At 30.2% G+C, this 144,179-nt stretch overlaps 3 protein-coding genes across 9 annotated transcripts; 1 reads left to right on the top strand and 2 right to left on the bottom strand.

The window, feature by feature from the left end:
* Window positions 1-4,864: 4,864 nt before the first annotated feature.
* On the bottom strand, window positions 4,865-6,147 carry LOC135950329 (alpha-ketoglutarate-dependent dioxygenase alkB homolog 6). Its single transcript, XM_065499872.1, has 2 exons — window positions 5,994-6,147; window positions 4,865-5,925 (listed from the first exon to the last, which is right to left on the bottom strand). The coding sequence occupies exons 1-2, from the start codon at window positions 6,021-6,023 to the stop codon at window positions 5,245-5,247; spliced, it is 711 nt and encodes a 236-aa protein (XP_065355944.1). The 5' UTR covers window positions 6,024-6,147; the 3' UTR covers window positions 4,865-5,244.
* A 5,565-nt stretch (window positions 6,148-11,712) lies between these two features.
* Window positions 11,713-12,579, top strand: dUTPase (Deoxyuridine triphosphatase). 2 transcript variants are annotated; one of them, XM_065499786.1, is made up of 2 exons: window positions 11,713-11,834; window positions 11,899-12,579. In XM_065499786.1, exon 2 carries the CDS (start codon window positions 11,899-11,901, stop codon window positions 12,445-12,447), a length of 549 nt encoding a protein of 182 aa, XP_065355858.1. In that variant the 5' UTR covers window positions 11,713-11,834; the 3' UTR covers window positions 12,448-12,579. The 2 variants fall into 2 exon arrangements, with proteins under 2 accessions (XP_065355858.1, XP_065355859.1); XM_065499787.1 differs by having other exon boundaries at window positions 11,721-11,830.
* An 11,076-nt stretch (window positions 12,580-23,655) lies between these two features.
* Window positions 23,656-138,100, bottom strand: Samuel (SAM-motif ubiquitously expressed punctatedly localized protein). Of its 6 annotated transcripts, none has more exons than XM_065501422.1 (7): window positions 137,940-138,100; window positions 133,650-134,212; window positions 72,763-73,657; window positions 63,443-63,721; window positions 62,881-63,256; window positions 62,052-62,798; window positions 23,656-26,991 (listed from the first exon to the last, which is right to left on the bottom strand). In XM_065501422.1, exons 2-7 carry the CDS (start codon window positions 133,702-133,704, stop codon window positions 26,296-26,298), a joined length of 3,048 nt encoding a protein of 1,015 aa, XP_065357494.1. In that variant the 5' UTR covers window positions 133,705-134,212; window positions 137,940-138,100; the 3' UTR covers window positions 23,656-26,295. The 6 variants fall into 6 exon arrangements, with proteins under 6 accessions (XP_065357494.1, XP_065357490.1, XP_065357491.1 ...); XM_065501418.1 differs by lacking the exon at window positions 137,940-138,100 and adding an exon at window positions 137,374-137,933; XM_065501419.1 differs by lacking the exon at window positions 137,940-138,100 and adding an exon at window positions 137,783-137,924.
* Window positions 138,101-144,179: the final 6,079 nt, after the last annotated feature.

Genomic DNA, 144,179 nt, shown 5'->3' with positions numbered 1-144,179 from the left:
TTTGTTTTAGTTTATTGAGAATAGAATATAAAATATACTACAATACAAAGTATAACAAGTAGTCCAACTCTTTGACAGCAGTACCCAGTTGGCCATGTCTTCAAGACAACGTCGACGATGCGTACACGACAATGTTAAATCCTTGACAACTCGTAGGCAACAGCCCATACAAATCGTTGACGACTGAGGGCACTTAAATCGTACACGACAATGTGAGCGACATTATCATGCACATTGTCGTTGACGATCAACTGGGTGACAATGTGGTTAAAGTTGTCATCGACGACAATAAACACGATTTTTCTTTCATATCATCGTTGATGACAGTTAGCTACTGTATCTTCCATATTGTCGTTGATGACAGCATAATGGACACTATCCATAATCCAGTAGTCAATATTTCCACTATGTCACCAGACTTTTTTGTAGAAATATATATTTGTTTTTTATTAATTAATTATATTCAATAATTCTATTAATGCTAAACATATTCATGTTTAGAGTTAGGTATACCTAATGTGAGAGATTAATTTGAAAATATTGAGAGTCGGACTACTTGGTATACTTTGCTACAATATATATTATTAAACTACTTAAGGTATTTATAGACGGCAATACTGAGTATTTACACTTTTCAAATTTATAATATTATTGAAATCACTCGGTATTTCATGAAATCGATTCGAAAAAAATTTATTGTTTGTTGATTGATATTTTTCTGCAAACTTTATTTTTATTTTATATTTTCTTGACATTTTTGTTTGCCTTAATTTGTATTTATAAATACATACCCGATATGAAAATAAAAAGTTTTTGAAATGTTTTAAACAAATTTTGAATACCGACCGTAAATAAAAAAAAATCATTCGTATTTTTGAAAATCTAATAAAATTTTTGTTTAGACGATGAAATTGTAATATGCTACTTCAGTTTTTGACAAATATTAATCTATAAAAAATTACAAAAACTCATTTACAAGTGAATATGGATATATTTTAAGTAAAAATGAGCTTTTATTTTAATATTTCTCAAAATATGTTAATTTTGTTCTTACATTTTTTGTTCTAGTGTTGCAAAATGTTTACAAAAACTGAAAAAATTGCATATTTATACCCTACACCACCATAGTGGAGAGGGTATTATGCGTTTGTGCAGATGTTTGTAACGCCCAAAAATATTAGTCTAATACCCACCTTAACGCTTTGCGGTTTGGTGGTTTGTTTACTAACCACATTTTCTATAGTCTTTAAAACATAGTTTATGGACATCTATTGCCATTTTGCTAAACAATTATATTTTTTGAAGTCATCATTTATGATTTTTTACAAAACATTGCCGTCAGGGTGCTCTACTATATATTTGCCCAATTCACAATTGATGTCGTAGTGTTGTAGCATTGTATGTCATAAATATTTTTCAAACTAATTTTTCGAAACAAAAACAAATAATTAATAAAAAAAATTACGACATACAACGCTACGACACCAATTGTGAATTGGGCAATTATATTAATTGGAAAATATTGTAAAAATCAGTTTTTTAGGAGACTTTCACGCATTCAAAAGCACAGAGTGTTTATTGTTCATCGAATTCAGTGTTAATTTTATATATCCCTTGTTCAGAAAATTTTGTCAAAAATATTCGACTTCCAAAAAATTTATACGAAACAAAAATTTTTATCATAGTTATTTTTAATGGCAACCGCCACGGTGGTTAGTAAACTAACCACTTCACTGCACAAAAAACCTTGGAATGGAGTGGTTTTTTCATGTTTTGATTAAGTTTTTCTTACTTTTTATAATAAACTAACCTTGATTAAAGTAAAAATGCAATTGTTTTTGATTTTAAACTTATACACAAACAAGTAAGAGTGCTATATTCGGCTATGCCGAATCTTATATACCCTTCACCTTTGTTGTGGATGCATTATTATTTTTTATAATTAGTATATAGGTATGTATATGTACATTGCCCACTTTCAGCTTATAGCATCCTAAATTTATCAAGAACACAAAAAACAACAACAACGCCAAACGAAACAGAACACCAAAAGAAAAAACAAAATACGCAAGGCAATGAAACCAACACACATCCAAACATACTTTTAATTGTATAAAAAACAACAACAACGCCAAAAGAAACAAAACACAAAAAAAACAAAATACGCAAAGCTTGCACATCCAAACATACGTTTTGTTGTTTTTTTTGTCAAAAAAACCAACACACAACCAAACAAACGGTTAGTTGTATAAAAAACAACAACAACGCCAAAAGAAACAAAACACAAAAAAAAACAAAATACGCAAATCTTGCACATCCAACCATACGTTTTGTTGCTTTTTTGTCAAAGCATGCAATACATTGTGTTTTTTGATGAAATTTTTAGAGGTTGTCTCGGATTTTTGCTCATATCTCCGTTATTTATGGACGGATTTTGCTGATTTTAAATAGCAAAATTCTCGAAAGTATGTCTGACAGAATTGTTGAAGATTTGGATCCCGGAGATATCTGGGGCCTTCAGAAAATTGATTTCAACAGACAGACAGACAGACGAACATGGCTTAATCGACTCCGCTATCTATAAGGATCCAGAATATATATACTTTATAGGGTCGGAAATGAAAAATGTAGAAATTACAAACGGAATGACAAACTTATATATACCCTTCTCACGAAGCTGAAGGGTATAAAAAGCGTGGCTGAAAGAGTTAAAGTATACTGAGCGACTGAGAATCACTTTCTGAGTCGATTAAACGATGTCCGTCCGTTCGTCTGGCTGGTCGGCTGGCTGGCTGTCCATGTAAACTTTGTGCGCAGAGTACAAATCGCAATTTTAAAGATATTTCGATAAATTTGGTACATATAAGTTTTTCGGCCCAAGGACGGAGCCTATTGAAACTGGCAGAAATCAGTCTATTATTTCACCCAGCCCCCATACAAATGTCCTCCCAAAATTGGACTTTATCAGTCATAAATGTTTAATTTATATAGGTATCATCACAAATTTTAATATATTCAGAATTAATAATAATTAAATAAAAAAAAATAAATAAAAAAATAATTTCACCAAATTTCATGGCCATCGGTCCATAATTAGTCATAGCTACCATCATAGCCCTCTTCCGAAAATCATTCATTTTTTATTTATTTTTAAATCGCCAATGAAATTACAATTTCTTACAGGCTAGCATAATTCTTAAATCTTAATTAAAATGTATTTACTATAGTATAATTTAAAAATACAAAGTTTAAATGTCATCAGTTTAATAAATGAATACTCCGTTTGATGACGTTAGGATCAGTCGAATAGTCAATAAGATGATAGAAGTTATTGAATTGAGCACTAACTCTACGCATTGGATCAAAGTTTGCATAATTTGAACGGAAATATTGGATCTTAAGTGGGATATAATTCCTTGTTGGTCGATTTGGAACTATGAATTCGATTTTACGAAGTAGGAATTCCGAATTAGTTGTTCCATTCAGTAAATTAACCATGAATGAGATATTCATATATATTCTTCTACTTTTTAGAGTAGGGAGTTTTATGAGTGCTAATCGACTTTCATATGATGGTAAATTAATGTTTGAATTCCATGGGAGTTTGCGAAGGCAAAATAAAAGAAATTGTTTTTGGACGGATTCAATTTTCCTTATATAGGTATCGTACTGCGGATCCCAGACAACACTAGCATATTCTAAAATTGGTCTCACAAGTGACGTAAACAATTGCTTTGTGACATAAGGATCATCAAACTCTTTTCCCCAGCGTTTGATGAAACCTAATACCCCTTTGGCTTTGTTAATAGTTTGTGAAATGTGAGAGTTAAAACATAATTTATTATCAAGTAATACGCCAAGATCAAGGAATATCTCAACTTTATCAAGTTGATGATCATTGATAGAGTATCTACAGATTACTCATGAAAATAAATTATTGAAATTTTAAAAGAAAAATGATTTTGCTCATGTACTTAGTGTAGGGTATTATAATGTCGGGCTTGACCGCCATGCTTTCTTATTTGTTTTCTCCTGAAAATGCACCACAACACTTTGAGCGACGAGCGGCACGGGTTGCCTTCTTAGAACAAGCTAAAAAAATGTTGGTAGTATTTTAGGTCATTGCAAAAGTATTCAGCTGGTATCGTTTCAACATTTCAAACATTTAATTCTAAGGGACACTCTAATATACAGTCAGAGTCAAAATTTAGTATACAGCACGCATTTTCATCTATTAAGCTAAATATTTTAATTATAGAAAGAAATATATAAGTTTGATTTTTTTTAGTATAAAATGATTAGCAATTGAGCAAGCAAATAGTATGCGAGAGTGGTAGATAAAAGAAGACTTTTGCTAACACAGATAGGTTGACGCACTTAATTGCTAGTGATATAGATTTTTTAAATTTAATTGAAATATAAATTAATAAAACTTCAACTTCATTTTTGTGGTTTTAGGTACATTACGTATGGTGAGAGAAATGCGAGTTCCCCTTTTTAAACAATCGCCCATTTTATAGGAGCTCTCACAGTTTTCATAGTTAAAAATGCGATCACAAAGAACATCTTTATCTATTTCACTAATCGAATGCAAATACTTGTTGTAAAGAGTGTCCTTTAATATCAATAGACTACGTGGCTCCAGTATCAGTTTAAACAATACCTCCCGCTTTGAGGATGTTTCTGTATTCTCGTCACTTTCATGTGGTTCCATTTCCGAGCCTTCGGATGATGTCTCTCTTTTAGTAAATTCTAGAACCGTATGAGATCCGCAAGAAATAGTAGATATGGTGGGATAAAATAGTGGACCATCAGTAAAACATCCAAGTTTCATACATACAAATAAATAAATTCAAAAAACTAATTTTTATTTTACAACAATTTTTCTTATGTCTTATTAATTCTTAACATTACAAAAAGGTACGTTACGGTGGTCAATACGCTCATAATGATGCAAATTAAATTAAAAAAATATAATTGCATATCCATTTTAGAGTAAAAGAGTGATACAATAAATGCATTAATTAAAAGGAAAAACAAATAAAATTTAAGTAATTGAATTAAATTCAAATTCATACTTTTATAAGAGGAGGTTGAAGTACGAGGAAGTATAAAATGATTAGCAATTGAGCAAGCAAATAGTATGCGAGAGTGGTAGATAAAAGAAGACTTTTGCTAACACAGATAGGTTGACGCACTTAATTGCTAGTGATATAGATTTTTTAAATTTAATTGAAATATAAATTAATAAAACTTCAACTTCATTTTTGTGGTTTTAGGTACATTACGTATGGTGAGAGAAATGCGAGTTCCCCTTTTTAAACAATCGCCCATTTTATAGGAGCTCTCACAGTTTTCATAGTTAAAAATGCGATCACAAAGAACATCTTTATCTATTTCACTAATCGAATGCAAATACTTGTTGTAAAGAGTGTCCTTTAATATCAATAGACTACGTGGCTCCAGTATCAGTTTAAACAATACCTCCCGCTTTGAGGATGTTTCTGTATTCTCGTCACTTTCATGTGGTTCCATTTCCGAGTCTTCGGATGATGTCTCTCTTTTAGTAAATTCTAGAACCGTATGAGATCCGCAAGAAATAGTAGATATGGTGGGATAAAATAGTGGACCATCAGTATGTGGCATTATACCCTGACCTGGTCGATATTCATTTACCAAAACATGATTAGCTTTTTGCGTTTCGAAAATACTAAGATTATTGATTTTATCAACGTATGTCTGTAACCACTCGGGAATTTCTTCGGCAAGCATTCCGTTTGGGTGTGGTATTCCCCCATAATTAACGAGACGACGATTCAGCAATTGAGTCCATTTAGGTTTAGGTGTTCTCTCTATATGAGAAAGTATACGCTGCTCTTCCTCAGATGTTATAAAATTTGGAATATACATTACAGTCGGAGGACACTAACGAAAAAAAAATTATTGAAATTTTAAACCAAATCAACAGACACAGGATATATCTAGATACATACCTTACGCACTAAGAAATCACTAAAATCCATAGCAGACTATTAATTGATTAAAAATAAATATAAAGAATTCTGTACTTTAAAATTATTTTATACAATTATAAAAACAATTGCTACCGGAGTATAAACAAATATCTGTTTTTATTCTTCTACTGAAATGGCCTTGAAATCACAAAGTATACAGAGGCGACACGGCAAAAAAAATATATTTGTCTCTTTGGCTCGAAACAATTTCAATTGGTTTGGTTTTGTGCTTATTTATATAGTTGTTTGTTTTAACGCACTATCTGTATTAAACCGCAAATTTGTTTTCTCTTTCTATCGAAACAATTTCAAAAAAAGCTGATTTCAGTGTTTTTTAAATGTCAGATTTGACGCCTCTGTATACTTTGTGCTTGAAATGTCAAATAAACATGAATAATTCACAATAGTGAAAATATACATATAGACAAGGCGAATTCTTACAAGGTGGTGTCAGTTCTACAAAAACAACGATTGGTCTTAACAAATGTCAAAAAACCAAAATGAAAAATTTAACAAATAAGTATTTAAACTTAATATAGTGTAGATAATTGAATAGTAAGGGCTTTATTTATTTATGTAAACAATAAATATTTTGTTAATAAGCTTAGAATATGTAGATAATTAAAAATAAAAACAAGCTTTGACAGTTGTTAGAACCAAAAAGCGAAAAAAAAAAATTATCAGCTGTTTGACTGAATCCACCAAGGCGTATTTAACAAGGTGACAGCAGTGGCGAATTGAAATAAATACAGGCGAATTCACTTGTTTTTTATATATAGAGTTTGACATACGGGCGTACGGGCGGATATTTTGTATATATGTAGTTTGACATTTGTGCGTGCTATTTCTATAATCAGCTGTGCTGTCGATGGCACCTTATTAAATGCACCTTGGACTCCACCTTGTATAAATTCGCCTTGCATATAGAGTTGCATTCAAGGTGCATTTAATAAGGTGCCATCGGCAGCACAGCTGATTATAGAAATAGTACGCACAAATGTCAAACTACATATATAAAAAATATCTGCCCGTACGCCCGTATGTCAAACTCTATATATAAAAAATAAGTGAATTCGCCTGTATTTATTTCAATTCGCCACTGCTGTCACCTTGTTAAATACGCCTTGGTTGCATTCATTTCAACATGAATTGATATAAGGTGGTGGCAGTTCCACAAAAACAAAAACAATTGGTCTAAGCAGAAAAAGGAAATGAAAACTTTTAAACATTTATAACATCAAATAGTTATAAATTTGAATAGTGGTGGTTTAAGTTATGTCTGTAAAAACCAAGTATTCTTTTAAAAAGCAATATCGAAATATAAAACCAGTCTCTGACAGCCACTAGAACCAAACCAAGGTACATTTAATAAGGTGTCATCTGGAGCACAGCTGATTATAGAAATAGCACGCGTTAATGTCAATATACACATATAAAAAATATTACTGAATTCGCCTGTATTTATTTCAATTTGACACTGCTGTCCCTTGTTAAATACGCCTTGGTACTGCCGGTTAAAATAATTTTTTTATGAAAACTGTCAGTAAACTTTAAGGTACATTATTTTTAATTGGAACCACAAAGTTGGTTAAAGCTGGCCACACACGGAATGATTTGTTTGCCTGATTTGGGATTGAAAATTTTCAATTACTTGTGATTTTGCCCCATTAACAAGTCGAACACTCACAAATCGCACTCACAAATCATAGGCATGTCATAGGCTGTATTCAATTGGTCATCTCTGCATGACTTTTTAATTGACTACAAATTACTTATTTTTCAATTTAATTAAAATATTGGTTATTACCTTGTTAAGATTTTAATGCACTAAAAAATTAAAAATATGCGCTTATAATATGTACTATAAAGAGAGAAATAATGCACTAAAAATTACAAAAATATGCAATAAAAACAAGTTTTTTATTTGAAATATATTTATTAATACAAGAAAAATATAAATTTCAGGTCACAGTTTCAATATATATGTACATAAGGGTGATAGCCGATTTTTTTTAGATTTCCAAGAGTGTCAGGTGGAATATTGTGACACTAGGCCTAAAAGTTATGTGATAAAAATTTGAGCCAAATCGGAAAACGATTTCGGGACGCGCATCGAGGTCAAAGTTCAGATATATGCAAAATTTTACTATTTATATAAAATAAATTCGTTAATTTTTTGCATTGCTTTCCAGAAATATGTAGATTTATTATATTAATGAAAATTACGTTAAAAAATAATTTGTTGGAGATTAACCCTGTATCTCCTTTTTGTCAAAATTACCCAAAAACTGTATTATCGACAAAATTCGGAAAAAGAATGCAAATTTTTCAGTTTTTGTAAAATTTTTGCTACTAACTAAATACTTTTGCAAATTAATTCAAAAGAATCGAAATGTGTACGTAATTGTACTGGATACTTTTCTTTAAAGTTAGCAACACGAGATGGTGCTTTTAAAAACACTTTTCTCCATTCGAAATTAATAAATCTATATCTTCAAATTAAGATCTAATTTATTCGGCTACTCGATGTAAACCATGTGCTAAACATGCTACATGAATAAGTTTTGAATAAAATACCCTTAGACTATTTGCTGCTATAAAAAAATATCCAAAAGAAAATTAAATGTGCAATAAAATGGAAAAATATGCTAAATATAAGCATTTAAAAGAAAAATATGCATTTATAACAAAATATGCAACAACAAATCGATGCCATTTTGTTGCAAATTCTTCGATTCGTAAAGATAAATTGTCAAAAGTGATTTTGAGTTGCTGACTACAAACATGCATTTGCATATAAATCCTTTCCCTGGTTATTAATAATCTTTTTTACTTTTTTATCTTGAAACACAAACTTGAATGGGAAATTAAATGTTTCAATTCTTAAAAGTGTGAGTGCATTAGAAAAGAAGTAAGGCAAATTAAACTAAAAAATCAAAGCACTCTTTGCTGCTTTACTTTCTACTATTGGAATTCCCCCTTTTTTATTTTCCAACAGTATTGTCTGATTTAAAAAATGTGAAATGTTATTGAAGATAATTTTTACAATTCCTATTACTAAAAAAAATGCGAACAGCATGTGTATATTAAAAATTTTATTTTCAAGGTTTCTTTACAAAGAATTTGAGTTATTTTTACAATTAATAAGTTTTGTTTGTCGAAATCGACTATAGTGGCGGAAAAAATTCGAACAATCGATTAAGTCATCTCAAAATTCGAATAGACGAATAAAGTCGATAAAAGTCGAATTGTTAAAAAAAATTAATTGCAACGTATACTAAAACTTAATATGCACACAATAACAAAAATATAATAATACCTTTGCATTTTTTCTAAATAATAAATAATATTTATAAAATAAAGCCTTTTCTACACAAAATTCTTCCAACATTTTCCATATACTTGAATTGCAGAAACTTTTAGGAAAGTGTTTGATTTGTTTACTATTTTATAAATTTAAATCTAATTATTAGAAACATAAGTGATAATATTATTTAATACATTATCGCCTAGATATATTTAATTTTTATTGCTAAACAATACAATAAATGCAGAAAATATGTACATTTTACAAGAAATGGTAAAAAGTTGACAAAATGCGAAAATAGTCGAAAAAAATCGAAAGTCGAATATCTAAAAGTCGACCCAAAGTATATTTATACAAGTACATGCAACTCTACAACAAATCAGCAATAAAAAAAAAACATTCATTTTGTTTGTGTAAAAACTGGTGAGATTGCCAAAAACTTTTGAAAAATATAGAAAGAAAAACAACAAAGTAAAAAATTTTGACAATCTCACAAGTATTTACAAAGGAAAATGAAATAAACAGCTGATCACTTGCATGTACTTGTATAAATATACTTTGAGTCGACCTTTAACAAACCAAAAGTGTCGAAAAGTCGACTATTTCTTTAAACTATAAACCAAGGTGTATTCACCTAGCTTTCTATCCCCGCTGGCCGTTTTTAATATTAAATCTTCAAAAAAAAAACAGTGCTACAAACTACAAATAATTGATTTTTTATTTGTTTGTTTTTAATATTTTTCATATAAAAACTTGTAATTTATTTATTTTTTAATTGTTTGTTTTTTATATTTTTTGACATTTTCAATCTCTTGACAAATAACAAATATTGTCTTTGTTGTATTTGTTGCCGAGACGCTCTCACCTGATTAATACGCCTTGCTATAAACTCTAGTGGCAATCTTTAAAAGTAATGGTAACTTTTTTTTTATCAAAATCTTAAAAATCGCTAGAATGTTTATAAATTTTAGCAATTAACTGGTAATTTTTTAAGGACCTTTTGTACTTACCGTTGCTGTTGCGTTCTGGTTTTTACTTATGGCAGTTGTTCTGTGGCAAAATATATAATTTTTCTTTACTTTTACTACATAATTCCTCTTTTAAAAATACTGGTAATTTTTTAAGGACCTTTTGTACTTACCGTTGCTGTTGCGTTCTGGTTTTTACTTATGGCAGTTGTTCTGTGGCAAAATATATCATTTTTCTTTACTTTTACTACATAATTCCTCTTTAAAACACACTAATATATAATATAGTGTAGATAATGGAACAAATCAAGATCCGCGTAACAGTTTATATTTTCATAATTTTTTTTCTGTTAATATTCACATTTTCTGTATTGCCGGCCTTCGGCCGGGTGAAGGGACTTTTAACTCTGGGGTGTATCGAACACCGGCTTCGCTAAAATCACTTTTTCTGTATATCAAAATTTTCTAAAGTACTGTCATATAAATTCAAAAAGGAATTTTTGGTTCACAATATTAATAAACTGTACCATATTATATATCATATTAAAGGTATTGTGAAGCACTATTCAATGATACCCATAACGAACAGTTTGTTTTCCGAATATATGAGAAATGTACTATTATATGTATTGACTTTAAATTCATATAACTCTTAAACTAAGAGAGAGCAGGGAAAAATATTAACGTTTTTGTGCTTATAATTATGAGAGCTATCAACACCAAAGAAATTATAAAAATGCAAGCTGTTTCGCTGATCTTGATTTATACCTAGCCCTTTCCGTCCCAAGCAATTTCAAATCGCACAAAAACATTACAAAATGAAAAAGTTTTAAAACCGAAAAAATATGTAAATGTCTCTACAAAATACTTTAAATTTACCTACACATTTGTGTAGGCGTTGGAAAGGGATAGAAAAAAAATTATTAAGTTAAGGTTCAATTAGACGTACCATAGCCATAATCATATAAAACAGCTGTTCGAACCAAGCTTATGGGCAACACTGTATTTGATTATTGGTGACATGCCATAACACCATAGCCATAACCGTAACCGTAGATATCAACTGAATTTTGGTTTTCTGCCATAACCATAAACAGCTGATTGATAAATTAACGTATTTTTTTCATTTGACTTTTATTTTTCATAGTTTCTGAATTGTTTGGTGAGTTTTAATTTATATTTTTCTTTTGTTTCTTTTCATAATTCAAAATAAACAAATGGAAACATCAAAAACTGCTGTTTATGGTTATGGCACCACAAATCGAGGATTGTAAAAAATGCTTACCTTATGGCTATGTTTACGCCTATGGCGATATGGTATGGCACGACTAATTGAACCTTTAAGTAGATTATAAATTCTTTGGAATCTGTAAGTTGGCGTTTTTTTTATATCGCTTTTTAGCTGACGCTTGCGATTTTGTTAAATGAAAGTTGGCATCGCTGCACAAAAATAAGCTTCAACCGCCAAAAATTGCGAAATAAGTTTTGTTTGTTTGTTTACGCTACCGGTGATTTACTTCTGGAATCGCAATTGTCTCGTTGTATGTAAGGAATTTTTCTGGTTTGTTAATGTAAAGGGTTTAATAGTGTATGTTTTCTTGTTTGTTAGATGCAACCTGAAGAAAAATCAATTGAAATCGTAGAACCGGCTGCAAAGAAAATGAAAGTTGATGGAAAATGTGTAATGCGCTGGGCGAAGCTAACCGAGCTGGCTTTTGAGCCCGTTCGTGGGTCGGAACGTGCTGCTGGTTTCGATTTACGCAGTGCCTATGATCTAACTGTACCAGCTCGTGGCAAAGCGCTAGTAAAGACCGACTTGCAAATTGAAGTGCCGAACGGTTCGTACGGTAGAGTAGCGCCTCGCTCTGGTCTGGCTGTTAAGAACTTTATTGATGTGGGCGCTGGAGTTATTGACGAAGATTACCGTGGCAATCTAGGCGTTGTACTATTCAATCATTCCGAAACAGATTTTGATGTCAAACGTGGTGATCGCATTGCACAGCTCATATGCGAACGCATTTTCTACCCTGATCTGGAGCAAGTCGATAAATTGGATGACACTCAACGGGGTGAAGGAGGTTTTGGTTCAACTGGCGTTAAAGATTTGCCGCCCGTAGCAGCAGCAGAAGCGAAGAGTGAAGAAGCTAATGGAAAATAAATTTCATTTAAATTCGAAGCCAATTTACATTGCTGCGAATTTGTAAGTAGTGTTTAAGTTTTTAAGTGTATTATATTATACTAATCTTTGTTTATTTAATGTAATTAAACACTTCATTTTTATAACTTTTAATCTTGCTGCTGCTCTGGTTTTATTTTTAAACTGTTAAACATACTCAACTCTATTCTCGTTACATTCGATGTATGCGCTGTACTGTAATGCTTTTGTCCTCATTGCTCATTCAGGAAGTGCTAAGAGAAATATTAAAATAACAAACATTGCATTTGTGGCAGTTATGGCTGCATTTGTGGCAGTTATGGCTGCATTTGATCTCTTTAGGAATACATATTTATTTTTCATCCGAATATTTGTTGTTTTCTTTTTTGGTGTCGTGACTGCAGTGAGTGATTGGTTGGTTTCGCTGCTTGGTAGTTTGGCAGGTTAGCTGTTTGTTGCTACTAATTCAGCCACCACCTTGCGTGTTGCTAATTGTTGCACATCCTTGGTTGCATTTTGGCGTAACGGTTCCGCTTGACACGTCCACATTCAGAGGTCATGTTGCACATTTAATTATTGTTTTAATTAGGCATCTATCGTTGCAGAGCAAAATGTAGACATCCATACCTACAAGTCTACATAAGTACATATGTTTATATGAATAGATATATTTACATTGCACATTATTATATGTACTTTCATATACTTAGGCATGCGCACCAATTTATTGTGCATAATGGAGCATAGGAAATCTCTGAAAGCTTTTCTCCCTTTTGATATTTCAAATTTGAACGATAGCTTGTATGTGTACATTTTAAATTGGTTACAATACATAATGATACACATCAGTAATTAATGAAGTTCCTAATCAATCTTACAATTCATCTAAAGCTGTGGTTTAGATATACATACATATGGACAATTCCATATCATCGTACTTGATATTTGTACGCCTGTGAGTGGAATAGATTTTGCAAAAAAAAGGGTATCTAAAAAAAATTTGGTCTTTATGTTCCATTCGGAGGGTACTATATTTTAAAATAATAAAAAGTTCTTTAGAAACATTGTCCAAAAAAAAAAATTTTTTTCGAATAAATTGACTTACAATACTTCCGTTGCCTCCAAATTAAACCAGCCAGATTCCCGAATGAAGGAGTAGATTCGTCTACTCCGAAGATGCATTCAGGTTTGTAAGAGCCGGATATTGGCAGAAAAGGTGATACACATTATTACAGCTTCTACAGTAATCATAGTACCGTAGTCCTAATCTTCTAGCATGTGTCCCGATTAAACAGTGTCCTGTAATAAAGGAGACAATTAGCCTTATTTGCTCACGACGGTATTCTACAAGTAGATTCGTCCTGTTGGCATTATATACGGGCCAAGTCGACCTCGCTGTAACACAGAAAGGTTCATTAGTCCACCTGTTTTGTGCAGTCTCATACAGTTTCTGCTGATCAGCCATCTTGCATTTAACAAGGGAAATACCAGAAAAGGGGTCGATCGCCTCCTCACTCATCATCGCACCCATTTTGGCCAGATCAAATTCCCGACAAACATCCCGAGAAAACACTAAAATGTTACTATGTGAAAGTATTTAGAGCAGGGTCCCGAAATAACTGATTTTTTTTTATATAAGCAATTGGTTATAGAAAAACTATCTGCAAAAAAATAGGTCCTGTAATAACAATTATAAATAACTCAAAAAAATGTTAGTCTTTGATAACCATTATCATTTTTTTTTTTATTTTTTAGGTCTTTTATAACCTTATGATAGATTTTTATACTTTTCGGTCTTTGAAAACCTTATGAAAGATTTTTATTTTTTTTTTGGGTCTTCAATAACCATTATGAAAGATTTTTATTTTTTCGGTTTAGAGCTATTACAAATATTTAAACCCTACACCACCATAGTGATGTAGCGTATAGTGCCCCAAGGACGAAGCCTATTGCATTTGTTTAGAATCGGTATATTATTTCCTAGCCCCCATACGATTATCCTATCTGAAAATAGATAATCTCTCATAAATATCTTAGTTATGTAGATATCCAAACCAAACTCAGCACAAATAAGTTTTATATATGTAAGTCGAACTCTCATTAATAAATTTTGTGACGATTGGTTCACAATTAAAAAAAGTCATGTCACCAAATTTTATAACAATCGGTCTATAATTAGTCATAGCTCCCATACAATGCCCACTTCCGAAAACAATTTTAATGAGTACAAATTTCTTAAAAATGTTTGTATTCAAATAAAATTTAAAACAAATATGTTTCATATATACAGAATACATGTCACCTAATTTTATACCGATTGGTCCATAATTAGTCATAGCTCCCACAATTATGGACCGATCACCATGAAATTAGGTCGTGTGATTTATGTCTATATGAAAGTTCGTACCGTAAAATAACTCCCAAATGAAATAACACCCAACAAATTTTTCATACAACTTAGGACTTATTTCATTATGAAACAACTCCTAACGCATAGGGAGTTATTTTATAATTTTTTGTTGTGAGTTCTTTCATAATGCAATAACTCCCAATGAAATTTTTTTGGGTTTTATTTCATTTTATTTTGGGAATTAGGAGTTATTTCATTGTATTGGGAGTTATTTCATTTTTGTTGGGTTCTACTTTGCAAAAGCAGATCCCATAAATATCAAAAACTGGCTTCACTCAGAAAAGTTTTTTGCATTGCCTGCCTTCGGCCTGTCGCTAAGGTTTTCTCCTCTGGGGTGTATCAAAAACTGGCTTCGATCAGAATAGTTTTTTGCATTGCCGGCCTTTGGCCGGTCGCAAATGTTTTCTCCTCTGGGGTCTATCAAAAACCGGCTTCGCTCACAAAAGATTATTTTTACATCGTCGGCCTTTGTTAGGTTGCAACGATTTCTTAATCTGGTGCGAAATGAAAATCGGTTTTCTGAAATATTATAAAACCTTTCTGCAATGAAACAAATCTTTTCTGAGCGAAGCCAGTTTTTGATACACCCCAGAGGAGTAAAACTTTGCGCTACGCTATAGGCCCGCAATGCAAAAAATGTTTGGTAAGCGAAGAATAATTTCACTTTTGTAGTTCCTTTTTTTAGATTACATAAAAAAATTGCTTCGGATTGGGAATTATTTCATTTCTATTGGGATTTATTTCATTGGGAGTTATTTCGCTTTTTTGGCACTAATATTTTAAAAATTATGAAACCGCCGATTATTGGGAGTAATTTCATTTTACCCTTTGGTAGTTATTTAATTTTTCAAGTTTGGGAATTATTTCATTTTTCATTAATACTAGACATCATGTTATATTTCTCTTAAGTTTCATCAAAATCGGAACAAAAATATATAACATTTCGCAATCTTTCCATTAGAAATTCCGAATATTGAAAAAATTGACCTTTGACCTTCACGATTTAAGGGTTAACGTTTTCCGATTTTAGTAAAACTTTGAGACTATATTTAAAATTGCCTGGACTATAATATTCTGAATAGTTTTTACTTAAAAATCATAACAGTAAGGAAATTCGGCACATTCGTCAAAATATGGCCAACAAATTAGTTTTTCTCGAAAATCGCAAAATTTAAATTGCAGGTACGGAAAAACTATAGGAGGTATTGTCGTACTTTTTATTTCCTATTATGTTGTAAATAAATCCCCATGTGATGATCAAAAAATTCTGAAATTTGTTTAACAAAATTTTTAAAAATTTGAAAATGGAGTTTTGAAACTGCCGTTAAAAAAATATTTTTTTTGGTCATACCTGCGAAAAGGTTAACGATATCCTACAAAAACAAAAACTCATATACAAGTAAATATGGATGTATTTTAAGTAAAAATAAGCTAATTTAAGTTAATTTTGTTCCTACATTACTTGTTCTAGTGGCCTGAGACACGTTAATGGCCTGGCGATTTTTTAATAACTTTAACATTTTTTAGCCAATTTTTATGTTTTATATCTTATTAGAACGGCAATTACGTACGCATTTCAATTCTTTTAAATTAAATTGCAAAAGCAATTATCTAATGGCAAAATTTTTACAAAAACTGAAAAAAATGCATTTTTTCCCTTGTAAAATGCACCTCAAAACTAAATCGCAAGTCGGCACGGGTTGTAATCATGATAGAAAGACAAAATTTCATATTTAACTATAGTTTTATATAATAAAAAAATAGAGGGTATGCGTCCAAAAAAAAATTTTTTTGGGACACGCTAACCCACATACATACAAACATCCATTTTTATATATATATAGATATTCGGGATCCTCATAAGATTCTAAGACGATTTAGCTATCTGGTGAAAACACGATAGGAACCAAAGGGAAGGTTGTGGTAAATGATTTCATCTAGCTCCCATACAAATGTCCCCCTGATGAAATTGTGCACAAATTAGTTCTAAGTACTCTGAAATTTTACTATACGGTACACAGTGGGGCAGAATCTAATTTTTTTATAAATAAATCTGGCATTTCTAAACGGATGGTCCGATCGGGATAAAATTTGACATGGGCATAGTCAAGAAGTAGGGTACTTTCGTAAAATTTTTAAACAAGTGCCATTTTTTGTTCCCATCCGATTTCAAATATGTAATAAAATATTTATTTATTAACAAAACTCAATGAAATTTTCAACGATTTTTAAATTTGTCATTCTAAATTATAAAGTGTAAAAAAACTTGGCAAAACGTCAAAGGGAATCCCGCAATTCCTAAAAATTGGAGTGAAAATCCCAAAAGTAGTATTTTTACAATTTTGCCCATATCCACATTTCCTTCGCGGCTGGGAAAATACTTTGGGGATAAATTGGGAATACATCAGGGTTTCCAAAACTGTTTTCTGTTTTCTGATCCCAGCTTTTGGATTTTAGAACATGCGGCCCAAAGTTGAAATTTTTATAAATAATATGTCAAATTCCGAAGGTCGTATGGGCGACATATTCGAAAAATAGTTCTCCGTACAGAAAAACATAAAATTGTAATATGTTCTTAAAGAAAGTTTTTTTTAATTAAAAAAAGAGTTGTCTTATAATAATTAAAAAATATTTTTTATATAAACGTCAATCTTTCAACCAACTTTTGTGAGGATAAATTAGCCTAAAAACATTAAAACATATGGCAATGTTTAAAATGTTATTTGCAAATAGTGTCGTTAATCAGGAATTGTTTTCGTGAGTTAGCTAATCGCAAATAAAAAAATAATTCACTGTTTATGCGGCAAATTTTTATAATTGCAATATTTTTATTTGCGAATAAGTCGTGTGTATAAACGTAGTAATAGTGAGTTAAAATATTTTGCACTCAAAATTAAATTAGTTGATTTAAAAAAATGCAATCATCAGTTTATTGCAACTTTTTTGTATGCACTAATTTGAGTGCAACTTCAAATTGTGCACTAAATTTTTAAGTTCAAAATGGTTTAAGTTTATTTCTGTACACTAATTTAAAACTTAAGACTAATATTTCTTTAAAAATAACAAAAAATATTTAAAATTTTTATTTTTCGAATTTGGATTCAACAATTTCATGACTACTCATTTTTGAAAATTTAGTTATAGTATGTTTAATGCAGCTTTTTTTGATTGCAGGTTAAAATTTTGCACTAATTAATTGTAGTGCAGATTTTTGCACTAAATCTTCGTTTAGTGATAGTTAAAAAATTATCACTATCACTATTTTTTTTTAGTGCTAGTTAAGAAATAAGCATTTTTATCAGTAAAGCTGATAAAAAATATTGCAAACTAAATTATTTGCAATTTTAGTGAGTGATAGTGCAATGCTGATTGCAAATGCCCAACTATGTTATCTTGTTAGGGTAATTGAGTGATAAACTATCAAAAGTTATGAATTATGAGGACTCCATAGTTTACTCCCTTATTCATAATTAGGGGGCGGATTTATATTGAAATGCATGTTTTTTCTCGAACGTCCAAATACAATGTAGACTAATTATCTATCCGAATCTCACATTTTTCTGTAAAATGGCATCGATTTGTTATGGCATATTTTACCATATTTTATTGATATATGCATTATTTGTTATATTTAACTTCAAAATGCATATTTATATTTATATTATCCAAGTCGTCAATGGACAACATATTGTCTGGACAAAATGTTTTTTGTCGAATTTGTTATAGGAATAGCATTAAATATTAACGACTAACTTCTTTCGACATCGAGAAACTGGCATTAAGTCTTCTTCATTTCTCTATTACCAATTGAAAATTATCGTTTCAAAAATTTTTTGAGTTTTTTTATGTATCAAAAATTCATTAAATATATCGAAAACATTCATATTTGTTTTCATTTCAATTTCGATTTATAAGAAATTTCGTTATCGAAAGATTTTGCAACTTCAAATGTACAGTTACCGCTCCTGACAGTCATTTCCCAACAGTTCTAGGAGACTGTCCTGAACTAGTGATTTTACCTATCATTTAGGTTGACAACTAGTTACATAACATGTCCTAAGCAAAGGGTCAATTTACACTTTTGTGTAGATTGTCCTAGATTAACACGCTGTTATGTTAATCCTGAAACATATTTAGCCGGGATTTAACCTATGATTGTGTTTCTCACTAATAGATTAATTTTGTTAGCATTGCCATACTTTTCAGTCAAATCAAATGTTTATTCCTCAACATTTTTCATATAAATATGGCAATACTTTAAATTTTATAAGAAAAAGCAACCGCTTTTTAACTTTGTAAAGGAAAAAGTAACATTAAAGTATAAAAAACTATATTAAAAATTATATTGATGTTAATAAAGCAAATCAAAACAAAGACCTACTGTGCTGTATTGTTTATTTTATTTTTCATCTGTTTGTGCTTTGGCATTTTATACTTAGGTTTAACACACAAATGATGCTGAGTTAAACCTAGATTATTTAGTAAATAAACAATAAGTGAGAAACACAATTTTTAGTTTAATCTAGGTTTAAACGAATAATGTAGATTATCTTTATCCCAGAAACTTAGCTCTTAGAGACAAATGCACTACACAACCTTTAAAGTGACTACACTATAGATTAGTTAGAGACACTTAATTGACAATTGTCTTTACGCTAGATTACATGCGATGTATAAAGTAACCAATTGACTGCATTACAAATAGCATATACGTGTCAAATGGAGTCAGCCAAGTGATCAGACCTTAGTGACAATTACTGTTTATAAGGAATACATACATTTACTACTTACTTGCTTAACTGCTGGGTTATTAGGAGACAAAAATAAAGGTTGGATGTTACTTTACAGCACGATCAAAATATTGAAGTTTTTAAACTGGCGTTAAACTAGTATTCATAGTATTCATTCATGTTATTGTAAACAATTACATTTGTAAACAATTGTAATTTTAAAACTTTAACTATTTAATTCCTGGTTTAATTAAAAAAGTCCTAACTGCTGGTAGCACTGTTTTGTATTTTTTGGACATTGCGCGATCCATATTTATTTATTTTTTGGTCATATTTTGATTTTTTTGAAGCATATTGTTACGTTTTAACATTTTCAAAACGTTGGTTTATTTCCTTTAAATAAACCGGATACTTTTAATTGCAAATAAAAGCCGTTTAGTAGTTTGAAAATTGTAACAACTCTTTATTTAAAATGTACAACAACCACAGAATTAAATAGTCACTCAATGTTTTTTTTTATAAACGTTGATAAATTCGCACAAATACAGACACACTTTATAATGTACAGCACACTTTAAGGCACTCAGTTGATGTTTATTCGAATAGCGTCTCTGATAAACTCACTAACGACTGCAACCTCTGCCACTATTTATAACACTGCCATCTGCACTCTAGATTGCTCTTTAACTGTCAAAGCTCGTATATTCTAGAGCTATCTAATACATACGCCATCTGTGGTGTACTTTCTACAATGTTCATTAACTGAATATTCGAATTCGAATATACGGTCGATGCAAACAGCGTTGCCATACTTATGATCAATGGTCAACTGAATGCTTTTATTCAATGTTAATAATGCCCACTAGACTGCTCCAAGATTGTATGGACGAAAAAAACTTTCTAGGTACAGGCCGTCCCCCCCTCTAGAATTGTTCTACGTATTGTAGAAACACGTTGTGTAAAATATTAGGATGATAGGATAACGTTAACTGGTGGCGCAACGACGCTGAAGTTTTGATGTGCATTTACAAGGGGAAAATATGCAATTTTTTCAGTTTTTGTAAAAATTTTGCCATTAAATAATGACTTTTACAATTTAATTTAAAAGAATCGAAATGTGTACGTAATTGTCGTTATAATAAGATATAAAAGACAAAAATTGGTGAAAAAATTTTAAAGTTATTAAAAAATCGCCAGGCCATTAACGTGACTCAGGCCATTAGAACAAGAAATTTATGAACAAAATTAACATATTTTGAGAAATATTAAAATAAAAGCTTATTTTTACTTAAAATATATCCATGTTTACTTGTATATGAGTTTTTGCCCTCGTAGGATACCGTTAACCTATTCGCAGGTATGACCAAAAAATTAATTTTTTTTAACGGCAGTTTCAAAAATCCAATTTCAAGTTTTTAAAAATTTTGTTAAACAAATTTCAGAATTTTTTGATCATCACATGGGGATTTATTGACAACATAATAGGGAATAAAAATGTGAAAAAAGTATGCCAATACCTCCTATAGTTTTTCCGTACCTGCGATATAAATTTTGCGATTTACGACAAAAACTAATTTTTTGGCCATATTTTGGGGAATGACCAGCATTTCCTTACTGTAATGATTTTTAAGTAAAAGCAATTCAGAATAATATAGTCCAGGTAATTTTAAATATAGTCTGAAAGTTTTACTAAAATCGGAAAACTTTAACCCTTAAATCGTGAAGGTCAAAGGTCAATTTTTTCAATTATTGGAATTTCTCATGGAAAGATAGCGAAATATTATATATTTTTGGGCCGATTTTGATGAAACTTAAGAAAAATATAAAATGAAGTCTAGTATTCACAATAACAGTACAAAAATGGAAATTAACCCTTAATAGCACAAAAAAACGTATCATCAATATAAATTTTTATGAAAAAATAAAAACTTAAATAAAAATATTTTTTTTTTATTTTAAATAAAAGCAGTTTATACATATATACTTTTTTAATTTTATTATGTTTTTTTTTTTTTATTTTAATTACTAACGACTACTTTTTTTAAACTAAAAAAGTTTCTTCATTAAATTTTCATTAAGACTGCAAAAAATATTCAATTGCAACAAATTTATTAAAAAAAATTAGGATACTACCTAATTTGTTTGTGTAATCATACAATTTCATACAAAATATATTTTATAAACCTGTAATAAATTTAAAAATTTATTATGAACTAGCTGTCTCGGCAAACGTTGTTCTGCCATAGCTCACACGAAGTTTGAAGACTCCCACTGTGGTAGTACTCCAGATATGCAATAATAAATGTTTACTTCATATGGGAGGTGCCACGCCCATTGCACCTATATAGGTCAATTGTGAATCTAAACCATCCAGGGACCCACTCAAACACACACAACAAATTTCAGCGAAATCGGTCCAGCCGTTAAGGAGGAGTTCAGTTACTAACACACGTTCAGAAGAATTACATATATCTACTAGCTGTCCCGGCAAACGTTGTTCTGCCATAGCTCACACAAAGTTTGACGACCACACTATAATAGTACTCCACATATGCAATAATAAATTTTTACTTTGTATGGGAGGTGCCATGCCCAGTGTTCCTATATAGGTCAATTGTGAATCCAAACCATCCAGGGACCCACTCAAACACACACAACAAATTTCATCGAAATCGGCCCAGCCGTTAAGGAGGAGTAACTAAACTAGTTTAGTTACTAACACACGTACAGAAGAATTATATACATATGTATATAAAGAAGAAGATAAGGCCTTTAATATTTAAAAATTTTGAAAATTAGTTTCATGTTATCACTGGAATACATAAACGATTTAAATTGATTACTTTTTAATAAAACTATAATTTTTTAAGTGGTTCATGTTTAAAAATATATATTTTTTATTTATGTTTAATCGAATTAATGTTGAAAATATTTAATAGATCTCTTTATTTTTTTTTATTATTAAATAAAACAAATTTTGATTTTTAGTGACTAGTTGTTAGATATAAGATTGTATTTTAATTCATTTCATTAATTTAGAATAAAAAATAAAATATGTATGCGTAACTTATATGTTTTATTTATTTATTTATTTATGCAGTAACGCACACACAACATACAATAAATGGATAAAATTATAATTTTATTTATAAATAAATAAATAAGAATTCAAACAAACATTTGCTTGTAAGTCTATGTATGTATGTAAATTCCTTAATATGTATGAATGTGTGCATAAGTATTATTTATTGTAATTTGTATTTTCTTATACATACTATTTATTAATTTATTTATTTATTTATTATTTATATATTTTCAATACAAAAAAAAAATATACATAATAAAATGTATAAAAGTATCTATGTTTTGTATATCTTAAGTACACTTGGGTTTTTGTTTTAATTATTACATCATAGTATGTATTTATTGTTGCAAGTAAGTAAATAATGTTGTTGTAGTTTTAAAATTTAAGTTTAATAATTATTGTTCTTATTAATAAGGTAAATAAAATAACGACAAACAAAATACAACTTAATTTAAAAATTGACTATAAAATTTGTAATTTTTTCATTAAAATTTATGTTGTGTTTTTTGTTTTTTATAAACATCGCTTAAATTTATAAGTATCTATTAGAATTTTATATCTAAGTTGCTCAAATCATACATTTAATGTATGATTTTGATTTTTCTTTTTAAATATGTAAATTGCTTTGTTTTATTTACTCTTGTTTTTATTGGAAGACTTTGCGATTGTTGCTGTTTAGTTTTTAATTATAATTAACTAAAAAAGAAAAAAAATAATTAATTTTTATTTAAGGCATTTTGGTATTTAAGGATATTTGTTTTTTTTAAATTATAATATTTAAATAATATATTTACATTTTCTTTGTATTAATTGTAAACATTTTTTTAAATATGTACGATATACAAAGCCAAATATTTTGAAGGCCTTTACAGTTTTCAGTTCTAAACTGTAATTATTAGTTTTTATAAAAATAATTACCTGTGCAATCAAATTACAAATTTGGCATTATTATTTAATTCTGAAAAGTATGATGTAAAAATGTAGACTTTGCATAATGTACATATGTACTTATGTATGTTATTATGTATATAAAGTTATATGAACAAAAATAGTTTAATATTATTTTTATTGATTGTGCTTATTATAAATATTTACAATATTTATGAAATACAGTTAAAACGAGAAATCCTTCCTACTCTAGTTTATTGAATTATTTTATAAATTTGAAACTTTAGAGCTGAATGAAAATCATAAAAAATGCAAATTGATTGTGTTCGTAATTTTGTCGAATAGGCATTAGACAATAAATTTATGTAAAACAAATCTATTTATAAATTATAACCATTACATTCCAGGTATAATCTATAAATACAAATTTAAATTATTTTGTTTTTAGACACATTCCATAAAAATCAAATAATATGCAGAATATGCCTTTGTAACAATATACATACATATCGATGGCTTAATATAAAAAAGGCGTAACTCGATTTTTTGTTACTTTACAGGAGGAGGAAAAAACTTAATAAAATCCATAAAATTTTTGACACAAAAAAAGTTTTAATGCAATTTGTAATAAGAAGAGACATCACATTTTATTTATCATTTTTTTTTTATTTTAATGAAGTTATTTAATATAACTTTGTTTGCATTGATATTTTTTAAAAAAATTTAGTTACGCCTTTTTTATATGTATTAAGCCATCGATATATGCAATAATAAATCAATGAGAAGGGTCATTCCGTTCGTAATTTCCACAATATAACTTTCCGAGCCTATAAAGTATATATATTCTGGATCCTTATAGATAGCGGAGTCGATTAAGCCATGCCCGTCTGTCTGTCTGTTGAAATAAATTTTCTGAAAACCCCAGATATCTTCGATATCCAAATCTTCAATAATTCTGTCAGACATGCTTTCGAGAAGTTTCCTATTTAAAATCAGCAAAATCGGTCCACAAATGGCTGATATATGAGGAAAAAACCAGGACAACCTCGATTTTTGACCTACATACATATATCTGGATTACTAAGTCATTAATATAGACAATATGGATATCTAATGATAGATATTTCAAACGACGTATATAAGACCATAGTAAGTTGGACCTACAATGAGTCAAAATCGGGAAAAATATTTTTTAACCCGAATTTTTTTTCAAAAAAAAAAAAAAAATTAAAAAAGAAAATTTTTTTTTTTAAATTTAAAAAAAAAATAACAATTCCAAAAAAATTTTTCGAAATTATCGAATTATAGACCAACGGAGACGGGGTCACGCGTGGAGACAGGTTAACGGTTCACATATTTCAAATATATGTATTTTGAAGCTGTTAATGTGACTAGTATAAAGAAGTAAATGGAGGAAGTTGTGTTTTCAAAAAATCTATAAAACGGTTTTGCTAAAACAAGGCAAATGAACATTTTTTATTCTAAAATAAAATTTTTGTTTTTAAATATTGTTTAATAACATTTTAGAGTTGTATAGAATGTTTAGTTTGAAATGCTATAGTAAAATAAATTGAGATTTGTTACCAAAAATCCCAAAATTCAAAAATCAACAAAAATTTTGGTTTATTGGATATATTTGAAGTACGCAAATTGGGGCAAACAAAAAAACGATTAGCAAGTTACCTTTTAGTGACATATAAATTTATGTATATACATATTTTGTAAGTTTCTAAATAAGTAACTAAATAGGAATAAAAAATATTAACAAATTTTATCACTGTCGAAGCCATTTCCACTTATCGAACATCATCAATTTCCAAAATTTTCCACGTCAAAAGCAAATAAGTGGATTTTGTCGGACTAATTGTGACAAGATTGATAAAGGGCGACAATTTCACCAACTATTTATCAGCCATGGAATCTGGAAAATGGCAATAGAAAGAATAACTACTACAAGCGAATTGTCGAATATCTTTTGCACAATTTCAGCAAATGTGAAATGTCATTGAACATTAATTTTCTTCATTCCCATCTACATTAATAACTTGGGTTAAACTAGCGATAAGTAAAGATAGAGAAAAACTACAAAGCTTTTCGAATGCTCGGATCTAATACGTGGGACGACCCAAACAATTAATAATGATAATGATTTTTGGTTGCAGTTTGCTGCTCATTCAACTAAGTGAATTTGATCAACGGATGGACAAAAATGAAATACTGATTCGTCCAAAATTGTTTTTTTTTATCAAATGGTGATAAATTAAATTGATACCAAATGTAAATAGGCATTCAAATTGTGTTTATAACATAAGTAAATTGTAAATGTTAGTATGAAGTTATTTGCTACAGATTCTTGTTCGTATTAGAGTTGATTCTTTTATTGTTAGAAATTGGAGGGATGTAAATAACGTTTCATTGATATTTACTAAAGATTGTTTTCTCTTGGATTTCATAAAACAGTCAAGTAGTTTAGCTAAAAATTCAATTGGCTTTTTGCCACTGAGTAGGAATATTCTCAATTTTAATTCATTCGATTTTCACCGAATAGAATGGAATAAGGAAAATCCCCATTTCATAATTTTAGTTTTTCCTCAATGTGTCACACTGTCTTTCTGTCGTCCTTGTACAGTGTATTTAATATTATGGATATTGATTGCATTATATTCATTCCATTCGATTTTACTCGTAGCGTTTTGTATTTTGAATTGCAACGATAATTTCAGATACAAAATAATCAACTAACTGCTGGAGTCGGCATTGTCGTGACGATTGGTAGTTGGATTGCTGTTGTTGCTGCTGCAAATGTTTTGCGATGGTGAATGCTGTTCTTGTGGATGAAGATGATGTTGTTGCTGTTGCTGGGGTATGGGTGCTTGTGGTGGCGGTGGTGATGAAAAATGACCAACATTAGCATTACAATTGCTGTTGCCTCTGGGTGTATTGCCATCGCTATTGTATACATTAGTAGTTGTGCTATTTGCGGAAATAGTATTTGTAGAACTTGTTGTTGATGTTGTACTTTCATTCTTGTTAACAGAGCTGCTGTTGCTGTTGCTACTGTTGTAGCTGCTACAGTTCTTGCTACTGTTGGTCGATAATGGATTTTTTGGTAAATGACTATTACAACTACCACCACTATTGCTGCTACAACCAATTGCAGCAACATTTGTGGCAATGCTGCCTGTTGTATGATCGCTTGCTGTTGTTGTTGTTGCAATTGTTGCTGCTGCTGCTGTCATACCACCAGTTTGCAAAGCCAACACCTGTTGAACTTGTGCAACACACGACACGCACGGACAAGGACCGCCCAATTTCTTCGCCAACACAGAACGTAATTTAAGAGCTGGTCCTAATTTCATGCCCAACGAATTTACCAAATGATCTTCTGTTAGCAGCGGCAAACCAGATCCATCAATGCATTGATCACGAAAATGCTGCAATGAAAATAAGAAAACGAAAAATTCTATTAGTTATTAGCAGGGAAACCGGAAATATGCTCTAAAAAAAGCGTTTTAGGCGCTTTAAATATGCAGTAAAAACTTTAAAATATGCTCTTAAAATTTAAAAAATATGCTCTTAAAAAAAAAACTTTTACATAATTTTTAACCAAAAAAAATTTACTTAAATTTTCAAATAAAAATCGTTGTCTATTGGATCTGAAAACATTTTTAAACATAGAAAATGTTCTTTCGACATCAACTGATGTTACAGGAGCAAATTTAAAAGACAATATTTCTTTAACACTTAGAACGGTTAAGTTTGAATTAGAACTAAAATTTGATATTTAGATGGAGCTATTATTAAAATAGTGCTTATTTTATATTAAAACAAGTAAGAAAGCTATATTCGGCTGTGCCGAATCTTATATACCCTTCACCTAATTATACTTCAAAATAAAAAATTTAAATATTTTTAGATGAACAAAAATTTTTTTTCAGTTTTTTCATTTTTTGGATAAAAAAATTTTTCGAATTGTTATTTTAAATTTTTAAAAAAAATTTTCTGTTTTTTAAATTTTTTTTTGGTGAAAAGCCATCTATTTTTCAATTTTGAATTTTAAACAAAGGAAGTAAAAACCTGTAACACAACAGCGAAAAATAAGTAAGACAAAATTTGTTTTTGATAAACTCAAAATATGCTATTAAACAGTAAAATATGCTCTAAAAACGCAAAATATGACATAAATATGCTCTTAAAACAAATATATGCAAACATATGTATTTAAGGGTAAAATATGCAAAAATATGCACTAACAAATCGATGCCAAAATTCTTAAATAGTTCTGAAACGTGTAAATATCTTATCCATGTGCTCATTAGACTCACCAGAAAAAACATGCATTTGCATATTTTGGTTTCCCTGGTTATTAGGAATAATAATAACATACAAATGTACATATCGTCACCTAAAATGCATAACAATGTATCAACAAAAAAATCGAAATTGATTTTATTATTAATTACGATCAAAGTATATTTATACAAGTAGGTACATGCAAGTGATCAGCTGTTCATTTTTTTCTCCTTTGTAAATACTTGTGAGATTGTCAAAATTTTTTACTTTTTTGTTTTTCTTTCTGTTTGTTTACATTTTTTGTACCTATATGAAAATATTAATAAAAAAATTAATTTTGAAAATTTTTAATAATAAAAGTAAAAATAACAATTGGAATTATGTGTTTTTGATCATTGTGCAAAAAAGATGTACAAGTGGCAGTGGTGACTTATTCTATGTGCGAAAAGACCCGATTAAAAGGCAACGTGAGTGAAATTTGTGGCAAAAATTTTCAACTGTTTTTGACAATCTCGCAATGTTTTACACAAACAAAATTAATGTTGTTTTTTATACCCTTCAGCTTCGTGAGAAGGGTATAGGTATATAAGTTTGTCATTCCGTTTGTAATTTCTACATTTTTCATTTCCGACCCTATAAAGTATATATATTCTGGATCCTTATAGATAGCGGAGTCGATTAAGCCATGCCCGTCTGTCTGTCTGTTGAAATCAATTTTCTGAAGGCCCCAGATATCTCCGGGATCCAAATCTTCAACAATTCTGTCAGACATACTTTCGAGAATTTTGCTATTTAAAATCAGCAAAATCCGTCCATAAATAACGGAGATATGAGCAAAAATCCGAGACAACCTCTGAAAATTTCATCAAAAAACACAATGTATTGCATGCTTTGACAAAAAAACAACAAAACGTATGGTTGGATGTGCAAGTTTTGCGTATTTTGTTTTTTTTTGTGTTTTGTTTCTTTTGGCGTTGTTGTTTTTTATACAACTAAACTTTTGTTTGGTTGTGTGTTGGTTTTTTTGACAAAAAATCAACAAATCGTATGTTTGAATGTGCATGCTTTGCGTATTTTGTTTTTCTTTTGTGTTTTGTTTCTTTTGGCGTTGTTGTTTTTTATACAATTAAACGTATGTTTGGATGTGTGTTGGTTTCATTGGCTTGCGTATTTTGTTTTTGTTTTTTCTTTTGGTGTTTTGTTTCGTTTGGCGTTGTTGTTGTTTTTTGTGTTCTTGATAAATTTAGGATGCTGTACGCTGAAAGTGGGCAACAAGGCGAATTAATACAAGGTGGTGTTAGTTCTACAAAAACAACGATTGGTCTTAACAAATGTCAAAAAACCAAAATGAAAAATTTAACAAATAAGTATTTAAACTTAATATAGTGTAGATAATTGAATAGTGAGGGCTTTACTTATTTATGTAAACAATAAATATTTTTTTAATAAGCTTAGAATATGTAGATATTTAAATATAAAAACAAGATTTGACAATTGTTAGAACCAAAAAGCGAAAAAAAAATTATCAGCTGTTTGACTGACTCCACCTTGTATAAATTCGCCTTGGTGGGCAATGTACATACATATATACTAATTATAAAAAATAATAATGCATCCACAACAAAGGTGAAGGGTATATAAGATTCGGCATAGCCGAATATAGCACTCTTACTTGTTTTATTGTTGATTTGTTGTAGAGTTGCATGTACTTGTATAAATATACTTTGATTACGATTACATCATATTACATACACAGAAAAAAGTTTCAACATAAATATTATGATTTGATTTCATTAACTTCAATTCAAAACATTTATAAATAATTTCTTAAGTAGTATGCAGGATGCACTAAGTAAAGTAAAATCAACAACACAGCTGATTTTTATTTATCTATTTTGAAAGTGCTTGTGTTTTGTCAAACTGAATTTATTTTGAAAAATAATAAATTTTATTTTCAAAGAAAAAAATTTTTAAATCAAAAAACATGAACACAGAAAAAAGAAATTCATAATTGGAATGAATTTTGTAATAAATATTATTAATCGAACTTGATTTTTTTTTCCCAAACTTTTTTCATTCAGAATAAGAACATGTTCATAAATATGATAAAATTTTACATGACGGAAATGTTTGCTTTTTTTTACGTAAATTTTTTGATATTTTACAATAAATTGCATTATCTAATGATTTAGATCAAATATTTTGGTATAATAGCCCTATATTGGCCAATCTTTCAAGATGAATCAACAAAATCTTCCTTACATGACATTAAAACATTTCAACTTCTTCTAAAAATGCAGTAAATTTTGATCATATTTTCTCATTTTGTAGTTGCAAATTATAAAAATATGTACATATGTATATGTACCAAAAATTTTTGAACGACATAAAAATATATCTAAATTATATTTGAAAACAAAAAATCTAAAAATAATCATACTATTTAAGAAATTATTTATTATTATTATTATTTATTCATACTATTTACATATGTATGTATGTAGAAAATTTTTTTTGGGTAGGTGTTGGAAATTTTGTGAAATGTCGTTTTAACTGATAATAGAAGGGCGGAACACTTTATTTGATTAACCCTAACATTATAACTTTGACGCACAGTGTTGCCTGTATTAAGATTTTATGTCGAAATTCTGGATAATTTTATATGTATATCGCTGGCAAAGGGTATATAAGTTCCGTTACAGCCGAATTTGTTTAAGTTGTTTTCTTTTTTGTAAATAACTTTTTTACAGCCATTAAAATGCAAACATGAATGTGTATCTATTCAGTCCAACAATGTGACCAACTCTTTGTACTTGTTATAGGAAAAATTAGATTGGATTGAGACGTAATATTATGAATTGGTTTCATTAAAACTGAACAACAGTATAAAATAAAATTGCGTTTTTTTCCGATACCCATAAAATATATATAAATGTCTTTTTTTATAGATTATACATATTACGATTCCTTAATAACTAAGCTCGAAACCCAATAAACCAGAAAACGATATGATAGCAAAATCGTTATTACCTTATGGGAGCGATTATGATATCATAACTATTATTGAAAACGATATTATCATAATATAGTTTTCAAATATTTTCCTTCCAATAAAATAAATATGTAAGTAAATTACAAACATTTGAAAAAAACTTCAAACTGAAAAATAATTTAAATTAAAAATTTTCAAACAACAAACGCAAGATGGAAACAAAATTAATATTAAATAATTTAAAACGTTATTTTGATTTAAACTATGTGCAGTTAATAAAAACGCGATAATTTTCTTAAATTTTATGGTGATTTGTATGCAATATTTGAAACGTTCAAATAGCTAAAATATGCACATGCGATATGAATATGATGAAAATATCGTTTGCTTAGTACACAAACGTGCCAAGTCACATTTTTTAAATTTTACAGGTGAGGCAAAAGACGTCCTATCTTTTTTTGCTTACAATATTCTTTAGATCTGTAAACGCAGTTCTCTCCTATGATCTGTTGGCTTTAAGTAGCAGTTGAGAAAATAAAATAATTGAAATGACTTTAGAAACTGAAGCCATTTTTAGGGACTTAGCTCTTTTGATTTTTATGATTTATACCTATGTGTTTTTTGGCTGGACATTTTCTTATAATAAATTTTAATTTCTCATTTTATTATTTTACAAATTGGTTTTATTATTTTATATTATTTAAATACATAACAAAAAACAATCTTATTTCATTGCTGTAAAGGGAAAAAACTCAAAATCTTAAATAAATTAGTTTTTTATTATTATTTCTTCAAGATTTAATTATTTTCTTATTTTACAGTGAATTGTGTAACAACACTATAGTGATTACATCGAAAAATGTTAATCTTCAAAGTATTATAGCAAATAGTATTGAAAAAGTAGATTTAAATAGCATATTCAATGTTTTCTTATTATTATTTTTTTTTGTGGAGTTAGCACTTTTGCGTATCACTGAAAAATCATCAGTTAGAAACAAAATAACGAATTTTTTTTTGCAAAATATGTATCTTATGTTTTACTATCTATCTGCATCAAAATCTTAATTTCAATCAAAAGTGGACTTGTTACGTTTGCGTACTAAGCTAACGATATGTATGTTATTTTTTCTTTCCAGGTTTTTGTTTATTTCAGCAAAATATCTAGTATTAGAGATTAAAATCTATATAATTTTTAGTATTAAATAGCATTCAGAATAAAAACTGTAGCATGGCGATTTTACTATCGTTTTTATTGGAAATTATGATAGCGAAAAAAACGGTATCATAATTATCTGGAAAAACAATATTATAAGGAACGGTACAATTTAGTCCGCAAAAACTATCGTTTATGACACGCAAACGATCTAGATCATCTAGATGATATCGTTTGGTTTATTGGGAATTTAATATTTAATAATTGGAAGAATTGAATTTTTCCCCTTGCAAACGAATTTCTAAACTTCAGACGGGTTAACATTATCCGATTTGACCCAAATCTTCAGAGAGTGAGTATTGTGTCAAGTGTCACTCCTCGTCATTTTCATAGAAAACAAAACTATGGTGTACGGACTCGTATGTTTATTATTCTAAAAATGGACATTTTCATAATCAGTTTCAGGTTTGAACAGAAATATCGTATATTTAGAATTATTGTTAATAGTTTTTAAGAAATTTTAATATAATTGTCTGCAATTTCATATTTCATAAAAAATTTAAAATATTTTGGTCTGCAATGGTTGGTCGGTCATATTATTTAATGCGAATATATACAACATACATATGGGGCATTTCATGTCAAGTGAACCAACTTTTGAAATCGATGTCTTCCGATCGGGATGAAATTTGCACCAAGGTTAGCTCTATTGGATAGTAACTCAGACACAATTTTTCAACAACATCGGTCGAGAACTCTCTGAGTTATAGGGGGTAAAATTTTGACAATTTGGTCAAAGAGGGGTTTTTTCTTATCCATGTAACTTATTACCTATTGTTCTTAGCAAAATGTGTCCCAAATAGTATAGATAGCTATTTCTTCGATCTTTCGAAAAAAAATATTTAAAAAAAAAAATAAAAAATTTTTAATATTTTTTTTCCGAAATCAAAAACTTTTTTGACTTTTTTTTAAAATACGCCCTTTTTTTTTCTTTTTTTTTTTTTCTTAAAATAAAGTTTAGATATTTTCCTTGAACACCTACTTGGTCGCTTAGTGGGATGCGAGTGGGATATCTATCAAAATAAATATTTTGTAACTCAAAACATAAAATTTTTGACTTTTTTTGCAAAATCAAAAACTTTGTTGACTTTTTTTTTCAAAATGGACCCTTTTTTAATCTTTTTTTTTAGGTCAAACAAAAGCTTAGATATTATCCTTGAAGACCCTTTTGGTCGCTTAGTGGGATGCGAGTGGGATATCTATCAAAATAAATATTTTTTAACTCAAGACTTACAATTTTTGACTTTTTTTTTTGCAAATACGACTTTTTTTCCAAATGGGCCCTTTTTTTTAAATTTTTTTGTAGTCAAAAGAAAGCTTAGGTCCATTCCTTTAAGATATTTTTAGTCCCTTAGAGGGATGCGAGTAGGATATCTATCAAAATAAATATTTTGTAACGCAAGACATACAATTTTTTAATTTTTTTTTGCAAAATCAAAATTTTTTTCCAATATGGGCCCTTTTTTAATTTTTTTTTTGCTCAAAAGAAAGCCTAGGTCCATTCCTTTAAGATATTTTTAGTCCCTTAGTGGGATGCGAGTGGGATATCTATCAAAATAAATATTTTGTAACAATTTTTTAATTTTTTTTTGCAAAATCGAAATTTTTTTCCAATATGGGACTTTTTTTTAAAAATTTTTTTTTGCTCAAAAGAAAGCTTAGGTCTTTTCCTTTAAGACCTATTTTGTCACTTAGGAAGATGTGAGTAGGATATCTATTAAAATAAAAATGTTGTAACTCAAGACATTCAATTATTGACTTTTTTTTTGCAAATTCGAATTTTTTTTCAAAATGGGCCCTTTTTTAAAAATTTTTTTTTAGTCAAAAGAAAGCTTAGGTCCATTCCTTTAAGATATTTTAGGTCCCTTAGTGGGATACGAGTGGGATATCTATCAAAATAAATATTTTGTAACTCAAGATATACAATTTTTGATTTTTAGGCAAAATCAAAAACTTTTTTGACTTTTTTTTAAAATGGGCCCTTTTTGTAATTTTTTTTTTGCTATAAAGAAAGCTTAGGCCTATTCCTTTAAGATGGTTTTGATCGCTTAGTGGGATGCGAGTGGGATATATATCAAAATAAATTTTTTTTAACTCAATACTCGCCGAAATAATTTAAATCAAATAGTATAAATCAAACAACATTTTTTTGGCAAAATTTAAAATTCCTATATCATTTCTTCAAATCGTTATGTGCATCAGTTTAATTTCAATTTGTTAAAAAAAAGTCAAAAAAGTTTTTGATTTCGGAAAAAAAATATTAAAAATTTTTTATTTTTTTTTTAAATATTTTTTTTCGAAAGATCGAAGAAATAGCTATCTATACTATTTGGGACACATCCCAGTATGCAAAATGATTCGAAGTTATATCGAAAATGAATCATTTTTTCGTAAAATTTTATCGATATCGACTTCGATATAATGTCGAGAATGTGCGTGTTTTCCTAGGTAGAGTGCAGAGCGATAAAGAGTCGAAAATCGTTTATTATTCTGATTCTAATTTTTATCGATATACTATACCTTTTTCGGTATTAAAAATGTTCTAAAATGATTCGATTTCGATTAAATATATGAACAATTTCGTATACTTTATACTATCGAGCAATTTCTTCTTGAAATAATGCATATTCAATACCTTTATTATTATCCAATAATGTTGGGTTAGATGTGTTTTCATTTTCAAATGCAATAAACTCTGCACATATTTCTGATGTTTGCTGATTTTGAAGATTCGAATTGTCAAAAACAACATCAATAATTGGCTGCGCTTTTCTTTTAAGACGTCTTCGATCCATTTTTCGTGTTAAACTATATTTTTATGAATATGTTATTGATAGGATAAGAAATAAAATTTTATTTTCTCACAAATTGACAAAAGAATAATGTACTTATGTATATGAATTTGTCAATTTGTGAAAAAATAAAATTTGACATTAAAAAAAACTCGAACATTATTCGCCATTTGTATAAAATATTAAAATACCATATTCTAAAAAATGTAGATTGGATAGAGCATCATAATAAATTCATATTTTCGATTTTAATTCGAAATAAGTTCGATAAAAAGAACTGGCTCGAAATGTTGCATACTGGGATTTTGCTAAGAACAATAGGTAATAAGTTACATGGATAAGAAAAAACCCCTGTTTGACCAAATTGTCAAAATTTTACCCCCTATAACTCAGAGAGTTCTCGACCGATGTTGTTGAAAAATTGTGTCTGAGTTACTATCCAATAGAGCTAACCTTGGTGCAAATTTCATCCCGATCGGAAGACATCGACACCTCAAAAGTTGGTTCACTTGACATGAAATGCCCCATATATATTTACTATGTGATGTATGTACATATGTAATGTATCTCATGTTAATCTGATCGCGTGCTATTTACAATATACTCTAACAACAACAACAATAACTGCTAAACACAGTGCGGCTTTTCAAACTCTAAATACTCGTATGTACGAACGACAAACAAAACAAAAAATGTTTAACGAAAACCATTTTTTAAGTAATTTTCTACACTCTTACTCCATTACAATGGATGGAACTACATATGAGTACGAGCACATGTTAATGCACCATACAAAAATCGATCATCGTGTGCTCCGTTACCAACTGGATCATGTTCTAAATTTCATTCTAGGGTCTTAGTTTTTCTTGTACCAATAATTGACAGTATTGATGACTAAAATGGCTAAAAAGTGGTTAAAACGAAAACAAAAGAGTTGATTTTATTCATTTTTGGGATGAAAATAAAAAAAAAAATTAAAATAAAATCTCAACCAATATTTGCATGACAAAAAACTATGAATTCATGCACATGCAATCTAGAGTCCAGCTTGCAGCAAAGCAAAGCAAATCCAATGGCCATTCAGAAAGTTTTCTTTTTTGTACTTAAAAACTGTATGCCAAAACATGGAAACAAAATATAACCTGTCCACATTGATTTTTAGAAACTTAACTTTTGGGACGTGTCTCGTATCTAAGTATTTTGTATGTTCCATATAGGATTTTTATTATAACACAGACAGAAACATGCGATATTTGCATTCTTGCCATATATGGATGATGCTTAAATAAAATAATAAAAACAATAATAACAATAATATACAAAAAAAAGTTGGAGATTTAAATGGAAAATAAACTATAATCCAACGAAATAGTTGTAAATGCCATGGAAATTGTACTTATTGTAATATTGTCGATTTTATTTTTAATGACAACATGTTGGTCTATTAACTGCAGATACCCATATCCACCACTTCAATACATACACTGCAGTGCAAAAGTGAGGCAATGTTTATAAAAATTTTAGAAAATTGTAATTTACATTAAGGTCATTTCCTCACTTTTGCACCAAAGTAAAAATATTTTCATATATCAATAAATTAAATAAAAAACAAGTAAGAAATTATGATTCCCCCGACTATAAACAGAATACTAACATTTTTAAGATATTCATGCTCGAAAAAGTGATTTTCGGAAGTTGGCCTTATATGGGAGCTATGACTAATTGTGGACCGATCGTCATATTTGTGTTGATTTTTATTGGGATACTAACATATTTCAGACATTAATGAAATTTTCGAGAATGGTGCTTACATATATGGGGGTAGTGCACTAATTTCGAGTGATAGTGCAAAATTAGTGCAATCATTTTGTTCATATTTAGTGTTGAGTTGAAAATTAGCAGCCTCACTAAACATTAGTGATAGTGAGTTTATTGCAAATTGTTTACCTGCACTAATTTGAGTGCAACTTCAAATTGTGCACAAAATTTTTAAGTTCAAAATGGTTTAAGTTTATTTCTGTGCACTAATTTAAAACGTAAGACTAATATTTCATTAAAAATAACAAAAAATATTTAAAATTTTTATTTTTCGAATTTGGATTCAACAATTTCATGACTACTCATTCTTGAAAATTTAGTGATAGTATGTTTAATGCAGCTTTTTTTGATTGCAGGTTAAAATTTTGCACTAATTAATTGTAGTGCAGATTTTTGCACTAAATCTTCGTTTAGCGATAGTTAAAAAATTATCACTATCACTATTTTTTTTAGTGCTAGTTAGGAAATAAGCATTATCACTAAAGCTGTTAAAAAATAGTGCAAACTAAATTGTTTGAGAGCTATTGAACATTGTGGGAAAAATCGGTACTAATTTGGTGGGGTACGAGTTCAGCTTATATAAAACTAATTTGTACTGAATTTGGTTTGGATAATTAAGATATTTGAGGAGCCGCAGAACAAAGTTTACTTTTTTGAAAATTTAAAAATTTTGGGAAATTGATTTTTTCTAGATTATTTCAACCCAAATATTATACAAAGGGCGTGTGTGAAATGATAGCAAAGTACTATGTTAAAAAAATATTTCTATGTGGGGAAAAATTTTCATGTTTCTGCTGTGTGAAATGATTCTGCTTTTCAAATATTTCGTCAAATAAATTATTCTGATATCATTTATTTGATTGCATTTTTAATTACATGTTTATTTTTAAATCATAAGAACAAAAAAAAAAAAAAACAACAACACTTATCTCAATGTTTTTTAATTTTAATTTTTCAATTTAAATTTTGAAATTCTGCTTTTCAGAAATTTTAAATCAATTGTCGAAAATTCTACTATCCCCATGCCTAGTGATATTTTATTCACCTCAGAAGTGTCAACATTTTACTTTCTACAATTCTTTGATACCGTTTCACACATGCCCAAATACCAAAAAATCAATTTGTAAAAAAATTCGAAAAAGTACCTTTTGTTCTAAATACCAAAAAATCAATTTGTAAAAAAATTCGAAAAAGTACCTTTTGTTCTGCGGCTCCTCATTTATGAGAGCTTAACTATTTTCAGATAGGGTAGTTGTATGGGGGCTAGGAAAAAAAAATATGAAAATCTTAAACTGGACCAACATTTTAGAAAAAATATTTGAATTCCAAAGAAAATTTTCACGAAAGTACACATGAGCTCCTGAACTTCCACATCAACTAAATCAATAAGAATCATTTTCGTATTATATACGATTTAAATATCTCTTAAGTGCAAATGTTTAAGCAAGGAAATTCCAAAATAATAAGAAGAATGCTAAAGTGTTAGGAAATCCTTTACGCAGGACACAAGAGAAGCCGCAGAACAAAAGGTACATTTTTGAAAATTTTAAAATTTTTGGAAATCGATTTTTTCCAGAAGATTTCAACCCAAATGTTATAAAAATACCAAAAAATCAATTTGTAAAAAAATTCGAAAAAGTACCTTTTGCGGCTCCTCACATACACTGTCTCAAACAATACCCCATACAGCTGAAAATATATTTGATTATAATTCGAAAAATACTTAACCGATTCGAATAAAGTAAATGTTTTTTAAAAGTCCAACAAGTGATTATAAAAATTAATTAATAGTAAAATAAAAAAAGGTTCACATTTATTTTTAACAACAAAATTAAAACTAGTTCTAAATATTAACTCAAAAAATTGTCTGTACCCTATAAATAACTTTACATATCTATTAATAAAATACATATTATGATGGTTTATGAAAAAAACATTAATGATGTATGAAAGTAAAAACAGATTTAAATTTTTAAAATGCTCCGAAAATTCACAATTTTTTAAAACTTTTATAAACATTGACACACTTTTGCACCACAGTGTACAAATAATAAAGGGTGTTTTTTTTAAATTCCAACAATGGATATTTGTTCATTGGCTCATTGACTATAGAGATATTAAGTCCATTAAATTATGAATATTTTATCTTGTATTTTTCATCCCTTTTAAATTTCAGATCTGTGTCTATAAACATACTATACTTGTTTCAAAACATGAAAATATTTCTTCGAAAAATTAACAGTTAATTAAATGCTAGATTACAAAAAGACTAATTTGGTGGATGAATCATCAGATTCTAAAATCCTATTATCCACTGTTAGACTTGGTTTTACGTATGTTAGTGGCCGGGATGGGCTAATAAGTTTTTATTGAGACAACGATTTACATATCTATCTATTTGCACTAACACACTAAGGGCACTGGTACACGTTCAATATACATATATTGTGATATTTGAATCGCGATCCATTGTAATGGATCACGCAATTGCTCTCTAAAGAGAGCATTTCTTGATGCATGGACCTCATCTTAGCAGGGTGGTAGATCTCCTCTACAAAGCCTTGATCTGGTTTGGCTCTGTTTGGTCCCTGTGGATGTTTTCATTTCTTATGTACCATGGTGCACCCATCATGGTCCTAAGAATTGTTGACTGGGCCTGTATAAGCTCAATACTGGAATTACTGGCCATTCAACACTATTGGATTCCATATGTCCAAATTGGTTTTAAAATGATTTTATACAGGGTGACTTTATAGTGCAGGCTTAACTTTGATTGGTCACTTATTAACCAGTGAAGACTAGATGCTTTTAACTTCATGTGAAGTCTCTTGGTTTCTATATGACGGCGCCAACTAAGTCTTCTATCTAAGTGAATACCAAGGTAGTAACATAATCGGACTGAGGTATATTAACATTGTTAAGAGTGACAGGTGGACAGCATCCCCTCCTCAGTGTGAACGTAACATGTTTGCTTTTTAACTCATTTACACGTATTCTCCATTTGTTTAACCATGTTTCCACACATCTTAAGTAGCCATCTAGTATACTAGATGCTATACATATGTATATGGGTTTTCATGCGAGCTAATAATTGCGGTGTCATCAGCAAATGTAGAAATAGTCAATTCATCGCTCGTTGGCAAATCAGAGGTGTAAATCAAATAGAGGGTAGGTCCAACATGATATGGATCCAAAATCTCAGCTGCAATTGTAAAGGAATGGTTGATGAGTAATGTTCTAAAAAACTTTACATATGGCGATTTTTTTCTTATCGTTGAAGATTTTGATTTGGCGACATTTCAATAAATAATTGAATTTCTTGGCTTAAAATTTCTTTAAATCTTTACATATTTATATAAAAATATAGAAACAAATAATTGTATTTTTATGTTCTACTCGCCTAATGTTCAATTTTAAAAGTATTGAAATCTGTTATAAATCTTCTTTACCTTTTTAGGAAAAATGCAAAATATGTATTAAAAAATTCTTCATAACTATTTCTTATATTTGTGTAACTACTTATTTCTTTGTAAAATTTTCAGAAGTTTTAGAATTATGTATAGACACTATATTGATAAAAATGTATGTCTTAATGTAAAAAAATCGGCAAATTTATAAACGTAGGGGACCAGCAGTAAATAATTTTATACAATTTTCTAATTCATTGATCTTTAAATTCAGTGCGCATATTGTATTGAGTTAAGCGGCAATTTGAGAGGTGATTTTTATTTGCAACCTTTTTAAACTTTTCCTTTTGGTTTTAGTGGCCACTGCGAGCGAATACTTATGAATGCAGTAGACAAGCATCAAACAACAATAATGACTACTTCTACTTCTTGTTTCCAAATATTAAATAATGTGGGCATCAAATTAGTGCTCAGTGTGGCAAGCAGCTTCCTTACAACGTACAACATGCCAAACAAATTGATCGAGTCAAACAACTTTACTGACAAAAATTGGCCTGGCTCTGTCAGTGCAATGAAACAACCACAGAGACCATAGAGCACCCAGTAACCAGCAACGTCTGTCTAAAGTCACCGCCCGCTAAAATGCACTCACTAACAATGAACGAACACTTACTGCTTTGCTTTGCTTTGCTTTTCTTTTTTCTGTTTGTGTTTCAAAGATCAACACGGAAGACTGTATTGCCGCTGGCATTGAATTGGTCTGATTTTTTTCTTCTTTCGTTCCTTTTTTCCTTCATGTTTGCTCTTCTGTGTACAAACCCTTAATTATGCTTAAAATTTATTGGAATTATATTGTTGGCAGAACAAAATGTTGTTAAATTTAGAAAAAAATATAAAATAATAATCCAAGTATGAAATGCAAGTAAGTGCACATAAATATTGAAACAATCCACAAACCTAAACAGTATGTCATTGAATTAATTAATTGATTTTTAATGGATGACAGATCACAACCAAAAAGCAGTCTAACAAAATCTGGCTATGTCTGTTTGATGAAAATATTAATGCTTGGATAAAATACATATGTACATTAGAGTTAATTTCAAAAATTTGATTTGCGGGTATCACAATTTTTCTGAAGGTTTTTGCGCAAATAAAAATAATTGCGTCCTTTTTTTTGGAAAATTTTCACTCCTTGTGGTGGTCTAAAGACGTGCATTTTGAGGACATTTTTCTGTAGAGCAAAAACGGTTTAATATATTGCAAATCTGATTTCACCAGTCGATTCTGAATCAAAATTTAATATAATTGATGTTTTTTGAATCCTTAAAAATAGTTCCAAAAAACCACAACAGGTGGCGCAAATCGCATAAAAAAATAGCAAAAAGAATTTCAGCACCAATATTTCTTTTCCATCACTAACCATTAAAGAGTTATGTGGCTTCAAAGTTATTTATTTAACAAGAAAATAATATTTGGTAAAGAAGTTTTAAAATTTGTTTATTAGCTTGCCTTAACAAAACATTTTTAAAGCCACATAACTTTTTAAAGGGTTGTGATAGAAACGAAATACCATTTTGATAAGCTTAAAATGGCCTTTCATTGTGTATATTTAAAAAATCTAAAATACTTTTTTTTTCTTTTTTTATGAAATTTGCGCCTCCTGCTGTGGATTTTTGGAACTATTTTTATGGATTCAAAAAACAATTGTATTAATTTTTGATCCACAATCGACTAGTGAAATCAAATTTGCAATATATTCAACCGTTTTTTCTCTACAGAAAAATGTGCTCAAAATGCGCGTCTTTAGGTGCGTTGAACCACCACAAAGAGTGAAAATTTTCCAAAAAAAAGGACGCCATTATTTTTATTTGCGCAAAAACCTTCAGAAAAATTATGATACCCGAAAATCAAATGACGTGATCTGGTCACAAACGAAAGGGTATTACATTAAGGACAGATCGATATTGACATTCTGCGGTGACCATGTTGTTTTGGAGGAGACTGTCAAATCTGTTGCTAATTTTCAGTATCTGATGCCAAATCACCACAGTAAGAAGAAATGAGTGTTCGTTAGTTCGAACGTCACCATCATATTACAAATTTCTATATTTTAAGTAATTTAAGTAAAATATCGTTATTCGGTAAAGATCGGCTAACATTTTAACAAACATTGGTCGAATGTAAATTTTGTCCGAACTCCGTTTAACCGAAAACGGATAAATAAAAACCCTTTTGTGACCTTTGAACCACACGAGGTTCACTAGGTGTTGACGCCATCATTGGTCCGTACTTCTTAGAAACACAAGTTGGGGTGGATAACACCGCCAACGGCGAGTGCTATATATCAATGATAACCAATTTATTTATGTTCCAGTAGGATGGCGTAACGCCAAACAAACCAAAATGGACATTTCTCACGGAGGTGAAGTGTATTGATCACCAAGTCAACGTAACTTTGATCAGCAACATAATTCTACCTGGCAATTGAACGATATCATCTCTAAACTCCCAGTGCCCCCCACAGGGTGTGGAGGTTATCACCTATGCGGACGACTGCACCATCTTGGCGACAGGTCACAACGTTGATGAGCTTTGCGGTTTGGTAAATTTTTATCTCAACGAAATCCACAATTTCTTCACTGCACGTAACCTGCAGCTATCACCAACGAATTCATCGGCAACACTCTTCACCACCTGAACGAAGGAGGTAAAACTCAACTTAGGTATCATGGTCGACGGCGTACAAATTCCGACAGTGAACGACCCGAAAATCTTGGGTGTCACTTTTGATAGCCTTTTTACCTCCTCAATACACGCCACTTGAATCACGCATAAACTGCGAAATAGGAACAAGGTCCTCAAAGCACTAGCCGCTGGTACTTCGGGTATGGACAAAGAAACCTTGCTTGCTAAATACAAGATTGGTCGGTCAGTGGTTAACTATGCCGGTCCAGTGTGGTCGCCTTCGTTGAGTAATACCCAGTGGAGAAATATTCAAAGCTGTCAAAACTCAGACTTAAGGACCGTCACAGGCTGCCTTCAAATATCCTCCGGACACCACCTACACGAGGAAACCAAGGTTCTACCGGTCAGGGAACAAAAAGTAATGTTAACGCAACAGTTCCTTGTGGGATGTCACCGGAGGAGAGCATACAGAGGTATGTGCAGGATCCATTTGATCGCCGCTCGTATATGACAGCTTTGAACGACATTCACAGAGACGCCATCAATTCCGCGGTAGCAGGATACCGTATAAATGTCATACTTGGATGTCGCCTACAACCGATTCTGCCGCGTAAAACAAGAGTCGTTCTGGCACAACTTAGATCAGGATGGAGCAACAGACTTAATGCCTTTTGGTCCCGCATAGATCGTGCCGTCCTAAACTTATGCCCAGCTTGTGGTCAGGGTCCTCATGACACCCTCCACATATTTAACTGTTCAGCCAACCCTACTTCACTAAGTCCTATGGATTTATGGACTCATCCTGTTGAAGTAGCACAATTTCTTGGACTTGAACAAAATGCAGAACCCCCAGAACACCCAGATTGATTATTGTAAAATTGTTTATGCTGCTACAACAACAACGATATCATATTCCATACATTTTTATTTCTTTTATTCCATTTCAACATCGATCCGCTCTTAATCGAAAACTTAAGATTGGATGAACTAACAATCTTTGGAATTGAACTACTGCTACCTAAATTGTACTCCAGAAATTTTACAGATATTAATCATCTGGGGGTCGATTCTGGTTCTGTAAAACGGTGAAATGAAAAGTTTTTTCAGAGTTTCAGATTCTCGTTTCGTGAAAAAATTATATGTAATTAAATTCAAATGTTTTCATATGAAAAGAACAAGTGGTATGAAAAATCAGTAAAAAACGGGAATCGTATTTGTGTAATTGTGAAATGATAATATGAAAAGTTCTTATGAAAACGAAAATGAAAAGTTTTTTTTCATTTCACCGTTTCACAGAACGAGAATTGGCCCCCTGGTTTAAGTAAAAAATATGGAAAACCAACAACAGAAAATATAAAAAATTATTGATTATGTTAGATTATTAAAACAAATGAATAATTTTAAAAATAATTAACATTTCATCAACAATTTTATGTGTTTTTTTTTTGTTGAAAAACAAAGAATATAAACTGTGAAGTTTGGAGAATATATGTACATAAATACATTTGACTTTTTGAAAGCTATCAATCAATTCAAAAAATGACCTAACAAGTACATATTGACATTTGAAAATGTAACATTTTTGTCGTTTACATGCTTTAAATAGTTGTAAATCGTTAATCAGTTCATTGGATGAAATTTGTCGTTCGGTGACGCTGGTAAAGTGTGTGGCATATATATATATACGAAACTCGCATACATATACATACATACAGACAGATGCACACAAGCACATGCACACATTTTTCATACTCTTAACTATTAAGAATAAAAAGGCCCCAGGTTAGACGCCAAAGATACAATTTTAGATTGTGTGCCCACTGCGTTGCACATGCGCATACCAACCACAACAACAACAACTATATCTAAAGAGTAATACACGTACAGTAAGTACTCCTGGTGTTATACATACTACCAACAACAATTGCAACAGACCACTTTGTTATTACTATTCCAGATACGATTATATCTACAGTGGGCGGTTATGTTGCCACATTACATACAACATTTAACATCAACTACGGCTGGAATACAGCCCCACAAAACAAAAAAAAGCAGCGTAGCAAGAGTGCAAAAGTTACAAAAGTTGCAACTTGCCAGCAAGCAACTAACATACGGTTACCGGTCTCTACCACCAGCACCACTAACGCTTTGGACCAACTCATTTAGCTGGCTGCTATTTCTGTGTGCCACTTAATAATATTGTTCTTCTTACTGCTACTGATGATGCTGATGATGTTGATTCTGTTCTTGTTATTGTTGTTGCTATTCCTGCGGATGCTGTTCTTGTTCTTGTTGAATGATCTTTATTTGAACCATCAGAAGCTGGTGGCAAATAACCACAGCCACAGAGACGCTCGCTCGCCTTACACATGTATGAAGTATATATGGATGTACATATGAATGCCCAACTATAATCATCATCAGAATTGCCTTTTGATAATATTATACCAACAAAAAAACAACTAAAAGAACAAAGTCATAATAACGAAAAACAAAACAGCAAATAAATAAGAAACATGGAATGTTGTTCTTGCTAAAAGATAAATGTACAAAATAATAAAAGACAACAATAACAATTTAGCGCAAAAGGAGCCAACCAGCCAGTTCAGAATGTACGACCTAAACGAACTCAACTTCAACCGGTCCTTGTATCAAACTATTATTATGCTCCAACGACCTCACAAACCAATATAACCAATAGACCCAATAGAAAATGTACCAGTTCATACAAATAATTAATGAATAGAGAGCAAATGCCCACATGACTCAAGTTCATTAGATTGCCCAGAATTTTACAATAACGTTTAGAAATTAAAACAAGTAAGAAACTATGATCGGTCAAGCCCTACCATATAATACCCTACACTAAGTAACTGAGCAAAAACATTTTTCTTTTAAAATTTCAATAATCTATTTTCGTAAATGATTTTTGGAAGATTTTTGGAGCTATGACTAATTATGGAGGGATCTAGCGATTTATTTCTGTTGAATTGTATGTGTATACCAACAGTTTTTAGAGATTTATGGTCGTTAAAGTGAATTTCGGAAGCGGGCCTTATATGGAAGCTGTGACTAAATATGGACTGATAATCATATACATAATTAGGCGACATGAATTCCGTATATATAAAACTTAATTGGAGCGAAATTTGTGAATATATATACCTATATAAATTAAAGTTATAACCGATAAAGTCCAATTTCGGGAGGACATTTGTTTGAGGTAAGTAAAACGTACTCAGAAAGTGATTCTGAGTCGATCGGTACGGTTGCAAACATAAGCACAAACGCATTATACCTTCCCCACTATGGCGGTGTAGGGTATAAGTAAATATAAAGTTTCGTATTCGGTTTTAACCGAAACCGCGGTTTTTCAAGGCCTAAAACCGAAACCGACAATTATTCTTCGGTTTTTACTTTTAATCTATTTTCAGCAGAAAAATTCAAAATTTAGAAATAAAAAACAACCTTTTTCATCCAATGATTTCTCTAAAAACAGATCGGTAAAAATATCTTATGATTTCTTAATAAATTGTATTTTTAAATTGTATTACTATAATTGCTTCAGATGCTGTAGCAGGCTACCTCTCGCAGGCTAGGCAATGAAACCTGTTAATAAAGAATGACACAAACTCATTTAAAAATTTTATCATACGAGTATTTCCTCACTATTAAACTTCCAATGACTATTTATTTAATTTAAAAAATGTTTGTAACAAAAACTTAAGGTACACAACAAGAAACACATGGCAAATATTTTACGAAAAAGACGTAACCACTAAATAAAATATATTTGAACTCTTTTATTTATTTCAAAAATTCGATTTCATTCTATTCGATTCTATTCAAAACAAAAAAAATGTTTTATTTTATTTGATGCTGTTTGATCTTACAAAACACTTGTAAGAGTAAACACGTCAAACAAATTTGTGCTAATAAAAGTGGTTTGTGCTTATAAAAGCATCATGATTCTGAGTCCATTATTATAGAAAATGCTAAAGAAAGGTACCACTAAAGTCTCCTTTTGTGAATTCTAACTCATTCAGAATCATGTGTACTCCTCAATTGTTGGTGGATGGCATAACTCTAATATACAATTTTATTGAACAAGTGTTAGTTTTTAAATTACATTTAAAATTTATATTTGTTGTTTAAAATGCAGGATAGAAATTTTAGATGGGAACAACATTTATATGTATATGTACATACATATTCAGCCCAATTATGAAAAAAAAAATCCCCGGGAGTTTTTTTTCCCTTTTCTCATTTTTGCTATTCAAATTCTATGTTAAAAAAGAAAAAAGGGAAAAAACTCCCGGAGAATTTTTTGTCATAATTGGGCTGATTATTAAATTATTGGAATACATACTAATTCTTATTCCCTCGTACAAATTATAAACTTTTATTCGTAGACTATTAGTTATTTCATTGTCCTATTGTAGCTGGCATATGGAACATTGATGTCATAGTAGTAAGCATATAGTTTTATATAGAATTGGTGTCTCCGATTCCAAAAAATATGTTTAAAAGATCAATAGAAACTTTTTTTCAAGGTACAGTAGTGTCTAGATATGTATATAAAAATCATTAATTAAAAAAAATTAAAAAAGTACGTTTTCATGTGTTTCTGAAACTAAATTTTTAAATAGATCTGTATTTACTATATTTCAAGTTACAGTAGGGTCTAGATATATAAACACCCAATTTAAAAAAAAAATATTTCTAAAAATTCCATTTCGTAAAAATTAAAAAAAGGTATTTCGGTGGGTGGTGGCGGCTACAATTTTTTAAAAAGACATTTCCCAGAAGTTTATTTAAATGATGTAAATATATAGTCATTGGACGGGCTTCGACGTTCGTTTTTTGGCAAGCTATATAATATTCTTGGAAAAAAAAATATCAGTATATTTGAGACCCAAGTTTAAACTTTAAAGGACTATAACAGGAAAATAATAAAAACCTATATCAATGTTTATCTATGTTTTGAAGTATGAATTTCTATATGGTAAAACAATTGAGATATATGTAATTTAGCAAAGCAGTAAAATATAAAAAAAAATAACGAATCATTTTTTGAACTTCTGGCGCTTTTGTCGAGAAAACGAAATGTCCAATTGAAAAAGCCATTTGTATTGGAGGAAATAACTTCGGTTTTCCAAATTCTGAAGATACGGATTTTTATTTTTATTGTACACCTAGATTTTGATTTTGAACTTCCGTCTAACTAAATATTATTAATTTTTTTTTTTTTTTTTAATTATTATCACTAGTTCGTGAAATGCTGGGTTATCCAACTAATATTGATTGAATCATTCATTGTACTAATTCCTACTGGGCATTTCGATTTTTTACACACTCTCACGTATACAAACATGCACACTTCCATGCACATATAAAAAAAAACACTCATACCATCATACGGTTTTAAACCAAAGTTCAGCTTGGCATTTGACTTTCGGTTGACTTTTAGCTCTGAGGCTCAGTTCGCTGTTTCTGTTTCAGTTGTTGTTTTTGCCTTTTTGGTTTCTTTTCATTCTGTTTAAGTTTATTAAAATGATTGGCCCTGTTGGAGTTCGATGGTAGCTTTTTTCGTTGTTGTTTTTCTGATTTTAATCCATAAATGAACAAGTTTTTTCTTCTGTCTTCCTAAAAATGTTTAGATGTCGAAAATGTAATAAGTGAAATAAAAAATAAATAAATGCAGGTAAATTGTGATATTTAAAGTCATGTCATGCCATCATATCCTCAGTTCTCGAAGCAAAAGCGTCAGCAACAACAATAATAATAAAAAGTAACCTTTAGCACATTTTTTTTAACAGCGTCTTTAAAAATAATAAATAAATAAGTATGTATGTATTTTATAAAAACCTAGAATAGCTAAGAGAAGCTGTGTATTTAAACTGTTGATGATCCCGGCATATGCTAAGGGGACCTTTTGACAGCAGTTTGCAAGAACTTCATCTCTTTGCGCATACTAATTCGAAAGGGAAGAACAAGTAAACTCGGTTTCTAAATTAAAAAGGTGACCGAACTACCAAATTTTCTTGCATACTATAGGCTACTTACGGCTTTAAATACCGAAATATCTGAAATTACCGCTACCGCAAATCTGTTACTGAAAAATTAGGGAATACCGTTACCTCTAAAAACTGTTACCGTTATTCTGAAGTTATGAAAATATATATTTTTGTTTCAATAATACAGTTTATTGACATCTAGAGACATTAAAATATAATTAAAAATCATCTTTGTTTGTCACCTTATTTTAAATTTGTGTACATTTGATTAATCATTTAATTCATGATGTGATACCGAAATAATTCAAATTAGCGTTACCATTACACTTTTAAACATTTCGAATCGGTAGCCAACCTTGTTACTTTCACAAATTCACTTAGAGTGTCTTACATACAAACCAGTGTTTGGAAAACTAGATTATAAGTAGCAGTAGCAATGAAAAAACACAAATAGTCTATTTAAAAAAATCAATAAAAACTCAGAGTCAAATAATTACCAAATGTGTTGGTCAGTCTGTAAAATGTTGCAAGTCCCGGTATATATTTTAAAAACACATAATTTAACATAATAAACCACTGACTTTGATTTGCCTTTAAGAACGCAATGGATAGAACAAGTTTCGGGTTCGACGGAAACCTATAAATAATATAATATTTATATGACATCATTGCTTCTGGAAACGAAGCATTTCATTTAAATAAATTTATTTCATAATGTGACCGCTTAACTACCATCTTTGGAAGTGTTAAATTGTGAATAATTTGAGCATTTAAATTCAAAAGCAATAGACAACATTAACGCAAATTAAAATTCAGATATGTCATAAAATTCATAGCTTGTAGACTAACCCCAAAAATAAAACTATGTTATGTTTATAATCTTAATTTAAAACCTAACAACCTGTCAAAGGGATTGGTAATCACAATATTGTTGAGAATATATCAGTAAAATTATTTAACTCATAAATATTGTGATAAACAAATACATATACTCTTACATACATACGTATGTATGCAAATTTTATATTTAGAATTCAACAACAACGTTTCAATGTACATTGGAGTTCTCCAGATGGCATGAAGGAGATGGGAAAATCACATTTCGCAAAATATTAGAATCATCTGATGTCGTTAACTCATATCGTAACGGCTCTGAAGTTTGGTCAATTAGGAAAAGGTGAACAATACGCTTTTTCAGTTAATACAACAATTCTGTTTTTAAATACTCGATCATCATAATGTTTTTCAGAAAATGTTTTTATAAATCAATAGCAAATTCATTTCACTGCAGCTGTCTAAAGTCTCAGTTTAAAGTAAAATAGGTTTGAATATTTTTTTTATTAATTAAATGGGTTCTAAACAAATTTATGCTTAACAAAACGTACAACTTGCAAAAACAAATAAGAGTGTTATATTCGACTGTGCCGAATATTGTATACCCACTAACAGTATTTTGGTAAACATACATATATATATGTAGGTTTAGGGTCTATTATGGACCGATCCTCACAAAAGTTGGTAGAAAGATTTAGGTTCATATAAAACTTGTTTATGTCTAATTTCATCACTATATTAATTACACTAGTTCTGCCCACCTGGAAATGTTAGATAAGTAAAAAAAAAGTTATACTTGTCCCGGGGTTTCGCTGGGTCAGGACTAGAAATCGAGATATATCGATTTGAAATTAGTATGTATCGTATAGGAAAAATTTCAAGTTTTTTGCATTTTTCATGCATTTTGACTATCTAAATGTCCGAATATCGCAAAGTTATGTTCAGCAAAGTTTTTGGTTTTCATTGAGTGGAACCCTGCAAAATCAGTTTTTCATAATTTTTTTCGTTAGTTATCTTACAAAACTCAATTAAAATCATCTAATACTGTACCCAAGGAAAAAATATAGATATTACTATTTTCGAATAACGAATTATTCGAACAAGTTAAAATCTCTTATTCGAATTATTCGTTTTATTCGAACAAGAGAAAAATCGAATAATTTTAATTCCTAGTATTTATATTAACTTTAAACTTTATGACAATAAAAAATATATAACAAAAATGTTTTTAATATCAATTTCAATACAAAAGTTATAAAATTTTCAGTTTTGTTCTAGATTTCTCACTATCTTTTGTGTCAAAGTTATTTTAATTCAATGAATTAGTTTTTGTTTTGGTTATATTTTTAATTACATTTATTTACATATGAAATAAATAGTTTTCATTGTTAAATTTTAAGTTTTTTGACGAGAAACAAAAACCCCGTGATTGACATCTCTAGTTTTTACTTGATTATTCTTGAGTATACTTGTTAAGAGTGATCAATATTACTCATACGCATGGTTCGTTAAAAAAACAAGTATAAAGCTACATATGTATTTAAGACAAATACATGAATTTTTTTCATCAACTGAATTTTAAGTGCGATAGAGCGAAAATAAAAGGACCTCTAAGGGTATGAAATTTATTATTAATGTTTCTAGTTTCTGAAAAATGTTTGGAAAAATCGGTAAAACATATATGGACAAATACGTTGACCGACCTCAGCGAACATCCGCTGTTAATAACATGATATGACCGAAACTAATGGAACTAAAAATACGAAATTTGGTTCGAATATTTTATAATAATAAAATTATAATGATATAAATGTGAGAAAATATGTTTATTTTAAAAAAAAAAATGTTGGTCAAGTTGTAGAAAAATTTTATGTGTTCATGGTGAATATGTATGAATTGACACAGTCGAATAAAACACACTTGTGTGTTAAAACAGTCCTCATGCATACATATTTGTGGAAATATTTGAAAAAATAATAGACAATTACATGGAATAGTCGGTTCTCAGAAAAATCCGCGTGAACTTACAATTTTTGTTTTTCATCATTGTCAGAATATCTGACAATCGTGTGAATACATGACAAAATTTAGAGACAAATTAAATAAAAAATGGATAGCGTCATTTCACTTAAGGAAACCTGCGTCATAGACTGCAGCTACATATGAGGCAATTGACTTGACGTCTCACAGTGGGTTGAATCGCATCCAAAGTGACGCTTAACTCAGGCAATAATGTTATATTTTTTCTATATATTTTTTTTTAATAAGGATTAAGTTAAAAAAATAGAAAAACTTTTAAATAAAAAATTTTATAAAAAAAATTTCATAAAAGAACAAATTTTCAAGTCCATTAAAAAAAATTTTAAAACTGATGTCTTCCGAAATTTGCACCAAAGATAGTCCTATCTATAGTAATTTAGGCACAATTTTTCGATAAGATCGGTCAAGAACTCTGTGAGTTAGAGGGATTCCAAATTTGACACTTTGACCAAACAGGTGTTTTTTCTCATCCCGAGAAAAACTTGAGGCTCCGGCGCGTATTAGTGATTTAACTCCAAATTCAAAACTAAAACTCAGCTACACCTCCTCTATAGCCATGGGTAATTTTATTAAAATCGGACAATACGTTTAGAATTTACAGATTTATTTCCTTTTTCATTTCCGCCACGTGCAACTCGAGTCTTTTTTTTTTGTTAAAATAAAAGCCTAAATGTTGTACTTTTTTTATTATATAGTTTAAAAACAAACAACTACAAATATATTTAGTTATTATCCATCAAAAATTAAAAATACTCTAAATTTGGAACATTTAGAAAAAAATAAAAATACTTTTCCAAAGAAAATCTAAATAAAAGATTCTTATTCATGTACTCAAATATCTGAAGTTGATGGTGCCATCATAAAAAGTTAGTTTTTAAATGTTTTAAACAAAAAAGAAATTATTTTAATTATGTTTAATTTCAAATTTTATTACTTTATCTAAAAATACGAAAAATTTATCCACTTTGTCAGTATACTGCAGAAAAAGTTTGCAACCTAGAATAACGATTTTAGCTATTAGTGATGTAGAATTTTGTCTACTTTTACCCGGTACCAAATTTAATAAATAAATATTAATTCTAAAAAATCAATTAAGCGCCACTTGTGCGTCGCCAACAATCTCTGAAAGCGGTAAAAAATAAAGGCCCAAAAATCCTACTGCTTAAATATAGAATCAAATGATTTTATAGTTCTGGCAATGTCTAATAAACGATATTTTGCCATACAACAATCCGACAACCGTGTGACCTGTATTGCTAAAAAGTCTATGATTTGATTGATAAAATTGAATTTCTAAAAAGACGATTCATCTACAAATGAATTCGTTAAAAAATTTTATAAATCACAAACATTTTTTTTCACCTAAAATGCAAAACAGCGTATCATCAAAAAATTCGAGATTGATTTTGTTATTAATTGCTATTCACTACTTAGTTTTACATACATATGTATGTGTTCTAAATATTAAACTTTTACTATCAAAAAAACCAAGTTATAACTAAAATTCATAACAAAATAACTTATACGTTTGGAGTAATTAATTAATAAATAGGTAAAAATAGGTAAAAATAAGGTAAAAAATAATTAATAAATTTTACCTTATTTTAGGTAATTTCCTAATATTTTTTTTATTAAATTTGTTGCAATTGATTATTTTTGCAGTCTTTGTGAAAATTTAATGAAGTACCTTTGTAAAGTAATTAAAATTAAAAACTACATATAAAATAAAAAAAAAATTTATGTTTATGATTTAATTTTTTCATTCAAATTTATACTGATGATACATTATTTTGGTTTTGGAAAGCAAGAATTTAAAATAACGTAAGACGCATTGCATAAAGTGTGCTTTGAAGAAAATATTTTTTTTATAAAATATATTTCTAGTTTCATTGTTTCAATATCCCAAGTAGATTTCATTTCATATCGTTTTTTGCTTTTCCTATAAACTTATGAAATGTGATGATACGTTATTTTGCATTTTAGGTGACGATATATAACATCTGTGTTAATTTCCATTGAAATCGGAAATGATCAATTCGAAACCAAGAGTTTCCTCTCGATTTTGGGATGGTTTCTCGCAATAGCTTTTATTAAAAATTTATATAAACATTTAAAACAAATTTAAGTAGGATAGGCCCCCATTTTCAAAAAAATATCCCAGAAGTCAACGATATGTATTACTGTAATGAAAGGATAGGAAATTTGAAGTTGATCGCCCATAAGTTTCTTAGACCTTGTTTTATAACGCAATTTTGAATGTGTATCAAAGTTTTTAGAAGCCGGAGCAAAGTCTAGAACATCTTCTAAGAAACGGCAGTGTGAAATGAGTATGTAATCTTATAGAATGTCGAAATAGGCCTACGAAATAAAGCGCATGTTATTTTTTCCGCTGGGTTATACACTACATACATATGCACGTTGTATGTGTATTCGCATGTAAACATAATTTCGAATTTTAAGCTCTTTATTATGGCTTGATTGTGCTTGATTTATAATCAAACGTCGTCTTATGAACTTAATGCCAACAAAAACGTCTAACGCCCACATAAGCGTTTGGCATTTGGCCTGTCAAATGCAGGGAAACAACCACAACAGCAAATAGACAGTCAGACAGACGGACACAAAAGAATACAATGACAAAATAGTTGCTGAACTAGAGAGAAACAAAAATTAACATAGAAAACCTGAACTGATTTGGATGTTGTTTTGTTCTCTTGATTTGTTCCGTGTGTGTGTTTCTGTGGAGTGTATGAGAGTTGAAGTGGCAAAATACGATAGAACATTGCACACTCTATATGTGACTTTTAGCATTTTAAAGTCAAGTTATTTGTACTGCTGACGAATTAACTGGCAGACAGACTAGCAAACAAAATTGTTGGTAATGTTCTGAATTCAGCTGAACACTTTAAAATTTATCTAAAGTTTGAAATTAAAATTAACAACACAACGTTCAAAAAATCAACGCAGTTGTAAATTTACAATCTTTACGATTTCCCTCAATCTTCAACGTATAAAAGAGTATGTCATTGTGTGTGTGTGTATGTGTTTGTTTAAGAAATCTTCTGATTTGATATTGAAACATTTGAAATTATTACATCCTGTTGGTATCCGAAATGACGACAATTGCCTAAGACTTAATGCTTATAACTTTATTTTAAATAATTGATCGTATCACGATTAATCAAAAAAAATAAACAACAAACTTCAATGACATTAGCTAGGAAAGCAACAAGATGCATTCATTGGCTTACCAATGCACTCGATGATGATGGTGACTACAACTACACACAACTATGACTGCGATTGCAACGACAACGTTGCAACGACCACATCATTTTTTGCGATCAGCAACAACTACGACAATGACGCGTAGTCTTTGCCGGCAACACAAAACCCACCCATGCGTTTCGCTCTACATTCAGAGAAACCCATTATCGTCATCAATAGCACTTGTAGCTGTTTTTCGCTTAAAGCAGCATCATGCAACATGAGTTCAAAAGAATCTTCATCTAGACCTAAATTTATGCAACCTGAGATTTGAACTGAACTTCAACTAAACTGTCACAGAACCAGTTCTCTTTGTCTGTTTAGTTATGTACTCGTAATTCAGCAAACTATTAATGCCAAATGTATGTGTATGTGTGTGAGTTTGTGTGTATGTGTGAGACACACACACACTTTCACGTTTGTAAGAAAATAGAAACATGTTACCTTTTTTACTCATTTTATAGATCAAGTGACTGATTTCAAATGTGTTCAAATGACATTTTCTGTGTTGAAATATTTATTTCAATGGCATTGCTATCGAAAATACTACGCAAAAACGATTGCTTGCAGAATATTTCAATTATTTTATTGTAATAATTTCAAAGAGCACTGAATAAAATAATTTTTAGGCATTTTCTAATTTTGATTTTTCGAACAGTGTGAAAAAGGTGGAATTTCAGGTAAATTTTGGTATGAATGTTAAGTCTCATCTTTTAGCTAATAATTTTAATTTCGAGTTTTTTTGTTGGTTTTATATTGTTTTTGTTATTGTTATTTATAAAATCTTTTCAGGTCAAATATACACTAAATAATTTAAGAATTGACTTTTAGATTTATGTTTTTTTTGAGAGCGTTTTATTTCTTTGTGACAAATTTGGTTTTTATAAATCACAAAAATTTTTTAATTTTTTTCATATATTTTTTATGTCAAAATTTTAAAGAATTTAGTTTGAAAAATATAAAATTCTTGTAATAGTAGGGTGAAGTTAGAAACATAGCTGATTACACTATACAACAAAATCAATTTTTTTCCAAAATTAAAAGGTCCGACCAATAAATTTTGATAGAGAAGACAAAAAAAGACACGTGTTTCGGCGTTTTGAAAGTTTACATCTGAATTTCATTTGACGGGGGTTAAAGTTTCCTTACTCTGGAAAGAAACCAAGTGATCCTTACACTTTAGGTATAAAATGTGTTCAACAAATTTATGTAAAATGTTACGGAGAACATTTTTGTAGATTATGTTAACCCTCTAAATCCTCAAGGCATGGGTCTTTTCATGTGCCACAACATATTTTGACATTGCCACTCATTTGACAGTAAATAAATATTGTCTTTGTTGCCTAGACGCTCTCACCTGATTAAAACGCCTTGATAAAGACAAGAACAAAAATTTATTTCGTTACTATGACGAATTATATGAGCTACAAGTTTTATTAAAAACAATAGCGGTATTCACAATGTAGAGTACTTGGTCTGGTAATGCAGTAAAAGAGAACAATATAAAAAAACTAAAAACAAAAATGTTTGTCAATAAATATCTTTTTGGTTTTTTTACTATGCCAAGTACTCTACATTTTGAATACCGCTAATGTTTGAAAATCCCTGGTTATTTAAAAAATTACGAAAAATCAAACTTTTTAATTTGAAATTCACATAACTTTTGAGTTCTAAGATATTCTTTTTTAAAAAATCTTTCTAAAAAATTCCTTTATCTTATTTCAAAAACAAAGCCTTTTAGCTTGTCTGCAGATACACCCAAAGTCTTTGGCAGGCATCGAATTCGCAACCCTCAGATTGATAGTCCAGCTCACTACCATCTAATCAATCGGGACACCCGCTAAGAGTGACAGAATGCGAATATCTCGTAAACTAGATAGTGGGTTCTAGTAGTCTAGTGCCCTACTTTGGGTACACTATGCGTTTAGAAATTTTTCGAATTCTTGAGACTTTTTATGAGCCTTAACTACTGCAAGTTTAAGATATAGATGGCCCATCAGTTCAACATCAGCCTAAAAGTCTTTTGTATATCACAATTTCTAAGACCTTTCTTGCGAAACGCTCAAACGGTTCGTGTAGTGTAGTGTTTGTTTAAGACGACCGTAACCCGAATTGTGTGCACGGATAGAGTGATTTGATTTGTTATTATTACACTCGTATATGTACTTGTCTCATATTTTTTTGCTGGTGGTTTTTGTTGTTGTTTGTAGTCGCTGTTGATGTTGTTGCTGCAATGACATTGTGCATTGCTAATGTGCGCATGCGGAACAAGATCATGAAATTGGAGCAACTTTGCAAAGGTGTAACATTGGTGTGCACTGTACGAGAGCATTCAATCGTTCATAGGCTTAACTTTAGAGCTTCTCGTGCAAGTAAGTACCAACAGCAACCAGACAGACAAACAAACTAAAGGCCATTTGTTGTCAATGTTGTTTGTAGCGGCTCAAATGCCATTGTGACCATAAATTTAATACTTTTGTAGATGTAGATGTGTATGAGCATGTATGTACGTAAGTATGTAAGTACGAGTATCCATGTATGAAAGCATGGATGAATGTAAGTAAGTAAGTATCTACATGTGTATGCATGCTGTATGCAAGTAATTTATAACAACGTCTAATGCTTTCAAATCTTGTAACATTGTGAGCAGATTTTCAGGTTTGAGTTCAGTTCAGTAAATTTTATTTATTTGTTTTTTTCTTCTTATTTTCAACTAAATGTATATCGTCTAGGTTAAATAGTTTATTGGCCCGACGCCGTACATACGGGTACAAAGTAAATTACAACACATACGGATTTATTTACAGATAGTTAGATACATACATATAGTTACATGCATATGTTATCTCCATCAATATTTCGAAGAAATTAATCTGATTCCGTAATGCGAAACATAAAACTGACTAAATTTACTAAATTTACTAAAATATCGGCAAAGAGTTCACTTTTAATGTGACCAGTTTAACTCGGTTTAATTGTTGTTTTATTAAGCTTTAACGATAGAATAGCCTATCAAAGGTAACTAATAAATTATCTTGATAATTTCGAATAAAATAATACCTTGTTGCTTGTACTTGCTTGTACTCCCTCGGGACGAGTATCTGGGTTGTGGATGGGAAGTTCATAATGTAAACCATAGGTAGGCAAATAGAGGCATTTAATTTGTGTGAATTTGTGGGTAAAAAATAAAATATCCGCAACAACATCAAGCAACTGAATGAAATATTTGTATTTTTATTCTCTATTACGCCTGAACAATATGAACGACCCGAGTCTCTCTCAGCCAAAGATAGCTGACAGAGACAGCTGTATCAGCTGCTATTTATACCCTACACCACCATAGTGGGGAGGGTATTATGCGTTTGTGCAGATGTTTGTAACACCCACCTTAAATCGACTTTCTGAGTCGATTAAACGATGTCCGTCCGTCTGGCTGGCTGGCTGTCCATGTAAACCTTGTGCGCAGAGTACAGGTCTTACTTGTTATACCCTACACCACCATAGTGGGGAGGGTATTATGCGTTCGTGCAGATGTTTGTAACGCCCAAAAATATTAGTCTAACACCCACCTTAAAGTATACCGATCGACTTAGAATCACTTTCTGAGTCGATTAAGCGATGTCCGTCCGTCCGTCTGGTCGGCTGGCTGGCTGGCTGGCTGGCTGGCTGTCCATGTAAACCTTGTGCGCAGAGTGCAGGTCGCAATTTTGAAGATATTTCGATCAAATTCGGTACATATTATTTTTCCGGCTCAAGGACCTAGCCTATTGAAACTGGCTGAAATCGGTCCACTATTTCACCTAGCCCCCATACAAATGTCCTCCCGAAATTGGACTTTGTCGGTCATAAATGTTTAATTTATATATGTATCACCACAAATTCCGCTCCAAATAAGTTTTATATACACAAAATTCATGTCACCAAATTTTGTTACGATCGGTCCATAATTAGTCATAGCTCCCATATAGACCCGCTTCCGAAAATCACTTTAACGTGCATAAATCGCTTAAAAATTTTGGTAAACACACAAAATTCAACATAGTTAACTTTAATATAGACATAAATCACACGACCTAATTTCATGGTGATCGGTCCATAATTGGTCATAGCCCCCATATAACCCCACTTCCGAAAATCACTCAAAAATATAAATTATTGAAATTTTAAAAGAAAATTTTTTTTTGCTCTTTTACTTAGTGTAGGGTATTATATGGTCGGGCTTGACCGACCATACTTTCTTACTTGTTTTTTATTAGAGACAAATATTTAACGACAGCATATCTGTACAATAAGAAATTTCGAAAAAGAGCAAATCACATCCCAATTGATATTTTATGAAAGGAACCAGCTGGCTAAAATTATCCACGAATATTATCTGTTGATAAGCTTTGTTTGGTATTGATGGTCCATGATTTCCCCAAGCCCCATTCAATTGTCCCCCGGAATACTGTTTGAGCAGTATACTATGTTGATTATAAAATTTTGGACAAATTATACTGTAAAGTATTGCAGAAATCGGGCTACATTTGTCCCTATACGAGTATATGAAAATAAATTCTTCTACCAACTTTTGTGACGACTAGTCCATAATAATAGGTCTGTTCATTTACTTTCCCAGTAAATACTTGCAACGAGAGAATAAAATCAAAATTTTCAAAATTACTCTCTTAAATTCTCAAAAATAGTAAAAAGCATAGTAGAAAAATAGAAGGTAGTTTCATTCTCTCTTTATTTTTTAAAATTCTACGTCTGACATGCTTAAGGATTTTGACGTTTTCGTTAAAATAGTAATACCATATTAATTAAAAATTTTCCCATATATTCTTTGAAGTTTGTGAAAAAATTAATACATAATTTTCATTAATTTGAAGAATATTAAAAAAAATATTTACTATCAAATTGGGATCAAAGGTAAGATTTTCATTTTCAAATATTTCAAAGCTAATTTGTGAACATTATTTTAAGATTTAACAAAAATGAGTTGCATTTTCCCCAACTGCGAAAATACCAAATATTTTTGCAAAAATTCAAATGTAAATTTTTATAAAGTCCCTACATTACCTAACAACCGACAACAGTGGCTGGATGTATGCAAAACTTGTCAGAGGGTGGATTATACAAACCGAACACCAGTTTTTTAAGCCTTTTGGAACGTTTAAGTTAATTTTTTTTAAAATTTAATGAAAATTCTTTGTCAGGTAGCCCACATTATATAGCGAATGTTAGGAATTGAATCATTAACTTCCAACACAACATACTTAATACATTTTTATTTACATACTAAATTATAAATTACACATTTTTAAAAAAATTTCTCTAAAATAAAAATCATTTTTAGGAATATGGCAACGCTTTTTATAATGCTCACAAAATAAGGAATCTTCAAAAAACCTTATTTGAAAAAAAAAATTATGATTGAAACTACCTTCTATATTTGTATCATGGTAAAAAGTAAATGAACGCTTTTCTAGTAACAATTGTTTTATACACACAATTTCCTTATTTTATTCCTTTTAAAATGTATAAATACTCACATTTTCTTCAATTTTATTGAAAATTCTTTTGTTTTGGCATTTTTTCACCAGAAAAATGAAATTTTAAATAAATAAACAATAACACAAAACATATAAAATATAAGCTGCTAACTATTACGAGTTCAAAATAGAACTTGTAATAGCTTGCAACGAGAGAACACTCTCTAAAATTTATACGCTCTTGATTTTTTCTCTACTTGCAAGTTTTTGAGTTAATGAACGCTTTTCCAGTAACAATTGTTACTAACTAGTAACAACTTTTAGTTATTGAACATAGCTAATATAACCCCTATATAAGAAAAATATTTTATTGTCAATAAATAATTTGTTTATAATGATATTAACATAAATTTCGATATAAGTCATTCATAAATGCTGATTCAAGTCCCCATAGAAGGCCAAAACTACATATTGATGGTGGGTAACAAGATTCGGCACATCCGAATCTGACGATAAACATCATTCATAGTCAACGCAAATTTATTAATAAACTTGTGTATAAGTCTGTCAATGCAAGGGAGACCTGCTGCTCCCTGACTAAAATTAAAAAATCTGGCTTCATTTGGATTTAAGTATGCTGAAATTTAGCTTTTTAGGTATTTTGGGAGCTTCAAAAATCTTGAAATTTTCCGGGATTTGTTTCGGGATTGGCATCCCTAGTAGAACCACAAGGTAAAGAATATTTGTTACGATAAATAAATTAAATGTTTCAGCGAGAATAAGAGCAAATATAGCTTTTTGATTGTTCTAGCATAAGAGAGTAGGGTCTACCTGGACTAAAATAAAGTGAAGCGGGTGAAAAGCAGCTACCAAAATTGATACTGGTCCAAATATGTTTACTGTAAGCATCTAGTGTGAGTAGCTGCATATACTGTAAGCTGTAATATTGTTTCCATAATTTATATTTCATCCAAGGATGTACAATTTTTAGCTGGATATAATTTAGGAAATAGTATTTAATAATAATAGTAAGTAGTTAATATTAATGTTGAATTTCAAACAACAAATTCTTATTAAATTGTCTTTTGTCATTTCAACTTCATAAGTTTACGTAGTCGTATGTATAAATTTAGTTAGTCTAAAACATGTTACATGTCCGTTTAGGTCACTTTTAACCACACATCAGTCAATATCCTTAGTTGGCATCTTGTACTTGTTTTTAATGAAGCAACTAAAACTTAGAAAAACAAAAAAAAAAAAAAAACTTGAACTTGTCCTATCCACACAATGATTTAGACTCTAGAGCATTCAACAAAATGCACTCACATGCCTACAAAGATATCCACATACATATTTACACACTCTTGTATTTTTGTCTGGCCATGTCTGTCCTCCACTATTAACCAGTTAAGTATGGAGTTATGGTCATGTTTGATGTGGAAGTGTATCATCCGTATCATTGTGTACAGCGAAAGCTCAAATCAGCCAATTATTTACTACACTAACATAAGTAGAGTGAAGACAAACACACAGATCCACAGATGTATGTACTTACGAGTGGAAATATAGAGTGAAAATATTTGAAACTTTTTCCAAGATCCTTGTCATAAATGATTGGAAAGATTTGAAGCAGATTTTCTTTTGCTCGAAACTTACCTTTACGTATTCGGCACAGATATCTATGCTGCCTACAAATGCACAAACATCATCCACTGTCCAAGAGTTCAACTCTTCACTTTGGGCTTGACATTGACGTACATTAACCGCAGGTGCAATGGATGATGTGGCAGATGTTGAGCTGGCGACTTTGATTGGCGTAAATGCTGTTGTAGTTGCTTCTGTCTTTGTACTGGAGCCAACAACGGCAGAAGCCGTTGCGGCTGGAGAAGCAGTAAAAGCGTTCAAAGACTTTTCATTAAGGGGCGGGGGTGATGGAGACGTTGTGGCAGTTGAAGACGATGCTCTTCTTGTTATGGTGGTATGTATAAGCCCGTCATTACTACTTTGGCTTGATGTGGATTCAGCCTTGAAACGCTTAGCTGCTGGCGGCTGAGAGCTCAAGTCTAATGGCGAAACATTAATTTTTTCACCAAGATTCCTATTGCTTTTGGCAGACGTGGTGGAATTGGACGTGGTGGAATTTGAAATGTTTGGTAAACGTGGACTAGATTGTCTTGAAGCCTGCTGTTGCTGCTGCTGCTGCTGGTGTTGTTGCTGTTGCAGTTGTTGTTTCTGAAGTTGAGCGGAGTAGATAAGTGCAGGTGATATAAATTGTGCTGCCTGCTGAAGGGCCATATTTAAACTTGGACTAGGTGAGGGCGAAGTGCTGGCTGCAGATCTTTTTGGATGTTGTGCTGAGGCACTCAACATGTTGTGTATTTCATTTTCTTTGGCGGCACGAGCCTGGAAAGAAAAACAAAAACATTCATGTCATGAAGTACCTGTCGTATCCTTAAAATTTGTGCAGCCACAGATCAATACTTACCAAAGTTATTAAGGCCTGCGTGCTGCTCATGTCTATAAGCGGTGGAAAAATTCCGGGTGAAAATGGAAGACTGGATAGAAACGAAGTCATGTATGGCGAAACATTGCTACTGCAAGCAGCCGCTGCATTTGCTACTGCCGCGGCGAGTTTATTCTGTTGTGTCAACTTAAGTGCTGACTCGCCTGGGGAAATGGCTGCTGCTGTTAGCGGTGGAGGGGGAGGTAGTGAAGAGGTTGTCGTTATGGATACTTCCTTATTGATTTGGGTGGTGGGTGAGGTTGCATAAGATGTCTTTTGTGCTGCTGCTGTTGATGTCTTCTTCTGGCTAATTGTATTATTTGAAGTTGCTTCAAACAGTGTATTCCGCTTCAAGTTACTAGAAATAGAGCATTTTTATATTTTAAAGTTAAGTTAATTATGTTTAAAATGCTGATATATTCGGACGGTGTATTCTACTCTTAGCAGCACAACGCTTTGCCAACTTGAGTCAAAAGAATAAATTTACTTGATTTAATACTAAAAATGTGAACTTTTAATATTCGTATAAATAAATCATACTTACTCATTTGGATTTGTGTTATTGTACTTGGCCGCCAAACTTCGCATAAAATCCGAATAATTGCGCGTTGAAAAATCGGCGGGCAATCCTGAATTTGCACTGGTTAAGCCCGTCGAAGAAACACTTAAATTTCCATGTCGACTTGATGCGGCTGCCTGATGAATACTATTCAACAGATTCGTGGAGAGATTATGCATCGGTACTAATGTTTCGGACGGACTACTGTGAACAGATTGTTGCGGCGACGTGCCACGAAATGACGATGGTGTTGTACTTCGCGATCTAAAATATATAAAATTTAAAAAAAATAAATAAATACATACAGTATTTATCAAATCAGTTCTTTTTGTCATAATAGTGTTTAAAGAGAACTTTATTTTCATAATAAAACTATTTTTATGAACAAATCCTGTGATGACTAAAAAAGTCATTCCTTACAAACTATTATTAAATCATATTTAAATAATCGAAATTTGGAGAAAAAACCACGACCAGACGTCCAAAAAAGTTTTTAAAACTAGAAGAACGCTTTATTGTCAACTCTTTTTATGCTGATAATAAAATAAGCTCCTAAAATACAAGGCGAATTGTTACATAGCTCATGTACCCACAAACTGTCATAAATATACTCCATAGAGAGGGATACAATGGCCGAATCCCTCGTGAAACAACTAAATATCAGTAGTCTACAAATACAGGAGCATTTGAAAAAGCCAGATCCCTTTTGAGACAATGTGTTCTTTAGTTGAAAAATGAGTTGACCGGATGCTGCCAATAAAATATTGAGAAATATGCAGAAATGTGTATGTACTAAAGGGCTGCACAAGCACATTCATATGCTACTCAAGACATTCACCAGCACAACAGTTACTTCAGATCGTTGGGTATTTATTTACAAAAAAAAGTGTGAATGACGAACAATAACAATCAACGACACACAGTGGTATGCGAATAAAAAAAGAGGGAAATAAATATGTAACTTCTAAACCCTTACTCCGATTTTAATAAAATTTCACATGCGCAAAGAGGAAGTGTAGTCGAGTTTAAGTTTAACGCCTTTCAAAAAGTACAAATTCATTATATATCCTCTTAGACATTTTTTAGATAACTTAAAAAGAATAAAAGTACTTTTTTCCCAAAACAATTGCGATAAATCGCCTTTTTTATTTTTTTATATTCAAATGCATGTAACTTTGGACTCAGTCATGATTAAACACTTCTTTCTTTATTTGATATATAGATCTATTGTTAATCCTATAAAAGAAAAATGGATAAAATCGGAGAAATGGCGGTCACCAAAAAACTGGTGTAGGGTGGGTAAAAATGTTGAAAATTAAATTTTCAAATGCGAATATCTCCTAAGCTATAAGAGATAATTGATAGCTACGACGAGGTTTTATGTAGTGCTCGACGAGGAGATTCTATTTGAAAACACATTTTTGTTATTTTTTGTGCTTCAATTACGAAAATTATCTATTCAATAATTTTTGTATTTGAAATTCAACCAATAACGAAAATTGTATATTCAATTGTCAAAATAATCAAATTCAAAACCCAAAATTCAATAAAAAATATCAAGAAATTTTGTTTTTGAGCAAATGAATACTTGATTTAATTATGAAATAATTGAAACCAGTTCAATATGGGATAAATGTTTGAATTGAAATATATTTTTTTCTGTGTACTAACGAACAAAATAAGACCCATCCAAAGCAAATTTATTTTTTAAGGGCATGTCTAATGCACAGTGGTTCCAATCCCAAATTTTATATCTGCAGAATAAAGCGAAATATATCTTTTACAATAGCTAACAACTTGCACTCATTCAAAGTAAAACAGTTTTTTAACTGGTCGTTTGGTTTTCACGAGAGAAGCGCATTAAATTTACTAAATATTGACTAGTCCATCCTTATGTTTTATTAAACGATCGACAAATTTCCTACTTAAATGAATGAATGAAGATATGTAACAGAAAAACTCAAAAATGTGGAAATTGAAACCAGAGTTTAATGTGAAGACAAAAATATACATATTTTAATTTTAAAAATGTTGGTGTTAGCGTAAATGTGCCAAAATATGTATTAATAACGTTAATACGTTTTAATTTGTCGCATATATTAAATAAATCTTTTCTGTTTTACGTGGTTTGTCTGCCATAATCTCAGCTACTTATATATTCATTTTAAATTTACATTGATAGTGTAGTGTTGGAATTTCAATAAACATACATATGTTTTAGAGAATTAAAAATAAAACTGTAATGACGAACTTATTTTATTCTAAATGTTGAAAAAAAAACATCACATATCGTCACCTAAAACGCAAACGGCTTTAAGTTACAATTTAATAATTCTTCAGTCAAGATCATAAATATTGAATAGATTTTGTTTTAAAACGACCTTATATATAGCCTAGATATATCTTCTTACGAATTTTAGAAGATAATGGTTTAAGGTCAACAATGCAAACAATTTGAAGGCAGTGGCCAACATTTTTAGAAAGAAAACGATAAAAAAATTTAATTTTTTGATAAATTTTAAAATATTTATAATTTCTACTGATATATGTGTAAACAGACATTATAAAAAATCAATTTGTTACCATTACGTGGTAAATATGCTTTAAACAAGTAAGAAAGTAAGGTCGGTCAAGCCCGACCATATAATACCCTACACCAAGTAAATGAGCAAAAACATTTTCTTTTAAAATTTCAATAATTTATATTCGTGAGTGATTTTCGGAAGTGGGCCTTATATGGGAGCTATGACCAATTATGTACCGATCACCTTGAAATTAGGTCGTGTGATTTATGCCTTAATGAAAGTTATTTATGTTGAATTTTGTGTATATACCACAATTTTTAGGAGATTTATGCACGTTTAAGTGATTTTCGGAAGCGGGTCTATATGGTAGCTATGACTAATTATGGACCGATCGTAATAAAATTTGGTGACATGAATTCTGTATATATGAAACTATACAGAATTTGTGTAGATACATATATAAATTAAACATTTATGACCGATAAAGTCCAATTTCGAGAGGACATTTGTATGGGGGCTAGGTGAAATATTGGACCGATTTCAACCAGTTTCAATAGGCTTCGTCCTTGGGTCGAAAAAATTATATGTACCAAATTTGATCGAAATATCTTCAAAATTGCGATCTGTACTCTGCGCACGAGGTTTACATGGAAAGCCAGCCAGTCAGCCTGACGGACGGACATCGTTTAATCGACTAAGAAAGTGATTTTTGGGCGTTACAAACATCTGCACAAACGCATTATACCCTCCCCACTATGGTGGTGTAGGGTATAAAAATGTAAAAACAAGCTCTTAAGACAACATTTTTAAATATTTCTGATATAAAAATAAATTACATAGTTTCGGTTTCGGTTTCCCTGCATAACTAAGTATTTATCACATTTGGTTTAATCTATTTTATATTATTAACATCATTATCATCATCAGTATCATTGTATCGTGTCATGCCATTTATCTTTATTTAATGTTTGAATTTGGATTTTGATTTGATATTTGTTTTTAACAAATTAATAATACACTAATACCGACATACATTCATACAAATTTAATACTTATATTTTAATTTGACATATTCATTCGTATATATTCAAATTTGCGTAAATACATATATTTAATTTATGCGTGAGAATTATATTTATTTATGTATTTATACATACATACGTAATCAAGTCAAGTCATATCAAATTTTGTTAGATTAGTGTCAAACTGGCTAATATGTTATTAATAATTGTTGATGGTGTCAGCAGACATAATTCGTTTCCAATTTATCCATATCAAAGTTTAACTTGTTCCATTGGTATTGGGGTTGTCAATTATTCGAGTTTTATTTTAATCGAATAAAAGTTCATAATTTTTCTATTGTTCGTGTAATCGAGTAATTTTTAAAATTTCTTCGATTATTCGAACGAATAAAGAGTAAAAAATATTTAAAATCAAAAAAACAATAAATAAAAATACAACATTAATAAGATACGATAGATGTAAATAATAATAAATTAGTGCATTTTGTTTATATAAAGTCTCGTTAAATATTTAAAGAAATAATTGTTGATTTAAAGAATTTAGAATCCAAAGTATTTTTAAATTTGTATAAGTCTTTCAGACAATTTTAAAATTTAAAATTATATCTGTAGTGTATATTATTAATTGGAAAATCATTCTAACTCTATAGACGCTCGATACTCCAAGAACTAGGCCAGTGCAATCTTACATGGGAAGACACGAAAAAAAACTGCAACAAATCGTAGAAGAGGGCTAATGGAGACAAACAAATTTGATTAATCCACAATTATTGATCGAATATTTTTTAACCTAAATTGAAAAATTTTATTCATTCGAATAAAGAATATGTATATGTTTTCCTCGAATATTCGAATAATTTGTATTAGAATGACAATCCTAATTGGTATTTTATTACTACAAGGGTAGTTTGTAAAATTTGTTTGTTAATTTGTTTACGAACCTCGTTTATATATAAAATATGTTTTATTCATTTAGTTTATTTAATTTGCCAAAGAATAGGTTTTGAAATATGAATGGTTTGTGTTTTTCTTATAATACACCTACGTATTTATTCATATCTCCTACTTAAATAAACGATAAGTGGCAAACGTTTTCAATACAACATGAAAGATGCTGCTTCCATTTAGAAAAATATGTTCATTTGATGGATTTTAAAGAATGTCACAGAAAACGTATACTTGTACATATGTTTTAAGATAAAACTTAAACCGTTCAATATAAGAATTCTCAAAAATACGTAAATTTATTCAATTATTTAAATGATTGGATTATTTTGCCACAACCGCAAATGGCATGCCACACAAGAAACTTCTTGGGGACTTTTGTTTGCTTTTTTGTCCAGTATTGTTTTTGAATATTACCTCGTATTTTTTTATAATATTTTACCTATTTTTTCGCTTGTTCTTTTGCTTCTAAGTTCTTTATTGAATTGTGATCTGGAACTTTATACGACTTCATCCCAGCATTAGCATTGGCTAATGCAGCATTGGCAGAGCATTTAACTTCAATAGCTGCTTTACTGATAGAAGTGTTCGGTGCTCTTCGAAAGAGTTGTTCGACTATCTGTTAGACCTTTTTCTTCCTGATCAAGGTTTTCTTTCAATGTATATACTGTTTAAAGGCTTTTGAAGCAGTGTGACGATGAACCTTCTAATATTTTGCTATTTTTTTGAAAGTTCGTATTGTATTTTTTTAAATATTTTTGAACGTGTGTTAGGTTAGGTTATGTGAGTTGCTCGCAAGGAAGCGAGTTCACTCGGAGGCCTTGTGGCCCATTGTGGTAGCCTTAGAAACACTAATCTCGTATGCTGAAAATTCATCAAGATGTAGTAGTCGATGCTCTTGTAAGGCTCGGCATTCACATAGAAGGTGCTGTACCGATTCCTCCTCCTCTTCATCCAAACAACTTCTACTATAGCTATAACGAGAGTAATCCATATGTTCCGACATGTGTCCAATCATACAGTACCCAGTGATTATACTCGTAAGAAGCCTAATCGAATTCCTACTAAGAGACAAAAGAGTCCTAGTTCTATCCACTGTCAGATTGGGCCAGAGCATTCTGGGTATTCTGCAAGTGATGATATTTGATCACCTGAGTTCCGGCTCGCTCAAAGCCCATTCATCTATCAATTTCGATACGGTCACCAAGGGAGTGTGAATATCCCTTTGTGCCAGAGATACGAACAGGGACGACCCGTTGGTTGTGCATTCATCAGATACTTCATTTCCCCGTATGCCCTCCAGTTGTGCCAATGATTTGATACAATTGAGAAACATTTCGACCTAATAACGTTGTTCAAGTTGATATGTATAGTCGAATTTTCGAGATTCAGTTCCCGGATTCTGCTTGCGGCTGTATCGATGGCATAGATCTCTACCTGGAAAACCGTGCAGGTATCCGGTAATCGAAGAGACAACAGAAGGCCCAGTTCATCTGAGAAAATTCCCGAGCCCGTGCCTCTTTCTGTCTTTGAACCATCAGTGTAGATTGAGATCACGCCATCATTTAGGACAGAGTTCGCGGCCCAATCATCCCTTGTCGGTATTCTGATCTTAAATGTTCTATCAAAATTCGGTGTACGTATTATGTAATCCGATTAACCTGCCTATCTTTTGTAGGATGGTGCCGTGACCAATACGATTATGCTTCAGTCCACTCGACTTTCAACGTACGTTTGTATCGATGACTATTTTGACTAAATCTTAAATAACAAAATCTGTATTACCAAAAATAACTTTTGATGACAATTTTGTATTTATTCTCTATTCCTAATCGGAAGATCATTTTTTTTTTACTTTAATTTTACACACCGATGATAATTGACCTAATGGAAACAAATCTCCGAAATTAAATCCATTCATCTTCTTTAGATTGGCTTAATTACAATATTTATAAAAATAAAATATGTATTTATGTATATTTTAAGTTTGTTTAGTTGTGCCTGTTACTAATATTAAATTTATCGAAAATTTATTCATATTTTCGGTTTTGATTAATATACATACATACATATTTAAAAAAAAAATATATAAACAAAAAACTATTTTAACACATGTAGTGCGTTAAATTGTATCACACTGGCTAGAGAAAAAATAAAACTATGTACAGAAATCTACTATTCTCATTAACTTACATTCATACATAAAAATCATTCAACATCACATAGATGAACGCTCAAAGAAAAATGTTTGTGAAATAAAATGTAAAATGCTATAAAAACATTTCCAAATTTATTGAAAAAATTAAGTGTCTAAAAGTATGTTCATATAGCACATAATTAAAAAATACATGTAAAATCGCTAAACAAATTTGAATATACTTCGTTCAAACTTAAAAGTCCCTGTTCACTTTTTAAAATCCTTTGTTTTAAATATTTTTGAAATCTCTTAATGCAGTTTTACTACTTACTTGGTAAGATTTACAATACTAAATAAACACACTTTAGATCAAGTTTAAAAAGAATTATCGGTCAAGCCTATATTATAATATCCTACAGTGTGTAAATAAACAATACCATTTTTTTAAATTTTAGTAATGATTTTCGGAAGTTGGTCTTATATGGGAGCTATGACTAATTTTGATCATACTGATCGCCATGAAATTAGATCGTGTGATTTATGACTATACGTCAAAGTGATTTTCGGAAGCGGGAATTATATGTATAAATTAAATTGTTATGACCGATAAAGTCCAATTTCGGGAGAACATTTGTATGAGTGTTAGTTGAAATAATGAGCCGATTTCAGCAAGTCTTAATAGGCTTCCTTGAAATATCTTGCAAGTGAATCTGAATCGATCGGTATATTTTAAGGTGGGTGTTAGACTGCGCAGTGAAATGCACATTGGAACTAGCTTATCCCCCAACAATAAATGTCAGTGAATTTATCAATAATGAAATTGTCAATTTAGCTCGTAAAAACTAAATCTTACTAAAAAATATTTTTTTTTTGTTGAAAAAATTTTATACAAATAGTTTTTTATTTTTGCAAATAATGAAATAAATATTTGCTTTGATTTCGTACGTTTCCTTTTTAATTTTCTTTATTTTTCTGTTATTCGAACAAAGCTCAAGATTGGCGCTATTATATTTTTAATAACGTTGTTATATTCAATTTGGCTGAGATAATAATTTAGCAATTTGCAACAAAAAAAGAACTTAGCACGTTTTTATATCACAATATGTATACAAAAAGAATAGAGTTTCAAAAAAAAAACGGCAAATTTAAAAAACCGGTTTCCGGTTTAACCGAAATAGTGTGTTTTTGAAAAAAACGCTTTTTATTATTGTCTTTTAAAAAAGCGGTTAAACGGCTTCGGTTTTTGTCTTAAATTTATTTTTATTTGTGGACGCTAATAGGAAATGTTTTAAGAATTGTGTACTAAATTTTCGGAAATTTTGCATTTTTGAATCCTTAAGGGTCTATCTTTATGCAATTACTATATATCTTTTACGATATATTGTCAAATGCTATAATTTTCTGTAAATTAAATCAATATTTTTAAAAATGGTATCAAATACATGTTAAATTTCCACTCAAAGTACTCGTTCGCTATAGAAAAACAGCACATTAAATAATTGTAAACGACTTTTAAGCAAACAATGTATTTGATTTATTCTAACGTTTTGTATTCCTTCAAGTTTCATATAAATTAAATATGTTTTTGTGCCCACCACCAAAAATATGTATACTCTGGGTCCTTATAAAATTCTAGGATAGGGCCTATAGGGAAGGACTTAGTGGGTGAAATTATCCGGAACAATATGTCCGTTCGACTTAAAAAAACCACTGTCCATAAATGGGACTTCCATTGATATTTGTATTTCAGTTCAATTCGGATGATTAAGATTATTTTCCAAATTATGTTAACCGAATTTTAATACATAATTAAAAATATCTATAAAAAACTAAAATCTCATTGTCTCTCTCTCACCATTAAATTCAATTTATTAGTGAATTTTTAGACTTAACTAACATTTTTTTACGTGTTGTAGATTTGTTCTTCACAACTAGTAGCTTTTTGTTTGTTGGTTTTTTTTTTCTTTCTCTCGTAATTAATTAATACTTTAGTTTAGTTTTCGTTGTTTGTGGACGCTGGCTGGTGGAACCAATATTGACAGCAAACGTGTGTCATGTTTCCCATAATTTAGCAAAACGAATGCCCATGGTGACTACAGCTACAACTTAAAGCTAAACTAAAATTGTTAACATTTGATAAATGTATTTAATATTTATTTACATAATATTATATACTTTGTAGATTTCTTGTTTCGATTCGTTTCGTTTAATTTCTTGGTAGCCAACGAATGAGAAAGAAAGAAAGAATATTAATTAAAGAATATTTAATATTTTAAGCGTTTATTTTAATAGGCAGTCTTTGTTAGATTTGTTAACAATCACGGTTGTTTTGTGGCATGATTAAGTGTTTATTTTCTTTTATTCTTTAGACGTTCATACATATTTTTGTAAGCGATTAATGAATGAATGAAAATTGGTTTAAATAAAGCATTCGTTTTAGAAATTGTCTTCACAGATTATGTATGAATGGATATTGGTCATTAACTAAACGACTACTGAATAATTAAGTTATTGTTTATGGTTTACAACTATGATCATTTATCAACTCAGATCACAGATCTATCAATTGTAGTATGGAAGTACACAGACAACGAACAAATATTAATAGAGATTTGTTTAATGATACATATAAAAGAGGTAAAACTTTTGCTGTTCCAAAGGAAAAATTAAATTTACCTTGATAATGTCGTTTGGAGATCACCGTTGGTGCCAGGGCTAAGTCTTTCTTTTTTCACATGATTGCTGTTCATGTGTAATGACTGATGATGATGTTGAAGCGATTGTTTTTGAAGCTGATGATGCTGTTGTGGTTGACTGCAGGATTGTGTCAGGGAATGAGTCTGTAGTTCATCACTGGTATTGCTGGTAATTTGTTGTTGAACCTGACAATTGACTAAATTATGATTTATGCTGCTGCTGCTGTTGCTGCAATTACTTGCACTGCTACTGTTGTTGTGGGTACTATTGTTGCTGTTGTGATTGTTGTTGTTGTTATTGATAGAATTACTATTGTTGTTGTTTACCATTGCAGCAGCAACTGCTGCTGCAGCTGATGATTCCATAATAGCATCCTTTAAGGAATCAAGTTGTGCTGCTGTCACACGCGGTGACATTCGTTCATTTTTCACCTTTTCCAAATAGAGATAAGCAGCTGCCGCTGCTGCTGTCGTTGTAGGTGTAATTGTGAGACCGGTCCCCTGTACCGGCGACGGAACTGCGCTCAAGGGTGGTGTATTGCTCTTCTCACAATTCGTTTTAACACTGTCGATTGTATTGTTGTTACTGTAACCACTCAATATTAAAGAGCGTTCGCTGAGCATCTTATTCTCCCCAACGATCGTGGTCGATGCCAGTGATAGTGGTGCTAGAGGCGCTAACGGAGACGATGTTTTACTACGACAACGTTTTTTATTGCAATCACCTGTTGAGTTGATACCTTGACTGTCTGACGTGACTTCGTGTGTTGCTGCAGTTTTTCCTAGGATCGAATAATTTGACTCTTTGTCGATATTCACATACAAATCCTTTTCAATTTCTGCACATTCCTTTAACACATTACGGCGAATATTGTCTGGAATTAGAGTTTGGGGAAAAATTTAAGAATTTAATAAAACACACTTATCGGAAGCACTTTATAAGTAAATATTGAGGGTCAGATCACGTATTGTGCTTTGGAAAAAAATGTAGAAAAACTGTAAAGAGAACAACGAAAATAAAATGAAAAATAATTTCAACCGTCCGTGCATCCAGCCAGCCAGCCAACCAGCCAGCCAACCAGCCAGCTAGTCATTCAATCATACAACACATTCACACATAATAGACTCAGCAAAGACGATTAGAAAGTCACATGTCAGAGCAATGCGTCACATTTGTACCGATAAATTGACAAGTGGCAATGAACTCTATACTCTCGGATGGTGTTTTATTTTCAATATTATTTATACATATTTTCATTGTAGTTGTGGCTGTGTTTTTATTGTTAGTAGCGCTGGAAAAAAAAAGTGTGAAGAGCTACGACAAAACGAGGTATGAACGTCGCCGCCCATCATAATCAAACACAAACAGCAACAACAAAACCTAAAACACTTACAAAATTTGTAAACGAGTACAACCAAGTACATGTGTTTATTTGTTCGATTGTTCACTGTACTCGTGTGAATGTAAGTACATGTTTGTTTGTTTGTTTGTTTGTTACTGTGTAATTAATAGTGAACGATCAACTAACTGACCAAGAAATTGTATCGAACAAATACTACTTACATACATGCATATACATATGTATGTAACATATGTATGTGCGTGTGGTAAAAATTTACACTTGTATTTGTGTAGTTTTATTAGATATTGAATCAATTTGTATTTGTTTTCAAAAGCATGGCCAGCAAAGAAAAAAAAAACACACCGAAGGGGAGGTTAATCAGATTGTAAGTCATTGACCAACCTTTAAGTCGACGGCTGTAAAAATATAGTTTATATTTTTGTCATGATCACTTCTGTTTCACTCTCAACCATTTGTATATGGTTAAGAACTATGTATATATTTATAACATATCAATCAAATTAGTTTGTACTAGGGTATTCAATCCATTAAACGTTAATGGGTTAACCTATTAATTTTGGTCGGTTAACTGTTCGAATAATTTAAAATTTATGATTTTCAACTAATAAATAAACCGATTAATTTGTGTCGATTAATCGATTAACCGAAATTTCTTTTTTTTTGCTCTTTATATAAAAATATAGTTTTAGCTCGTGAACATTCCCTTCTACTAATAGTTTTTGAAGTACAATAGGAAAACTGAAACTAAGGAATTTGGAAATGACCATTTTTCTAGAATGTTCTATGATGAACATTATCCTAATGAGTCGGAGGACGACATGGTAATAGACAAAACTGAAGACATTACTGAAATGAGTCTTTTATCAGAACTTAACAAAAAAAAATGTTATGATGAATTTTTTATAAGCTTAGAAAAAACTTAAATAAGAACTGAGAAATTGAATATTCTTTATCATGCCTTGCTATCGATTTCTCCAACATCTACAATAAGTGAGACAGTTTATTCAAGTCAAGTTTTTTTGAAACTAAAAAAAATCATTTAAAATGAAAGCATTTAAGTTTTATTCTTTTTTTTAAAAGATTTTTTCAGAGGATCTCCCTAAAATCCTAAAAAAAACTCACATGTGTATTTATTGTTGAATTGTTATGTTTTGTTATTTTTATTAACAAAATGCTTATATACTTAAGTACACAAAATTCGTGTTTTTCTATTCAGTTTAAAATTAAAATAGAATTATTCGGTTAATCGAATAATTTAAAATTAACCGATTATTACCCGATTAAATCTAAACCCCGATTAATAATTTGCCCGATTAAACCAGAAACCCGATTAATTGAATATCCTACTATGTACACTGTAGAGAAAAAGTGAATTTTTTTTCATTTTTAAATTTTTTATGCTCTAACTTCTTCAAGAGCCTTTAAAAATAAAGTTAAAGGAGTAGGATTTCAGTTCCAATATTTAAGTATTAACATATTTCTTTTAGTTGGTATAGAAAATAACAAAATTTTAAATTTAGGAAAGTGTTCAGGCGATGTCCGTCTGTCCGGCTGTCCATGTAAACATTGTGCGCAGAGTATAGGTCGCAATTTAGAAGATATTTCGATCAAATTTGGTACATATAATTTTTTCAGCCCAAGGACCAAGCCTATTGAAACTGGCTGAAATCGGTACATTATTTCACCTAGCCTCCATACAAATGTCCTCCCGAAATCGGACTTTATCGGTCATAAATGTTTAATTTATATTTTATAAGTTTTATATATACGAAATAAGTTTTATATATACGAAATTCATTTCACCAAATTTTGTTACGATCGGGCTATAATTAGTCATAGCTCCCATATAGACCTGCTTCCGAAAATCACTTTAACGTGCATACATCTCTTAAAAATGTTGGTATATACACAAAATTCAACATAAATAACTTTCATAACATAAATCACACGACCTAATTTCATGGTGATCGGTCCATAATTGGTCATAGCTCCCATATAAGGCCCACTTCCGAAAATCACTCACGAATATAAATTAATGATATTTTAAAAGAAAAATGTTTTTGCCCATTTACTTAGAGTAGGGTATTATATGGGCTTGACCGACCATACTTTCTTACTTGTTTTTGATTAAAATTGTAAAAATGAAAGCAAAAAGTGTTTAAGAATATATATTTAGAAACTAAATAAAAGAAAACTGCATAAATGGCAATGATTTTTGTTATTTTGTGAACCTTTAATAAATGGTACAAAATATATTGGCAACAATTTGTATCAGAAAAGAAAACGGAATTAGATAAATTTGCTAAAACTTTCAATAATTCAATGGACTTTTCAATTCAGAATAAACAAAATTTCTAGGTAGATAGTCTTATCATAAATTCGAGTACAATTATTATTGCCCCTAGTGTAAGAAATCTATCGATAATACACGAGTCATGTTTACAGTTTTTGATAAGTGATATTTATACTTTATTTACGCAATACACATTTTTGGCTTGCCCCTTTGTATAACCTTAGCTGTAACGATTTTATCATGAAAAATCTGTGTACCAGAATTTATGATAGCACTAGGTATAGTTATATAAATATATTAGTTGATCGCCCCGGTAGCATTTACTAATGTTAGTTCTTCAAGTTTCTCCAACCCACATACACCTGCCTGTTCTTATTTATTTTCAAATAAAATATCTAATTTGTTGCATACTTTAGGGAGCTTTTTTGACTCCCTGAAATTTCGAATCGAATAAAAGTTTTAGTTCAAACTGGTTGAGGGAATTGGTAAGAGTTGCGGTAAATACATTACTTGAAGCACATTCTATATCATTAAAGATAGCTTCAGGTCATAGAGCCAATCTATAATCCGGTTTCGATTGATCGTCTTTTTATATTTCTCCTCATTGCTGATATTGGATGTGCTCCTACTACAATACAGTAGACTGATGTATCTGATGTTTCTTTTGCGACATCCTCTAGTTTCAAAATTGTGTAGGCATGGAAAAAACAAGGAACAGCGATTTTAAGTTTTCCAAGTCTTTAATAGAAATTTCAATCTACTTAATAGTTACCATCCATCAACCTCATCCAATTTTCTGGGCCATCTGATTCTGATTGAATGGATTTCATTTTGGAGAAATCGATACTTAACGATACTAAATTGCAATTTTGCAATAAAATTGCAATGGATGCCATTCAAATTTTCACTGTGCAAAAACCAAATGTAAGAACTATAAAATATAATTCGAAATTTATTCGAATGAAATTGATCTTGTACACTTTGCTGTTAATTTTTTCCCCCATTTGCCACTCACTCACCACTTACAACTTTCTATTGCATCAATGGCATGCAACTAACAAACTATTCATTGCTTTTAGATGTTTTGCTGTTAAAAAACAAGAGCAACTACGGAAAAATACCTAATCCAGTTGAAATTAATAAATAATCAGTGAATTGTAACGATAAATTGTTTAAAATACCACCGCAATGTAACGGTAGATGCACCTTAATTGAAATTTCATCGAATAGCCAAGAAAGAAACAACCAGTGTAAAAACGACATCAAATCATGTCTTCTCCAGTGATGCTGTTGATGGAAATTGGAATTTATAACATTTTTTCTTTTTGTTCATTATTATTAAATGGCAAAATGTACGAGGTGCACAAGTTTTTTGTTTTGCTAAATCATAAATGGAAGCAACAGGGTTCACTCAAAATCTATGTACAATTAAAAAAAACTCTTCGATCAAATAATCGAATTAACGATAATGTGAAACTTTGTCTTATAAAATATTAGTAACAGTACGTATTATATAATAAGGCTCATCATGTAAACGTTTAGACTATCACAAATTGTATAAAAATTCATTTGCACAACATACCCCCATTTTCTCAATATCTGGTTATCGTCAGTTTATCGTCACGATAAAAAATAAGGTGGTAAGTTTGTGCGACAATTTAGACTCGCGAACTTAAACTAATTTATTGTGCATTTGAATCAGCTGTTTCTTGTTTACTTTTTGTATAAGAAATAAAAATCAATTAAATATAAATCTAAGACCTTGGAACAGAACGATAAATAAATGGGATCAAAATGATATTGAGCCCTTAGCGCCAAATTATCGTAAGCGACATTTTCTAAACTTATTTTTTATTGAAAAAATTAAAATTTTATGGACCGACTGATGTTTTAGCGTTCTCAGAATATCAAAATTGTTAATAACTTCAAAATTATAGGGGGTAAGATTTGATCGTAAGTCAATGTTTACATTTTACAGTAAACGAATTTTATCGTAAGTGACACACAGTGGTAAAGAAAAAAAAGAGGGAAATAAATCTGTAACTATTAAATGGTTAGATTGGTTTGAATGAAATTTTACATGTGCAAAGAAGAAGTGTTGTTTAAGTTTTGAACGTGGACCTCATGGGCCCACCAGGGGCGCGATCAAGGGTCCTCAAAGTGGGACACCTCAGGTATGTTACATTTTTAAAAAGATCATATTTCTTAGTTTGTGTTCCGATTTCAAAAAAATTACACATATAGAATCTTCTCTCGTCGTAGCTATCAATTATCTCTTAAAGCTTAGAAGATATTCGCATTTGAAAATTAAATTTTCAACATTTTTAACCACCCTACTACAGTTTTTTGATAACAGCGTATCCAAATATTTCCCGGTTTTCTCCTAACAACATATGTATGTGTCAAATAGCAAAAGAATTGTTTAAAAATAATGACTAAATCGAAAGTTATATGGATTTGAATTTAAAAAATTTTAAAAAGGCGATTTTTCGCAAATTTTTTGGGAAAAAATAACTTTTTTCTTTTTAAGTTATTGGAAAAAAATTCTAAGAGGATGTATAAGGAATTTATACTTTCCGAAAGCTAAGTTTTCATAAAATATTTTAGATGAAATAACATTTAAAAATTGTTGTTACCGAGGGTCCATTTAAAAAACACCTATTTTTTATGTAAAATTAAACTTTAGGTCAAAAATTCTCAAATCGCATATTCGATATCAAAATATAGTAACCAAAATTAGGTGGCCCAATATGTTTCTAATTATTTTGTAAAGGGTTCCGATAACCCCGACCCTGGTATGGATATTATAGCCAAAAAACTAAAAATTTCCATTTTTGTAATTTTTCAACACCTTTTTGGGAATTGCGGGATTGCTGATAATAAATTTCAAAATTCGTTTTTATTTTTAAATTTTAACTGGAAAAATTTACGTAACTGTGAAATTTCGTTAAAAACTACTTATAAATAAAAATTTAATTTCAATTCGAAAAATTTGTATCTATGCAAAAATTCAATAAAAAAAAAGTTTTTGTCATATTTTTCAATAAAGTATTCCATGAATTTTTAATTGTCAAAAGTTATAAATATTTTTGAAAAATAGCCAAATAGCTTGAACGAAATTATATTATATCGCATCATAACATTTTTAATTCTATGTATAAATTTCAAAATAATCAAAAAAACATTTTCGTGTAAAATTTGTGTTTTGTCGCAAGAAAAATCTTACAAAAAATCGTTTGTTCCAAAGATATTTAGAATTAAAATTTATATTATTTAGAAAATGTATTTTCAAAGCCTTTTTTGAATTTATATTTATTTGACAGTTTATCAAAATTTAAAAAGGTGGTTTTATGAAATCCGTCGCTCAAATTTGCTCATTTGCACAAATGGGAAACTTAAGCTTTTAAATGAGTACCCTTAATGTAATTTTTATTAAAAAATATTTCATTAATTACGAAGCTCACTTTTTTATCTTTCAGATTAAGATTAAGCACCAAACAAGAATAAATACATTTCGTTGCTGCGCCTACAAAAAGATCTATAAGTGTTTTCAACAGTTTTTTAGGATACTAAAAGAACTTTTATGTTTGAAAGTGGTTTGGTAAGTAGACGGACTATCCATAGGGCTTTCAGATGGTCGAAAAACAAACATTTTAAAAAATAACCTGTTACACTTTTTGATGATGCAGCGACGATACGTTCAAGTTTTATAACTATGAACTCAATGTTCTTATTTTCATGGAATCAATTATATACATAACTTGTTTACGGAGATAGTGTTGGAGATGAAAACGATCAGAATAAACGTGTCTCATTTAGCGTTGACTTTTAGATTCCTTTTTCAAACCAATATGGAGCAATAATCGTAATAGAGCTCAAAGTGCTGCAATAGAGTGGTGTAAAAAATGGAACCAGTTCTCGAAATGATCTAAACTAAATGTCATTGTTGCAATGCGCATGTGTAAAGGTTTGGTTCGTTGTTCGATTGGTGTTTGTATGAGAGGCACTTGAACTTGTCAGGACACATTCATCCATAAATATTTCTAATTCTGTAGTTGAATGTATCGAGATGTAACATCGTGCTGCATCCATTACAATAATTATTTCCATGTTAAGTATTTATTCAACATTCAAAATTGGATGTGGTACTACAATATTTAAATTAAACTAATATGTAATATATGTATGTATGTACGTACGTACGAGTGTTTGATAAAGGGAATTGCATTCAAATTGCTTGGAAATCGTTCGTAGTGTGGCGCTGATTAGGTGGTGGCATTTCATGTCTAACATTTGATGACAAGAGACTCTGGCCATAATTATCATTTTTTTTCGTATTTGGTTATTTGGAGATCTTCTCGTTAGAAGTAGGTAGCACTCGCTAGAGCCCATGATTCATTGCAAGAATTGTTAACTACTCGCATTCAACCAGAGAAACTATTAACGAACAATGAATGAAAGAAGTGCTTTTTTTTTCGCATTTTTGTTGGTTGATGATGATGGGTGATTCGGTGCTTGATGTTGGGATGTTTGTTCTTTTGGTCGAATGGTTGGCTGGCTAGCTAGCTGGCTGGTTGGTTAGTAGGAAGGTGAATTGCATGCATGTGTGTATGGATGAATGAGTGGCTGGCTGGCTGGATGCATGTCTGTATGTATCTATGTGCCTGTACCTGTTCGTACAAACAACTATTAGCATTAAATGTATAATAGTTCGTTATCAAAAGAGTGGAGCGTGGTAGATGTTAAGCGTTCAATGCACTGAATTGGTTTTCAGTTTCTTGTTTTTGTTTTTGTTGTTGTTGTTAATGTTATTATTTTTGTTTTTGTATTACTTTTAAGAACAGGTGTGTATGATTTAAATTTAGTTGGCAAGTGTATGTATGTATGTTTGTACATATTTATGGGTATGTTTGAATGTTGGTATCGCGCCATCATTGCAAATCACATGCAATCCATTAAAGTGTTTCTGGTCCGTGTTGATTCTTCTTTTGGCCATGGCCTCTGCCCAAGTTTCTGTCCATTGCAGCTTACAAAGTGCTTCTGCTTAAACTTGAGTAGTTATTGTGGTTTGGTAACATGAAAAGCAACGTTGAACTAAATATTAATTAGCGCATGGGTTCACATCTACTGGTCATTCACCATCTTAAGAACAGCGATACAAATATTTATGTACATTTCGTAAACACTCGTACACACAATCTTACAAGTGCTAAGAGGAATCACTTGTTTTTGTTAGTTTTTCAGATGCACTCGTTGTTCTAACAGCCTTCAAGATCATAAAGTATGTAGACCACTAGTTTGCATTTGTTCGAATGCAATCTAACAACAATTTGTTTGGTTTGAATGATCTCCATACTCGTCGTCGAAGAGAGGTAAACAGATATTGTACAAATTATTTGATGAACTGTGCACTTTTAATTGCATTAAGAGGTGTGTACACTATTTCCAATTGTTTTTATTTATATCTTAGCAATTTCCAACTTAATTTGAGAAATTTCCAATTATCTTTCATAAGTTTCTAACTATATTTCTGAAATACAAATGGAAAATTCTGAAAAACAATTATAAACTTTTGAAATAGAATTGGAAATTGTGTAGTTTTTATGTGCCAGAGTTTTTTATTTCCCGGAAAATTTATTTTAAATTCGTATCTTATTTCTCACAAATCTTATATATAAATAGGCCACTTTTAAGTATGTTATTGTCCACCAATATTGATGAAACATATATGGTTTAAAAGGTTTTTTCTCTAGATATGCACAATATAAAAAAATATTTAAAAAATCTTTTAATAAAAGTGGTAAAAAGCTTCTTAAAAGTGGTCGAATTTCGGCCACCATGCGATCCTAGTATATGTTACTAGCTGAACCCGGTCCGCGTTGCTGGCCCTTAGAAAACATCTGTTTTATATTGCATCTCGATTTTAATATATAGTGTCAGACAAAACTAAAGCACGGACTCCTCCGACCTGACTTCGAACCCGAAACACTTATTGTCTGTAGCCAGGTGACGGCGGATGATGTTGTAGCAGATATCTATATGCCCTTAAAAAGAATCAAATGTATTTAAGGCAAAAAGGATATTATACTTCTGAATTTTAGGCCAGGGGATATACAATGATTCTTGTTTTTTTTTTATTTGGAGTAAAAATATATACAGTGGCTCCAACGCATAATCGGACAAGATTTTGTCTAATGTAAATGTGCTCTAAACATCAAAATAATGCACCAAAATAATAGTTTTTTTCGCTTATAACTACAATACACATTCCAATATATCTAAAAAATAACAAAAATTTAAATTTGCAAAATAACTCAATTTCTTGAGTTCAACACATAATCGGACAATGTAAAATAGGTATTCCAAAGTGTGTGACCAAAAAATATTTAGTTGCATATCCTTTGTTGTCTAGAATGGCTTGTAATCGCTTTATAATCGATTTTACCAAGTTTTGGCACACTTCCGGCTCTTTTGAGTTCCATGCTTCTAGTAAGGATTCTTCTAGCTGAACTAACGTGTTACTTTTTATTTGATGTATTCTCCTAGCTAATTCCTCCCAAAGATGCTCAATTACATTTAAGTCTGGAATCTGTGCAGGCGTTTCTATATGTTTGGGAAAGTTATGGATAAACCTATGCTTTGCAACACCAGATGTGGGCTCGGAATTGTTGTCTTGAAAAAAGGCAAAGCTGTTTGCGATACCAACTTTTTCGCACATTGCTTTACATTTTGTTTCAAAATGGGTTCAAATTGTTAGAAAAACAAATCTGTCCGATTATGCGTTGGAGCCACTGTACATAAATTAAAAACATGAATTTTTCAAATGTAAGCCAGCAATAGTCAACGATAGATAGGCCTTGTGCTTTGTTAATGGTTATAGCAAAGGCAAGACCAAATAGGAAATGGAGCCGCTTGAATTCAAATGGTATGTCGTTGGAAATCATCGGTATGCATGGAATCAGTACGTCCTCGCCTTTGAATCTGCCACCGATGATTGTTGCCTCAATTAAATTTGGTAAAATTTTTTTTATGTCAATATTATACCGTTGTATAATATTGGCACGTTTAAGTTACGGAGAAGCATTATCGGTGATCCAACCTCCCTCTAGGCTATTCTGAAGATTCCCTGAAAATTTCATCAAAATCTGTCCAGCAGTTTTTGAGTTCATTCGGAACATACATACAAACATCCATTTTTATATATATAGAAGATGACAGGGGTAGCGGAGCGCACCGGGTCAAGCTATTTACATATATATAAGGAAATTGTATATGGGCGTACCTTCGTACGTCCAAAAATATAGAAAACATAACATTTCCTTGAATTTTTTTTGCGATTCGATAGAATTTTGGTATGTGCAAAAGATGGATTTCATCGAGTTTAAGTTTTCATAATGATAGTTATAAACATGTGATAACGAACTACGCAAAATAGAAGTCAACTTTGGCTGACAGTAGTGAAATGTAAAAATCTTCGAAATGGAACGGAATATTTAAAAGCGATTAATTTATTGTAAAAGTGTATTAATAGGTCTCTATCCGGTATTTACACAATAAAATATCTCTATTGGTTTTTGTTTAATTGGCTTAAGTGCCGGTTGCGAACGTACGATTTATCCATGTTTTTTTATTATCACCATGCATTTTCCCATAAATATCTTCAAATTTTCTTAAGAAACAAGTAAGAAAGTATCGTCGGTCAAGCCCGACCATTTAATACCCAACACTAACGGCCATTTTCACAATGTACGATTATTTCATTTTAACCGGGAAATTAACTAACTGTCGGTTTGTTTAACGGGAACCATTTAACCAACGGTTACCGATTTACGTTTCACCATCATTTGATTACTTAACCAAAGCATTCAGTAGAAAGTATGGCAATAATGCATACATTTGTTTACGAAAAATAGTGTAATGAAAGATTGAAATATAAAAAATTGTCTAAAAAGACGGCATAATAAATAATAATTTGTGTTTTATTAGTTGTATAATAAAAAAACGTATAAAACTCAAAACTATTAAGGTACCTAACTGAAAATTTACAATACAATAGGTATTGCGCATTTTTAGCAAGAAACAAACTGAACAATAATTACTGAAAACCAACAAGGAAAAGTGCACATTTGTTGTTTGGTTTGTAAGTGAAATATCCGGTGGTATCTAGATCACCCCGTGTAAAATTTCATTATCTTCGCTTTACACTTTTAAAAATCATAAATATTACAAAAAATAAATGTTTTTCCATGTTCTTTTATTATATTTCTTACAATTAAGATGCTTTGTTCGGTTATATTTACCAGCAACTTTGTTGTTAAATAGTGTCAATTATGAATTAATCGTACATTGTGAAATTCAAATTAGCCTAACTTGCGGTTAAAGTTCACGTTAACTTTTAATCATACATTGTGAAAATGGCCGTAAGTAACATTTTTCATTTAAACAAGTAAGAGTGCTATATTCGGCTATGCCGAATCTTATATACCCTTCACCTTTGTTGTGGATGCATTATTATTTTTTATAATTAGTATATAGGTATGTATATGTACATTGCCCACTTTCAGCGTACAGCATCCTAAATTTATCAAGAACACAAAAAACAACAACAACGCCAAACGAAACAAAACACCAAAAGAAAAAACAAAAACAAAATACGCAAGGCAATGAAACCAACACACATCCAAACATACGTTTAATTGTATAAAAAACAACAACAACGACAAAAGAAACAAAACACAAAAGAAAAACAAAATACGCAAAGCATGCACATCCAAACATACGATTTGTTGCTTTTTTGTCAAAAAAACCAACACACAACCAAACAAACGTTTAGTTGTATAAAAAACAACACCAACGCCAAAAGAAACAAAATACGCAAAGCATGCACATCCAAACATACGTTTTGTTGCTTTTTTGTCAAAGCATGCAATACATTGTGTTTTTTGATGAAATTTTCAGAGGTTGTCTCGGATTTTTGCTCATATCTCCGTTATTTATGGACGGATTTTGCTGATTTTAAATAGCAAAATTCTCGAAAGTATGTCTGACAGAATTGTTGAAGATTTGGATCCCGGAGATATCTGGGGCCTTCAGAAAATTGATTTCAAGAGACAGACAGACAGACGGACATGGCTTAATCGACTCCACTATCTATAAGGATCCAGAATATATATACTTTATAGGGTCGGAAATGAAAAATGTAGAAATTACAAACTTATATATACCCTTCTCACGAAGGTGAAGGGTATAAAAATCAATAATTTATATTTGTGGGTGATTTTCGAAGTGTGCCTTATATGGGAGCTATGACCAATTATTGACCGATCACCATGAAATTGTGTATACCAACATTTTTATGATATTTATGAACGTTAAATTAATTTAAGGGCTTTATATGGGAGCTATGACTAATTATGGACCGATCATAATATAATTTGGTGACATGAATTCGGTATATATAAAACTTATTTGGAGCGAAATTTGCGTAGATACCTACATAATTTAAACATTTATGACCGATAAAGTCCAATTTCGGGTGTACATTTGTATGGGGGCTAGGTGAAATGACGGACCGATTTCAGCCAGTTTCAAAAGGCTTCATCCTTGGGCCGACAATTATATGTACCATATTATATCGAAATATCTATCATCAATAAAACACTATGATTATCAACTTTTTATTTTTGCATTCTGGTTGACTAAACGTAGGAAATGCCCATATAGCAAGGAAATTAGTTTGCTCAGCATACCAAGAAATTTCGCACTAATGCGAATGCTTCTCTGAATTTACATATAAAATGTCATATAACTCAAACAACTTTTTTAACTTAAATATATAATTGCACTTCTTCTTCCACTTTATACTTGTCAAAATCAAATGACAAAAACTAAACAAAAAAATTAAGGATTATTATACATACATATGTGCCATTAAATAATTTTTATTTTACATAATTTAACACTTACATATATACAGATAGACATTCAGTCAGTCAGTCAGTTGTTAAATGTCGATGGCGCTTTGTAGTGAAATCAATTTAGATTTGAAATGCAAATCAAGTCGGATCATAATCATGAAAACATCCATCCATCCATTGATTGATGTATGTCGCCACAAAATTGACGGGAGTGCATGCATTTTGTCGTCAAGATTATTCGAACAACAATGCAAACATTTGCACAGTGATTCCGACAATTTCAATTTCAACACAATTTTAAGTGATAACAATGAAAATTGTGAGTCTTTGAGCTCTTAAATATGTACAGGAATAAAATGTCTTGTTGGTTGATGGTCCAACTACTGTGTACGACGCGACGTTACTGTACGCTTATGGCTAAACTTACTACCAATGTGAATGTCAGATCGATTGGTTGGTTGGCTCATTTTTTTTTTTTGTTCAAAGTTTCTTATGGAATCCAGTGGAGTAGTACATTTTGCATTTACACATGAACCTTGATTCTAATGGATATATTTTACATACTATTTACATTCTTATTTACTTATAAACATTCATATGCCATGATACATCGATTATTTATTCAATAATTCAGTTGAAAACAGACAAACAAAAATAAAAAAAAACATTTTGTCATAAAATAAATTTGTCACAATTGTTGATGGTAAATTTGATCTTTTATATTATATCAGAACTTTAAATGTTTTAATTCTTTAGTAATTTAAGCACTTAATGATAGGTTAATCATTCGATTGAACTACACTGAATCTCAACGTAGTTTATCCTATTTCAAAATTTCTCGTGGATTACCATTCAAATGATGGTTTTTGATGCGTTGAATGGTCTACCAGGATCGAAAAATAAAATGTTGATAATCATCGTGTTTTATTTTTTATAATTATAAGTCTATGTTTCTATAATAGAATGGTTTCATAGCATATCTCAGCTGCTTTAATTAAGAAATTTGGGCTGGAAACTGGAAAATTTTATATTTTCTTTTTAATCTAGTTCTAAAGAAATTTTTATATTTAATTATTTTACATGTAAAAAATATATTATGTTGCACTCTTTCTTCAAAATCACTCTATTACAATCAATTAAGAAGAGAAAAGTGTAAGGAGAACAAAAAAAGTTCGATTAACGGTTAATTTTTACTTTGTTTCTTATCTATGTGACCGAAAACATCATTTTTTTGTAATTGCTTTGCATTAAACATTAACTGGAGCCAGACGTAACAAATTTTAATTAAGTTCGGTGTCAATAATTTGTAGATAAAAAAACTTCTGGGTTACAATTAAATAATTTTTTTTATTTGCTAAATTTCGTACGTTCGCGACCGTAAGTAAATTTTTTTCATAAATAATGCATTTATTTTCTTAACACATATCAGAATGATGCATTCGATCTTCTGTGATTTTCTGTGACACAGAATAACTTTCTGAGTCGATCTGAAACGATGTTCGTCCGTCCGTCCGTCTGGCTGGCTGTCCATGTAAGCCTTGTGCGCAAAGTACATACATACATACAAATGTCCGTACGAAATTGGACTTTATCGGTCATAAATGTTTAATTTATATAGGTATATACATGTTTTATATAAGTTTTATTTATGTCACCAAATTTTATTACGATCGGTCCATACTTAGTCATAGTTCCCATATAAGTCCTGTTACACTTTAAATCTCCTAAAAACATTGGTACACACATAAAATTCAACATAAATAACGTTCATAAAGACATAAATCATGGTGATTTCATGGTGATCGGTCATAGCTAACATATAAGGCCCACTACGAAAATTACTCACGAATATAAATTATTATTATTATAGTATGGCGGGCTTGACCGACCATACTTTCTTACTTGTTTGTTAAGGAAATTTTAAGATATTTATGAGAAAGTGAATGTGATAATAATAAAAAAACAAATGGAAAAATCGTACGTTCGCGACCAGTACACAAACCAATAGAGATATTTTATTGTGTAAATACCGGATAGAGACCTACATTAGTACTCTTTTAAAATAAATTAATCGCTTTTAAATATTCCGTTCCATTTCGAAGATTTTTACATTTCACTACTGTCAGCCAAAGTTGACTTCTATTTTGCGTACGTTCGTTACCACATGTTTATAACTACTATTATGAAAACGTAAAGTCGATCTTATGAACTAAACATAGAGCTACCAAAATGCTATCGAATCGCAAAAAAAATGATAGGAAAAGTTTTTTTTCTATATTCTTTGGACATCAAATGCGTACGAACGTACGTTCGTGACCCCAGGAAATGCCCATATGTGTTTTAAAAATTTCGTAACATAATATAATTTTTTGAGATTTTCTCGTTATATAATTCTGTTGAAAACTATTCACAAAAAGCCCCTTCCCGGGTCACCACTCTAACTAATAATCTTATTAATGAACAGTATATGTAGTTATACATATTTTTAAAATACATACATATTTACTCGTATGTTTGTATAAATTAAAAATACCTCACATTTTCCTATTTACGTAAAAACATGGGGATTTATAATACATTCATTCATTCATTCCTTTAAATAAATAAACATAAATAAATAAATAAATAAAGTCGTATATAAAATGTTTTATTTTGACATCTTGCACGTGTTTTATAATGTGACAAATTGTATGGATTTATACAATAAAAAAACGCCCCAATTTACGGACACATAAATATGAATATTAGTTTTTATTTAAATTAAATAAACCATTTCATGAATATTTATGTTTTTGATTGTAAATATTATATACTGAATCGAATTTTGAGCACACTTAATTAAGTTGACTTTACACTATCCGAAATCTCATTTGTGAATCAGCATTTTGAAGCCATAATATTTAAGAGATTTATCTAAATTATCTCATGATCATCTAGGTACTCAACTGAAATGAAAACTAGGATGGTGTAAAGGTAGCAATAGAAATGTTTCTTTTTGTCTAGTTATTTGTTCAGTACTTCAAAAATACTTTCTTATTAGTACAATAAATTTATAGAAATAAATTAGATTGAGAATTATTGCTAGGTATCGGAAATTGCAGAGATTCAATCATATATTCCACATTTTGATTTTGTGTCTTATAATGTTTGCACACACTAAGCCCTTCATTTAAATTGCAAATTTTCGAAATGTTACGAATGCTGGGACAAACTTATGTTTATGTATCTTTTTTAATTCTTTGATTTAAAATTGTCAACTCACGTGATGACCATTAGTTAAACTGCTTTTAATAGGCTATGTCACCTCCTATTTTGAATTAGCATTATTCAAAAAAATAAAATTTTATGAATATTAATACATATGTATGTCCGAATATGTATTATAATATTTGAGCGACATTCAGACATGCCAGACTCACTCACACATAATTTAGAGACTATTGTTAGTTGTTGTTATTTCAAATATTTTAGAATACAAGAAAACTTTATTAATTTGTCTATTAATTGAGCAACTTGTCTTTAAAATAAGATACAGCTTATTTTATTATAAATACATAAGGACTGAGATCGTAAAATTCTTAACACACGTTTTTCATTAAAACCTTTAACCCAAGTATTATTTGATTTTTGTTTTGATCAAGTTACCTTTGTAAAGCATGTCAGTTATTATATTTAATGTCAATTATGTTCATTTGTTGTTAATCTGATTAAAATGAGTGACCAGAAAAAAGAGCGTACTAAAATTAAAAGCATTTTCAAAAAATTTTCAACACCTCCGGTAGGAAAGCAGTCTGGTTAGGTCAGTACTCGGACTATTTGGTACGAAAAGTTAAAGGCAATGCAAGTTTAAAAGCATACACGGCTCAAGAAGTTCCTGACAGGAACTCTGCTAAAATAAGAGGCCAAAGACAGAGCACGGAAATTGAAGTCAAATTTTATAAAAAAAATATACCTGCTGCATAATAGATGACGAAATGTACGTATGGAACATTTTTCGCAGCTTCTGGGTAAATTTTTTTATGTTGCAGATGCTCGAGGGAATGTTGAAGAAAAGTTTAGGACCCAAAAGCAGACAAAATTTCTCAAAAAGTTCTTGGTGTGGCAAGTCATATGAAGTTGCGGCAAAAGCCAAACATTTGTTACAAAGGGCCCTATAAATACCGAAATTTACATCAAGGAATGTTTACAATAGAGGATGCTTCCATTCATAAGACTTCTTAATGTGTCCACTTATTTTTGGCCTGATTTGGCATCTGTCACTATGGTAAGCAAGGTCTTGACAGACAATTCCTCTAAACTGCCTGGAGCTGAGGCCAGTGGAGAGATATTGGGCTCTTGTTAAAAGAGAATTGAAGTGCACAAAAAAGGTGTCCAAAAGTGTGGTAGAACAAAGTGACTAAAGCACTTTAAAAACCATAATGGAAGGGTTTTCGAAAAAGGTTCAAAATTTCATCATTAGTGATTAGAACTATAAAAATATTTCTTTTTGTAAATTGTAACAATAATTTCAATCAAATAAAAAAAGATTCAAAACTGTAAGTTTAGTGGTTTCATTTTTGTTATCATATGTATGTGTATGTTAAAAATTTTGCGATCTCAGTCCTTATTTGGCAATCAAACCTCCGAAAAAACTTAAAAGACATAGTCGCAATAAACGAGACGCATGAATATTTTATGTGTGGTGAAAATAGTTTTTAATTTCCCAACCTTTTTTGATTCTCGGGAATCAGGCAATTCTTTGGTACGTTTCTGGGTACTCGGGAATTAACGAAATATATACATAATTATAATGTAAATTCGAAATATTAAAGCAAACAAATTATGTAAAAACTACATTCTTCATTTAATGTCTTATTATTTACAAAATATAAATGTTTAAATAGCAAATAGAAAGATACTGCTTCTGACGATGATCACATTATATGTATAAGTGTCTTACGATGAACACATTATGTGTCTGATTGAAAATGTTTAAGATTTTTTCAAATGCTTTATTATTATTTTGAAACATTTGTACAATATGAATTTATTAAAATTTCATTATTGTCTATGACATTTTCTCATTTATCTGGCAACATATGGATTCCAAGCCAATATCGGATAATATGTTCCAAAGTGAAGTGTATCTCAGATACACCGTGCACTATGGATCGAAACAAATAGTAGTCTGACGAGGCATGGCCTGCACCAGAAAGTGGGTGAGGCAAAACTTCTCAACCATTTCATTTTAAATAGCTATTAACAGGTATTGCAACATGTGACCGAGCATTGCAATCATGGAATATTACGGTTGTTATTACATGTCTGGCCGCATATTATGGTCGTTTTTTGGCCAATGCTAACTCCAAGCGAATTAGTTGAGTTCGGTACAGGATCCCTGTGATAGTCTAGTCAGATTTCAGTCGCCCATATTATATAGAACCCTTTTGCACACACTCATTCTAGTAGGGAGGTCACACGGTATGTATTGCATGTGTATTGTGACATGTATTGAGACATTTTTCCACATGTACATACCGTGTGATCCATATGAATATTTGTGTATGTAAAATACATGTGTATGTCTTATGACATTTTTGGCAATTGAGCTGTTCTATTTTCGTGTGTTTAACAATTGTCGGATTCTCACGGTCTGCTATTAGGTCATATTGTCCTAATACATTATGATAATTTACACAAATTGTTGTTGTGCTTCAAACAAAAAGTAGTTCAAAAAGTCTTATTAGATTAACTTTTTTGTTTGAAACGCAAAAAAAATTGTTAAAACTATCATAATATATTAGGACAATATGACCTAATAATAGACCTTGTGAATTGACCAAATGTGTATTTTGAAATACAACACTGTGTGAGTGTAAAATAAAAAATACAAAACAAAAAAGAGTAAAGAAAAATTTTTCTATTAAGTAATTACTTTTGCAATTTAATTTAAAATAATCGAAATGTGTACGTAATTGTCGTTCTAATGAGATATAAAAGACAAAAATTTGTTAAAAAGTGTTAAAGTTATTAAAAATTAATGTTTCTCAGGCCACTAGAACAAGAAATATAGGAACAAAATAAACATATTTTGAGAAATATTAAAATAAAAGCTCATTTTTACTTAAAATATATCCATATTTACTTGTATATGCGTTTTTGGTTTAGTAGAAAACCGTTAACCTATTCGCAGGTATGACAAAAAAAAAAATAATTTTTTTAACGGTTTCAAAACTCCATTTTCAAATTTTTAAAAATTGTGTTAAACAAATTTTAGAATTTTTTGATCATCACATGGGGATTTATTGACAACATAAAAGGGAATAAAAATGTGAACAAATATGTCAATACCTCCTATTTTCGAGAAAAACTAATTTTTTGCTCATATTTTGGCGAATGAGCCCAATTTCTTTACTCTTATTAATTTTAAGTAAAATCTGTTCAGAATATTATAGTCCAGGTAATTTTAAATATAGTCTGAAAGTTTTCCTAAAATCGGAAAACGCTAACCCTTAAATCGTGAAGGTCAAAGGTAAAATTTCTCAATATTTGGAATTTCTATTGGAAATATAGCGAAATGTTATAAATTTTTGGGCCGATATTGATGAAACTTATGCAAAATATAACATGAAGTCTATTATTTACAATAGCAGCACAAAAATGGAAATTAACCCTTAAGAGCACTTGGGGTCGAAATGACCCTGAACTTTTAAAATCACGAAAAACACAGTCATCAAATGCTCTTAAGGGTTAATTTCCATTTTGTGCTGTTATTGTAAATACTAGACTTCATGATATATTTGTCTTAAGTTTGTCTTAGAACAAGCTAAAAATAAATTTGGTAGTATTTTAGGTCATTGCGTGAATACTTTCGCGGGTACCGTTTCAACATTTCAAACATTTAATTCTAAGGGACACTCTAATATAAAGTTTATAACGTTGTCCCAATACAAGTAATTTTTTTTGAGATTTTATTGTAAAAAAATTAAATTTTAGGATTTTTTAAATTAATTAAAATGAAGCAAAAATATTGCTTGTATAAGTTCTAAGTATCTATGAAATTTTGGGGAAAATGAGCATGCTACCCATTATGGAAATTATTATGGAAATATTAATTTTACGTACGACTTTTTAACACTTTATAATGAATGTTAATTGTTAACATAGCACTTTGAAATCTCCACAATTTTTATTTATCGAATTTGATAGAGCGATGTCGCAAGAAATTTGTACCGGGAATTCCCAGGATAAAAGCCCAAGTCGTGAACCTTTTGCGATGACTACGAGTTTTATTCGGTACTTGCTAATTTGTACAAATTATTATTGAAAGTTACGGGATTCTGTTGGTTTACTTTTAACAACTTTTTCAAACATGATGATTTTTTTTAGCGATTTTTTTCTAATTTACAATTTTAAAGCTCATATAAATGCAAACGGACGTAATTACACAAAAATTCAAAATCGAGTTTTTGATTGTTATGGTTCATTTTATCACGCAAATTTGCGTGAGCATGAAATAACTTTATTAAAGAAATTCAAACGCAAATACTTTATTAGTACATATTGAGTTTATAAAAGTGTAGTTACGTCCGTTTGCATTTAAGGTGACGATATGTAGATGTTATTACCAGGGCAATTTTTTCAATCTTTTTGCTTTTGCATATTTTACAAGTTTTTAGAATAAAATATGCATATTTCGCATAAATATGGAAGGTGTATGGGAAACCGCACTATAATAAGGCATAGACGGTTTTTTTTAATTTAATCTATTCGAAAGTGGTTTTTGGTAAAAAAAAAACTCGAATAAGCGATCACCCCAGGAACAAATCAATTCTTCTCCTGAAAACTTTATTAAATATTGCAATATTTTTCTTAAATGAAAGTGTCGTAAAGTCCATGAATATTCCAGACACTTTTTGGTGTCTCATGGCGAAGATCTCAGTCCCAAAATCGCATATTTATGTTAAGCTATGGAGGTCTTAATGCAAATTAGCGATAGATATTTCTATGTCTGTATTCGCATTAAGCCGAATGAATGTTAAACAAAGAGTAACCTTTATAGAGTTGATTGATTCCAACAAATAACTGATGACAACGTATTGGATGGATGGATGGATGGATGGATAGTCTTTCTTAAGAAAACAATTAATTATGTATTCGCTACAAAAAAGCTTAAAAGTTATTTACATTTTATGGCAGTCAATAAAATCATTTAAATTTGTATTATTTTATGTCTTTGACGATCTACACGAATTCTAACTTTATTGCGCTTTTTTATTTTTTGGAATCTTTGTTGCCTTCATATAAAAATGTTCAAGTTGAACTCATAATAACATTTTCTTTAATAGTTTAATTTATTTAATAGTATTTTTTCCTGTATTTTTAATGGTCACACAACATTTTAAAGTTTTTGTTTTTGTTGGGTCGAGTCAATAAACTGCCATGAAATTACGCACGTGTATTTTAATGACTGATACGATCATTGAATAATTTATTTTAGAAATCTTAACAGTTAAAGGATTCTATTAGCTTAATAAAGGTGGTAATGATGGGCTAACACGTGACCAGAAAAATATATTTGTATAAATATTTTACTTTGGAGGATTATTTTAACATGAATTAGTTCCAAAGATCTAGCAAACTTATTAAAATAATTGTTGCTACGCTTATTTCTTCAAATATTTGTTTATGTTTGCATTTTCACAACATTTAAAGTCAATTTAACAATAAACCGTTAATGAGTTCAAATTATAACACGAATTATAGTTTTAACTCGTGTTTTTGATTGACGTCATTTGACAAATTTTAGAAACTTTGAAGTGTTTTGTATTTTATTATAAATATTTGGAATTAATATCATAACAAAATCTAGCTCAATTTTATTGCTTAAAACTAGAATCTAATTAAGAAAATTAATGCATTAATCAGGGTCATCAAACATGAAATTCTCTGATCGCACAACTGAATGTTTAAGTGGATCTTCAACACAGGTAAATTTTATATGTTGACAAACAAAAATATGAAATGATGAAGTCACTAACTGGCAAAAATTCAATAACGAAAAAGATTCATTAATTTTTTGAGATGTATTTGAAATAAAAAAACTAAAGCATAACCATATATTTGATCAATTGTGAATGGCCTTGCTTAAGCAACGAGTTGTTAAAGCGACGAGTGCAACGAAACTCATTAGCAATAACCCTTAATTAAATTGATATGTTTACAAATAAAGCTAGAATGTCTGTAATTCTCATTATTGTATAATATCTTTAGGTTTTCTAACGCCTTTTAAGAAATGGTTTTCTGATAATCTATTATATACAGTAGATATTGTCAAATCCTATTTGAATCAGGAATGGAAATTAGCATTTTCGATTTTGTATAAATAAAATGTACTTTTTAGACCTTCGCGGTATTATTTTTAATATTTATTAAATAATAATAAAATTTAACAAAAAACTTTTATAAAAATTCAAATGTCATTTTCGTTGAAAGGCTTTGTTATTGAACTGTCAATGTTATTCGAATAATCGTGGAAAAAATATAATTTTTATTCGAATGAATAAAATTTTGAAATTTAAAAAAAAAAATATTCGATTAATCGAATAGTCGAATAAATTCATTTTCAAGCTAAAATTTAAAAAAAGTAGACTATTTAAACAGAAAATTGGACAGAACTATTTCAATGAAACAAGAGCAATAATTTGTAATGTTATTTCAAGTTGGTTACATTAAACATTTTATTAGAAACGACTTTCTACAATCAATTTCCAATCGTCTTTGGATAAACACATCAAGATCAAAACATTATGGAATTTATAAACTACTTTACAGTCCTTCCTAAACAAGAGCGGTAGGACGCTGCGTCAAAACAAGGTTATCAAAAAAATAAATATAACAACCCGGATTATTTAAACAACAAAGAACATTTCAATATTGGTGTTTCAGATTTTTGATTATGATTTATAAACTAAAATTTGTTTTAAAAAACAAAATATTAAAGTTTAACAAGTAAGAGAGCTATATTTGGCTGTGCCGAATCTTATATACCCTTCACCAAATTATACTTCAAAATAAAAATTTTAAATATTTTTATGTAAACAAAATTCATTTTTTTTCCAAATTTGTTTTTTTAATTTTTTTGAAAAATTTAAATTTTTTTTTAAATTTTAAAATATTTTTTTTTGTTTTTTATTTTTTTTTTTGTTTATTATTTAGCGAAAAAAACTTTTGGTGAAAAAAAAAATCGGTATAAAAAAGGTCTTTGAAATATCTATCATTAGATATCCATAATATCTGTATTAATGACTTAGTAATCCAGATATAGGTCAAAAATCGAGGTTGTTCTGGTTTTTTCCTTATATCTCAGCCATTTGTGAACCGATTTGCAGAATTCCGGAGATATTGATGTATGAATCGTGTATGTAAGTTATTTGGGGGCTTCCGAAAGTTGATTTCAACAGACAGACAGATCCAGAATATACTTTGTAGGGTTCATTACATTAAATATATTTCTGTGGTCATAAACGATAACCACCTAAGTCGACTTAAGAAAGATTTGAGTTATATATGCTACATTACTCTGTTCATAGAACTGTATGTATACGTGAAATCCAAACTTTCTTATTTAAAAAGTTATTAATTTGAAACATATTGGCTTAAGTCCTAAGGAAGACTATTGCATTTACAATAAGCGGCAAAATATACTTAAGAAAACATTCAATTATATTTTACTTTGTTTAAATAGCTTATAATGACTTTAGTTATTATTGTTATTTTTCACGAAATAAATTTTCATAAATAAGTGTGCTGTTATAGGAGCCAAACTAAAGATAAGCGATTATTGCAAATTGGCTTAATTACTTGACATGTCAATTTTTAAATATGTAATAACGGCTTAACTCAACATATGCCAAGCAACAATCAAAATACTTATTTTCAACAAACGCATAATCAGACATTAGCATTTTCAATTTAGTATTTCTGAGTTGCATTAAGCTTGATATTTGTTTTTATTAAATATTTCTCTAATAAATAAAGCTTTTGTTACAATTTTTCATTTTAGCATTGTTGGGGTAAGAATATTTGATTCTGCATTATACTTTTTCTAATGCACTCTTTTATTTTTTTCAGAAATGCTTTTATAAATAAAAATAGTTTTTTCTCAAAAACATGTTTTTTGAATTAGGTGGTTATTACTTGTGACCACAGATTTATTGTGATTTAAAAATGTTTTAAATCGCAATAAATATATTGATAAAAACAATAAACATATAAACTAATAGAGGTTATGTCACATGCAATTACATATGTACGTGTGAACGTGGAAATTATGAAACGTATGTATAACGTGAATTTTGACATACACATGGAATTCCATATGTATCGAATACGGGTTATGAAGTCCTGATGAACAAAATTAAACTTTTCGTTTTTGGATTCAGCCTAAAAAACATTTAATGTGAAATAATAATTAAGATTTTCCAATTTTTCGCGATAACCATCTTGTAGATGGATATTTCAAAATATTCTTAAAATTTGAACTAAGTATTACAAAATCGGCAATTTAAATCCCTCACAAATGTATCTATTTCATACGAAACACCAGATTTTGATGCAGCTAGGGAGAATTTAGTATATGGCGTAGACATAAATGTTTACTGAACCCATCATACGGCTGAAATTTTACAATAGAAATTTAAAATTATGTACCATTGTATCATTTGAATGAAACTGTTGCTAATGCCATATCAATAATAAAAATTTGACTATTTTAAAATTGTACCCAATGGCTCGTGGTACCAACTGAGTCGCCTAGGCAGCAATCCTAATGTACAGCTAATACCACTTTGTGTTAGGTTAGATTTACAATGACGTCAACTAACATTGTGAGAAAAATTATTGGGGTCAAAGGTTACAAGTCGCTGTTTATGTTCTTAAATGATTGTTGCTGAATCTCCAAAATTTTTTTGTATGTTCGTAATAAACAGGAATTCGCTATAAACGAGTTTTATGTATTTAACAAAAATTGGACCACTAAACATATTTTGAACAAATTAGATCTAAGTTTTAATGATAAAGTTCGCCTAATTTTTTAAATTTGTAGAAGTATGAAACCTGTGATATGCACACGCAGTTACGAGTACTTTTCTATGTATGTTAGAAAGGTACTCCTTTGTAAATCGTACAGATTTACATGCGATTAACTTAAAAATAAATCACGCGTAAAGAAGGCGCATTTATAAACCAGTTGGTGTCGATTCTACAACAAGTACAACATTTACAAAATCCACTTGCAATTTGTTTTTGTTTGTATTGTTTGAGCTGTCAAAATCTGCCTGTTGTTTTTGTTTCTTTTACGTTTTTTCGCGCAACAAAAACCAGTGAATTTGAAGCTTAAACATCTAAAACTAAAGAAAACATTAATCAGCTGTGCTGTCGATACCACCTGGTATAAAAATTCGCCTTGCGCGTAATTGAGTACCTGAGAAATTCGGAAACTATTCGGGTAACATTTTAAAAAACGTAATGACAATCGTTTGAAAATAATTTTAGTATCAAACCGTTTCCATGTTTTTTTTATACAAAGCTCTTGCGTTTCAAAACGTTTCGTTTTATAAAATGAGGTCCTGACAAATGTTCGTGAGCCAACACAATTAATCATGTGTGATTTAATTTTTTCGTTTGTAAGCGTGAGTGTTCGTGAGTCAAAAAAAACTCACGCGAACTTCTCCATACGTTAACAACAACAAAAATGCTAAATTGTTGTCCGCTCAACGCGTCTAACGATGACAACAATATCAGCGACAACAACAATTGCAGCAAAGCATACAGGCAAGCAACACCAGCAATTCAACAAGAACGGGATGAGGCAGGGCCGTTTTATTTTTCTGTTTGTTTTTGTTTAAATGTGGTCTTATCAAATGGCAACGGCGCAGTTGACTTTTGTTTATTTTTGATTTTTCGTTGTAGCCGTTTGGTTTTGTTTTATACGTAACTTGAAGAGCACTGAGCATTGTGATGTGCTGTACGCTTTGACTTTTTGCTCCGCTTTTTTTCTATTTTGTTTTTGTCATCGTAGTTGTTGTATGTATTTACATTATAATGCATATAATGCTTGTATGCTGTTTTAGATTTTTTTTGATGTTGCTGTTGTTGCTATTTTGCGCATTTATAGCAACGAAGAAATGGGAACAACAGTCAACAAGTCAAGTCAACTACAGGCAGCAGCAGCAGTAACAACAACAACGGCAGCAAAAAGAATCCATCTAAAGAATAAAATGAAAACAGAAATACATATGAGTGCGAGTACGAGTACTTGAGAATTGAATAGCTGCGAGTATTCATTCTATATTTTATTTTGTTCAGTTCATTTCAGATCGTGGTGCTCACACATTGTAGTGCTCGTATCTGATATTCGTAACCACTGTACAAGTACGACAATGTTTTGTACATATGTATGAAGATACGGACACGAGTACAAGTACTTTAAATACCAACACTAGCTGAGGAACCACGCATGTATGGGACGGACGCATATCCCAGCAGTTAAGCAAGTAGTCAATGTATCCCTTATAGACAGTAATTGTCAATAATGTCTGATCACATAGCTAACTCCAATTTATAGATTTTGGGTCATTTGACACCTGTGTACTCTTTGTAGTCAATTGGTTACTTTATAGATCCCATGTAACCTAGTGTGAAGTCAATTGTCACTTTAGTGTCTCTATGTAATATAGAGTGTACTGTACTTTATAAAGTAGTTATTTTATCTACCAGATGAAAAGTATTGGAGAGTTGTCGGAGGAATGTTTGTTTACAATCAATCGGTTATTGAACTGTCTATGAGATCTCTTTTTAACTGACTATTTGAGGTCAATTAACAGCCGTATATGTTAAAATAACTAGTTATGTAGCTGATCAAGTAACCACTAGGGTTGCTAGTAAGGTAACTGACTATATGTAACCGGTATGTGAATCAAATGTGTTGACTACTTTGGACCGGAGTCTTACTGTAATCAAAAATGGTCAATGTTAAAATAACTAGTCATGTAACTACTAGTGCAACTAGTTGTCACCCTAAGTGATAGGTAAATTCCCCAATTCGGGACAGTCGCCAAGAACTGCTGGGATAGGGTATAAATACCCACACATTTGAACTCATGAACACAGTCACTCGTACAAACATTCATTCAAATATATGTATGATAAATGTTTGTATGCGGATCGTCTAAGTTCGACGACAATAAGAGTGGGCCACACTCTTGAGTAGTAAATCTCTTATTTGTTTTTGTTTTAGTTTTATTATTTATACAACTATAGTTTATATTATATGTACATACATATATGTATATGTATATTTTTGAAAATATTTTTATTGTTTATTTTTATTTGAACTTTTATTTTCGTCCAAAAATTAAGCCTGCAGACTTTTTATATGTGAGAGTGTAACGATCAACATGGCAGTGTGAATGACTGATTATCTGAAAAAGATGTATTTTAATGAGTTCATGCTAATCTTTTATAGTTGATTACAAAAATCGTTAATTTTTTTTAATGCTCGATAGGTCAAACCTATTTTAATGCGACAAAAGAAAAAAACTTGAGTGTTATTCTGAAAGCAATGTCAAATGATTGAAAATCGTAGGAAACATAGAATAAAATAAACAAAGTCTGCTGTCAAAAACCGAAGTCTTGCAACAATAAAATATATGCAAATCAATGTGTTTTGTTGTTGTGTCAGCCATAAAATTTGTGAGAAAGTAAATATTTTACTCTCAGTAAAATATTTACTCTAGTTACTCAGTAACTAGAGTCTATTCTAAAGTTCTAGCGTATGGCTGGGATGTCAGATGTGGCGATTTTTAAAGTTTTTGGCAATGCAAATTTGGGTTTGGCGTGACGATAAATAATTGAATTAATATTTCTTAAATCTTTTCAAATTTATATTAAAGTTTTCTGACAGTTTTCATACAAAAGTCATTTTAACCGACATAGCAGAAAAAAATTCACCCCGCCTTGGGATTTTATCTAATAACCACCATTTTATTATTTTTAAAACTTCCTCGATTATTCTAACGAATAACGTGTAAAAAATATTATTATTATTATTGAAATACAGTGAGCATCAAAAGTTAGTATACACCAAAAAATACATACAGTACGGGCTCGATTTGTGCAACTACCTATTATTGCAACTGACCGATTAGCGCAACAGCATATTTTTTAACATTAGAGTCTTTATAACTGCAACTTTCTTCAAAAAAACAGATGCGATAAGTGCAACTTTATTTTTTTTTTTCATATGTAATATTATTCAAAAGTTATTCTATACTCTTCTCTATTTATTCTGGTTGTTTTTTTAATCAGAAGCGTAATTCAAAACTATTTGCCAAATCATAGGCACCTAAAAAATACTTTCACGACGACACTGCTCTCATAAAGAATTTTGGCTGTTTATTCACAGTTATTTTTTATTAAAATATTTTTTTATTTATTCGAGTACATATTATATTTATTTACACCATTTATTTTTACTTTATGTTTAATAAATGAATTAATTACTTTCTGTTAATTAAATTGCATGTTTTTGTTAAAAAAGAATAAAAAATAATAGCGTATATAGTGGTCGCTTATTGCAATATTTCGAATATCGCAACAACCTCGATTTCCTTTCGGTTGCGCAAATCGAGCCCGTACTGTATTTGGTTTTTTTTAAGATAATGAAAATCCTAAAATTTATAAACTTTTTATGCATATGGGGGTTAATGTTTCGGTTTGTTGGAGATTGAGTTGAATAATAGATTCGGTTGTGAAAAAAAAGATTTAAGTCGGACTATAATGATTTTCATGATCCTAAAAAAAACAAAAATTTCGCGGGTGTTTACTCACTTTTGAGGCTGTGTGTATATTTAATTTGTTTGTTTACAATTAATAAAAATACAAAATAAGTATTACCTACATATATGGATGTTAATAATAATATTTTTATTTTATAATAATAAAATTAGAATGATATAAATGTGAGAAAATATGTTTAATTAAAAAAAAAATTTTTTTGGTCAAGTTGTAGAAAAATTTTATGTGTTCATGGTGAATATGTATGAATTGACACAGTCGAATAAAACACACTTGTGTGTTAAAACAGTCCTCATGCATACATATTTGTGGAAATATTTGAAACAATTTTTGTCTTAAATTCCTGGCCACCACTGTATAAGTTTTTCGGCCCAAGGACGAAGCCTATTGAAACATGCTGAAATCGGTTCATTATTTCACCTAGCATCCATACAAATATCTTCCCAAAATTGGACTTTATCGGTCATAAATGTTTAATTTATATAGGTATCTACACAAAATTTGCTCCAAATAAGTTTTAAATATGTATACGGAATTCATGTCACGAAATTTTGTTACGATCGGTCCATAATTAGTCATAGCTACCATATAGACCCGCTTCCGAAAATAACAATAATATATGTATAATAATTGGTCATAGCTCCCACCAATATAAATTATTGAAATTGTAAAAGAAAAATGTTTTTGTTCAATTACTTAGTGTAGAGTTATTACTTGTTTAGCATGAAACTGGTCTACGGAAACATATATTTCTTTTGAGTATAATAATTCTGGTGGATGTTTTGGAATACATAATTGTCTTATCTTTCAAGAATGTTGAAATTTGACACTTTTTGCTTTATCTGCAATAAAATTGTGTATTATTTAAGATAATTCCAAATAAAACTTTAACACTGCACACTGAAGGCATTACAGTGAACATAATTTTTAATTAAAATGAGAAATTAGTTAAAAATGTAATGAAATATTCCGAAATTTGACATCCTAAAAGAAATATTTTTGTACATTATTTTTGTATGTAATTAAATCATATTTCTTAATACACATTTGAATCTAACTACAGCAATAGAAATACTTCAATAGGGGATTTTTAAATACATACAGCGAATTTTGTATTTATCAAAATGACCTAATTTCATGGTGATCGGTCCATAATGTTAAACATTCAAGTTACGAACGAACATTTGTATATTTTTTTTAATACGAAAAATATATGAAAAATATTGTAAAACTTCGAGTTGTTTGCCAAATAGTTTAGTATATAATCAGCGAATTTATACTAATTGATATGTTTTTTGATTGTATATCGTGAAAAAATTTCGAACCATTTTACCATGAGTCAAACTTATAATGATGAAACTGAAAAAAGTTAATTTTCAACATCCTTGCGATATCACCAATATATCCTGGAATTTAAATCAACAAAATTGATGACAAAAAAAAGATAATTAGGTGTAGATAGAATACCAGTACAAACATTTTTTTTAAGTTGATGATATGCTTAATGTTTATTTACATATATTTTATTATGTTTAATGATATTTTTAATTTTCAGATATTGTTGATTCATCTTAAAATATTGGCCAATATATGGCTATTATGAAAATAGTTTTGAATTAATTCATTAGATAATGCAATTATAATGCAATTTATTATAAAATATTATTAAATTTATGCAAAAAAGCAAAAATTTCCGTCATGAATAATTTTATAATATTTATGAACATGTTCTTATTCTGAATGAAAAAGTTTGGGAAAAACAGTCATGTTCGATTAATAATATTTATTACAAAATTCATTCCAATTATGAATTTCTTTTTTCTGTGTATGCCTTTAGTAGTCACAAGGTATCCGTTTTTAATTTAGGTTTCATAATGCTCTGCTGTTGGTGTGTTATAGTGCATTTACACCGAAGCGAAATCTAGTACATATGAGATTTCGAGCCAAATCTAGTTATTTTGACGAGATTTTGGGGAAATCTCCTCAAATCTACTCAGTACCAAGTGATGCAACGATGAATTTCATAATAATGGACTAAAAAATACAGCACTGTAGAAGTAAAATTTTACAGATACAAATAAAAAAATAATATAAAAAGTGCGGGAAAATTTGAGTATTTGATAAATATTTTCAATGAATGCAAATATGAATAAAAATTAAGTGATACATATGCACCGGTTAAGAAACATATGAAAATACAAATTATAATACTATAAATTTACTTATTTACTGCGGGTTTTGTTAGTCAGATGTTTTTGTTATTAAATGAAATCTGGCTAAATGTCAGAAAACCGCGGTGTAAACGGTATAGATTTTGACAAAGATTTCAATTCAAAAACACTAGATTTTGCGTCGGTGTAAATGCGCTATTAATCCAAAATCTATTGGAAAAATTATTGTAGAAAGTCGCTTCTAATAAAATGTTCTGTTTAACCAACTTGACATAAAATTATAAACTATTGGTCTTGGTGCATTGATATAGTTTAGTTAAATAAACTATTTTTTTTTTGTTTCTTTTAATTTAAACTTAAAAATAAATTTATTCGACAAATAAAATAAATTTTTTTCTTGATTATTCGAATGACATCCCTAGTACATGCATATGTGCATTAGTTTATAAATATGGGTGATTGTTATTAATTGCTTATTTTTTAAACAAATACGCCAAATTAATTTTAATGTTTATTATTACAGTTGTTGGAGTTGTTATTATTAGTTTTGCTGAAAGAATTAGTTGGCGGATTTACAACGTTGCGCATGATCACAGTGGTAAAATAAACGTACAACGTCATTGACCAGCAAATACATTGAACTGACAACCAACCGACAACAAAACAACTAAATTGTCAAGTCCAAGACCAACAGAAATCGCATTCCTCTAACCACAAGGTTACGATTATTGGTGAACCAACCAACCAGCCAACATAAAACTTACATGCTCACACACAGATACACGTTAAATACTAACACATGAAATTTGTAGAAATGTTTGCGTGTGTGTGTGTTATAAAAATAATAATAAATAAATAAATAAATAAATAAGTGTATTTTGTATGCTCTGTTGTACTTTAATTCCATTAAATGATCAGAATGAACAAAAATAAAATAAATACAAAAAGAGTGAACAAAATTGAATAAATATTCATAGAACGATATAAACGAATAACGAACGAATTGATCATCAACTGGTGATATTGACAAAATGTCGCAACGTGTTCAAAATTATTGATGAGTAAGCAAAAACCGAAAAATACCATTGAGGTTAAAGAGACAAATAGATGGACAGACAGACAAACAGACAGTCAGACTGTCAAACAGACACAGGTTAGAGTATGTAAAAGTATATAAAAACTCAAATACAAATGTAGCTAGAGAAACGGCAAATAAAAACGTTAATAATTCTGAGTACTTGTACGTTTTTATGGCTACAAATATGTATGTATGTACTTACTTACACACAAACCTACCTAAACATTTATAATATTCCTGGTTTTCGTATGACATCCCAGCAAAAACTTTACTTACTTAGTAAGCCAGCAAGTAATATTGGAGCCAAGGCATAACTACTTATTATTTGACTGAAACACTACTTATCTTTGTTCGAGATTTTTAAAAAATTCATGGGTCTAGCTTACAAGTGTACTTACAATCAGTTGAGAAATAAGTAGTAAATTCACAACAGGAATATGTAGCTAAAAAAAACACAAAAAATATTGCCTTGTGTGGGAATCGAACAGTCACATTATTTGCTTGTGTTTGATAGTCAAGCTGCTAACTCACTGCTCCATGTACGAGTTATTTTATTGTAAGTTAACAATAGTTTTAACATCAACATATAAATGAATATGATATGAACAAAAAATGGCTTAATGGCTTTGACAGGTGGCGAACCACTAACCTCCCGTTTTCCAGTCAAACACACTAGATAGCTGTGCTAAATGCAAAAGTTCAATACCAACCTGTATAAAAATAAGTACTTATTCTAGTAAATAAAATAATGTGCTGGGTAACCACCACTCATTACAAAATAATGCATGAAATAACTATTGTCATTACAAAAATTCACAAAATTGTTGCTGGGATACAAGTACAACTCCCACTTCCCAAGATCAAAAGCCCATAAAACTTAGAAACACAGATAGATAGATATGTAGATACATAGATAGTTAGTTAGTTAGATAGATAGATATATACACGCACAGCATAGCTCACATAACGTACTAAGTACAACAGACAGAGAAATATGATAGTGACAGATACAGTAACAGTAACAGCAACAAAATCAAAAACAACAGCAACAACTGCAACAACAGTTTCGGTCAAATATTAACACTTTACTATTTGTTTTGTTTATGTTGTTGTTTGTTTATTTTATTTTATGTTATTGTAGTTGTTGTTTGTTATTTAGGAAACCTTCGTGGTGCAAAAATTAAGGTGAGGTTTTACCTTTTTTACTCTTCTCATTCTCTACATTATTTATTTTTACACTTTAATGTTTCTTTTGTATTTGTTTTTATTTTTTTTTTGTATTTTTAACGATCCTATTGATGGATGTCGTTTGCTACACCTACAGAATACTCGTATTGACTTCATTCATGTCATGCGCTTAAAAGAATTCGTTTTTAGTTTTTGATTTTTAACTAGGTTCATTATTAGCCCGAACATGCCATTGAAACTTGGAAAAGCTTTGGATCTCCGGCTTATCACAGGTTAACACTACGCAACAGCCAAAAAGAGATCCTCTTGTAAAACATATGGGCAATTCCATGTCATCGTACGTGAAATTTGTACGCCTATAAGGTGGAATAGATTTTGCAAAAATAAGAGTATCAGAAAAATAATTTTCTCTTATGTTCCATTCACTTCCATATTCTAAAAAGATTAATAAGTTCTTTCGAAACATTGTTGTCGAAAATATCGAGCGAAATAAGGATATATTGTACGTAACAAAATGGAAGTAATTTTGAGATTTATGTTGGAATATGCGAAAATTTGTGAATCGTGAGAGGCGTCATGTTTTCTTTTAATTTCTTACACTAAACCAAATACATATTTTTCCTTTATAATCCGTCTTTGGATGATTTAATAATAAATAATATTTAATGTCGTACGTGACATGAGTAAAACAATATATATTCTGTAAATATGTATATGTATACAAAAACTAAAAAAATAAATAGAAAATATATGCATATTCGGTTTCAATAAACATGTTGACAATAGCAAAAAAACAATCAGAGTCAAATTCATTTCAGAGCTTAGTTTTCGCTGGAATCTTAGCGTAAAACATAACAATTAAATTAAAAAATTAAATATAGTCAGTTTAAACTATTATTTTTACTCTTGAAATGTTGTAATAAGCTCTAAATACTTTCACATAGTAACATTTTAGTGTTTTCTCCTATTCAAATCATCTTGTTGTTGTCATTCTCGTGAAATTGCCCATATGGCAACAATTTTTACAGTCCTGCAGTCAGTTTTCGACATGATTTCAGGTGATATGTACATATTTGTTCACTACATTTTTATCTCAAGAACGTGGAATTTAACTGAATGTTTTAAAAACTTTATGAATTCAAATGTTTTGAGTTCCAATGCGATTTTGATGAAATACTTCCCTGGAGACCAGACATAAAGAAATTCATGCACTTTTTTTCAGGCTCATATCTTGCAAACAGTTTGGAATTTTGATTTACTCTCTGCGGCAAAGTTGTAGACCTTGTCATAAAGAACAAAAATTGTATAAAATCAAAAAACTGCGATTTTGATCTTGAAGATTCAAAATCGCAAAAAACTTTCAAAAAATTCGATTTTTTTACCTTTTTTCTCCTGTTCAGGTCCATAGGAAGCAAACCGTTCAAAATTAAAGGAAACAATCAACTACCGAAAATATACCTAAGATCTCAATAAAGAGCTTTCTAGAACATATGAACTTCCTAGGAATGACTCTTAATACTGTTAAGGTCATATAAGTTTGTAAGAAAAAACAAAAGGAATTTAGTGTTTTGAGTAGGGTTCCTAATTTCCCAGACTTTTTTCTTTCCCGGGAGGAAGTTTAAAAATCGTTTCATTCCCGGGAATTTTTTAGCACTAAATTAAACCATATAATTTTACCAGGGTTTTAAAAGAATTATAAAATGATTGTATTTGGTTCTTGGTCCAGCCTTTATAAGGGTTTCTGATTTAATAGTGGCATTTGATCGGTATTGTCACAGTCGTACTTTTAATCAGTATGAAATCAATAAATTCATTGTTTAATTAAAAAACGTAAGAATTTCGACCAAACATGCGTAGTTAGAGACATTTTTCAACTCTGATTGTAGATAAACAAATTTCAACCACTGCTATTGTTATTATTTTCTCTAAATATGAATAATGATCATTTAATATCCCTAAAATAGGCCCCTTAATAATTCGTTTAAGAGTATAAACTTTAAATTTGATTCATTCTTAATAACCAAATTTTTTTCCTGTGGCTTGAGTTGAGAGAAAAAAATTCGGTTATTTCAATAGTAATACTTCTTTGCCTACTGACTATCTGTTGTTTGAACCGAACAAATCAATGGATATAATAGCATAATTCAATTAGCAACAAATTTGGCCATCGAAAAGTATCTGAATATAGTAACATTTAGAAGAAAACTTATGAAGAAATTTCCGAAAATTCCCGACAAACAATTCCCGAAAATTAACAAAAAAATATTCCCGGGAAATTTTTCCCGCGTAGGAACCCTAGTTTTGAACCATAAACTATTAAATTATTACAAACTAAAGCATGCTTTTAGGCAGCTTTAAAAAATAATTTCTAAATAATTTCTAAATTAACAAAACTGTTAAACACGGGTGTTTTCTTTTAAGGTCTTTTATCACGTAGTTGTGTCCGTATATGGTTATATTGCCATGACTCAAAAAATTACACACAGTGTAATTTGTCCCCAAAGATAGGTATTAAAGGGTTCTGGGGACAGAACATTTCGAGGATTTTATGGGGATAATGTATTAGGATAACAGGGAATTTATGAGGATAAACGTTATTTTTATTGTCGATAATAATAATAAATAACATTATGTTCTTTGGATATAAAATAAAGGTTTTTATACTTATAATTACAGCTGTACATTAGACCGTACCTCCAAAAAAATTCGCCGTACACCTAATATATAGTATTTCTACAAGGCAGTTACAAAAAAAGTTTTTATTTTGCTGAACGTAGGGGTCGCCTTTATAAATTTTGTTATATCTTTGGTATTTATAGTCGGATCTTAAAGTATGATAGTTACAGTGACGGACATTACAATAGAATCACTATCAATATTTCATTTAAAACTAGGAGCAATCATAAGGATTGGTGTGGGCCAGAAAATATAAAGAAGTAGCAAAATGTGTTGTGGACGGACGAAACGACCATTAATTTAATTGGTAGTGATGATAAGACATGGGTTAGACGTCCAAAAAATGGTAAAACCCAAAAACGTTTAAACATGGTTGGGGAAATATTATTATATGGGGATGCTTTTCTTGGTATTGCGTTGGTCCAATTTATTAGATTAAAGAAAATATGGATAAGCACTTGTATGTAAATATTTTGGAGAATGTTATAAAGCCACATGCAGAATGGAATATGCCCTTAAAATGGCTCTTCCAGCAAGATAATGACCCAAAGCACACATAAGGTCTTGCCAACAAATGGTTTTTATATAACAAAATTCATGTTATGGACTGGCCGTCTCAATAACCAGACTTAAATCCTATAGAAAATAGTAAAAGACAAACTCGGACTTGAAAAATTGAAAAACAAGGAAGAACTTTGGCAGAAAATTCAGGAAATATGGTATGCAATTTCCCGATCTACATGCGAAAGTTTGTTAAATTCAATCCCCAAAAGATTTGATGCTGTTATTAGAAATAATTGATATGCAACAAAATATTAAGAAAACAACGAATTCTTATGATGATTTTTTATTTTTAATCATTTTAAGACTGATTGATTCTATTTGAATGTCGCATATTTTATTTAGTCTTTTAGATTTGACATCGTTTTTAACAAAAGAATGTGTTATTTTTTTATTTAATTTTTTTGTATTTATTGTTTACGTTATGAGCATTAATATATAATGAACAAATTTTAAATTTTTAAATCAAATTTTGTAGTTTTACCGTTTTAATCGAATTCATATGTAGTGATTCTATTGTATTGTCCGTCACTGTATATCAATGTTTTTGTCTCGGGAAGACCAATGTTTTGCTTTAAGGTATCCCGTTTTAGTATTTATCCATCAGATCTTTGTTCGTACCACCCTAATGTCAGAAAATTGAAGCTCGCAAGAAATCATTAAACTTTTGTTAACGAAGTAATTCGATAATAGCTGCAGAACAGTCGGCATTCGTCATCGGATGTAGTACAAGTATATTGAAACGAAATCGTGTCTTTTTGTCAAAGATAATTAGAGAAAATTTGGTAAAAGATTTTCTACTGCTCCAAGGACGAAGTCTATTGAATTGGTTAGAATAGGTCCATTATTTCTCCTAGTCCCCATATAATTGTCCTATCAGAAAATAGTTAAGCTCTCATAATTATCTTAGTTATAAGATTTCCAAACCAAATTCAACACAAATAAGTTTTATATAAGCCGAACTCGCACCACCAAATTATGCGGGAAAGACATTGTTGAAGTGATTTTATGTCGAATGGTATGTATTTGTTGTTATCATTATGACGCTTTTATTAGCTTAACCCTAGAGGAAAAATAAATGTCACAGAAATAGCCTTGTAACTGACTGCTTAGTTATTGAAAACGATTCTATTTCTAGCACTTTAAAACGTTATCATTGAAAGAAGAAATGTGCACATTTAAATCTACTGTGTCATGGCATTTAATAATGGTATGGCAGGCATTTTTTTACTTGATAAACAAATATATATTTTTAATATACAGTCCTTTACAATCTGCTTAATAAGTAACGACAAAATAAAACATTTTTTTCTTTCTATTGATGTGGCGTTTTTGACCTTTACGTAGTATGTGTAGAGTTTTTGAAATAATTTTAAATAATGTGCACTTTGTTAGACACATTGATTCCCAAACATTGATCAATTTTAAATGCATACATATCGTCACCTAAAATGCAAAATAACGTAAGTAAAATCACTTTTCATAAGTTTATAGGAGAAGCAAAAAACGATATAAAATGAAAAATACTTGTGATATTGAAACAAAATTTTCAAATCTGAATTACAATGACAAGCACACTTTAAGATATGTGGCTTACGTTTTTTTGAATTATTGTTTTCTGAAACAAAAAAACGTATCATCAATATGAATTTTTATGAAAAATTAAAAAACTTACATATATAAAAACATTTTTTTATTTTAAATAAAAGCAGTTTATATATACATTATTAATTTTTTATGTTTTTTATACCCTACACCACCATAGTGGGGACCTTGTAAACCTTGTGCGCAGAGTACGGGTCGCAATTTTGAAGATATTTCGATAAAAGTTGGTACATTTTCGGCCCAAGCACCAAGCCTATTGAAACTGGCTGAAATCGGTCCACTATTTCACCTAGCCCCCATAAAAATGTCCTCCCGAAATTGGACTTTATCGGTCATAAATGTTTAATTTATATATGTATCTCCACAAATTCCGCTCCAAATAAATTTTATATACACAAAATTCATGTCACCAAATTTTGTTACGATCGGTCCATAATTAGTCATAGCTCCCATATAGACCCGCTTTCGAAAATCACTTTAACGTGCATAAATCGCTTAAAAATGTTGGTAAACACACAAAATTCAACATAGTTAACTTTAATATAGACATAAATCACACGACCTAATTTCATGGTGATCGGTCCATAATTGGTCATAGCCCCCATATAACCCCACTTCCGAAAATCACTCAAAAATATAAATTATTGAAATTTTAAAAGAAAATTTTTTTTGCTCTTTTACTTAGTGTAGGGTATTATATGGTCGGGCTTGACCGACCATACTTTCTTACTTGTTTTTATTTTAATTACTAACAACAACTTTTTTAAAGTAAAAAAAGGAACTTCAATTAATTTTCATAAAGACTGCAAAAAATATTCAATTGCGTGTTTACCTAAAATAAGGTAAAAACGATTTATTAATTAATTACTCAAATATCAATAATAAAATCATTTTCGAATTTTTTGATGATACGTTGTTTTGCATTTTAGGTGACGATATGTACATTATTCTTAATTTGTGTTTTTAATTTGAAATAACTCTGCTACATGGAATATCTAAAAATGGTTTTCTCTCCCATTCCATTGTAGGAGTTGGAGGAGAAACATGCTTTTCTTTCTTCGGATATTAAATGTCATGCACACAGTAGTGTTTCGTTAAAAGTGCGATTTCTTATTTGACCCTTTTTTAAACTGGAGTTAGTTCAACAGTTTAACACATCCAATTAGGTTGAATGTATTTTAAAATATTAAAATAATGACACAAGTACATAGTAGATACATATATACTTTGAAATCTGAGTATGATGATTATATAGATATATATGTATGTACTTTATATACATTTATCGATATGTATCTATCTATGTATATAAAGTACATACATACATACATATGTAAGTATTAATACTTTGTTGACTTTTACAATTCGAGCTTATTTGTTCGTGTATTGTGTGTATACATATTTATTTTATTTACAAATCTATGTATTTTTTTATACATTTATGTATGTAGGTATGTACAATACAGAGTTTTTATTTGATCACGTACAAGACGCCTCGTCAGATTTTTAAGTAATTTTATTTATTTTTTCTTCGCATTTTTTCCTACTTACTACTACTTAATATTTTTGTGCTGAGGTAAATGATCGATGAATAATTCAATGTACGCATTGAACTTTAAGGTATTTAGATAAAAATTATATACGTAACTACATACATACATACATACATATGTACAGTAGCGCGCATAAAAAATACAATGATAAATTATGTGATCTTCGACTGCTTTGATTTTGGTAATAACAGTATCACTGTCATTCTATCGAATATTTTTATATACATCAATATCTTCTGAAACATTTTCAAAATTCAGTTTATTTTTTCAGAGTTTCAATATTTTCACTAATAACACTATGCGACAGATGGCAGGGGTCAATGATCGGCGGGGGTTCTACGTATTCAAATCGATATATCTCGATTCCTAGACCTGCCCAATGAAACGCCGGGACTTTATAACATTTTTTTTGTTTATTGAAAGATTTGTTTCCATAATATATCGTTACCTAAAATGCAAAACAACGTATCATCAAAAAATTCGAAATTGATTTTATTATTGATTACGATTCACTACATCATATTACATACATATGTGTACAAAACTTGTGCTATCAAAATTAACCAAGTTATAACCAAAATTGGAACTAAATTATGATCAAGTACATGATTTTTTTAAACAAAATAACATATACGCTTTGAGTAATTAATTAATAAATCGTTTTTACCTTATTTTAGGTAGTATCCTAATTTTTTTTTAATAAATTTGTTGCAATTGAATATTTTTAATTTAGTTTAATAATTAAACTAAAAAAAAACATAAAAAATTTAAAAATGTATATGTATGTATATAACTGCATTTATTTAAAATAAAAAAATATTTTTATTTAAGGTTTTATTTTTTCATAAAAATTTATATTGATGATACGTTTTTTTGTTTCAGAAAACAACAATTTAAAAAAACGTAAGCCTCATATCTTAAAGTGTGCTTTGAAAAAATTATTTTTTTTTATAAAATATATTTCTAGTGTCATTGTAAATCAGATTTGAAAATTTTGTTTCAATATCTGAAGTAGTTTTCATTTTATGTGATGTTATGTTATTTTGCATTTTAGGTGACGATATGTACAGTGACCGACAAAAGTCTACGTACGACCATTATTTTCGTAACTCGCGGACTTCTAAACCATAATAAGTAAAAGTAAAGAAGTGGCCACTTAAAATCCGTTCGTACTGTAATAATCATAACAACGCCTCCTGTTATCAAAATGGAACAAGATTTACATACGTTTTTAACAACAAATTTACCGTTATTCTACAATGAATTGCAAGTCATTATGTTTAGTTTTAAAAAGTGTAGACACAATAGAAAAGAAGCTAGAGAAAAAATTGTGCACAAATATCTAGAAAATCCGACTTTGTCGGATTAAAAAACTAGACTACAAGTAGCAGTAGCAACGAAAAAACACAAGTAGTCTAGTTAAAAAATTAATAAAAAACTCGGAAACTACTGCTACCTTCACATTTTGGTAGTAGTAGTTGTAGTAGTACTAATAAAAGAAAAATTTAAAAGTAGCAGAGTAATTTATTTTCTATTGCTACCTTAAAAAAGAAAAAGTTTTGATGTAGCAGTCATTAGTTTTTTATTAATTCTGCTACTTTTAAAATTTAGTAGTAATAGAAGTAGCAGTTGAGGTAGTAGAAGAAGTAGCAGTTAAGTAGCAGTTGAAGTAGCAGCTAAGTAGCAGTTGAGGTAGCAATAAAATAAGTCAAAAATAAAAATTTTCAGCCAAAAAATTATATTATGTGTTGTTGTTGTGAATGTATATTTGTGTATGTTGGTCGTGTTGTAAACAAAAGTTCTGCTTTTTTGTTATACACACAGAAAACACGATCTTTCTGTTAGCAACACGAACATCTGAGACGAATAAAATCGAATAATTCTTTCAAACTCTCTCAAAACAAAAACAACACACAGTGTTTAATTCTGTCAATTTTGGTGTTATGACTGAAGATTTTCTTTTTTGACTACTTTTATTGCTACCTTAACTGCTGCATCAACTGCTACTTTACTGCTACCTTAAAAATTAAAACTCGATATAGAGCAGTAGCAATGATTTGTATTTTTATGCTACTACTCCATTTACAATTCATGTTTTATTACTACTGCTCTGTTAAGAGTTTTATATTTTGAAGGTAGCAGTAGTTTCAAAAAAGCAAGAAAACGAAAAAAGACAAATGCTACTGCTACCGCTACCGCTACCGCTACATACACTTTTTTGAAGCAGTAGTTGTAGCAACAGTTAAAAATTTGTTGGTTATCGTAGCTTTTTAAACACTGGTTAAAAGATAGCCAAAATCTGATTTTTGGCAGACATCAGGTCAAAAATTTTACATCTCGGCAGCACAAGGTTGTGCGTCCTTTAAATATGAATACGTAAAATTTATCAAAAATATTAATTTGGCAGGCAATCCGCAGCTGCGGTTTGAAGAGTCAAGCTTTTCAGACATGGTTTTAAAGAATTTTCCGAATTATATATAAAAAGAGAGTTTGGAAAAGCGATTGCTGTCATTTATAAGACATCACAAGTTTTAGCCAAGTTGTCATTACTCAATGACAAGTTGTCTTTACTCAAATGCAACTATTAAGTGGTATATGAGAATAATATTGATGTTATACCAAAACACATCAATTAAACAAATTGCCCAAATCTTCGTCCAATCGAGATATATTGGGCCGTTGTTAAACGTAAATGGAAAAAGAGTGCAGGTACAGTAAATAACCAGATTTTGATGAGAACAAAGTGGAATAAATATGCTGGAATAACGGTAGAAGTGTGAAGAAAAGTTGTGCAGCTATTAATGGGAGGCATAAGAAGAAAATCCAGAAAATTTATTCGCAATAAAGACAAATAAACCTACAGTTATATTTTTTTAAAAGCTTAGTAAATTACCTTTAATTTCATGTATAAAATGTTAACATACGTTGTTTCATTTAAAAGTTATGCTGGCTTTAATCCGTACGGATTTTAAGTGGCCACTTCTTTAATGATGCAGTTTTATTTCAAATGCATTTTTATTAATATAACAAAAAAATATCGCTAAATTTATAATTAATTTAAACTGTTATTCACAAAAAATTAAAAAAATATGTTGACAAAAAAAGTCTACATACGATCTGTACACTAAATAAACATTTTTCAGCGAATACAAATTTTCATTAAATTCAATATTTCGTTGGGCCACCACGGGCATATACAGCGTCTGTAAAAGTATACATTTTCCTTCCATTTTAACACTTTTAATCAAAAAATACAAAAACTATTTCATTAACACAAACAAACTTCAAAAACATTAACAATAAAAGCATGTCGTGGTATTTTTTATGCGTTCTACTGTATTTTGTATGAACTTATTTCAACATACATTCATAGTTGTATGACATACATATGTATCTGTATATTAATTCTTAAATCAATTTATTTGGACAGATATGAATATTTCTTTTTCTGCTAGCGAAAACTGATCAGGAACTTTCCATTGAATTGAGAAAAAATTTGTAGTTTACAAATATTATTTTTCAATAACTAAGAACTCCATTATCCATAGTAAAATATGTAATTTTCTCAAGGTATTACTGAAAGAAATCCCATACCGGATCATCTCCGACGTGCATTTAAAGGGCGTGCATTTTAATTTTTACAAAATTTATTTTATTACAGGATAACATTAAGTAATAACGGAGCAGAATTATACTTCTAAAGAAATTTAAGTACCAAAAATCGGATGGAAACTTTCAAGTTATTAAAAATTCAACAGACTACTCACTATATGTCACAAGCCAAATGTAAATGATAAACTATTTTACCATATTTTATATGATATTTTGTCTAACTAGGATAACGTTTATCCTTACCACTTGCGGCCAAAAAAAGTAAAATTTTTAAAAATAAAATTTCATTAAATTTTATAAAAAAAATTTTATTAGGAATATATACGAGAATAATAGCGAGAAAGAAAATTACGACAATACCTCTCATAATATTGAAATAGAATATTATTTCTTAATTCGTGGGATTATAAATCGGTCAAGGGACATTTAAAATGTCGCTATATTTTAATGCAAAATTCCAAATTTCCAAAAATGGACTTTTGAACGCGATGATGAAGTGGTTAACATTTCCCGATCTTTCCTATAGAGTATGTTATAATATTCCGAATTAGTTTTTAATAATGAAATCTTGACTGTATTTGTCATGTGGTAGCGTATCAAAAATGTTTGCAGAAGTAGAGTGGATAATTTCTGAAAAAAATTTCACTTCATTTCATTGAATTTAGTATAATATTGAAAATTCCATTTATGATTCCTGATTTGTAGGATTCGCGTATTCCAACAGATTATTTATCTACATTTTACAGATGCTACAAATGGAATAATAAACGTAAAATGATGACGACAGATCGTATAGACGGAGAATATAGAAATGATAAAAATTTTTAATGGCTCAACATACAAATCGGATTAAAAAACTTCATTAGCTGCTAAATGTTGAAGCGTTAACAAGAATATCAATAATCATACGTTTGACAACTTCTGGTTGTTTATGGAGTATTGTATGGATATACATTCATATAGACAAACATGATTGTATTTATTTGTATTCATGGCTGTATGAGTCGGAGCAGGTATGAGAGTGCACGCGTGTGTGAGAACATATTTATTTCAATGACATTCAATTTTAAGATGGGGTATAAAAAACCGAAAATACATAATAAAATAAAATAAATATCTACTGGATATTGTCTGTAAGTACATACACTTCCACGTTTGCAGAGTTGTTCTTTCAAATTATCACTACCACAAATAAGATCGTCGCGTCGTCGTCATCAGCAACATCATCATCACTGGCTTCTAAAACCGAACTACGACTACTACAACCACTGCTGCCTGCAGCCAACTGGTGATATTGAATGGCTTGTGGCCATCCACAGTCCATTCATATATTCATTCAATCAGTCAGTGTAATAGTCAGCCAGCACTCCGTCCGTCCGTCCTTCCTTCCTTCCATCCAGTCATTCATCCACCCGATCGTATTTTGGTCATTTCGTTCATATTCATTTTTTATACTTGTTCTTTTATTTTTACTTTTTTATTATTGCTGTTGCAGCCACTAAACAAGTTTAACAGATTCTTTTCACTCATACACACATCTGTACGGTGATGAAACAGAATCCTAAAGTTTAAGCACACGAATGGTGTATAAATCCACTTTTTATGCGGCACATAAAAACAACTAAATACGAGTAAAATCCTGCACCTTGCAAATGACAAACTTATCATGAGCAAATATATACAAACATACTCGCACATACATAGATCCATCCATACATGCATGCATCCGTACATACACACGGACATGCAATACAGTGGTGCATTGGATTTTCTTTTAATTTTATTTTGTTGGTCGAAATACGATTTGAAAGAGTTCAAGTCTCATTTCAAACCCAACAGATTTTCTTCATCTTTTTTTTCACAATTTCATTTTTAAGTCATGTTGCTGTTATTGTCGGGTGGAGACATGCAGTAAAATGTACATTAAATGACCACAATACTTAAAGTATCTTGTTGAGTTGATCTGTGCTGAGATGAGAGTTTGGCAAGATCATTTGCCAAACTCTTTTTTGTGATTTGGTTTTTTTCTGTCTTTCTTTGTCTTAATATATTTTCAATTTGTTGTTGTGTTTTATTCCTTTTTGAATTTTGTTGTTGTTGTTGTTTTGGGATGATGATCATGATGCTGCTGATTCTGATGCAGTAGTTGCCGGTTGTTATTTGAAGGCAATTTCATCAGTTTTGTAAACGTCTCAATTTATTCATGACAATGTATTTTTATGTGTTTATTAAAACATACATACATACACCTATGCCTGAGTATGTATGAGAGAGTATCTGTGTGTGTTTGTAACTTGATTTACTTCTATATTAATTTTTATGATTTCAAACATTTTCTTCTAAACTAATAATATTTGTATTGGCAAACATTATAATTAAATTTTAATGGGTATGGGATACACAGTTATGGACCAGTGTTGACAGGGGTAGATTGAAAAAAGTTACAACTTTTCTCATTAAAAGTTAAATTTTTTCATAAAATGTTACATTTACGAATTTTTCCCAGATAAATACTATATATAAATAATTTTAAAAACATATAACTAACAATAATGTTGTCCGTATTCAACCGGTTACTATAATCACAGTCCGAATTGCCGCATTCAATATGGTGTAAAACTGATCGTAGTTTGCTTATTTGCAAGAAATATAGTAAATTTTAAAATAGATTTCTATATCGAAATCTTTTTTCGATACGATAGCTAATTCGATCACGAATGCGGTAATTCAGCCCCAGTTGTATTTGTCATCACTTACTCGACATTCTTTATGTAAAGCTAGCATAATATTATTTAAATTAGGAAATTGATTTAATAGATCACTAAGTTCTTCTGATTGAGTTTTTTCTAAATTAAGCTAAATCTCCCAGATACATTTTTTCCTGAACTGTACACAGAAAAAACTATTTCTTAAACAGTTTCAATTCAAATATTTGTCACATATTGAACTGGTTTCAATTATTTCATAATTGTATCAAGTATTCATGTGCTCAAAAACAAAATTTTCTGATATTTTCTATTGAATTTTGTGTTTTGAATTTGATAATTGAATGTACAATTTTCGTTATTGGTTGAACTTTAAATACAAAAATTATTGAATAGATAATTTTCGTAATTGAAAACACATTTTTGTTATTTTTTCAATTACGAAAATTATCTATTCAATAAATTTTTTATTTAAAGTTCAACCAATAACGAAAATTGTCTATTCAATTATCAAAATTGTCAAATTCAAAACTCAAAATTCAATAGAAAATATCAGAAAATTTTGTTTTTGAGCACATGAATACTTGATTCAATTATGAAATAATTGAAACCAGTTCAATATGTGATAAATGTTTGAATTGAAATATACAGCCTAACTATAAAAGCCTTAAAGTTGATTTTAAGTCCATAAAGTTGACTATTATTTTAAATTTCGTACCATAAAACAAATTTCAAATATTTAAAATGTTGTTTTATTATTTCAAAAAAAGCTTTTTGTTTTGAACTTTTATGTAAATTTGTTTTTTTTTTAAATTTTTTAAATTTTGTTTTGTTATTTGCATTCATTGAAAAATATTTTCAATTATTTGAATGTACATATACATATGTATGTTTAAACAAGTTTTAAAGCCTTTTTCAAATAAAAACAAAAGTTCTATTTTAAAATAAAGTCGTCTTTAAGAAAAATTAACTTCAAAATTTCTTTCATAGTTAGGGTGATAGTTTTTTCTGTGTAAAAAGTAATTTTGATTTGAAAATTTAAAAAATCATTAAATTCTAAATAGTTGCTTGCGATTATTATTACAAATTTTTAACTCTGATTCCGAAGTAGCCACTGAATTTCTGTTTTTGTTCAAATCGTTTAGATGTTCTAGAGTGTATCAGCCTAACTACGAAAGCCTTAAAATCGATTTTAAGTCCATAAAGTTGACTATTGTTTTAAATTTCGTACCATAAAACAGATTTCAAATATAATTTAAAATGTTGTTTTTTTATTTAATAAAAAAGCTTTTTGTTTTGAACTATTATGTACATTTTGTTTTTTTAATTTTTTGAAATTTCTTCTTTTTATTTACATTCATTGAAAAATATTTTCAATCATTTGAAGCTTTTTTCAAATAAAAACAAAAGTTCTATTTTAAAATAAAGTCGACCGATATTTAATAAAGTATGCCGATATTTAAACAATCAATTCTCCTTGACATTAGTAAGGGTTTCAAATATTACTTAACATTTTATAGTTTAGAAATTTATATAACCTTTTGGTTATATAAATAGATAATTATTCTCATCATGTCCTCAATTGAATTTTTCAATTTTACAGCACGATTTTAAGGCCTCTAGGTGTATGATATAACATCTACATTAATTACATAACATTTGTTGTATCTGACGAAATCTTCCAAATGCACAACATTGGATGTTAGCCAGCTCTAGAGTACATTACTAAGATTTTTCGCATTTCCAGAGTCTGTCTCAAAATGATATAGACCTAGGTGGTAATTAATTACAAATAAGTCACACTATTGTTTAATAGAAACCAAATACCAAACATTTTTAAATTTGTTCATATTGTGCTTTATTTAGATGCAGGGCTGAAAAGTTAAGAAGACCACGTGCGTGGTAGAGAAGTTACGAAAAATGTAACCAAACGGCGTTACAAGCCACTGCAATCACTCATAAACTGCGAAATAGGAACAATGTCCTCAAGGCACTAGCCGGCAACACTTTCGGTATGGACAAAGAAACCTTGCTAGCAACCTACAAGACGATTGACCGGTCAGTGGTTAACTATGCTGCTCCATTGTGGTCGCCTTCGTTAAGTGCTACTTAGTGGAGAAATATTCAAAGATGTCAAAATGCAGCCTTAAGGATCGTCACAGGCTGCCTCCAAATTACCTCCGAACACCACCTTCACGAGGAAACTAAGGTTCTACCGGTCAAGGAACATAACGTCATGCTGACGCAAGAGTTCCTTCTGGGATGTCACCGGAGGAGTCATCCAAACTTCAACATCACACAGTTGGTGTCTCCCCCGAGGCATGTCAAACAGGACCTTAGAAAATACGAGGAGAGCATACAGAGGTACTATGTGCAGGATCCATTGGATCGCAGCTCGTATATGACCGCTTTGAACGACATTCATAGAGACGCCATCAATTCCACGGTAGCAGTATACCATATGAATGTCGTACTTGGAGGTCGCCCACCACCGATAGCAGACGCCGAGAAGATTCTGGCGCGGAAAACAAGAGTCGTTCTGGCCCAACTAAGATCAGGATGGAGCAACAGACTTAATGCCTTCTGGTCCCACATAGACCGTTCCGTCCACAACTTATGCCCAGCATGTGGTCAGGGTCCCCATGGTACCCTGCACATTTTCAACTGTCCAGCCAGCCCTACTTGACTACGACCAGTAGATTTATGGACCCATCCAGCAGAAGTAGCACAATTTTTTGGACTTGATATTGCAGAACCCCCAGATTAAATATTGTATAATTTTTCACGCTGCTACAACAACAACAACTGTTGTGGACATACAATTAAATTACACACCTCCTGTTACCTTCACTTTACAAAAAAAACTTAATTTTTATAAAAAAATTAAATTAAATTATTTTTATTTAGCAACATTTATAAAAAAATATGTACTGTATTTCTGAGTTATTAGCTTATTTTTTTCTCCAAAATTCCACATAAACCTAATTTTTATTATTTTTAATATTATGGAAGGGCTTAATTCCAACGAACATTGAGCATTTTTACTACGTCTGTGGTGTGTCCAATATGAAATGCATTGTATAAGGAGAATTATCATGATTTAAATTTTTGGCAATAATTTTATACAGTTGCTCAGTTTTAAAAAACAAATCAGATTATTATTATTGAATCCATACGAAAAATATGTATACTGAAGATTTTACTGAAATCGGGAAACGTTAACAATTTCAATGCCTGAGTCAAAGGCCATGTTTTTTAAATCGGTTCACATTTGAGAAATTTTTCTTATATTTTTTTTTATTATACCCTTCAGCTTCGTGAGAAGGGTATATATAAGTTTGTCATTCCGTTTGTAATTTCTACATTTTTCATTTCCGACCCTATAAAGTATATATATTCTGGATCCTTATAGATAGCGGAGTCGATTAAGCCATGTCCGTCTGTCTGTCTGTCTGTCTGTCTGTCTGTCCGTCTGTCTGTCTGTCTGTCTGTTGAAATCAGTTTTCTGAAGACCCCAGATATCTTCGGGATCCAAATCTTCAATAATTCTGTCAGACATGCTTTCGAGAATTTTGCTATTTAAAATCAGCAAAATCGGTCCACAAATGGCTGAGATATGAGGAAAAAACCAAGACAACCTCTATTTTTGACCTATTTTTTACCTATATCTGGATTACTAAGACATTAATAGACAATATGGATATCTAATGATAGATATTTCAAAGACATTTGCAACGACGTATATAAGACCATAGTAAGTTGGACCTACAATGGGTCAAAATCGGGAAAAAAATTTTGAACCTGAATTTTTTAAAAAAAAAAAAAATTTTAAAAACAAAAAAAAAATTTAAAAAATTTAAAAACAAAAAAATTTTTTAAAATTTAAAAAAAAAATTTTTTTTAAAATTTAAAAAAAAAAAATTTAAAATAACAATCGAAAAAATTTTTTTTCCAAAAAATTCAAAAAACAACTGGAAAAAAAATTTAATTTTGTTTACCTAAAAATATTTAAAATTTTCAAGTATAATTTGGTGAAGGGTATATAAGATTCGGCACAGCCGAATATAGCACTCTTACTTGTTTTTATTGAAATTGAAGTAATTTACAAAATATAAAAATATCTATGTATGTACCTATATTTGTTAAAGTATTCCAAAATTAGGTACATATATAAACGATTTAGCATAACTAACTATATGTTTATTTATTTCCTGAAGTTGTAAGACCCAACCTTCAATTAATGTTATGCATATAACTACATTTTTAATTTATTTATATTTACGCATTTTAAATTGCAAGTTATTATTGATTGATAAAGTAAAAATTAAAAAAGATACTTAATCACGTTTTAAACATTAAAATTCTATAATGAAATACACATTAAATTATTTTTTTATTTTTATACAATAACATACATCAACAATGGCCTCTCTTTATTTGCAAAATCGAATGAACGACTAATTTTATCAATAACTGTGTAGAATTTAAATGAGAAACCGAATTATGGCATCTTGCATTATTTCTCACTTCACTCACTAAAACGATTGAGTAAAATATTTGCTGTCAAGAATATTATTATTTTGCGAATGACATAAGAATGTTAGAAGTTGATCAGAGTATAAAGTGGTCCAACTTAATTATGAATTTAGAATAATTGTGTGTTCAGTAGAGCAAGAATGTTAATTAACTGAAACGAACTAAATATCAATTTAAGGTGAAAAGTGACTTTATAATAAATTTGTCACACCTTATGTATTCTGATGGTGTGTATTGGATTATTGTGACACTTGATATATGTATATTATAATGTTAATCCCAAATTCATAGCGGTTGAGTTATTAACCATGAACCAGCCAATTATGTGTCCCAGATAGAGTTGTCAAATATTCGACATATTCTAAAAACCGGTTTTCGAATAATTCGAAAAAGCGTAATTTTTAAAACTCGGTTATAGATAGCGAAGTCGATATAGCCATGTCCGTCTGCATGTTGAAATCAACTTTCCGATGCCCCAAATAAATTACATACATGATTCATACATCAATATATCGGGAATTCTTCCGGCTCGGTTGCCCACAAATGTCTGAGATATAAAGAAAAAACCGTAAAAACCTCGATTTTTGCCCTATTTCATAAAAAAAATTTTTTTGGTCATAAATTCTTTTCCCCAAAAAATTTATTTTGAAAATTAAAAAAAAAAAATTTTGAAAAATTAAAAAAAACAAAATTGGAAAAAATAATTTTGAAAAAATTAATTTTGTTTAAATAAAAATATTTACAAAAAAAATGTTTTTAAGTATAATTTGGTGAAGGGTATATAAGATTCGGCACAGCCGAATATAGCTCTCTTACTTGTTGTATTAAAATTATTAAAAGTAATCGCATAATAAATTTTAAAAAATATTCGATTTTGTCGAATAATTCGAGACAAAAAAACCGGTTTGTCGAATAACTCGAAAACCGTCCTTTTGCAAAAACCGGTTTTTCCAATAATTCGAAAACCGGTTTGACAACTCTAGTCCCAGATCACAAGACTCAATGCCGCTCAAAATTTTGGCGTACTTGTGATTTAAAATTTACTGAAAATGTATAAAATGTAATTACTTTTTAATATTTACGATTTTTCATAAAAGAGAAATAAAGAAAAAAATTAGTCAAAACTAACCACTTGATATAATTGGGTAAATCCAACAAATAATAATTTTTTCGTATTTTAATGAAAAATTCCAAAAATTTTGAACTTCGACCTTGATGGTGACAGAGTTAACACCAATTTTAGTAAAATGAATAAGTATTTTTCATGGATTAAGTAATAATATTCTGAATTTGTTTTATTAAAACTGAGCAACTGTATAAATCAATGGTATATTGATAATGGTATAAGATTAAATCTAAAGTAACATTTTTTTAAATAAAAGAGAAAATTGTAATAAGTTTAAAATGTCCGATAAATAATTTACTTTTTTGGACCCAGGTGGAAATGGGTAAGCTTTTATGAATCAAATGGGGTTGAATAATAGTATGTAAAATTTAGCAAAACGAGTAAAATTTGTTCTTCCATTTTGCTTTACATGTCGGGGACATTTTTAGTAATGCGAACATTTTACAATCAAAGTAAAAAACATTCTAAAGTACACAAAGTATACGCAAAGTGGTAAATAATAAAGATAAGTATTGTGGTCACTAACTTTTCCTACAATTAAACAAATTAAACCTTGTTAATAAATGTTGAATGCAACTGATATTTTTAAGTTTGTTAAATATTTCGCATCGCTTTGCTTTGCTATGTGAAGTGTTTGAGGTTTGTTTTAAAAATCTTCAAGGTTCAGTTCAACGCCCACACCTCTCCCTTTTCTTTCTGTTCTACAATATTTTTTGTGTTTGTTTTATTTCTTTTGTGAAACTGTTGAGATTTTTATTTCAACTTCTAAGTGCACGCTTTGAATTTTAATTTTTAGCATTTTATTTTTGGAGTCAATCACAGAATCATTATAAATAATTGAAAACGAAATATAAATTATAAAAAAAAGAATTTAACTGGGCAAAACAATAATATTTTTAACACGCGCATTAATTATATTCGAGTGTTTTTATGTACACTGAATTGGCAATTACACTATACGAAATTAATATTTTGTGTATGAAAAACCAAAAAATAAAAAAATAAAATCATTCATTCAACCGACATACAACAACAAAAGCGAACAGTGTGGCGAACAGAACGACTGGGGATGATGAACAATGTGCCCATATTTTTAGGAATTAGAAAATAAAGTCTACGATTGAATTCCTAAATAAGAAAATATATTTTCTTAAATACTCACCAACATGCATATATTGCTGTTTATTTGTGACTATAAGTACGAGGTTGGGTGAATAAGTCCGTGACTTTTCTAATTTCCATCTGTCAGTTGACTCCTAAATTTGAACACGCTGCGTCATTTAGTTTGTGATGACAGCCATTGATATAGGCTTGCCAGATCGAAATTGGTAAAAAGCTTGACATTTATTTTCAATATTTTTAATTGTCAAAAGTTATATATATTTTTGAAAAATAAACAAATGTTTTTGGCGTGGCAAATTACTTTGATGGAAAAATTTCTAAAATTCCTTGTTAGCTTGACAAATGAAATTTTTTCTTGATTCTTGACACGCATTGAAAAAGCTTGACAATCAAGCCCATCTGGCAACCCTACACTGATAGCAGACTACCTCGTGACTTGAGGAGAAATTGGAAAAAAGTGAAATATTTTGTGAATAAAAGCTAAGCTAGATGAATACTATGGGAACTCAGCACCATCAATTTCAATGGTAAAACAGTGGTTTACTGAATTACGTTGTGACCGTACCAGCACGGAAGATGCCGAACGTTCTGGACGCCCATTTGAGGTCTCTACAACCGAAACTATTGAACAAAATAACGATATGCCCGATCGGAGATTGAAAGTGCGAGAGATTGTGGAAGCCATATGCATCTCACACGGCTCAGTGGTTTCAATTTTGAATGATCACTTGAGTATCCGCAAGATGGCTGTCGTGTTTACTCATAATCGGGTGCCCAAATCGGTACTGCACACAGCAGTTTCCATGTCAAAAAACCATGAATTAGGCTACCTATTCCGTCCTATTCTCCAAAGTGACTATTTCTTGTTTCCAAACCTGAAGAAATGACTCGGCGGAAAGAGATTTGACTCCAACGATGAAATCTTCTCACAAAAAATACATATTTCGATGACTTCGTTTTTTGGAAGGAATAAAAAAGCGCAGAACATTGGACAAAATGCATAGAGCTCATATGAGACTATGTTGTAAAATAAAATAATTTTGTATCCTAAAACCTGTGATTCCTTCAATAAGGCACGGATTTTTTTACCCATAAACTTAGTGAAATTCAATTAAAAAAGCTAATATGAATTTTAACAGTCTGTGATGACAATGTTGTTTTGGTTCATCAATGGATAATTTATCAGTTTTAGCGTTTAGGCTCATTTTTGAAGGAATGAATATGTTAACAAGCTAAATTCCAGTATATGAGACGACGCACAGTGGCTCATTTTCGTTTTTCATCGGCCAAAACTCTGTAACTTTTGAACCGATAAAGATATTTTAGAAATTTTTTTTTTGGTGGACAGATAACTTCTTGAATTTTTCTCCAGTTTTAATTTCATTAAAATCGGTTCAGCTGTTGCGCAATTTAAGGTTAAAGTTGAACTTTTAATTTTTGTATAGCATTTAGTATGCAAATGGAAATTTTTTGTTTTTTGAATCAGCTATACTTGTTAAAAAAGCTATCAGCAGATAAAAACAAGTTAGGAAGTATGTTCGGCCATGCTGGACTATATAATACCCTACAATATAATTTATTTTCGTGAATGATTTTCGGAAGATGGCATTATATGGTAGCTATGACTAATAATGGACCGATCGTCATGAAATTAGGTCGTGTAATTTATGTCTATATGAATGTAATTTCTGTTGAATTTTATTTTTATACCAACATTTTTAAGAGAAAGTGGAAGGTGGTCTTATATGGGAGCTATGAGTAATAATGGACCGATCATCATAAAATTAGGTGACATTAATTCAGTTTATATAAAACTTATTTGGAGCAAAATTTGTGTAGATACATATATAAATTAACCATTTAGACCGATAAAGTATAATTTCGGGAGAACATTTGTATGGATGCTAGGTGACTTCGTTCTCGGGCCGAAAAAAATGTATGTGCCAAATTTTATCGCAATATCTTCAAAATTGCGACTTGTACTTTGCGCCAGTCATATGAACAAGTAAAATAAAAATAGAACAAAAATTTGGGTGTAATTTCATTCAAATGAAAAAAGTGTTCAACAAACAGGTCAAAACAGGTCAACAAATATATATAGGCTTAAAGAGCACACTTTGGACTTTCTCCTGGTAGTAAAATTTGTTTAACCCCTTTTGACCCTAAGCACTTTTATTCCACTGAAATTCAAATTTGGATAAAATATAGTACCTGAGAAAAAAATTAATAAAACATCAGGTATAAACGGTACAGTGACAAATCATATTAGCTCTTAAAGACTATTATCCTACCAACATAACAAAAGAAAAATCATCCAATTATCTATAACGTTTGCGAGTAATGATAATTTACTTCTGATCAAATTTACAAAAATTACATTTTTATAAAATGACATAAAATATTTGACTTTAACAGCATGTCACGCACACAATTGAAAATATTTTTATCTAATTTTTTGGCTACCTTAGTTTCAATGTGTTTACTATTGAATGGCAATAGTATTTTTGAAATCGAAGTTAACAAAAAGTTGGACTTTTGGCCGATGAAATTCAGATATGAGCCACCGTGCGACGCCAATCCACACGATGTTCGCCAGATGGCAATGTACCCACAAACAGTTATTGTTTAGTTTGGGATTTTTGGAAGGAGTCGTCATTGGTGCGCATTTTTTGGCAACAGATCAATGAAAACCTTTCTTTTATCAAGGTTAGCTTTTTCCAGGATGGCCATCAATATCGTGCAATTTCTCTGCTAGGTCTATGTCAATAAACCGATCCTCTCTAAGTCAAGATAACCCAGGCCATCGCTCAAATTTAGAAGGATCTATACGATAGAGTCATTGAAAATTGGATCTTTCGAAACCCAGCAACAAAATCATTTTTGTCTTAAAAATTAAAAGTATTTAAACATACATTTATTAAATAAGTAAATTCCACCATTTTAGAGACTGGACGAAATTGCCAATCTAGTTTATTCCAATTTGAAAATAAAAATGTAACGCCTCTAAGTAGCTATTTGTTGCTTCTATGGTTATAATTGGTTTGGCCTCAAATGAACTGGAATGATAAGATTTTCTTAATGTCTGATAAGAATATGAGTACATACTTATACTTATACGTATGTGGAACAAAATGACCTTTAATAAACTGATATATTTGTTTATGTACGTTCTGAGTGCTGAGTGATGAACTTTAGAACTTAAATATAATAAAATATTTAATTTTTGGGTATGAGACAACAGCGTGTTAGGAAAACTAAAGTTTAACAAAAAATATTATAAGGGTCCTCAAGTAAACGCTTGTGAGGCATTTCACAAACTGTGCAATCTCTGCAATTTTACACTCTCGCAAATGAATGTATGGACAAAATTTACACACAAAATTTAAAATAGGCACAAATGGAAAACTTAAGCATTTAAATGAGTACCCATTACAATAATTTCACTACCTATATTTTGTTACAAATCCACCCATTGCTCATTTCTATATTTGTCTCTGATAGATCCATTGGTGTCCTAATACTTGGAATAATCAAGTCAGTTTTGAAAAAATGAACTCTCATAGAAGCGATGATATCATTGTTTTTTTGTTTTTGTAAATTTAATGCTCTTTTATGGTTTTTATTGGAGAATCATAAAGATACACGATTTTACTAATGATACACAGAGAAAACAGATTCGTGATAGCAACCGAATTCGTTGCCAATCGAATGATTCGATTGCACACATAGAATTTTTCGGTTCTGTCAACAGAAAGACAGTTGTTAAAGAAGAATTTCGGTTAAAGCAACCAAAATTTTGTTACCACTTCTAAATTTTTGTAGTCACAACTGTAAAATTCGGTCACTAAGGTAGAATCATTCGATTGGCAACAAATTCGGTTGCTATCACGAATCTGTTTTCTCTGTGTAAAAAATAGACTAAAATCTCAGATTAATATTTATGCACATATGCAAATGCGAACATATTAATATACAATATACACACATCTTTATCTATATTATACTTTATGTATTAAAGACTGATCTAAAACATTCAAACAACATTGATGAGGTGCTAAACTGTTATTCACGATGTAAAATTCAAATTGAAATGACAGTTGAATATTCGAATTGGATCAGTGTGTTTTAGATTTCCTTTTAAGCCGCGCACAGTGTCAGATTTGCATAATTTTTAAAATTTATATAAATCTATGTTAAATTTTTAGTTTTTGTTATTGTTATTGTCACAGCAGTGGTTGCTGATTTGACGGCCCTTGTATGAGTGAACTCCGATCATTCCGAATATTCTTTTTTTTTTGTAATTACTCAAAATTTGTACACTAAACGTATATATTCCTAATATTTTGATACAATAAAAAAAACTGGAATATTTTACATTATAATTTTATGACTTTCGGTGAAATCCAATTCTGAAGGACAGATCATCCTGTCGTTCAAAATAGAAAAATGTATTTACAACAAAAAAACTATGTGAAAACAAAAACAACACTCGCAAGTGTGATTATCCTGTGGAATTTGTTTGCGATTTTTTAGTGATTATATTTTATTTAGTACTTCGATTTTCGTCGTTAATATGAAAATATTTGTATTGAAAAATCTATTTTTTCAGCAAAAATATTGAATCTAGGAACCAATTAAATGAAAATTAATGCAAATGTATGGAAAATCGTGCTCCGTTTTGCGTCGTTTCTGTTTTACGTCGCATTTCTCCAGGCCCAATTAGCGACGCGTCGAAACTTCCAGAGCCTATTTGGAGTATTTAATTGCCAGTTTGGAGCATAAGAGTAATGGTCGCAAGAACGTGAATTATGTCAACATTTATCACTATATACCATTCATAAATCGGGAAATTAAGAAATACGATTATTTACTTTAAGTGAAAGGCCCAGAGAGACAGAGCATGCTCTCTGTTAAGATATCAATTTTTAATATTTAAGACATTTATTTAAGTAACTTTTTTTGTTCGCAAACCGGGGTATTAGTGTACTTTAAATAATATTGAATTCATTCCTTTGAGAATTAATTATTTTTAGAATTTATTCCTTATTGAATCATTCAAATTTTCTTTTATTCAAATCCATTACAAAATAGCTTTAAAAATGTAGTGAATGATTCAATTATTCTTCAATTCAAATCTATTACAAAAAGGCTTAAGTGAATTTTTAAATCAAATCTGCATGAATAAAAAATTTTTTAATTCAATTTGTATTAGATTTGAATATTAAATTCCAGGTAATTCTGAATATAGCGTGAAAGTTTTATTAAATTCGGAAAACGGCAATCCTTAAATCGTGAATGTCAAAGGCCAAATTTTTAAATATTTTTGGGCCGATTTTAAAGAAACTTGAAAAAATTAACATAAAGTCCAGCATTTGCAATAACGGCTCATAAATGGAAATTAACACTTAATAGCATTTGGGGTCCAAATTACCCTAAACTTTTAAAATCACGAAAAACACAGTCAAATTGAGGGTTATTTTGGCGCCAAGTGCATCCCTTAAGGGATACTTTACATTTTTGCACTGCACATTTTTGTCGCAAGTTTCATTAAAATTTATAATATTTCGCTTTTTTTTACCTTTGACCTTCACGATTTAAGGGTTAAAGTCGTTCGATTTTAGTAAAACTTTCAGAGCATATTTAGAATTATCTATCTTATAAGATTCTGTATAGGTTTTACTTAAAATTCATAACAGTAAGGAAATTGGTATCATTCGCCAAAAATGCCCAAAAAATAGTTTTTCCCGAAAATCGCAAAATTTAAATCGCAGGTACGGAAAAACTATAGGATGTATTAACATAATTTTTTCACATTTTTATTCCCTCTTATAATATCAATAAATCCCAATGTGATGATCAAAAAATTCTGAAATTTGTTTAACATAATTTTTAAAAATTTCAAAATGGAGATTTTAAACTGCCGTTAAAAAAAATTATTTTGTTGGTCATAAATGCGAATAGGTTAGCGGTATCATACGAAGACAAAAACTCATATACAAGTAAATACGGATATATTTTAAGTAAAAATTACCTTTTATTTTAATATTTCTCTAAATATGTTAATATTTTTTACTAAATTTCTTGTTCAACTCGCCTGAGACACGTTAATGTTCTGGGGAATCTTGCATACACATTTTCAAAAGATCAGCAAGATAGTTTTCAGGGTTAAAATTGTTTTTCAAGGTTATGTTAAAGGGTTAACATTTTAGTAAAACTTTGAGACTATATTACGAAGACAAAAACTCATATACAAGTTGATATGAATGTATTTTATGTAAAAATGAGCTTTTATTTTAATATTTCTCAAAATATGTTAATTTTGTTCCCACATTTCTTGTTCTAGTGGCTTGAGACAAGTTAATGGCCTGGGGATTTTTTAATAACTTTAACATATTTTAACCAATTTTTGTCTTTTATATCTCATTACAACCAAAATTACGTACACATTTCGATTCTTTTGCATTCTATTGCAAAATTGATTATTTAGCAGCAAAATTTTTATAAAAACTGACAAATTTGCATTTTTTACGAATTTTAGCAGTAATACAGTTTGTGGGTCATTTTGAGCCAAAGGAGATATAGAGTTAATCTCCAAAAGATATAATTGTGTATAAACTACGGTTCCTTTATTAGCAAAATCATAACTTAATATATAATTAATACTAATATTTTTGTTTCCCTTGTAAACGCATTTCAAACTTTAAAGCCAATGCTGATTTGAATAAAATTAATTTGTAGTTATATTGGGTTTCACATAACGTTTAAAAACAATAAAATATGCACTTGCTTCGAACTTTTAATGTGATGAAAATTTGATTCGCTAAGAAGTAATTAAATTTTTAGCTGGATATACATATACAGTGAGTGTCACTCAAAATCGTACAACATATTTTTTTTAAAATATTTTGATATTATACAGGCAATAATTGGTGATTATATAAAAAATTAAAAGTCATTTTATTAATTGGAACAAAAAATATGTATTTCAACAAAAAAATATTGATGAAAATTAAAGAACATCACAAAATTCATATTTCACTTAAATTCGTACAATTATATTAAATTATAATTAAAACTTTAAAAATTAAAAAAAAAATGCTAATATTAAATAATCCTAATACTTTGTAGGGTATCATTTGCTATATTTTAGTGCCTTTACGATTTTAAATGAAGCGTTGATATTCTGGGCACTGACAGTCTTACACAATTTTTTTATTTGTGGATAAGGGCAATTAAAATTATACCCAATTTTCTAATAGGTAATAGCACACACAATATAAAAATAGCATTTTAAAATATTTCCAAAAAATCAACTTTCTAAAACTAATGAATAAAATTTGACTACGATGGTGTACGATTTTAAGTGGCATTCACTGTACTTAGGTATAATAATAAATATTTATTGGATTGACCGAAATCTCATTAATGTCTAGATTTAGTTGTAACAGAATATTTTTGCATTCCACAAATAATCTAACAGAGTAGTTCTAATAAATATTTATGTATGGATTTGAGCAACTTACCGGAATAGCACCATGATGGCCATATAACTGAAGTCTCAGTATCAATTTCCTTCATTATAGCCCATTATAGAATGGATTTGAATATCTTTCTTGTTGTTTTATTTTCACTAATAAACTATGATTTATTTTCTTTATGTGCAATAATAATTTGTTTGTTTTTGTTTAAACAAATTTTTGTTTTATTTTTATTTTAAACTTTTTGTTGTTGCTTTTATGAATTGAATGTCAATGTACTTATTTGTTTTTATTTTATATTGTTTTTGTTGTTGTTGCTTTTGTTATTATTAATTTTATTGTTGTTCTTGTAACATTTAAAATGTAAATTTATTTATTTATTTCATTTCGCTTTTTTCCCCTTTTTTTTGTTTTGTTATATTTCAGTTGGGATTTATTTGAATTAATTTCCGTTTTGCTGGTTTGAAATCAGGTTTTCTTCAAACATTTATTTATTAAGTTTTGACAGAATTGTCTTTTTGATTGTTTGTAAAGCGTTATTTTGACATTTATCTTAATTTTGGTTTTCAGTGTGACTAATTTAGCGTTTTTTTACACTGAAGCTGTACCTTTAAAATGAAAAGATAAAAAACAAGTTTCGTTTAATATTTATTTGTATTTTTTTGTTTTTTTTTTGTTAATGGTTTTGTTTTTGCAAACATTCAATTTAATATTTTATTTTATTCGAATTGTATGCAAATGTGTGTGTGTATTAGTGGGGTTGCATTTGTGAATGTTGGTGTATTTTTGTTTTAAGTTGTTGTTGTTTATTAAAATTAAGATCATTTGACATTTGCACACGCTCTATAAACAATATTGATGATTCTTATATCTAGATTTTTTTCCCATAAACATTTACTTTTTTATTATTGTTATTAGACATAGAAATAAATGTGTGGTGCATTTATTTAACTTTTAGAATTTTCGACAACGTAGACACGTAAACATTTATTTATATTTCGTCTCTTTTGCAAATTGATATTTTGAATATTTTGACACTAGACACTTTACTTGTTTATTACTATTTGGATTTAATTTACTTTTTTTCGAATTTCGTGGAGTGCGTGTCGTATTAGTGTGATACTTGGTATAAAACTGCAAAACTTGAGTCGAGCCGGATAATGTTAACCCCAAGCCGCATAAATTTTATATGTACATAGATTCAGTAATAATATTCTGAATTTGTTTTATTAAAACTAAGCAACAGTATAAAATAATGCCATTTTGAGCACATTTTTGTGAAACATTGCTTTATTTCCGAAATTCTTAGATTTTAAACACAGGTGCGGCAAAACTATGAGAGATATTGACCTAATTCGAATTGATTTTAATTGAAGAAAATTTGAATCAGAACACTTTGATAATACAATAAGGAATTTATTGATAAAGAATGAATTATGAAAGGAATGAATTCAATAGTTTGAAGTAAAAAGGAATTAAAACAGCGAATTAATTCAATAATTTAATTTGATTTTGAAAATTGAATTAAGAATTAATTCTTTCGAGCCTTTGATTACTACACCATTTCCAATTGTATTTCAGAAATTTCTAATTGTACTTCAGAAATTTCCAATTGTATTTCAGAAAATTTCCATTTGTATTTCAGAATTTTTAATTTATACTTAAAAGGTTTCTAATTGTATTTCAGAAATTTCCATTTGTATTTCAGAAAATTCTAAATACATGCAAATTTCTGAAATACAAATAGAAAATTCTGTAATACAATTGGAAAATTCTGAAATACAATTAGAAATGGAAATTTCTGAAATACAATTGGAAATGGTGTAATTCGTTATATTTAACCCTCTGTCTATATTTGATAAATTATTGTCTTCATATACTTCTAAAGTCAACATTTAGTAGAGTAATTGAGTGGTTAAGACAAAATTGTTAGTGCTTTAGCTGAGACAACTTTGTTTTGACAGAAAACATCATTAACCTTCGCATTACCAAAGGGTTTTTTATGTACATGGTTTGCCAATACCCATGTACTGCGCTTCTATAAATATATGTGACGAACGAAATTTTAAAAAATCGAAAAAACCTTATAAAAAGTTTAAAATGTTTCTATTAAATTCTATAGAACTCTAAAATTTGTTCAGTGAGTATAAATTTCATTTAAATCGAAACAAAATTAAAAAAAATATTAAACCAATAAAAACGAAGTGGTCACCCGGGTGGGTATTGGTAAAGCGAAGGTTAAATATTTTGATAAATATCTCCAAACTTTAGAACTGATGAGGCACGGGTTGACATTATCCGATTTGAATCAAATTTTCATTAACACAAATTATCCCAACACACAACCATGAATAACAGAACCAAAAATATAATACCTATTTACAAAATAATACCAATAAGGGTTTCCTCCCATCACACAGAAAGTCATAATGATACTTTGCGTTTGAAACAAATAAAATTTTGTTATTACAATAAATTCGATTGGCACAACAAAACTGATTTCTCTGTGTAGCCTTAAAAATAAACATCTATACTGGAAATTTGAAAATAATTATCTACCAACATTATATGGTTTTTCAGTGAGATCAACCATGGTTTAGAATAAATATCATATTTAATCACAATTTTTTTAGTTTCTCAATTGTCACCAATGTGTGTCGTTAAAACGTTGAGAATGTGCCTGGGAATCCAATAATTTAGTTAAACATTGCAGTCAGTCGTCGTCAATGTTAGTGTCGGTGTCGGTGATTAATGCAACAGATGATTAATATTTTACAGATTAAATATAATAATTTTCTTTGTATAATTAAATTTTTATTAACGGTCACCTCAGAACTTTAAACGTTGCATTTTACTTGTGAACTTTGCAAAAAAATAAAATAAAAAAAATGAATTCTTAATTTGGCGAGGGAAAAAATCATTGTTTTGACGTGTGTGTGTATATGTCATCATATTTATATACAACAGGCCAAACAGATCCCAACACACACCTCTAAGCATTGAAATAAATCAGTATCTGTGTGTTTAATTTCGCATCTGTGTGGATACATAGTATGAGTGTGTGTGTGTGTGTATGCACGTATGTCGTATGTATTTATTTAGTATTTATCGTCGCAATGTATCGAGGTGTTACGGCTTTTGTATCTTTAACCTTTAAAGCGCATTATTAACTCGTACCGTAAAGTACGGAATTTATAGATATTTTTTTTTATTTTGTTTTATTTCTTTCTTCTGTCGCTACTGCCAGCCGTGTTATTTGTGGTTGACTTTTAAACTGTTTTTTTTTTTGCATTTTTATTTTTTACTTTGCTTTTGTTTCTGTTTTTCAGCATTTTTTATTTACTCTATTTATTTAGATGTTGTTGCTGTTGCTGCTGTCGCTTTTATGGCGAATGGATAATTTTGCATTAATAATTGTGGGTTTTAGTGTTGCTGTCACTTTGACATATGCATGTGTGGTTGTGTGTGTGTGGAGATAGCGTCTGTATGTGTCTATTATTTGAATTTGTTTAGAGAGAAAATAAATTAATAATAAAACAAAAACTACAAAAACATTGAAATTGTAATTGTTTATTGAATTGAATATTTTGTAGTTTGTATCACTTGTTGTCATTCAATTGCCTACAAAATTTCAACTTCAATCATCAATTATCAATCTTCAATAGACGTCGGTCTGAATGTTTAGAGGTTTGTGTGGATGTTTGTTTGTACAAATGTGATCGTTTTTGTTATTTGAAATTCATGTACTTGTTGAATTAACAAACTTTACCTCGAAAAATTCTCAATAACTCTTATTTGTTTCTTTTTATACATGGAAGTTTGAGGTTTTCGTTGTCTGTTTTGCGTAATCTTCAAGTTGTTACAGTCACGTGCTTGTTTTTTATATTATTTGTGTATTTTCCTCATTTCACTATGAATTGATAAGATATGCTTGGATGTATGCATGTAGGTTTTCACATACATATGTGTGTATGTACGACATATGTACGTCTAAAATTTTACTTGAATGTGCATTAATTTTTTGAAAATCACTATAAATCACATACAATTTTCACAATTTTCCGAATTTCGATGTTCGAATTAAAAAGCGAACATGATTTTTAATAAAAAAAAACACAATTTGATCGCATTTGATAAGTTAAATTGATCTATCGGTTGAGAATAATTGAATGAAATACATAAAGATCATTTTTGTGTGTGTGTTTTTTGGATTTAAGTTATTTATTTTTTTATTATTTTCTTTTTGTTGTTTGTTTTTCTGTTTTTTTATTTTTCTTTCGTTTTTGCTGTGTCTGTACACTCCACCGCGATATACACGCTCTCAGTCCCGCATACTTAGGCCAACTAGAGAAGACCATAAACAGCGGACAAAAATAAACCCCAACCTCAACCGAATCAACAATGTGTAAAAACTGTCATAATCATCGTCTGAGACGACAACGATTGTGTATTGTCTGTATGCATGTTTGTACATTGTTGTGTTGGTTGGTTGGTACGCTGCTGATACTTTTACACTCACTCAACAACAATACCAATCCAATCCCATCGCACCGCACCGTACTGTTGCTGTACGTACGTACGTACGTATTTCTACGATAACAAAACACCACAGTGGAGCATTTGTTTAATGGAGATAAAATACAATAAAAGAAAACCTACAAATACATCACATACTACAACAAATACAACACACACGAATACATACAAATCCATTCGTTCCAAATGAGAGAAACTGATATTGAGAGCCGATGGAGTAGAGACAAAAGTATCCCCCATTTCAGGCGAATAAGATTGAACACCATTTACTCAAATTCTCTTTACATTGCAAGCTCTACGTACGACGTGCAACTACCAATTCAAAAAAGTAGTGTAAATTTGGCGTTATTTCCTTTTAGTGATCCACAGTTCGTATTACTATGTCTTTATTTCAGATTAAATCCTTCATTCCCCAACAATATTCGAATATATGTATGTATATATTCTGGTTATGTACAGAGCCACGGGTAATGCCGGAATAAATGACACTGGTAGACTAGGATAGAAGCAATATTGCAGATCATTTACAGAAGTATCTTCTACCAATGTTCATATCTGCTTAAGTGATTATCTGCAGTACTTTTCATTACTCAGCTGTAAACATTCTAGTATAATCCATTACGCTATGGCCGAACATTGACAGAGAAGGTGCAGAAGCCACCTCCTCATTTTGACAACATAGATCAATCGACCGACGAAAATCAAGAGACAAGTTGTCTCTCGTTTGTATGTAGTCTTGTTAGAATCAGCGATAAGTTGACAAATCGATCAATTTCAGCTTCTAAGACCGAATACCAGTGAATTCGCAATGTGACTATCTGGTACTCCTTAATGATTAATTATAGTCCAAGCATTGGCCTTCAAGAACCGGTATAGTTACGAAACCGAAACACCTTGCATTAATGAAATGTAAAACATATCTTCAATTGATCGTTTAGCTTTCATTAGAAGAACGAGAAGTCTTGAATTAATTTACTTACATCTCAATTGTTTTATAAGGTAGCAATTTGATTAGATTGGTATTAGCTTTTGATAGCTTAATTTTAGGCCCGCTATGCCGACTGTACTACTTGTAGTACATGTAGTTCTTGTTTACAGGATAAGTAACGTTTATCAAAATACCATTTTTTTTGTTCACATACTTAGTACTCACCAATACCTCGTGGGAGATTGTGTGATCGCATTATTTTTTGCTACTGTTTTTGAGTTATTGAATTTTTAATTTGTGATATTTTCATAATGCCCATATTCAGTCATTATGGACATATCTCCTTTGTACGGATAGTAAAATTTTTTATATTTACAAGTGAATAAATACTATATTTTTTTGGAATTTATATTTATGAAGAGTAGCTTGATTGTTATATGCATGAATGTTTCATTATTGCGTTTTAGTTTTGTTGTTGTGACCCCAATGTCCTCTATATTGGACGACTTAAAAACCCACTTTTTTCAATAAATTTTTAAAAAACTCTAATTGCACTGTTTTTTATTTCTCATTTGCTTCCAAAATAATATAAAAGTAATTTTAAAATGATCAAGCTCAAGCAATCGTCATATCTGGGTTAGGATGGTTTTTATATTTTAAATAAAACACTTTAAATGGAGTTGGATGTTCGAATCTTTATTATGACCCGAAAGAACAATCTCTGATCACTCTTTCCAGCATTGCTCGAATTGTTGCTGACATATCGACGAAGAATTTTGACCAACAAAAACCAACACCCAAAAAAATCTGGAGATATGATATAACATGATCTAAGCTGAAAGTTTACAGATCCGGAAATAGAGTTGCTTTCAATACTCGCAAGAATCAATGTTGGATGCATTTATGGAAAGTGTAAATATTGCGGAATCAGACACTCTTGATATTTTGGGCATGAGAATATAGTGTGATGTTTACTACCTCGGTTTTTTTAAACGGTTGAGGAATTACTTATCTCCATCTGATTTTCTATCTGAATATAGGTAATGCTCTAACAGACATAGTTTTAGTTCTGAATTGTTTTTAATAATTGAATGCTCTCAGTTTGGCATAATTTTCATTACTTATGGTCCCAGAGTTATGATTACGAATATTTTATGAGCTAAAATGGAAGATAAGGATGGTGCACCATGTCACAAAGCTCATCTCACAATCGATCTTTTGCGTTCGGTAATCATATTATCAGCCGTCTTGGCGATGTCAATTGAGCTGAGATTTTACCCCTTTAAACTATTTATGGTGGGGGTGCCGTTAAAGATCGATTCGATGCTAATAATCCAGAAACGATCCACAACCTTAAGGCTATTCATGAGAGAGAAACAGAAACATGGTGCAACATACATAATACAAGCGGCAGCCACATGTATGAAATAGTGTTCCATAAATAATGGGAATATTTGTTATTTCTAATAATATATGTACCAAAAATAAGTAAGTTTAGTTCATATTATTTAATTTTTAAAAAGATTAATGCTTAGATTTTATATCACCGGGTCAGCCCACTTATTGGCCTTCTGATCCTAGAAAAATACCTGATCTAATAGATTTTGCCATATCAAGGAATATAAACAGAAACTCTATTACTGCAGAAATATCACATGAACTATCTTCTGATCATTCTCCCGTTATACTACACTACTACGGCCAATATCAATCGTCTCATACGGAAGCTTCATTATTCAAGACTGATTGGTTGAAATATAGAAAATACATCAGCAGCCACATCCACACTGAATGTAACATACAGTGTGAGGAAGATATCAATGATTGTATCAGAGACTTCAAGTCTCTAATCTTTTCGGCCTTGGATCACTCTAAGTGCCAAATTCCCCCTAATCCTAAAATGTGTATTTCTAATGCAGAAATTAATAGTCTCCTCCTCGAAAAGAGGAGATGTAGAAGAGATTGGCAACACAACAGATCCCCTGCTGCTAAGCAGAGGCTGTCCATTGCAAGCAAGAAAGATCAGTCTGAAGAGGATCGCAGAAATCGAAACTATATTGAAAGTTTAACCAGTACTAAGCACACAAACTTCTCCCTTTGGAAGGCAGCTAGGAATATTAAGCCACCGGTAGAGGGTCAAAGTCCGATAAGAAAATCTGATGGTTCCTGGGCACGTAGTGCAAAGGATAAAGCCGTAGTTTTCGCTGAACACTTAAGTAATGTGTTCCAACCAAACCCCCCATCAAATAATTTTGTATTGGGGGATTTACCTGTTCGGATAGGAACAGACTCCGAACTAATCAATGTTAGTATAGAAGATGTTCAGAGGATCATAAAGGACAATCTTAAACTAAGAAAATATCCAGGTTATGATTTAATTACACCTTCCATGATTGGAAACCTACCAGATGTGGCAATTATTGTGCTCACAGTATTATTCAATGCGATCTTGTCTCTAGGAGTATTTCCGAATGATTGGAAAATCTCCCAAATTATAATGATACCCAAGCCAGGAAAGGATTTGACATTGGCATCATCCTACAGACCTATTAGCCTATTGCCTTGCTTGTCTAAACTATTTGATAGGATAATCCAAGGGAAAATTTTAACATTCTTTTAACATAGTCAAAACATTATCCCAGATCATCAATTCGGATTCCGTAAACATCACGGAACAATTGAGCAAGTTAACCGCCTAACTGGAGAGATACGAAAATCTTTCGAACTAAAAAAGTACTGTTCGGCAATATTTCTAGATGTTGCCCAGGCTTTTGATAAGGTATGGCATAAAGGTCTAATACACAAGATTAAATGCCTACTGCCTTCTAGTACTCACAAAATACTAGAGTCTTACCTATCGGATCGCTTGTTTAGGATAAAATGCGGCGATTATGTGACAAGCGACTATGCGATCAATGCTGGTGTACCTCAGGGAAGTGTTCTAGGACCAACCCTGTACTTATTATACCGAAGAATTAACCATTTCCACCTTTGCAGATGACACTGCAATTCTTAGTTCTCATGTGGACTTAAATGTAGCATCTAGAAACCTTGATAATTATCTCAGGCACGTGGAGACGTGGTTAAATAATTGGAGAATACAAGTGAACGAAATTAAAAGCAAGCACATAACGTTTTCACTTAGGAGAGGAAATTGTCCACCAGTGACACTAAACAGTGTGAACATCACACAGTCTGACCACGTTACATACCTTGGCATTCATTTAGATAGACGTCTTACTTGGCGTCGGCACATAGAAGCCAAGCGGCTCCACATGAAACTAAAAGCTTCTAATTTACACTGGCTAATCCACCACCAATCGAAATTAAGCCTTAACTGCAAAGTCATCCTGTATAAGACAGTCTTAAAACCAATTTGGACATACGGAATCCAATTATGGGGAACAGCAAGCAATACCAGTATAGATCTTATACAGAGGGCACAATCCAAAATTCTTAGAACCATGACGGGAGCTCCATGGTACATAAGAAACGAGAACATCCACAGAGACTTAGATGTACCCTTGGTCAAAGATGAATTCAGAAAAACTCGTGAAGCTTATTTATCAAAATTACATCATCATCCGAACCCGCTCGCAAGGCTACTTACAGTAACTCAAGACAGCTCGAGGCTGCGTAGAGCTGATTTACCACTCATCTAATGTTTCCAAATATGATTCCCCACTGAGAGTTTTTAGTTTTAGTTTTAAGATTTAATTACATATTGTAAGGCATAGAAATTAAAGGCAGGAATAATATTATAATAAACGTATAAAAAAAAAGATTAATATAAATTTAAAAACAATGTATTACGTTTTTACCACAATTGATAAGAGTAACTATACGTATACTAACTTTGCCTGAGATACCGTAGGTCTAAAATGGATTTTGATCTTGCGAAAATTCAAAATAATGTTGTAAGTAGTGATCCACTGTGGTAATATGTAAGTATTGTGATCTAGGATATCGGCTCCAAAATTCTATTAACTTTATTAACACGTCAGAAGAAAAACTTTTGTATTTTATTTATATATTTTTATGTATTTGCTGTTTCAACAGAAGCACTACATACAACATATTTTTTCAGATCAAAATCCAATTTAAACGTAGGGCAAATATGCTCAAAATTCTTCATATAATCATAATGGTAGATAGTATGGTGTTCATTATTCGAGTTTTAATTTAAAAGTTTATAATTTTTTTTATTCGAAATTTTAAAAATTTTCTCGATTATTAGAACAAATAGCGAGTAAAGATATTATATGAATAATTTCATAAAATATATTTTAAACAGGAACATTTTTAATTATTTGTTTCTTAACAATGAATAAATTAGAGCATTTTATTTTATATAAAACCTTGTTAAGTTTGACGTAGAAGGTCGTTTATAAAGATAAGAAATAGAGTAGGAGAAAGGACGGAGCCTTGCGGTACCCTGAATTGATCTTGATCTGAGAATGCTCGATATAAATCGAGAGAAGTTATTACCGACACCAAAAGCAAAGCGCACCATGCCATACTCCTTCAAACGCTTTAGAAATATCTAGAGCCACCACTTTACTTTCGCCAAAACGGTGTATGGAACGACACCATTTTTCCGATAGGAAGACTAGCAAGTCTCCTCTACGAAAGCCATACTGCTGGTCGCTGGGTAAATTGTTGGACTCTAAATATTCCACAATATGGTAGTTAACCATACTATCCATAACTTTGGAAAGTGCAGAACAAATTGCTATTGGGTTGTTAGCCTCTCCCTTTTTAGGAATTGGAATTATTTATATTATTACTTATGGAATTATTTTTTGATTCTAAATTAAAACGAAATTTATTCATTCGAATAAAAAATATATTTTTTTTTTCGATTATTCGAACGACAACCTTGCATTCATCACTTATAAGAGATAAATTGGATTAATTGTGGAAAAAATCAAATGATCATTTTGTGTTTTTCAGAATAGCGTAACTAATTAGCATCACTGCTTACTATACGTATTAACAATTGCCAGTTTTGTTTACATTGTGAGAAGAATTGTAAACACGTGAGAGAAATTTTTTAGAATTCATTAAGAATCTACTAAAAAGGGGAGCACAAGTGAATTTTTGTTTGCTCT

This window comes from Calliphora vicina, chromosome 2, assembly GCF_958450345.1.
Source record: "Calliphora vicina chromosome 2, idCalVici1.1, whole genome shotgun sequence".
Lineage (NCBI taxonomy): Eukaryota > Metazoa > Arthropoda > Insecta > Diptera > Calliphoridae > Calliphora > Calliphora vicina.
Note: the sequence above shows the minus strand (reverse complement) of the source record. Positions and strands in the feature narration are given on the sequence as shown.

Bases quoted from the DNA above. Each gene is read 5' to 3' on its own strand.
- LOC135950329 (XM_065499872.1), bottom strand. From the start codon at position 6,023: ATGGATTTTAGTGATTTCTTAGTGCGTAAG. The intron at 5,926-5,993 runs GTATGTATCTAG...TTTTTTCGTTAG, and splicing joins GTGATTTCTTAGTGCGTAAG to TGTCCTCCGACTGTAATGTA.
- dUTPase (XM_065499786.1), top strand. From the start codon at position 11,899: ATGCAACCTGAAGAAAAATCAATTGAAATCGTAGAACCGGCTGCAAAG.
- Samuel (XM_065501422.1), bottom strand. From the start codon at position 133,704: ATGAAGGAAATTGATACTGAGACTTCAGTTATATGGCCATCATGGTGC. The intron at 73,658-133,649 runs GTAAGTTGCTCA...CTCTAATTCCAG, and splicing joins GCCATCATGGTGCTATTCCG to ACAATATTCGCCGTAATGTG. The intron at 63,257-63,442 runs GTAAGTATGATT...CTCTATTTCTAG, and splicing joins AATAACACAAATCCAAATGA to TAACTTGAAGCGGAATACAC.